The sequence below is a fragment of the Orbicella franksi genome, chromosome 9 (assembly GCF_964199315.1).
Source record: "Orbicella franksi chromosome 9, jaOrbFran1.1, whole genome shotgun sequence".
Lineage (NCBI taxonomy): Eukaryota > Metazoa > Cnidaria > Anthozoa > Scleractinia > Merulinidae > Orbicella > Orbicella franksi.
The window spans coordinates 8,494,638-8,637,433 of NC_138153.1; the positions used below are offsets into that span (position 1 = coordinate 8,494,638).

At 39.3% G+C, this 142,796-nt stretch overlaps 10 protein-coding genes and 1 long non-coding RNA gene across 13 annotated transcripts; 6 read left to right on the forward strand and 5 right to left on the reverse strand.

Moving 5' to 3' along the window:
* Nucleotides 1–1,333: 1,333 nt before the first annotated feature.
* LOC145498641 (kelch-like protein 3) lies at nt 1,334–4,366 on the reverse strand. Its single transcript, XM_081478552.1, has one exon. The coding sequence runs from the start codon at nt 3,310–3,312 to the stop codon at nt 1,594–1,596; it is 1,719 nt and encodes a 572-aa protein (XP_081334678.1). The 5' UTR covers nt 3,313–4,366; the 3' UTR covers nt 1,334–1,593.
* Nucleotides 4,367–4,446: 80 nt separating this feature from the next.
* LOC145498640 (scm-like with four MBT domains protein 1) lies at nt 4,447–22,972 on the reverse strand. Of its 2 annotated transcripts, none has more exons than XM_081478551.1 (19): nt 22,936–22,972; nt 21,750–21,777; nt 21,078–21,241; nt 18,840–18,980; nt 16,689–16,749; nt 14,987–15,264; nt 14,802–14,850; nt 14,190–14,284; nt 13,549–13,810; nt 12,427–12,756; nt 12,240–12,328; nt 11,586–11,826; nt 11,206–11,288; nt 10,749–10,978; nt 10,136–10,266; nt 9,761–9,995; nt 9,041–9,246; nt 8,013–8,368; nt 4,447–7,600 (listed from the first exon to the last, which is right to left on the reverse strand). In XM_081478551.1, the coding sequence occupies exons 1-19, from the start codon at nt 22,957–22,959 to the stop codon at nt 7,472–7,474; spliced, it is 3,132 nt and encodes a 1,043-aa protein (XP_081334677.1). In that variant the 5' UTR covers nt 22,960–22,972; the 3' UTR covers nt 4,447–7,471. The 2 variants fall into 2 exon arrangements, with proteins under 2 accessions (XP_081334677.1, XP_081334676.1); XM_081478550.1 differs by having other exon boundaries at nt 14,987–15,501.
* Nucleotides 22,973–23,206: 234 nt separating this feature from the next.
* Nucleotides 23,207–40,843, forward strand: LOC145498357 (phosphatidylinositol-3,5-bisphosphate 3-phosphatase MTMR2-like). The gene is made up of 25 exons (XM_081478280.1): nt 23,207–23,326; nt 24,955–25,123; nt 25,694–25,754; nt 26,628–26,719; nt 27,578–27,688; nt 27,984–28,055; nt 28,711–28,740; nt 29,200–29,283; nt 29,420–29,494; nt 31,507–31,581; nt 32,158–32,268; nt 32,807–32,887; nt 34,256–34,347; nt 34,919–35,012; nt 35,337–35,435; nt 35,760–35,819; nt 35,901–35,948; nt 36,409–36,501; nt 37,137–37,198; nt 37,521–37,572; nt 38,079–38,126; nt 38,696–38,743; nt 39,637–39,720; nt 39,844–39,891; nt 39,966–40,843. Exons 2-25 carry the CDS (start codon nt 25,001–25,003, stop codon nt 40,095–40,097), a joined length of 1,875 nt encoding a protein of 624 aa, XP_081334406.1. The 5' UTR covers nt 23,207–23,326; nt 24,955–25,000; the 3' UTR covers nt 40,098–40,843.
* Nucleotides 40,844–41,758: 915 nt separating this feature from the next.
* Nucleotides 41,759–46,104, reverse strand: LOC145498358 (kelch-like protein 20). Its single transcript, XM_081478281.1, has 5 exons — nt 45,942–46,104; nt 44,479–45,597; nt 43,688–43,953; nt 43,180–43,374; nt 41,759–42,412 (listed from the first exon to the last, which is right to left on the reverse strand). Exons 2-5 carry the CDS (start codon nt 45,549–45,551, stop codon nt 42,177–42,179), a joined length of 1,770 nt encoding a protein of 589 aa, XP_081334407.1. The 5' UTR covers nt 45,552–45,597; nt 45,942–46,104; the 3' UTR covers nt 41,759–42,176.
* A 126-nt stretch (nt 46,105–46,230) lies between these two features.
* On the forward strand, nt 46,231–79,328 carry LOC145498340 (von Willebrand factor A domain-containing protein 3B-like). Its single transcript, XM_081478255.1, has 41 exons — nt 46,231–46,399; nt 47,580–47,755; nt 48,465–48,537; nt 48,950–49,041; nt 49,663–49,760; nt 49,861–50,013; nt 50,793–50,952; nt 51,277–51,345; nt 51,509–51,609; nt 51,842–52,089; nt 52,542–52,651; nt 52,918–53,040; nt 53,688–53,842; nt 53,937–53,994; nt 54,103–54,183; nt 54,725–54,817; nt 55,131–55,268; nt 55,576–55,703; nt 56,348–56,402; nt 56,733–56,860; nt 57,121–57,512; nt 57,653–57,698; nt 58,453–58,476; nt 58,601–58,733; nt 58,915–59,036; nt 59,251–59,301; nt 59,803–59,977; nt 60,199–60,279; nt 60,681–60,911; nt 61,651–61,815; nt 69,937–70,034; nt 70,131–70,177; nt 70,641–71,061; nt 71,316–72,046; nt 72,132–72,245; nt 73,228–73,404; nt 73,595–73,795; nt 74,302–74,375; nt 75,729–75,810; nt 76,224–76,302; nt 76,905–79,328. Exons 1-41 carry the CDS (start codon nt 46,351–46,353, stop codon nt 77,008–77,010), a joined length of 5,838 nt encoding a protein of 1,945 aa, XP_081334381.1. The 5' UTR covers nt 46,231–46,350; the 3' UTR covers nt 77,011–79,328.
* LOC145498377 (neuropeptide SIFamide receptor-like) lies at nt 63,987–68,039 on the forward strand. The gene has a single exon (XM_081478302.1). The coding sequence runs from the start codon at nt 65,286–65,288 to the stop codon at nt 66,411–66,413; it is 1,128 nt and encodes a 375-aa protein (XP_081334428.1). The 5' UTR covers nt 63,987–65,285; the 3' UTR covers nt 66,414–68,039.
* A 146-nt stretch (nt 79,329–79,474) lies between the features above and the next one.
* LOC145498413 (uncharacterized) lies at nt 79,475–83,394 on the forward strand. The gene is made up of 3 exons (XR_014050855.1): nt 79,475–79,937; nt 80,687–80,792; nt 82,165–83,394. It is a non-coding gene; the product is annotated as an uncharacterized LOC145498413 (long non-coding RNA).
* A 2,175-nt stretch (nt 83,395–85,569) lies between these two features.
* On the reverse strand, nt 85,570–94,834 carry LOC145498406 (uncharacterized). Of its 2 annotated transcripts, XM_081478336.1 has the most exons (4): nt 94,267–94,834; nt 94,088–94,157; nt 92,596–92,671; nt 85,570–91,491 (listed from the first exon to the last, which is right to left on the reverse strand). In XM_081478336.1, exons 1-4 carry the CDS (start codon nt 94,413–94,415, stop codon nt 91,361–91,363), a joined length of 426 nt encoding a protein of 141 aa, XP_081334462.1. In that variant the 5' UTR covers nt 94,416–94,834; the 3' UTR covers nt 85,570–91,360. The 2 variants fall into 2 exon arrangements, with proteins under 2 accessions (XP_081334462.1, XP_081334463.1); XM_081478337.1 differs by lacking the exon at nt 92,596–92,671.
* Nucleotides 94,835–95,530: 696 nt separating this feature from the next.
* On the forward strand, nt 95,531–100,464 carry LOC145498370 (tauropine dehydrogenase-like). The gene is made up of 4 exons (XM_081478297.1): nt 95,531–95,564; nt 96,712–97,274; nt 97,761–98,066; nt 99,364–100,464. Exons 1-4 carry the CDS (start codon nt 95,558–95,560, stop codon nt 99,748–99,750), a joined length of 1,263 nt encoding a protein of 420 aa, XP_081334423.1. The 5' UTR covers nt 95,531–95,557; the 3' UTR covers nt 99,751–100,464.
* A 17,687-nt stretch (nt 100,465–118,151) lies between these two features.
* LOC145498369 (uncharacterized) lies at nt 118,152–121,585 on the forward strand. The gene is made up of 2 exons (XM_081478296.1): nt 118,152–119,411; nt 120,131–121,585. Exons 1-2 carry the CDS (start codon nt 118,934–118,936, stop codon nt 120,949–120,951), a joined length of 1,299 nt encoding a protein of 432 aa, XP_081334422.1. The 5' UTR covers nt 118,152–118,933; the 3' UTR covers nt 120,952–121,585.
* Nucleotides 121,586–140,785: 19,200 nt separating this feature from the next.
* LOC145497332 (melatonin receptor type 1A-like) lies at nt 140,786–141,999 on the reverse strand. Its single transcript, XM_081477158.1, has one exon. It carries the CDS (start codon nt 141,707–141,709, stop codon nt 140,786–140,788), a length of 924 nt encoding a protein of 307 aa, XP_081333284.1. The 5' UTR covers nt 141,710–141,999.
* Between the last annotated feature and the right edge of the window lie 797 nt (nt 142,000–142,796).

A 142,796-nucleotide genomic window follows, 5' to 3' on the forward strand; every position in this document is an offset into this window, starting at 1 on the left:
AAACTGAAAAAACGCAGTCATGCGAAGAGTTGTCAATCAGAACATCCAAAAAGGAAAGTTTACCGTCGTTCTGTTTCTCGAAAGTAAATTTGATGTTGGGATGTTGAGAATTGATGAATTCAAAGAAAGACATGGCATCCCGCTCATTTTTAAAGACGCAAAAAGTATCGTCAACATAACGCCTATAGAGTAAGATGTCGGCCTTGTTAAAATTATTTAGCCATGTTTCTTCGTGAAATCCAAGAAAAAGATTAGCTAAAATAGGTGCTAAAGGGGAGCCCATAGCTACCCCATCGACTTGATCATAAAATTTACCATTGAAAAGAAAATGAGTCTCGGATGTGGCAAATGAAAACAATTTCTTAAGGTCAAGAATATGTTCAGTTTTAAAGATCGTACTCCTGATGCTCTAAAATCCATGGTAGTTTATCAATTTACTTGTGCGGGATGTAATTCCTGTTATATTGGTGAAACCAGTCGCCATTTTTCTACCAGGATTAAAGAACATACAGTAAGCGATAAAAACTCGCATATTTTTAAACATCTTTCTCAATTTTCTTCATGCAGGGGCATGTACACACCTTCTTGTTTTCGCATTTTAGACTCAGCGAATAGCTCTATTGATCTTAAACTTAAAGAAGCCTTTTATATTAGTAAGAACAAACCTGACCTTAACAAACAGTTACATCACTTCAACACCTTTTTAACTCTGTAATTTCCGTTTCCACTGTTTTGTAATGCATATTGTAAATAATTTATTCATATTTTGTAGTATATAACTTGTGTCACGTATCATTAGTCACTCTATTAAACTGAAGATGGCATAAGCATGCCGAAACATGTCTTTAAAAACTGTTGTACGTTTTATGCAATATTAAACATTAAATACTTCCTTGTTCCGGTTTGAAGGCTAATTACTGAAAACGTACGGGGATTTTTCACAGTGTAGTCCATTGCCATCTACGCCATCGTTAGCCTGCAGAACAGGCGGTTTAGCGGGACAAAGCGTGAGCACGATAGATGTCACCGACGGGCGAGAAAGGCGCGCTACTCTTTGGTTAATTAGTCATTCTCACTTAGTAAGGGATGGACCGTTATTTTTTTGAGGGGGGGGGGGGGGGTGGAGGGTGTTGAGAAATTTTCTGAGGCATGAATTTTTTTCTCGCTTTTAATGGGTAATAGGTTGTGCACGAATTTTTTTCACATCCAAAATAGGACCTGAATAGTAGAAAGCACTTGCTCGAATTTTTCCTATGGCTCCCCTTGCAAGATTTTTGTTTGCTGTGCACAAAATTTTTTTGGGGGTGATTGCCCAGCCCCTCCCGCCCACTAATCACTAATCAATCTTTATTTACACTCACTCTTGCTCAATATAATAAATTACAGCAATCCCCTAAAAAAATAACGGTCCGTCTCTAATAGTTTTTGTCATTTTTAGAGTACTGTTCTTCAAAATTAACTTATTATCACTTCACTATTATCAGTATCTTCTCGATTCTGATAGTTAGGTTCGTAGTACGAATATATGTGTCTCAACCAAACATCGCCACACTGATTAATTAAGGTTGGCTTTCGATTGTTCAACATTTTCAATCAGGGAACGTTGCAAAACTCAAAAATCTCTTTTGCTACTCTGAGCACGCCACACTGGACCCAGGATCTTTTACAAGGCATTTTGCTGACGGTTTCCCAGCTTCTCTTACGCTCGTCATAACACTCCACGCTGTCCAAGCTCCCCGAGTTGTTACAACCTCCAAACAGGTAAATCCGGTTTCCAAGTCTTGTGACACCAGCCGCCTGGCGCGGGACGGAGATGTTTGGAAGTGAGGTCCATTCCTCGGTGGCCGGATCCAGCACCTCACAGGAAGAGAGATACGCTCCCGTTGATGACTGGCCGCCGATGACAAAGATCTTGCCGTTCAACTCAACCGCGCAGGCGAAATAACGGGCTACTTGCATCGGTTTGACTTCACTCCAGTCCTTTTTTCGGGGGTTGTAGCGCTCAACGGTTCGCAGGAACTCATTTCTGTCGCTCAAACCACCAATCGCGTACACGAGACCGTGGCACGCCGCTGAACAGAGACCAGCGCGTTTTACAGACATGGGCGTCTCGATGAACCATTTGTTGATATCCGCGTCATAGCGCATGACTTGTTTGGTCGAACCGCCATTCGGTATTCTTCCGCCAATGATAAAGATGTGATCGCCGCATGTCACAGCCGTGGCTGCGCAGCGCATTTGAGGCATGTTTGCTACCGCTATCCAGGAATTGGTGTAGGCGTTGTACTGCTCGACAGACTGACCGTTTTCGGTCTGGGTACTACCGAATGCGTACAACACGTTGTCGTGTACAGCGGTGCAGTGCTCGTCTCGAGCCTTGAGCATGTCAGCCAGCGGTAGCCATTTTTTCTTGGCCGGAGAATAACAAGTCGCTTCTTTGCTCAAGTTTCCACCGCAAACGGTAATGACGTCCACGTGTCTTGCAAGATTGTTCCGAGCGCGCTCGCGATCGTCGTGCTCGTAAAGAACGAACGAGTTCAAAGCCTTTACCACGAGCTTCGTGCAGTAAAAGCTGCTCTTGACTAGCTCTTCATTTTCCACCTGGTCAACCAAATAATGTTTTGATAGCGAAGTCAAACGAATTTTGCTGAACAGTTCTTCAAAATGCTCTCTTCGCGTGTCCAGGTCGTGTTTCACCCACGTTATCAGCGTCTCGTAAACATCTTCCTCGCGCGAAACCTCGAGATCATCGCGCGCGATAATTTCGGTATATACTCTGTAGTCGACGGATTTGAAAGCTTCGGTGTCGCAGGCTTCAGTAAAGTGTTTCACAATGTAGCTTGTAGCAGAGCTTTTTAGAGAATCACAGCTATATTTCTCTGCAAAGTCCCTCAAGGAGAAACATCTCGTGGGACTTAGCAGGCTTTGCAGAAACTGGCAGCCGATATCTTTGAGGCTTTGAATAAGCAAGTAATCGGCAGCGGCCACGAGGCTCTGTACGTTCTCCTCCGAGAGAGTGACGTTCCCTGTGTAGATGTAGGAAAGCAGCTGTTCCATGATCTCGGCTTGTAGCTGGTCAAGTTTACATTCCATCAGAATCTTTTCTTTCATGTCGTTTGTGAACAAACCGCGGAAATACGGGCTGCCAGCGGCGAGAATGCTACGGTGAGCGAGAAAGCTCTGATCTTCCACGAGAAGGCGAACATCACAAAGCACTCCTTCTTTTCTTAGCTGGTCGGTGGTTTTCAAAAGAACATCCTTGTACTGTTCGTTTGATACTGAAAGGGTTATGGATTCTTCTTGATCCGCCATTTTTAACACGGCAAGGCCACTAAAACTACAACTTTGCTTTACTTACGTGTAAGATGACTTATGCTAATTTTCGTCTGGTTACCGTGGTTTCGCATAAATTATACTTGTGAATTACACGTGTGGATCGTTAACGAGAGAGAAAATTGTTATTAGTTTTAAGCGATTTTCCCGAGCTTTTTCAAGTCTTTCAAGACAAACCACAAAATGTAAAACCGTATGCCATACTTTTTCAATATCTTGGGGACACATATAACCCAAGCGCGAGAACCACACTGGGAGAATAACGGCCCAAGGTCTTGACAGTACAGAACGAGCGCCGCGAAGTTCGTTCAAAAAAGACCGAGAGCCGATATTCTCCCCGTCCCGTCCCGAGCAAGCCTAAGAGATTTACAGGAGATTCATTAACACGACTGAAAATGTTTAGAAAAACATGCCACGACCTCGGACTGGAAAACATCACAAACTTCACTGAAGCGCGCTATTCTGATTGGGAGCCGAGTCAGCCGACTAGACGCACACTCACACTTGATGTAAAATAAAAAAGAAGGGACAGAGGGTTGGAAGAGAAAAGAAAGGAAATCTTTTATGTGAAAGCTAGTTCTAACCTGGTCAAAACTACCAGTACGTGATCTTGCGGGATCATTCGAGAAAGTGCCCGGTCTAATACTTGAAGACTATATTGGGTCGGCAACAGAGCAATCTGATTGGCCGATATTAGTTATTGGCCCTCTGAACTACCTTCGCACTTGGAGTGGTTTTCAAGTGAGTGTCGTAAAACCAAAATTAACCCAATTACTTACCAATTAGACTGCTCATCCAATCTCAAACCGTAGTAAAATCAAAACCAAGAGCAAAGTAATTGCCTGATTACTTTCGACACTCAATTGAAAACCGCTCTATGTATTTTTTTTTAACAAAACTAAAACTAGTTTGATTTTCCATCATTAAAAATGCGTCAACTAGGTTTTGACTTTTCGAGGTCGTGTTTTCAAGTGCCCCTTTAAGTTTAAAACGCTGGACTGAAAATTTTGTTGGGTTCTTTAGCCCATTACTAACAGGGAGAAGACAAAGAGTGTCTTGAAGCAATTCTCTTTCACGGGATATTACAGAAATAACTCGATTCATTCTTCTTGCAAATTACACTTACGTAATCCTTTAATTGTTACATCTATACGTAACATTATTTCATTGTTAACTGTGATTATCATGATTATAGAAACTCCCGCTCTAAATTCATTACAAAATACATTATCGTATAATACTATGCCAGTGATAACAAAACTTAATATCTACAGTACAGCATTAGGCGCTGTTCCACGGTCACTCGGCGAAGTTTTCGATTAATTCTTGACAATAACCTGTTGGATTTTATTGGATTTGACCAATCGAAAATAAGTACACAAGACATTTGGGGAGGAAACTTCTGTTGGCATAGTAACTGTCAGATTTTCGCTGCAATTCCTCCCACATATTTCTCAGGCTTTGATTGGTCAGTTCAAACAGAACCCAACAGAAAGTAGTGATAAAACATGCCAGGAACCAATCAAAAAATTGAGAAGTGACAATGGAACAGAGCTTTCACTGCAGCTAGATTCCCTACTTGGAAAGATAACGTTTTTTTCCCGCTAGTTACATATAAGAATGTGCTGCAAACCGGTCGCGAGAAAGTTGGGAGGATACAATCCGCGAGCAAAATCTCCGATCTGTATCTCAAATGGAGAATTTCCTCGCAGGCTATAGAGGGTGCAGCAGCAAACTTTGCCCGCGTTTTCCCCTACATCCTACATGGTTCTCTCTTGCAACTCTAAACGAGGTAACAATGAAAAATTGTGAGCAAACTTCTCGTCGTCTTTCCTGATTAAGACAGATCGGAGAACAAGTGCCACTTTCGGGAAACCTTCGTCAAGTGCCAGAAGTGTTTTCCGATTCGTATTATCCAATCAGAAATTAAACTAGCATCACGAAAGTTGTGACGCCAGCTTGTCGTAACTACGATCAATAACGTTGCCTAGCAACGACCATAGCAAAGACATTTGGACTCCGAAGGTGATGCTTGTTCACCAGGAAAGATTCGACAGAGAAACGCTCGTAAATTATTGAATAGCTGAATTAAACTGACCACAACAAGTGGGCTAGCGATAAAAACAAACCATCTGGTAAAGTGTAACTGTTTGATTTTAGTGCAAACGGGCGGTCGAGAAGTGCTTGTTCAAATTTTCTTCTTCCGAGAGCAATTAACAAGAAGTTTCGAGATGGATATATCCAAGGAATTTATTAATTCACAACATGAGAAAATGCTTTGTCACGATGCTGCTTTCCGGGGCGTTTTTTTGCAATCACGAGTTCCGTACTCTAAAATTAACGCAAAGGCAACCGAGACAGATACAGGGATACAAGAAGTAAAAACAAAAATAAACCAACCAAAATTCCAACAGAAAACACCGACCCTACAGAAAGAGCGTAAAAACAATAAGCTATTTTGATTCAATTGTAAACCCGGCAAGCTCCAAAAAAGGAGCTACGTCACGGTTTTGCATTTTGAAAAGTTGAGCATCAATTTTTCAAGCTCGTCGTTCGTAACTATCCGTGTTAATCTTCTCCATCCTCAACCCTCCTTGATCCTTTATGGTTTATTATTGTCTGTTTGGTGTTCTTCTATCTTAGCAAACTACTATTTTCATGTTTCTTTCAATTTAAAGGTGATTTTGTACGCGGCCAAAATAACGGAAAATACCGTGACTTTAAAAACAAAGCTTGTACCAAAATCATTGTCGACAAAGCAGTTTTAAGTATAAAAAGCGAACTTGTTTCTAAACTATATCTTCTGTAGTTTCAGTGCCAATCTGAAGATCTTTCTGCGTCCTAACAATACAATGTATTATTTTTTTCTTTCCTCTTGTGCTTTAGGATATATTTTTACAGACCGCCCGCTTGCAAGTGAATATATAATCATATATTATGATAATTACGAATATTTTACTGTACATGCATTAAATTGTCAATCGGGAGGTCGAGACACTCTTCACGTTTGAGTAATTGCGTTATTTTAAGCTTCGGAAAAATCCTGTTAAAACTATTGAACTAAATGATTTGGGTGAGCTATACAGAACTCTAGAAAAAATACGCGATACCCTACATTCGCGCCAAGTGTTTAAACTAAACAAGTAAACTATTTGACAAACTTCTGCATAAATAAAGCTATAGAACTAGATGCGTCTGAAACCAGAAGCCCCTCAACAAAAATACACATCGAAGCTCCCATTAAAGGAGCGCTGTCACCGATTATTCGAATTTCTTCAATAATGAGTGAAATAAACGCATGAAATTTTTCCCTGAATTTATCATTATGGAGTAAAATTTGGGTACTCTTAACAAATACAAAAGCAATAGGCCGTTTCCGAGTTACCTGGTGCCTCTGTGTCAAAAAGAATCTCCGTGCGAAACCTTTCATGTGAAAATGTGTTCCGCCTACGGGTTCATTTTCGTGCAAATCAATCTCACTTTCATATGAAAGGTTTGGCACTAGGACTCGTTTCGAAACAGAGGCACACGGTAAAATCAAAATCAAACGATGGCTGGCTTTCCGGTGAGCCGGGTATGTTTTAGTCTCCTGCGCAACCGTTGTTTGGGATGTCACGCAGCGTTCCACCCAAAGAGGGTCAAGCCTTACGTGACATCTCAAGAAACGGCCGTGGAGGAGACTAGGTATGTTTTTAATCTTCTTGAAATCATTTTTATTTTAAAACATCGATGACAGCAACCCCTTAAATGACTTTCAATGACTTCTAATGTGCTATTTTGCATGACCCACATTCCCTCCCACTATGGAATTAATGTTATAATAAGCCTAGACATACTACAAGTCAACCCTTTAAGCCCGAACAAACAAGTCAGCATTGGTTTTGTCCTCAAGAAATCACCACAAACTCAGTGATACTGATGTCTGACCACTAGAAGAAACTGCCTTGATAAATCCTCAAATTCTCCCAATATCTGCTAAGGTTAGGGAAAATTTATACGCTGATATGGGGGCTCGAAAGGTTAACGGAAAGAAATTAAAATATAACTACAAAAATCTTGTACATTCAGCAAAATCACCGCATCTGTAGATTCCAAATAAAACTGTGGCGTTTCTGATATATAATTTGCATTCCAATGTTCATATGCCCCATGCCTGTTTAAGGGCCTTGACTGCGCTCTGGATTTTCGTCATGGGTCCCAGTTTGTTCTCTGTTAACGATTCCAACATTTCTTGCGTCAAGAGTAGAAGGGCGCGGCCGTCGATCTCCTGTAAACAAAGCGAAGACGACAGAGATAAACTTGGCGTGGAACGGAAGCTGCACAGAGGTCGCCTATTACAGCATAGCTAGCGCCAGAAACCGCGCTGTCAATTTTAATAACCGTTAACGTGCATCATAGTGCAAATAGTGCAATGATCCACGCTTATGGCGTAAGGAAAGTTAATTTTGTTTCGCCTTTTCATTGCCAATGCTATAAAAGAATTAATTTATGCTTTTAGCTGTGCATCATAGAGTTATGGACTCCCGGCTAAGTACAACATACCCTGAAATGAATTTGTCCTGCAAAGTTTTCGTTGCACAGTGTAGCGAGCGTTGCAAGAAGCATAAGCACTTTCAGCTCTTCGGCGCAGCGATAGTGGTAACACTGCAAGGACGTTAATGACTGCAAGCTTAACATACCTCTTTAATAAAGGCATCCGCGTAATTCGAGCAGCCGATAGAATACATGAAACCCGTCACCTCCTGCACATTCCACAGGCGAGGATCTTTACCGCTGTTTGAGCTCTGGTACAACAGAACGGAGGCAGCGTCAGATTCCTGAGCCGCGGACGAAGGAAGATTACTCGTCGAAGACACCATCGAATCGTGTGACGAGTCTCTCTCCGTCGGCTGTAGCCAGACAGCAGCCGAGTCGTGGTGATGAAGCTTTTGACCGGGAGGAGGGTAACCGGCGACGGACGGGGGTGGGGGAACAATAGCGGTCGTTTCTTGCAGGGGACGACCGTCGCTTGAGGATGTCACGCCATTATCTTTTCCTGAAACGGGATTGCGTTACAATCAAGGAGGATTCAATACACTGCTGAAAATGTCACGCCCTCCTTCATGATGTCTACGTTATGAAAACCCGAATCTGTTACTTTCAAGCTGAATACGCATTCTCAAGTATTACCTAAACTAAGGAAAGCTAACCCTAACCAAAAGGATTTTTTGCGAACTTCAAAGGGGACGTTTGTAGTTAAAGGGCATGAAACTTTTCTAGTTCACTAAACATTTTATATTATAAGGTAAGTCTTGTAAACAAACAACAACAACAACAACAACAAACAGAAATGGAAAGAGCATGATTAAATGTACACTGATCGAGAAATACTGAAAAAAGAGAAATTTTGGCCTATTCAGAATGTTTTAGTACCAACCTCTAACAAACCTAACACTGGAGAATATTAGTCCGAGATCGAGCATAGCGAGGTCCGTACAAGAACGACCGAAGATCAATATTCCCCAGTACGGCTCGAGCAGGCTAGATTAGTAAGTAGTTTATTACATGGCAAAATACACGGCTTGCAAGGGTCCGTATGGTAAAATCCAGACCAACAAAGAGCCAATCCGAACGCTCAGACTTACCACAGACTAGCTTGTCATATGTAATAAGAGTTTTTTTTTTCTCAGAATATTGCATTAGGCAAGTAAAATTTTCTTCCCCTGACCTTTAACACAGCTGGTCTGATTACAGTGTCCCATAGGATAGCGAGTAGCGCTGACAAGCTCTGAACAGCATCCCAGCACTTGACAGACGCGCTGTAGATACGGCTGAAGGTGTTCTGCTTTGTTCACTACGCGCACACGCCGCATGAGCCGCTTGCCGTTCTTGCTCTTGGTCTCAATACACACTGTGCCGCCAAGCTGTAACTCCCTGAGAGAAGATCGAGAATAAACACAGATTATTTCAATTCTCCTAACAATAGCACCGCATTGTTGGGTAAGTAGGTGGGGAGAAGTACGAAAACGATCAACTGCGGGATATAGTTTCACTTTCTAACTTTGTCACCAGACTCTGTATCCAAGGCTTAAATTTAAAGAAAAAAGGAAGGGAAAATCTATATTTTGATTGAATCTGAACAACTTTAGACTGAATTTTCAAGATGCGTTTTTCAAGTGGTCTCTCCTTTAAGCCAACACCTTTTCTGTTTCAAACCTAAATTGCCAACTTTAACAGTCGGCTTAGCACCCGAAGCGTTTCCGATTACAACAAGCCAATCAGAAAACTGCACTAGCGCTCGTAAGCACGCCGAAAGTTGTCGCGTTGGTTCGACGTCATAAACACAACCTAGTCGCTCAGCAGCATCTCTGAGGAAAATCACGGGCTCTGTCAAATAACAGTAGGCCGGACTACTTAAAAAACAAACATACTAACAAAACTTTCTTACCTGTTCTTCTTGCTCTGGTAAAACTCGCGGCTAAACAGCTCCAGCACTTGTTTAGGGTTGATGGAGGCGGACACCAAGTGCTGCATACACAGTCGCATGATGTTGTGCTTCTCCGGCCCAACCACAGAGCCTCGCACGGCATCAGGGAGACTGCGCATCAAGTCACGACTGAGAAGAGGTCCTGGGTAACAGCGCTTGTTTAAATACACGATCTCTTGCGGATACAGAGATTTCGCTAAGATGGGAGGGAAAAATAAGTATTGGTGAGCTGGTAGAGAAATGTTCTACACTAATTTGCTTCTCTTGTTTAACCATTGTTTCGCAAAGGAGAAGCTAAAACAGAAAATAAAAAGGAAAACAACTACAGCACACAACCTTTTTTCTTCTGTCCGTCATCCTCTGTGGACGCTCGTCTCTTGACAGGCCGACTCAGGGGTCTAGGCACTGATGGGCGGCTGACGTCAGTAACTGGGCCGTACCGTTCCACATATCTATCAGGCATCGGTCTGTAACAAGGAAAATTGGTATATAAGTTCTGTAATTACTTGCATTGCGCTTACACAACATGGTGAGTTTTTTGGTGAAAGGGCAAACAAGGATCCAGATTATGAATGAAGTGGGGACGCACAAGGATCGACCCAAAATTATTTTACAACGACAACAATACCGAGCGACAATCAATGAGTCATCATTTGGTCTTGGCCAATAAAGCAAAGTCACTTGCCGGTAAATTGCACGTGTGGTTACTTTGGCCCTGCGATTGGTTGAAACCAACGTAACGAAATGAAACACTATGGCGTGATTCTCTGAAAGGTAGTGTCCATTGAGCGTAGTGGCGAAACAAGGCGGCGCAAATCCCCTTTCTAATCGCATGAAGCGACTAGGAGTATTTCTACTACCCCCTGGATGGGATTCTGAACGCTGAAAATAATATGCAAAACAACAACGACGACAACAACAACAACAACAACAACACACTCTGCCTTACCCCGGGGGCTGCAATGGATGAGCCACTGACGAGCAGTAACCAACAGGGAAGATGTCTAAAGAATCCTTATCGACAAGCTGATCGTAGGACTCGTCCCACCCGTCAAAGTGGATTCTTAGCAGGGGTCCCTTCAGGTCTGTCACTGTCGCTGGGCAGATGAGAGCGGGTTCACGCAGATCAACTGCTTCTAATTTAGTGCCCACTTTGAAGTTGTTCTCGCCTCTTTGTTCCTAGTTGTCACAAGCAGAAAATAAAGATGAGTCTGAGGATTTCGCGTCAAAATGAGAACGGACATAAACTTGAGCAAAAAACGGTGGTTTTTAAACATATAAACAGAAAACGGTACCGAAAAGTTACAAAACTGAAATCAAAATTCTCGCTAATCCTAGGTTAGCTTAATCGGGCATTGAACAACCCGGCCCTGCTGAGCTACAGACTAACAATACTTAGCCATTACCTGTCTGAAGAGCTGAATAGGAGCCTCGAAACCACCCGTCTTAGCAAGATATTCAGGCCAGCTGAATGTCTCCACACTGTAGTCTAAAAGAAGGTAAAACAGAGTTTTACTCTACAGAAATGCGTCTCGCTACGATAGAACGTCACTAGCTTCACTGAATTTAATTTCGTTGCTCTAAGACTAACTACTATGTCAACTTGTCACAACGATCTGAAACAGAACGGCAGAGCAAAAATAACTACAAGTTATTTGCTCGTTCGTTTATTCGTTTGTCCATTCATCCGTTCGTTCTTCCGTACGTTCGTCCGTCCATTCTTTGGTGCGTTCATCTTTTCGTTCGTTCGGTCGGTCGCTCATTCGTTCGTTCATTAATACACTACCTCTAGGTGGGTGCAACTGAAGGTCATGAGCCTTGGCCCATCCGCAGGGGAACACGTTGATTGAGTTGGCATGGCACACAAAGTACGTCGCCAGGGAATCAACTCCAAGGACAAAGTAATTAAACTTCAGAACTTTGATGACAGTCACCACACACACATGGCTCGGGTTAAACGGGTCGATAGCTTCAAATTTCATGCCCACTTTGAACTGATGAACACCTGGAGCTGTTCCTGTTGAATCCTAGGAAAGATGAATTTGTAGAATCCATAAGCAGAGTTATGTCGTCAGAATAGGAGGTACTTTTGTTGCCGTTGCTACAATGCACAGTTGTGTCTGGTTCTACCTTCTTAGTTTGTATATAAGAAAAGCTGTTGAGTAGTGTGATTGTGTACTTTCATGTGGTACCATTTGTTATGCTATATAAGGTGTTTCTAACATTAATGTGTGGACAAACCACTAACGTGTGACCATTCAAATGAAAGCTAACGAGCTGCAATCTTCATCTCGGAGACTTGGAAATTTTAAAACTGCATCTTTAACTTCCGAAGTTTATGTGCCTTTTGCTTGCTAGAGAGCGCATGAACTGCTTTGTTCCTCTCACTTCATTCATTTGTGTAAGTGTTGAAGCAGTCAGTACATAACACGATGCAAACCTGCACGAAGAACTCTTGAGGTGCATCTAAAGAGTTCGCCAGATCATCTGCCAAGAATTCGTTCCACTTACTGAGACTGTGTTTCCAACCTAAAAGACATGTGGAATCAGAATTGGACTCAGAAATTTACTGCATGTTTTCACACAACCTATATGACCAAAACAGTTTGATCACACTACAACTTTACCAATGGGTGGCTGCAAAGTGTGTCCCACCAGGGACGACCATCCGATTGGATGAATCTCCGACGACTGGTAGTGGCACCAGAAGTCCTCAGCGACATCATCATCAAGACCATCATATCGCATGCGAAGACGGTCACCGATCACATCGACTATGGTGGCCACACACATGGAGTACATGTTCTTACGATCAGCCACTTCTACTTTCATGCCCTTTTGAAATCGGTTGTAAGGCTGGCTTTGTAGTTGCTGAAGAAACTCGACCGAGAAGGTCTTTGCTCCTGAGAGACATTTGAACAGGTAATCTCTCCAATTGGCACAGTTCTCTCTGATAGCTGTAGAGACCGAAAATAAACAGTACTATTAGTAATAATTACTAACTAAATACATAATTATAATTACTATACATAATTTATTATTATGTATTACCAGTTCACAGATCCTTGATATAGTAAATTTGAAGGAGTTCAATATCAAATTCTTCTTCCCAAGTTCAAACTCATTAATTCATTCACACCTAGTTATTCACAATTTTTTCATTTATCATTCTCTGAAGTGTAACTAGTTTTGAATCTCTCTTCCATTGGAGTTCCAATTTCCCTTTATTTTAATAAATGCCTTTAAAATCTTAACATGATGGGCAACCTGTTCCAAGTAAGAGTGAAAAAACTGTCTTCTCTTCCCCTCTCCCTCACATCTAAAGAAATAAGGGCAGGAGGCTTGCCAAGAATGGATGGCCAATATAATTTCGTCAGCAAAGCAGGTTATGTTTGTGGAAGCTTGTCACATGTAAGTGATGGTAACAGGACTGAGTGGAGTTCTGTCAGGGATTTCATTTACATTTTCAGCAGGAGGGACACTAGTTTCCACAGGCGGGCAAAACTATTAGAACTGAACTTTCCTTTAGATAGTCAACCTAGGTGGGCAAAATCATCCTCACAGCTGGTCAATTTGTACGGTGCCCAGCCCTTAATGAAACCCCTGGTTCCATTTGGTCTGTAATATTATCCGGACTCAGAGTAACAAAATCTCTCACTACGAAGCCAGAGTGTGATTCGTTTAATTGTGGCTATGATTGCGCAGCAAATTGGACAATTCCTGTCTCAAAGACTAACACTATACCATACCTGGAGGTGGTATAAGCAGTTTATTCCTCTTGGCACACCAACCAACCGGGTGAATATTCTTTGATCTCAAGTCAAACCAGAAGTCACCAGCAGGGTTGGATTCATAACCTTCATATCGTAACTGAACTCTGTAGTGTTTGATCTCAATCACTGTCGCCACCCAAAATGCCACGTCAGTATCATCGATGACATCCATACTGCAGTTCACAACTTCAACCTTCATGCCAACATGTACGCCCTTCAAACATGGGCTTAGACTGACCTGTTGAGAAAACATGAACAAGAAATAATGTAAAATACCATTATAGATTTAATACTTTGCATACAGCTCCCCAGGGTATAGTCTCCCTTGTTCAGAAACCCTCATATCAATTACACAAACCATGTCACCATCCCCGCTAAGTTCTCCCATTTGCACAAACAATGTCTTCCTCACACTCCATCTGTTCATGTGTGACATACCCTATGAGCAATAATGACCTCAATTTTTTCTCTGTGACAATGTTTTTTGGCCAAACTGATTCACTTACAACAGCTCTTTATGTAAAACAAATGTCTGATGAACTACCACTTAATTCTCTAAGTCTATGGGGAATTTGTTTTTTCTTTTAGCTTGGGCAAAGAAATAAATTCATTCTTACATGTTCAAATAGATGATTTGCAGCAGCTTTAGCTCCTGTTTTCTTGAGGTACTCTGACCAGTCAAAGCTGCGATTCTGCCAGTTTTCACCAACGTCTTTGTAGAGAAGAGAAAAACAACATTCTAAGAAATTACTTTAAACCAGAACAAATTAGAAACTATATATTAATTACATATACTGCTGATGGAAAACATAGTGGCCAGTTGGTAAGAACTTTGGATTCTAGATTCAAGCATCTGGGTTAGTACAAGTGCAGTGTTGTTCTACAGACACAAAAGTTTCCTCTGACCCACAGTTTTTATCTCCACTCAGCAGAGATACGATGGATAGCAACCTGTGATCAACCTGTGATGGACAAGTTGGGACAAGCATTCCATCTAAGGGGATTGTGGGTGGGGGAGGAGAGGGCAAAACTACACCCCCCAGGACTTCAATTTGTGTTACGCAAATCTAAGACAAGAGCTTTCCCAAAGGCATTGAGGCAGAAGGTGCTACCTCTTACACTGAATCCACAAATCCAATGAAGTCATTCACTTGACAAATCAGCAAAAAACAACTTGTGGTCTGAAGTGCATGGATACATTTAAGATTACAATGCTGAATAATCAATACCTTCTCTTGACAAGGGGGGTGCACTTGCATTAGCTCCTTCAGCCTCCTCCTGAAATTAAAGAAAAAGTCAAGGAATTTATTTGATGCTTGTCTATAACTTGTCATTACAAGGGGTCTACAACAAAGGGGGTGGGTTAATACTTGGATTTACAGTTACATGTAGCTGATTGCTGCAAAAGCCTCACCTCATGTCCATCTTGAACTGTTTCTTGAACACTAGAAGCCGTTGCCGCAGTAGTAGCTGAAGATGTTGTTGCCGAAGCAGAAGCCAAAGCATTAGTATTGTGAGCATGCCGTTCTGAAGTTCTGTGTTTCTTTTTTGGAGTTCCGATCTTTTCTCCTTTAGATTTCTTTTTAATATTCGATGCAGAGTACCTTTTTGCACACTCCATTTTACAGAAGCGTTTGGACTTTGAGAAAAAGTGTTCTCTTACCCCAATGTAGCAGCAGAATTCACACTTGGCTGTATCGGACAAAACAGTTACTATGTTAGAAAGAAGGTCGAGTTTTAAAGAAACTTTATGATGTCTGTCTGAAGTTCTGTGTTTCTTTTTTGGTGTCCCAATCTTGTCTCCCTTTGACTTCTGTTTAATATTGGATGCTGATGAGTATCTTTTCGCACACTCCATTTTACAAAAGCGTTTGGACTTTGAGAAAAAGGATTCCCTTATTCCAACGTAGTGGCAGAATTCACACTTTGCTGTATCAGACAAAACAGTTACTGTGTTAGAAATTAAAGAACGTTTAGTTTTAAAGAAACTTAATGCAGAATACTTAGAATTAAATTTAACATTTTTAAACCTGTGAAAATTACCAAAATTAGGGATGAAATGTATTTTTAAGCTTAATTGGCATTTTGTGACTGGCTTTTAACTAAAAAGAAACACTATACAATGCAGTTCAAGAAGAACCGTTAACTAAAAGATCATCACTCATCTGAAAGTAGCCCAAACGTGACAGAAAGCTCATCCAAAGTGACTAATAGTAGGTTGCCATAATAATTTCATTGAGGACCTTCCAACAAATCATCACATTTAGATACTCTGGTGAATGAAGAAAGAAGCATGTGGTTCCTCCTTTGAGCACCCTCCATCAAGCAACCAATAATAAATATTACCACCCCAAGTGCTGGATTGAATCATTATGGTACAGTTGGACCCCGTTAATTCGAACTCGGTTATTTCAAATTCCCCACTATTTTGAACTCAAAATCATTTCCTTTGGATATGACAGTCACTCATTTACTCGCTATTTCAAAGTATTTTTCGTTTTCCCTAAGAGTCTGAAATAGTGGGGTTCAACTGTATGTGGAGATGTAGTTGAACCTCACCTAAGCACAATCCCACGCAATGATGTTTCAGTGCTGCTTGTGAAATTTATAAAAAAGCGTGGGTAGTTTGTACTAACAACAATAATTGGAGAGTTGTTTTAGCTGCGAATAAAGGTACGTGCTAAAGGTAGTTTTAACACACAGAGTTCTAATAAAGATGATAGCAAGAAGCAAATGTGCATAAATGTCTGCAAAGATTTGTACTTAAGGGAGATTCCCTTAAGTCACATTTTGAGGAGAAGTCAAAATTTCAAACAAGAGCCACTTTGGATGTTCTTACTCTCACATAATAACTTTTCTTAGTTTGCTCTACCAAAATCAATAACGTATGCAATTATTTTTAAGACGGTCATTGCATTAGCACACACATAAACATGTATGAAGCTAAAATGGCAGCTGTCAATTAAATTGCTGTAAGAAAATGCATTTCAAGTGACTATATGACATATACAATGTAACATTATTCTGCTCCGATCTTTCATTTACGCAATCTGTAAGTGTAAATGAAGACTTAAAGGATAGGCATGCTTGACTGACGGTATGGAAGGTCGCATTACCCATGTTCTCAGCGAGAGGTTCATCTTCTGGGACCTCTTCTTTAGGAGGCTCTTTCTCAACCTGTAAAATTGGAATGAAACATCATTTTCTTGTTGACTATTCCAAAGATTTATAAGTGCTTGACATTTAATAAGTTGGTTTGCATTTGACTGCTGTCGCTCCCACAATTACCATGGTGAATGGCAAATACGAGATTTTATGAGAAGGCCAGAATGGTGTTTTCTTTTGAAAGTCTGAGACATTTTGACTTCTTAAATTACAAGACCGAGACTTCAAAGTATGGCCATGACTGTGAGACATTTAGATTCTAAGACATTCTAATTCAGATGCCATTTCAAAACCAAACAAAAAAATCAGGACTTAAAGACTTTCTTAGCATTGCAAAAAATCAAGACCCCGAGACCATTTTATGAAAATTCGAGACTGCAAGACACACATAACCACCAAAAAAACAAGACAACAAGAGCTGTGAAATTTAATGAAAACTTTGCGAGACCCACAAGTTTTGATGGACAATTTGCCACCCCTATAGTACAATGCACATGTATTGAACAGGGGTTTTTCTACAGGGCAACACTGAAATTCCTGATTGAAATTCCTGTCAGTGAATGTAAACAGAAACATGTACATGAACAAGGAGAATGAATAATGGGGATGTCTACAGCCATTTATACCAGGGATTGGGAAGGAAAACCAGGCAAATGAGCCTATGGCCCATGGCATTGGAAAGTTAGGGGCCATTTATAAAAGGTTTGGACCATTAGGGTAAATAAATGGGCCATAAAAAAATGTTGACAAATGATATGTAATTCTTGATTGTTGTTGTTTTATACATTTAACTGGACTTCAAGCTACATGTACGTTAAAGGGTACAGTCACAGAATATAGCTAACTCAAATTATATAACCTTTCATTGAGGTTAAACTATGCATTCTGAACTGGAAATGATTAAACTTAACACACCAAGTAGTCTGACATCAACATCACTGAGACATGCTCAGTTTTAGATTTAGAGTGACAAGTAACATTGCATTTACAATTTAAAACTTGAGCTATGCATCAACTGTACATAACACACCTTGAGCTCTCTAATAGTTAATGAAACGTTAACCAAAAATTTTTCGTTCCTCAGAACTAGAAGGCTTGGAAGCTTCATCTTGATTGTTGTTTTCAGGATCACAATTCCTTGTGGCCGGCTCGGCGTTTGTAGTGCAAAATGGCCACAATCTCTGTGTCTTTTCCAATTTAGGAACTTTCGCTTTCAGAGGCCTATTATTTGGCTAATTACAGCATGCAAAACATATTTAAATCAGCCAATTCTATCAATGAAAAACAGAAAGCACATGGATTGAGCAAGAAACTCGTTTGCGAGCAGAGTCCGAATAAGGGGTCTGGGAACGAAAACAAAACGAACGCTTTTATAACGTCGATAAAAGAGCAAAGGAATTGTGATTTCTCGCGTGTTCATTCGTCATAACACCGAAAATTTCTCAAATGAAAATCCTTTCCACAAAGTAGTGTACATTTTACTAACTGCTTCGATGCTAGGGCGCATCGTAGGCCCAGTACGTGCTTCTATAATGCACCATTTCGTAGATTTCTGCGCCATGTGCGCATGGCACACAGCCTTCCCAATCCCTGTTATGCAGTCCAAAACTGACGAGAATGTTTGTTATTATAACTATTTAAAAAGACACATTGGCAGAAATGCTCTCTGTTTCGTTTAGAAAGTCACTTGACCATTGAAAACTAAATCCCGTGTTTGTAAAGAGCTTTACAAACACAGAAACCAACCAATTGGGTGTGTGTACCAAATTGAGCACATTGTAAATGCAATTATTATACTGCCTTTTTAACTTAGAAACAAAATAGAAAGCTGTTGCATTAACATGTTTACAAACACAATGTACATAGCTTGATGCAATCCAAATACTCAGTACATCGTCAAATACCTACAGCTTGAACATTTCCAAAATATCTGTGTATGGGTCTTGACATATAGACATGTGCACATGTATATATTCTAAAGCACAAAGGTGAAACTTAGTAACTGTTTCATTGAATTATTATTTTGAGCATTACTTCATTGTGATGTGAGAACCATCATTGCACCTACAAATTCCAATTCTGAGAAGAAAATTTTGGCCAACCTGCTCAGATCCTGCTGTCTCCTTAGTGGCGGCGTCATCCTTTTCTATCACAGGGCCTGGCTCTGGACTGTCATAATTACGCGTTTCTTCCTCACCATAAAAAGCTAGGATTTCACCCTGTCTTTCTGCCTCTGTGTCCCCCTTTAAATAGTTAATGATTGTTAAGTAAAACAAAATAAAATACTATGTGCAAATTTTGGGGTTTAAATTAGGTTTTGGTTTGAAAGTTGTTAAAACCACTTTAGGGAGATGATGAGAAATGAAGGCTTTTAAAAAGAGGCAAAACTAAAATTAAACACAAATTTACTTAAAGAAATTTATCACTGAAAACTATCTATTTCATAAGTTAACCTTCCTTATCTGCCCAAATACACATTCATGAATCACCAGTGAAGGAATGGTTTTCTCAGTGATATTTGCATTTTGCACCTTGTGCCTGTGTTTCAAGGCAATTCCTTGTGCAAACGTTTCACATGAAAATAAGTTTGATTTGAATGAAAATGAACCTGTAGGCAGAACACATTTTCATATGAATGTTTTGCATGAAGACTTGTTTTGACAACTTGGAAATGGTCTAAATCATAATGAAGCCTGGAAGATCCCTTCAGCATTCTAGGTGGTAATATTGCTTTTTTTTTGTCCTAAGGTCATATATAATGACTTCACTCCTTGCCATTTATAAATAAAATAATGCCACAATTCACACTGTCATTACATCTGATGACTTAAATACAAATAATAGCAAATACATGTAGCTCCCTTCTAAAAACACTTAACACAGATTACATGGTCTCAGTTGTATATGAAATGTGCTTACGATATCGAGAAAAGATAACTTCAGTTTACTGCATTTTGTAGTGTAACATAATTTTATTTCTTCATTTGAAAATGACATTGAGATGATTTCTAAGTGTTCTGGAATTTAATTAATTTTTATTCTTAAATAGTCATCTAAAACTAAAATGACTATGATGTTTTTCACTCTAAATTTACACCACAACTCTGAACTGCTCTCATTATATTGCAGCTGTAATTAATTCATATAATTTGTATGGTGATGCACCAAACAGTAGAGATAATAACAAATGTAATTACATATACTCCTGCCACAAATAATGTCCTTTTACAAGAAAAAAATACTCTTGTGGTAAAATTATATTAATTTATTATTTTGTCCAACAGAAATTACCTTGATATTAATCTACGTATGTTCACTTTACTTAACTTATCTACAACAATACATGTACATGAAGAAAAACGTAAACAGGGTTTTTATATAAATGCATGTATGTATGCATGCAATATTTTAATTAAAAATTTTGAAACTAAAAATAAAGGTTTTCATTTCAATATTTGAATGATACATGTATTAAGCCCTAAATGATTGCTATGGTAATTTCTGTCCCCCATCAATGAAAAAAAGTTCAATTTAATATTGGAATCATTGATAATGAGATCACAGCCACCTGGGGGTGTAAATTTTTTCTCACAATGTAAGACACACCACAGCAACATGCAAGACTAGTGATTAACATTACCGGAGTGAGTGTATGTGGCTGCGGTTAGAATTATAAGAAAAAGTCTAAAATACAGTCTGTGTAAGCACCACTGTAGTTTTAAGTATCAAACCTTGGATTGGTGGTACATTATTAGCCAAATAGTATACTAAAGAAGCAGAGCAATTTTATAAATTGACTAGTCATAGAAGTCAACAGTTGATAAGCGCATGCACATATACAACAAGGAATGGTGCTTTAACATGCCAGCTGACTAGGTCTTTCTTGATTATATGAACAACATTAATTCTGTTTTCCAGAACAAGTTCGCTTGATAACTCACACAGTGACAAGATGCCATTCTTGATCATGAGCATTTCTTCACTTTTTAAAACAAGATGGTTTGGTTTTGAATATCACAAGTCTCCAGTTTTTAGTGATCTTGACAAAACTACTGACATTTCAGGGATTCACACAACATTGGTAACATAACAAGATTGAGCTCACTATTAATATTGTAACACAGTAGTGCATTTAATTCCAACTAAACCAGGATGCAGCTAAGAGCCAGCCATTGACTAGTTTCACCCCCTGAGAGAGATCTTATCAGAAACAGGAATTTCATAAGACAAAAAACTTGAGGTAGTTTTGAAGGGTCAAGAGCCAAAAAACCTGGCTGGGCCTGTTAATGAGCCAGATTAGATTATTCTTACCTACATTGCTGGTTATCAGATAAATTTACCTTAATGTTGGATTGTTCTTCCTGAAGAGGGGTTGGCATACTTGTCTCTTCTGACATTGGCATATTTAAAGGAAGGTCGCTGGGGGAGCTCTTCTCCTTTGTCTCAGCATCCACATCTCCTGTTGATTCTGCTGTGTTCACTGGTATGGGGGCTTCATCATTTGCTAGAATACAACAAGACAGGGCCATCAATGGTTACGATCAAGCTACAGTATACTTCTACAAAATCATTGAGAATAACACCAACACCAAAATTGACCGTTTTACTGCTTGTAAACTGTCAAGAGATTCAAGTTTTTTGGCAGTCGTAATTTGAAGATCTTCTTGGCTTGTAATGCCATGCTGATCACTTCTTGAGTTTGATTAAAAACATTTACATGAATATATTACTCAATTCTTGATAAAAACATGGAAATCCGAGGTCTGGATGTAAAAGGCTGTTCAAGAAAGTAAAAGTTCATGTTGAGCTAAAATTAACAACAGAGGTTTCTGCATATGTTTATAACCTTTAGTGCATATCCTGGTCTCTCAAAAAATGTGATCACTTACAAACGCAGATATACAGGTACACAGGTACTGAATAAACCACTTTGTGAGCATTTTAATCACTTTAAGTTAAAGTTACACTCACAGATGACAAATGAAAATTATTAAAAGGTCAAAATGACTTACCTGGTATTTCCTCTGAGACTTGATCCTCCTAAAAATTAAAAAAAAAAAAGAGTTACAGCACATCTGATTTAGGGTTGATAGGGTAAATAAAAAATATCAAGAACTTTTTTCATCAGACTTCACTGATACTATTGTGATCAGAGCATTAAAACCAGATCAAGAAAGATATTCTACATTCCAAGAGACAAAATCCAGACGTATAGGTGGAACCATTCTAGCACAAGAAAAATGCACAAGAAAAATGTTTTGGGTTTGTGGATTTTACAACAGAAAATATATTTTCAAGAATTACATGTAGAGAGCTTAAAACATTAGCAAATATCAATTTAACAGCAAGATATGTTTTGTAATAACATCACGTATGGAGTTCTCGTGAAAATCATCATTTTCGTGTTTAATTTCCACAACGTTATTCGAGTTCACATAAAATCTGCAACTTAAGCATTAATTTTGTAAGTGAAAAAAAATCAAACATAAAATAAAAGATATGCCAAGTTGAAAAAGCAATGATCAGTAAGGTATACACAGAATGACTGCAAATTAAAGTCATCGTTTTTAATATGCCGTGCGATTGAAATTCTGACAATGCAAGTTAGCCAAATTAACATTGCGGATATTGCAGTTGTTAAAGACCGTTCATACCACAGAGTACGTGTAAGTCGCATTTCTAACAGATTGTTTTCTATCAAAGTAAAAGTTTAAGAGTGGTTTTCAACATCAACACTTGCCTTCAGTCTTGGTATACTTTTCCGAAGCAGAAATTCGCCAAACCGTTTCGTCTAAATATTATTTTTAATGGGAATTATGTAAACAAATACTCTGGCCTTACTCATGTATACTATTCGACAGCTGTTTTATAACAATCCCTAGACAACCTCAAAACATGTTAGAAACAATTTACATTAATTCGACGCTAAACTAGTGTAATTTTTCTCTTAACTTTCCCACAGCTCGAATGGTCTTTTGGGTGTTGTTAAGCTCGAGACCCTGTTTTCATGTCAATTTCTATTGTTCAGACAGGCAAAAATTTCTCGAAAAAGAATTTGGCAACAAAGAACAACATGGAGGGATAATTTTCAGCCCAAAATTTGAAGCAATCTTCAATCTAATATTATTACCATTCTTTATGAGAACACATGATCTTTTTGTTGTTGAAATTAGGGGAAAATTCGAAGGAAGTACTCACATTTCGCGTCTCAGCTGTCGCCATCGTTGAGAATCCAACCTCGCTTTCGTGCAGAGCATCATACCCAGTCCTCAAAGGGCTTGCCGCTTTTTGATGACGTACAATGAATTTTTTCCGCTTCGAAAACTTCAGCATTTTCCGATATTTTCATTTAAAAAAATTCAGTGAGATGAATATTTGAACGTCTTTTTATTACTCACTAAGGATTTATAAATCGGAATTTTGTTTTATTCTGTTTTCGCTTGACCGGAAAACTTCTGAGAATACTTCTCTGATGTCATTCGTACCCAGACTCTCTGGATCTAACATTCCATAGCGAGGCTAGGCTGACCCCAAATCCAATATGGCCGAGGAAACTCTTGATTTTTCCAAGCACAATATTCAGCCAATGGTAAGAAATCTAACAAGGATTCTACTTATTTTGTAGTGGTATCTGCCATTTTGAATTGATCTTTTGCGTAGTGAGTGTTCGCTTTTTAGTTTAATGTTGATATAAAGCGTGTAATTTTAAATCTCTGCATGAAGACTTAGGGAGTGACATTCGGTCATTTCCCTTTAAGAATTGCTTTCTCAATGCACGTCTAGACCAAGAAATAGTTGGCCTCCAGGAGAGTTGCTATGTTAATTGCCTTTATTTAAGCGTAGAGACTTGTATTTGAAAATACTTGGAAAATTCAAAATCAGCGGTGCTACTGTTGCATGGGTGCAGAGAATCAATGGGTACATTCTAAAAGTTCGCTCAAGGTTATTCCTCAGTATTGTATTGTGCATCCCCACTGTGCATAATTTTCGAGTCTTTACCATGTGCACACGAACACGTGCACATAGATAAGGCAAAAGATTTCCCTCAAGCTTAGCTCAACAGCAAAATAAATACTCGTTTTCTTCTAAACAGGCATGGTGGCCTATATTTTTTATTGCATAATTTTGATGTAAAAATTGTGCTTCAAGTTAAAAAATAAAGAAAAAAATTACTGGGAAGGAAAAAAAAGATATAGCTAAAAGAGTGCACAAAACCATATTCAAGGATGCAAATTATGACTTCAAAAACACAAAAGTAACAACGATTTGAGGAATGCTTTGAGTAAATGGTGCTTAGAATTGTGTGATTTTTCCATAAATTATATATTACATTGTTCCAAGTGCCCTTGACTTTCTATCTATCCAGATTTTTGTCAAGTATTGCTTTAATAATCTTTGCTTCCAGCTACGGCAAAATGTAACATGAACTGGTGAAATATCACGCGTGATTAGGCATAAATGGAGTAAAATTGGCCCATTGTATCTCTTAAGCGAGCATGGTTACCTATCCTTTTTATTGTATTTTTCAAAACAGTGCTTGATAGGAAACATTCAGGGAAAGTTTCAAAAAAATTGTTCGATAACTTTCATTTCTGAGGAATCACCTTAAAGGAGCTCAGTCACGGTTTGCGCATATTGAAAAGTTTAGCCTCAATTTTTCAAATTCGTCGTTTGTAATCCGTGTCAATCTTCCCCATCCTTAGCCATCCTTGTTCCTTTATGGTTTATCATTATCTCTTTGGTGTTTTTCTATCTTATTAAACTGTTATTTTCAGGTTTCTCTCCATTTAAAGGTAATTTTATATGTGGCCAAAATAAGTCAAAATACTGTGACTGAGCCCCTTTAAACTATTGTGCTGCATCTTATTTGATTGTGCTTGTTATGCCTCATTCTATAAAGCATTCTGATACATGTAAGGGAGATGACTGACCCAAAGTGAACTTGTCTGTCTGTATAATTGTTCGAAAGTTTGTATGTATGTAACTAATGTTGTGATAGGTTATTTTCAAGTTGTCCATTTCCTTTGTTATTAAGTGAGTCCCTATCACAAAACTTTGTGCCTGAAAATGAGTCCCATTCAATGAAAATGAGCATCCAGATAGGCTGTCATTTTTATATGAATGGTTTGCTACTGTTTCCTATTAAGAACTGATTTGAAGCAGAGCCAAAAGCAACAAGGAAATGACCTATATAACTGTAACTGATGTTTTTAACAGTGAGAAAGAAAGAGGGGTGACAACGAGTTCCAAGGTTATTTCTGTAATGGACAATACTCAAATGAAAGGAGTCTCGCATGGTAAAGCATCTGAAGGAAGTTCTGCTCAGCACAGGTCACATTCACCTAATAATGGTTCCTATGATCAAGACGGTTACCCAGGAGATAGAGTAAGTTGAGTAAACTGAGATATATATAAGTGAGTACTTAAATATTGTTAATTTATATACACCGTGGAATGGGTTAAGATGATTACTGCACCTTTCAATTACATTGTACACACAAAGTCTGAAGTTTAAAACCTAACTAACAGTTACATTTTGGGCTGCTCACAATCAAAATATTTATTGTGACAACAACCAACGAACCTTGAAAAAGAGAAATAAACAAAATGAATAAAATTCTACCCACAGACATGACCTAAACTAAGAGGTAAGCTGTATATAAGATGACTGATGGCAGCCAAACGAGACAAGGTTGATTTAGCGCAATTCACATGTTATTGAGAGGTGCAGTAAGCTCTGCCTATCCCCTTTCCCCATTCAGTATTGCATGACTGAATTTTGACAGCAGTTTGAACATGTTTAGGTACAGTGTATATCAGCAGCATATTTCAGTACTTATGCACCAGTAGGTAGACCTGAGATGACTATCTCACATAGTAGATTATTTACAGCCTCATCTGAAATTGACTTTATGTTAATTGGTGTATTGATGGTTGAGGTGTGATATTATTTTAGGGTGACTCCAGCTCTCAAGGTGACTTAAAACTGCTTGATGGAGAGAAAATCCAAGCAAGTGGTAAGTTACTGTCAGTAGAGGCACCAGCATAACATTATAATGTACATTTGTACTGTCGTTTACAGTGAAGATCTGGAATTGTACCTAAGTCTTGATGCTGTCAGCTTTATTGATGGAGTAGGTGGTTGATTTCTCCATCTTTTTCTGATAAGAATCAGGTAAATGACTAGCAAAATGACTGGCCAAGATGATCCAGTACTGAGTAGATGGTGCTTTTTGATGGCAACCAGAGCGCTTTTTACAACATTTTTTACTTCTTTTTGACACCTTTCAATGGCTCTCATTTCAAATGGTCAAAGGAAATGCAAGTCAGAACTGTAAGGGCCCGAGTTTTCAAGCCTGATATTTGCATCAAGACAATTTAATGTCTTTCCGGCCATCATAAAGTTGCCAAAAGGATGCTAAAAAGTAGTAAAAATTGATTAAAAACTTTGTAGAGTGGCAATGGTACACACAGTATTCTTCAGTGGTTATAGATACATAATATATAGAGGATATTACACGGTGGCGAGAAGATATGAATTTTATGTTCGAGTGGCAAGAACAATATCTCACGAGTGAGCGAAGCGAACGAGTGAGATATTGTTCTTGCCACTCGAACATAAAATTCATATCTTCGAGCCAACCTGTAATGTTCTTTTATTATATGGAGAAACCAATTAATCAAAAGCAAAAGGCGGGAATCGTGACTTCATTGAACGATACGACACTCACAAAGGTGACATACGGAAAATATGCCACTCGGGTCCCGGATGAAGTGGCGTATGGAATCTACGAGTGGTTTAGTTCCCAGTAAAACACTCTTCTCCATAATTATAATAAATTATATTATGTGAAACAGTCAATAACTGTTTTGACAATTTCCTTCTCCAGCCAAAGATGTTACTTATCTCTGCCCATTTACTGGTGCCATATGTGGTCTACTTCAACTCACAAACTACAGACTTCACTTTAAAGCGGACGATGTAAGCCATAAACTTGTTATTTAGAGAAACTCTACAATATGAATTAGCTGTTAGTCATGACATTTACTTCAAGTAGTTCGCAATCCATAACGTGCAAACACAACCATTCAAAAACTGTGACAGTTCAGCCTGCATGCAATACAAAACAACTGTATTTGCAGGCTGTAACTATGATTTATTAACCTGAAATTCATTTTCACCAGTCCCAAAAACTTCAACTCTTACAGTACCGCTGTAGTGTGAATTTTCTCAAAAATGTTCTTGCTCCTCCAGTAAGTGAAAGGCACAATCCAGTGGCCAGACTACTAAAATTCACTAACCCAGGGCTATCAGACATGACTCTCTTTGCACACAGGTTCATGCTAGAATGTATATCATTGTAACAGTTTAATTATATCTAAAATAAACAACGAATAATTATTTTTTATTCTATCTTAGATTTCTAGAATAATCATTCACAAAACTGGAAAATTTCATTTTATTAATAAATTATAATTATTAATATAAATCCAGAATGTAAATAGAATTGATTTTTACACTGTACCTTGTATTGTAACTCACAATGTAAAAGTGAAATTACTGCTGAAGTGATATTAGGATGAGGTCAAATGAATTTCATTATTTTGCCTATCAATATTATTTCTGGCACCATCTACAATTGTAGCACAGTTATTATTGTTAAGACATTATAATGATGAATAATGATTATGACATGAATGATCATCGCAGTTATGTACACAACTTGATCGAGATTTGGGTCAAACCCATGACTCCTGTCTTCCATTGTGATTGTTGCTTGTCCTTAACAACGAAGAGAACTAGTTAACTTGATTACCATTACTTACGATTGTTCACTAGGACCCACCATTCACAGTAGAAGTACCACTAGGTACCATTTATCGTGTAGAGAAGATTGGTGGAACCACTAGCAGAGGAGAAAATGCATATGGCCTGGAATTATATTGCAAGGTAAATAATGAGCATTACTCATTGTTACAACCACTTAAGGTGGGGTTTGTAATAATGCAAATAGAGCTAGTTTATTTTTTATTTTGAAACCTTGTATTGCAGATAAATCGTATTACTTTCCAGGAGCTGTTTCTGAGTGCAACTGGTATCAAATCAAAGAAACACTCATACATGAATTGAAGAAAACCATGAACAGCATTAGAACTCCAATTTTCTATGAAGAGTGTAAATGTAGTTCTATTACCATGTTGAGCTTATCAACTGTAATTAATTTTGCTTTCATTTATATTTTCAGGATATGAGAAATTTACGTTTTGCACACAAAGTAGAGAATCACTCCAGACGATTAGTGTATGACAAGCTTATGGTATTTATCAAATTCTTCCAATCTTGATCTTTATATTGAAGTAAAGGAATTGTACTAGTTATTATTTATTACATCAAGAAAGAGAAAATTCCAGTAAATGTTAAATAAAATATCATTAACAAAATAAGTAAAAGATCAAGACTTGAATTGACAGCAATCTTCCCTTCATCAGGGCAGTACAGAATTACAATGATGGTGACCTTGAGGGATGTATTTTTTCCTGCCATGAATTATGGGTTTTGTTAAGGACAGAACACGGGATTTGCCTGCCTGGTTTGCCTGTGAAAACCAGTTGCCTTCCTGCTGAAGACTTAATGCAACCCCTGTAATGAAATGATTAGGGAACTCACAATGTTAGATTCTCCCCATCTGTAATTTGCTCAGATCTGATGAAGAATTGGTACATTATGTCAACTATTAAATATTTACCTTTTCAACATTGCTTTAAAATAAACTTTGCTTAGTTAATTATTTGTCTTACATGTATTACCAACCAAAATTAATCATGGTGAATATTCAGTTTTCATTTTGTCTTTAATTGATCTAGTACAAGAAAATTTTTACCTCTATGCTTTATATCCTTGACAAGCTATACATTTCTTAAACAATGTGTATCACTGTTTTATTTTTTAATTTTCATTTGCATCTGTTTTAGCTTTATGCATTTCCTGCTGCGATTGGAAGGGTAAGGAAAAAATCACATTTTTATTTTTTTAGGTTAATTTTTAATGCCATTGTGTGCCCTAAAAGCACCCTACGACCAAAGGAACATTTTAAGTCTGATTTGATTTCAACATGTTTCAGTGTCTCTGACCTCAAAAGATGTCAGCACATTTTACCTCCCCTGCTCCCCCGGCCCAAAACTATCACTTTTATGTTCTTTCCCTTGTACAACTTCAGTGCTAAATAAGAATTATTGTGTAAATTATGATGTTGCTACGACATATTTATGTCAGGGGTTAATTTAACCCTTAGTAAAATTTGGCTTTTTCCTTTCCTCTGTTATATGGTGATATAATTTAATATAATATACATAAAACGAAGGAAAACACCGAATTGAAGCAACTGTATAACCACAACATTTTAATAAGTTCTCAGTGAATATTTTGTTTGCCATCAATGACAAGAAGTGTCCTTTTTGCAGCCCTTCTTTGCATTTTCCTACAAGGAACGATTCGATGTCAATGGATGGGATATTTACGATCCAGAGAAAGAATTTCAAAGACAGGTAATTCAAATAAACATTAGTCATGTAGCATATGCGTACATTGAATAATTAAAAATAGTTTGTTTCAAGTACTTCTTGTGCTCACTGAATCCTTTTTATGTACTAATTTTCTAAACGTTTAATTTGTAACTTCCAGCATGTCCCCAATGAATGCTGGCAGATCACAAGAATCAATGAAAAATATGACTTATGTGAAACCTACCCTGGTCTGGTGAGTCATCATAGTTCATGAACTTTACAGAGAGTGTTTGCAAGCCTGGTCTTCTATAACAAATTACGGCTCGTCATCTTATGAAGGGTTAATGAATCAAATTATCAGGGGTAGGGGATAATGAATCAAATTATCTGGAACAATAAGTATACTTTAAGTGAGGGGAAATCCATTTTTCAGTCGGTTTTCTATAATCTAGGAATTCTTAAGGTTGGCGACCTGTTTTCTAAGGAGGGTGTTTTTCTCAAAAGTGACAAAATTATGAATTCCTCTTTTTCCCCTTGTTACTCCTTTGCCCTAATGGGTGTTTTTGATGCTATCGCAAAGGAATGGCGTTCTATAATAAAAACAAACCCATATTGTGCTCCCTCTCCTAGGGATCAAACTTGTTTTGAATTAATAATTATGGGTAAAATGATCGACCTCGCTAATGTTACATCTAAGTTGGTCTACAACAAATTTCGCTCTTTGAAGCAAACTCCTGCCACTGCAAAAGCTAAAATTTTGAGCAATTACCCTGATCTTACCATTGACTGGAAAAAGTTGTATTCTTTAGCTTTTGAAACTACGTTAGACACCAAACTAAGAAAATTCCAATATAAAATTTTAAACCTGATTATTTTCACTATTGAAAAACTTCACCGGTTGAAAATGGTAGAATCCCCTTTATGTGCCTTTTGAAATGCAGAGGAGGAATCCCTGGAGCATTATTTTATTGTATTTTTGTGAGTCATCAAGTTTCTTTTGGAAAGAACTGTTATCTTGGATTGCAGTGGATGCCAATATTGTACTTAATGCTTCACTGTTGGATAATCTTTTTGGGAAATTTGACCTTGACAAAGAATTTCTTTTAGTGAATCATATTCTTTTGCTTGCTAAATATTTTATTTATAAGTGCAAGCTTTCTTAAGTTATCCCATCACTTTTAGTCTTCAAAGCTAAGTTAAAAGCAACCTATAAATTAGAATTATATATTGCAAAAGAGAAGGGAATTTTACTAAATCATTACAAAAAGTGGGATAACTTTCTGTCTTGGCTGTCTTGATGCTTTACATATTTATGTACACGTAACTTTTTTTCTTTGTTTTTGAGCTGTTTTTATTTGTGTTTCATTCATAGTAGTCACACCGATACAAAACAACAATGACACCAAAAATCAAGTTTTGTATCTTGAATGTTGTAACCTTGACCCTAGGTACCTAACTTTTACTTTAATGCAGGGCAGTAAATGAATGTTTAAATGTAGCTTTTTAATTTTTTTCCTCTTTTTTTTGGGGGGGGGGGGGGGTGGTTTTCAAGTGCAATGTAGTTTTTGTAGAATTTTTTTTCGTTTCTGCACTGTATTGTTATTTTATTTTTGTACTGAGTTGTAATTATGTCTTTTTAACGGCAAAAACCAAATAAAAATATATATATTTATAAAAGAAAAAAAAGTTCATGAACTTCCTAATATATTAAATTTATTACTGGTACTTGTTTCATAGAGGAGATATTTTGTAGACAGAACTCATACAAGATCATTGGTAGTGGCAACAAAATGATTCATTCACGATTTGAAGTAATCTCCATTACTTACTGAGTATGTCGTGTCATGCAAGCTCTATTCCTTTGCTGAGAACTCAGTGAAAAATTAACTTGACTCAGAGAACAGTCCCTTGGCACGGAGGTGTAGTAATCATAATCACTTCTATTTCATAATAAGCAAATAATTTATTATTGCAGTGGATGACTGTAATTTTTGTTATGACCAGAATTTGTGAATATAATACCTATACAATTGAAACTCAAAGATACCAAATGTATTTTGCCCTCCTGAACAAAGTTAGTGACTGAATTAACTCTTAAATAGGTTCATTCAACAACATCATCCTTTTGTGAACAACATGTGAAATTTGTAACTTCATTTAATGTGATGCTAGGTTATAAAATTAGTAGTTCTTATTACATACAGGTCTGTCAGTTGTGCAAAGATGTGTCAAATCATGGGTGTGTTATGTTTCATTTGATTTCAGTTAGCAGTGCCAGTCAGTGTTACTGATGAGGATTTGAAGAAAGTAGCCACCTTTAGAAGCAGAGAAAGAATTCCAGTGAGTCATTTGTTTTACATGTACTGTATACAGGGCTGAAAATTAACATAATGGTCTTTTGGTATGCCCAGTCGCCCACACTGATTTCACTTTGGAAGAGAGAAATTTTAAATTATATCTTGGCTTTTTATGCCATGGAACCCAACCGAACCTAGCAAACAGTTTTCAAACTTTAAAATGCTTTTAAAGATATTCTAGACTGAAGTGTTTTGGCACCAAATTAACTCTGACTAGAAAAATGTCAGTTGTAGACCTTAAACTATATTTCATTTACCCAATGGTGTGAGCACAACTTACAGTAAATTCAGAAGCTAATCTCCCTAATCCTGGGATTGCTTGTAATAAATACAGTGGAAAACCGTTAATCTGGTCACCAATGGGCCACAAAAATCTAGCTGTATTAACGGGGTGACTGTATTAAGGGGGGAATTTAAATAAAACAAATAAATGACTGACCTTTTTTGGGCCAGTTTAAAGTGGCGGTGATAAAGGGGTGGCCGTAAGGTGGAGTTGCACTGTAAATAGTAATCATCGTATTTGGAGAGTTGGTAGACTGTTCTTTGATTTGTCTGTTAGGTGCTTTCTTGGTTGCACCCAAAGAACTCTGCTTCCATTACTCGAGCCAGCCAACCTAATGCTGGACTGGTTGGGAAGACCAGGAATAAAGATGATGAAAAATACTTTCAGGTAAAGGATCTCTCTAGTTTGGAAAACAGTTCAAATATGATTTTTTTTTTTGTCAGAATTCCCCTCTCAAGAAAAATTAAACTAGTCTAGTTTTTGATCGGGAAGTTGTAGAGTGTTCATGTGCATATGCACACATTATAAGCGCACTGCAATATGCAATGTCACTTAGGACTGGCTTTGCAGCGAATTTCACTGGCTGAAGGAGAACTTAAATCTGGCTAAAATTTCACACTAAACAAAGCCTTGGGGTAACTTTGGAGGAGTGAGGGCCAGAAAATCTGGCTGGGCATGTTATTGAGCCAACTCATTGTTTTCACAGCTATGTCCAGTGTGTGCGGATAACATTTTGTGGCTATGCCTTTGTATATTTCTCTGAATTCGGTACTCGTTACACGTTTTTGCTTTCATTGTGTTTGTTGATTGACAAGAAGTGACTCTATGTTTTTGCATAACTGTAAGAAAACCACTCAAAATGTCAGGAAAAAAATGCATCCTTCTTCTTAATTCAGATCGATTCTGTGTTTTTCCCTGCATTTAGGCGATTCTGGATGCCAATGCGAGAGGCCACAAGCTAATAATAATGGATGCAAGACCTAAGATCAATGCTCTAGCAAATCAGGTTTGTACAGTTGAAAATAGCCAATGAGCAGGCTGGCCTATTTGGGTTTCCTCGCTAGCAGTCGTGATTATCTCTCCCCAGGTGCTCTCGCCATCTAAATCGTAGCCGCTACGATGTGCAGGCTGCACATGCAAAATTTAAACAAGAGAGCCTTCTCGCATGCTTAGCTGAATGATTTTATTAACCGCGCGGCCATGGGCCGAGCGCGGTTCTAGGTTTACCCGTGGTTTATTATTTTTTTTTTTGTCGGTGACCAGACACAGACCTCCGCTCGGCCAAACTTTGAGTCACGGAACGTGTGATGTTTTTCCGCCAGAAGCTGTTAAAACATAAATACACGGACAATTTTACGGATATTGTTTTCTTTTTTGTGGGTAAAATATATTTTCTTTTTTTTTTTTTATCAAAGCGTTGGATTTAAAGGGAATAATAAATACGCTGAAAAAAGGTATTACGTCAGCCATGGAATGCGCTGACGTTGCAGCTTTCACTTTCGCTACGCGACAAATAAGATCGTGTTTACTTTGCAAGTTTATTTCGGCAGAAGCGACGGTCATTAATTTATTTGTAATTTTGCGAGTATTTCTTGCGGTTTTAGGCAAATGAAGTAAATCCTTTGACTGTTTAATCGCAGCGAGTTCATAGATCGGAAAGAAAATTAAATATTTGCAAGCCAAGCAAAGAACGTGTCAGAACGTGCAAAGATTACGTCATTGATAGGGAAATAACCACCGTACTAAAGATAGCCTTAGATAACGCAATTCTTGAATTATGTGACTCGTGTGACTTCTTTGCTAACCCTTAACTCAAGGGAAAAAAACAATTAAATTTAATCGTGACTTTAAAGAAAGAAAGCGGTTTGTAATAGTGTTCGTATCTTCATGCCCATACATATCCCGAAGAAACTTCCAGATTAAGACTATTACGTCATCGGAGATGTCACAACGGCTACGACTGATGGTGCGATAATAGAGTTTATGTTGATCAAGTGCTGTGATGTCTACAGTAATCAATGAATCATCAAAGATTGCTTTGGAATATGCACTGCGTTGCGACTGTAGTACTAAGAAAACAATTAAATTTTAAAAGCGCGGTTATAAGATCTAACAGATCTTCTTGTTTTACTTCTGCTTTACCCTTGGTAAGATACATATAGATCTATTCCGTAGTTTGAAGTTGAACTTTATGCTGTTCAATATACAGGTCTCGGGTATTACAAAACATTTGTATTTGTAATACCCATACATGTAAATATAATTTGAGTTGTAAGGGTATTTTGCTATGATAGTGATACATCATCACATCTAAGAAGTAGGATAATAAATAAGAACGACTTGAAAATGTTTTGACATTTTTTTACCTTTTCAGGCAAAAGGAGGAGGTTATGAGGTGCAGGAAAATTATCAGAACACTGAACTTGTTTTCTTGGACATTGCAAATATTCATGTCATGAGAGAAAGGTGCGTTGTTTTCGTTAACAGTTCCCTGTGGCAGCTAGCTTAATGGTAAGTTGATTGAGTTTTCCTGGACAAGACACTCTAGGTGCTCTCCATTATGCCAAAAATTCTGAAAATGTTTGGCATAAAAACGCAACGCAACGCAACGCGGGTTGTACTGAAATCCGGAACGGAGAAAGTAGACGCTCGTAGGCTATTTCAGTTAACACGAAAAAGATTTTCGTTGACTTTGTTTTACGGATTTCTTTCTTTCATATGAATTCAGAAGGGCTGCTTACACCACTGGGGAAATTGATCTGTGGATGACGGGATTATTCAACGTCAAAACTGGAGGATTAAAAATTTGAAGAAAAAACTTCATTGGAAAATACAAGTTTACGTGAAGGCAAATTTCACGCTTATCTTGGAAAAGATCTTAAAAACGTTCTTTAAACAACAGGGCCATGCATGGCCAGACAAAAACAATGGATTCAGATAACTATCAGAAAAGATGAAAATACATTATTTTAAGTTGTTTCCTGACTTGTATTCCCAAAAGATGTAATAAATGTTATTGTTTTATTATTTTGTTTAGCTTGCGTAAACTGAAAGACATCTGTTTTCCAACAATTGACGATGTTCACTGGCTCACAAACCTGGAAGGAACACATTGGTTGGAGCATATTAAGGTAGACTGCTATGATAGTAACGTTAGAAGTGATGAATGGTTAAACTAACTGACTGACTGCCTGCCTGACAGACAGACAAACAGACAGACAGACCAACAGACAAACAAGCTGTTTTACTGACTGACAGACCGACCAACAGGCCGACAGACCGAAAGACTGACAGACAGACAAACAGGCTGACTGTTGAGCTGATTGGCCGATTGATTAAATGACACACAGACAGATGAAGACAGACGTAGACTGACTGACAGATTCATTGATTGACTGACTGACTCAATGTGTGACTGATAGATAGATGGATTGATTGATTGGTAATATTTTCAGGTCATTCTTGCCGGTGCGGTGAAAATAGCTGATGCTGTGGACAGATGTCGTATGTCAGTAGTGGTACATTGTAGTGACGGCTGGGACAGGACATCACAGGTCAGACCAACCCCCTTGCCTAGGCTCGATTACCAGCCGCTGTTCGGGAAAGGAGCCCGCGCTCCTCACTCGAAGGGCTGTCTCTTCTCGGGGAGGAACGTAGACCGGACTCGAGAGAGCGTCGGAAATCGAGCCCGTCCCTTGCCCTACCATTCTTTGTTGTTTTCAGATATCTAAGTCCAAAAAGACGTCATATTTTCCATTAACTTTTTGCGAAGAAGTTTGAAACACCAATAATTGCAAAAAGTTGCTAGAAGTCATGCGTTTCAATGTAAGTTCCTCTCTGGTTTCTAACGACCGTGTTTTCTTTTTTTTCCTGCTCAGCTCACCGCTCTTGCCATGCTTCTACTGGATCCTTATTACCGAACAATTGAAGGATTTGAGGTATACTTAAATTTTCGTTGCTCGTTATTTTCTCGGGACAAGTCCTTAGATTTGTTGTTTCTGCTCTGATTTTCTTCGCAGGTTCTCATCGAAAAGGAATGGACAAGTTTTGGACACAAGTTTCAACAGGTAAAGTAAAGTAAACAAAGAACTAAAGAGTGTTCAGGGAAGGTGCACAGGTTGCTAATCGAGCCTATGGAAACTTGGGAAACTCATTGCTCTTTGCCTCAAAAACAAAATGTATGGCTTTCAGTAAAAAAAAAGGCAAGATGGTGTAATTGAAGTACTAGTGTTTCCGATCTTTGTACGTCTCTGTGGTGAGTCTGCCCTTATAATCCGAGAACATCGATTACGAATCATTTGCCTTACTTGGGATTCAGTTGAGAGGAATAAGTATCTGTTTCAATTGAAACTTCATCTGTGAGAAATTTGCTACAGAAGATCTAATTTTCCTCCTCTGCGCTTTTCGTCAGAGAAGGTTCTAAGCACCGTTGCTAAGTCTCATGGAGCCAGCCAAGATTTGCGTCAACAGCGCTGATTTGCCCGTCCGGGTCTGTTATCTATTGATAACTGTGCTTTCTTTGTGTAGCGTTACGGTCATGGAGACAAGAATCATGCTGATGACCAGCGGTCTCCTGTGTTCCTGCAGTTCATAGACTGTGTGTGGCAGGTTACCAAGCAGGTTTGTGTACTTGTGAGCCGGGTTGTTCGAAAACCAGTTAACGCAAACCCAGGATTAAAGATGATTTCCAGTCCGTACTGCGCAGTCTCAGTACCCTAATGTTTATAAACATTATAAATCTCACTCGATGGAATGCGAATCGATGTTATTCCTTACAAACCACATATCTTATCTTTGAGGCCTTTCAAATTCTTTTTTCAGCAGCTTCCTTGATTTTTACAGCTGCGAAGTTGTTTCATCAAGTGATGTGAGAAAGAACGAAGCAAAAAACTTCGACCACTTCGCATCCACAATGGCGGTTGTTTTGAAACTTTGAATTTACTTCTTGTAAGTAGTTGGGAAATGTTTACATTTTGTGATGTCTTACATGAAACAAAACAAAGAACGCAAACAAACCCTCGAGAGTGCGCAGTACGGACTGGAAATCATCCAGTTAAAAGTTAAAAAAAAAAAACCTCACCGAAAAAAGTACAAAACTTAATCAAAATTCACTGCTAATCCTAAGTTAGTTTAAGCGGGCTTTGAACAATCTGACCCTATTCATTTGGTGATTTCCATCCCTTGTGAACTGTGTTCACTTGAATGTTGAAAATAATTATATGGGCCCTGAGCTGATCTCTTGTTTAATCCAACAGTTCCCTTGCGCTTTTGAGTTCAATGAACAATTCTTGATAACCGTGCTGGACCATCTTACAAGGTATGATAAAGAGTATTTTGCTGAAATTCTACTTTATTTCCACCATTACATGTAATGATTTTGAATCAAACGAGGTTAAGTCAAAGGTTTAGCTTAAGACGGACTTTTTCCCAGTTAGGTGCATGTTTTGAAGAGATTATCAATAATCATAGTTAACAGGGAGATTTGCTGCTTATCGACATGTTAATAAATGTTAACTTTGACTCGGCAATGTCTTGTGTTTGACAGGAAATATGTATTGATCGATGGACTTGAGGCATGCTCGTCGAAAAGGAATTTGCGCAGATTCAATTTGTAAAATGTTATTTTTTTTTCTTTTCAGCTGTTTATTTGGTACTTTCTTGTACAATTCAGAGTCACAGAGAATGAAAGAGGTAGGAAGTAATTTTACGACGTACATGTTCAGTGTACTAATTCTAATGTGATCCTCACTTAAGGTTGCTCAAAACAGTTTCCAGCAGTTAGATTTTGATGGGTCATTGTAACCACTCTTTATCACTTGATGCAAACTTTAAGGTGGCTCTGCACCCTATGTACATAATTTTTTTAAACTTTGCCAAAAGTTGCGTCTTATCATGCTTATCAAAATTGGATAATATAGAAAAATTTCACCGTGCCGCTTTTGAATTATAAATCCCTATAGCTGTAATTAAGGGTGATGCTGTTGCTATGGTAACCTATTGCGTCAAGAAAATGATAACAACGTGTTCACCAATGATTGGGCAGTTTTTTGGTACCATGATTGTAGCGTCAAGTGTTGAAGAGTGATTATAAAGACCCATCAAACTTTAAGTGCCGGAAACTGTTTTGAGTCACCTTAATAAAGTTATCGCATGAAGTTAGTTTTCTGGTAATACTCTTCACGTCTGTTTCTCTATAGGATGTAAAATCCAAGACAGTTTCTCTGTGGTCGTACATCAACACTCGTGTAAGTTTTTTTTCCTTTTGTTTTCCTTCTTTGCTCCGGCACCGCGAAACGGTTAAGGTCGACACACACCAGGCGACAGGTCTTTGCGACAAGCTGCTCCGTGTGTGTTGCTTCCAAAACACGTCGCTTCAACACGTCGCGGGGCCAATTCGCAGCCACCGTTTGCTGCGTGTGGCATGGGGAATACTTGTGAAAATCTTTGTCCCGCAAAGTCATAAATTATTGCAACTTGTCACCCTGGCCTTGTTACACCTAAATATTTTCCTGAGTGGTCTGTGGACATGTTTTATGTTTTATGGCCATAACTTGTAAATTTTCATTGATATTTTTGGTGGATACATTAGTTCAAACGTGGCCTACTTTCCTTTGGATTTCTTGATGTTGTGTAAGGTACTATTTTCGCACAGCCGGTTTGTTGTTGGGCCAAGTTGACAAAATAGTGGTCTTCTACAAGCTGCTTCATGATACTGGGTCTTTACTGGCTTGTGAACAAAATTGTTAGATTTTCGACTGTTCACTTGTACATGTACTGCTTATTAATCTCTTTCTGATTTGTTTCAACATAACAGATCTTGGAATTCAAGAACCCTCTGTATGCTCCACATCTTCACCAACATGTAAGTGCACCAGTATATTATCTTTGTCTGTTACCACAATTTGCCATTCTCTTGTCGTCTAGTCATCTGTTCCTTTTCCTTCGCCTTATTTCATGAACTTAAAACAAGGAAACTACCAACAGAGGTTTCATTAAGGGCCGGGCAACGGTCAAATTGACCGTCTGTAAGGACAATTTTGCCCACCTGGTTTGACCATCCAGTGGAAAGTTTTCTAATAGAGAAGTTCAGTTCAAAAGGTTTTGCCCTCCTGCGAAAACCAGTTGCCCTCCTGTTTAAAATGTTGATGAAATCCCTATACCAATATATTTTCATAACAATTAATATTCTCTGTAGTTCTGCCGCGTACAGATTTCTGTGCTTAAGGTCATTCCGCTGAAATAGAACCTGCACTGAGATTTTTGTGTAAATTTGCCTATCGATTGTTTATATTATAGGAACTTAAATTTTGAAATAAAAATGAGGGGTCCCCATGTTTGTTTAGGAGCAAAAGCACCTTGTTTATACCCATATAAATCCTTATAATAGCACCATGATTGTAGTCACGATTGCTTGCTAAATTCACGTGTCCGACGATTGCGTTTTGTTCTTCACTGAGAACTGGTCCATATTTTTCTTACACAGAGAAATTTATTACTCAATTCAAAACAGCAGAAAAAAATGATAGGTCACCATACTCGTTTGCGAGAAAATGACGATTTTCCTCTATGGCGAGGTCCAGCTGTAAAGAAAAAGCCGCCATTTTTTAATGCGCGCGCTAATCACGCGTGAAATTATGCGCAGTAGGGATGCGCAATGCAACACTGGGGAATGACCTTAAGGAAAGACAATATGGTTAATTAAATCTGAAAGCTTTTGCAACTTTTGATGCCTGTTTTTGTCCTTGTAATCGTCAGGTGCTGTTTCCGGTGGCTAGTATGAGAAGACTTGACTTATGGACTCGTTATTACATTCGTTGGAATCCGACCATGCAACCCCAGGTAAGAGATTGCTTAAACAATTTTTATCGATCAGTTGACTGCTAATGTTCTTTTGTTTTCTTGTCTCCGAGTGTCATTTACCAAGCGCGAGAATTGACGAAGTTGTTCGTTGTTCTTTCTCAGGAGTCAGAAGAACAAAGAAGTCGTGACTTACAACTCCTTTGTGAGCAGGTAAAGAGAGATCGATTCAGTTTGGACTGTGCACCGCAATGCAATTAACTTTCACTCTTTGACTATCTCTGCAGCTCCGTCACAAGTGCGAGGAACTGGAACGAGAAATCATGGCTCGTACATCAGTGGAAGTACCCACTACCCCAGACGCCATGTCAGTCAACAGCAACCAATCACAGCAGTGGGCCCAGTCTTCGGCCGTGTGAAACGCACCAGGCTACAGTGACGGCATGCTCGTAGGGCCAGCGAGCAATTTGGAAGAGGTTTTAACATAACCCCGTCCAGAAATTCTTGGCAATGATATTGAATTCTCATTTTTTTCTTACAAGAGATTGGCGCCAAGTTTGTTTCCGCTAAACCTACAAGTTCCTTTGGCAGGCGCCAATTCTCTCGTCCAACTAACTTTCTCGGTGGTAAAATATCTTATCAGCAATTTATCAGGTTTTACCAAAAGCCTGCAGTGGATTTGTAAATGCATCCTTTTAATTTTTCAAGCGCAGAACCAAATGGACAGGGAAAGCAGTACTTTTTGTTTTAAATGAAAATCATTTTTATGAAACTCAGTTGAAATAATTATAATTTCTCTTTTGTAAATATAATCCCTTCATTCTGTTAAAGATAGTCAGATCAATTATTATAAGGCACAATTAAGAAAAGAAAAACAGTTGAGCTCGGTGAGTTCACAGTTTCAAGCTGAGGCAGATTAACGTTTGAAAAAATGTTGTAGAGCCACTTTTTGTAAGAAATCGATTCCTAAGTATTTAGTTATGGTACAGAGAAGCCAAACAGGCAAAAAGACAATTAATGAAAAGTATTTCACTTTTAGTTTTTAATGATAGTAGTTTTTAGATTAACTTTGCGTTGTATTTTGTATAGTGGTCAACCTTTCTGTTTATTAGGAAATGAATCCTGGAGTTCCATGCTAGGAATTGATGTAAAATAAAAAAAATAATAGTAAGAACTTGCAACTTTTTCCCTGTCTGAACCAATGAAATTCAGCTTGTTCCAGGCTCCCCCGAAAATAAATGGTAAAAGGCCAAGAGCCCTTCTATTTCCTCGTTTAATTTTCATAATTGGACAACTTAGAGCAAGCTATAAAGTTACAAAGTAGACCTTCTAAATAGACCTTCTCAAAGTCCGCTTTCCGGTTTTGGTAGTTCTCGTGACTTCATCGCTCATGTTAGCACTAAGAAGAAGTTGACATGGGGCAAGTGTATTATAAAACACAGATTTGTGTTATTAAGTGACAAGGCTGGTGTTATTGTAGGGCTTCTACTGAATTATGATTGTTACAATGAAACAAAACAAATGAGTTGAAGCATTCTTCTTTAGTTTTATTTCCACCATTAAATATTTTGACATGCCCAAATAATTATTTCACCGTTATTATATTTGTAGTTATCCGGAAATGATCCATACTCAACCTCACAGTGTGTGTTTGGTAAGAGCCACTCTCTCTCCTACCCATGTTGAAAATTCAGTTTATCTTCATACTTTCAAGTTTTGGCCTTTGAGAACCCATGTTTTTCTCACCCATTGTGTTGTTTTTTTTTTTATTCTGTATGTTGGCAATTGGACACAATTTCAAAACAAGATTTTACAATCCGTAAACAATATTGTCTTAGTCGTATGACAAAAGCCCTTCATATAAATACATGCATGGCATGATAGGTTAACCCTGCAGATTTTTTCTTTTGACAGGGTGGCGGGGGTTGAAGTACCTAACTGGTGTGGTTGACCACTTCATAATTAAATATTATTGCTCTTTCCATCTGACAAAGAGATGGCAAATAAATACATGCATGGCATGATAGATAAACCCAGAATTTTTTTCTTTTGACAGGGTTGGGTGGGGGGGGGGGGGGGGGGGAGTTCAAGTACCTGATGGGTGTGGTTGACCACTTCGTAATTAAATTTCTCTTTCCATCTGACAAAGACGTGGCTAATAACATGCAAGGCATGATAGACTAACCCCCTTTATTTTTGTTTTCTTTGGATGGGGAGGCATTGAGGCCCCGAATGGGCAACCGTGTAAGGTTAGCTTAAATGAAATGCCCACTTCACAAATAAATTCTTTGTTCCATCTGGTGAACATGTGGTATATATAGATAAATAAATGGAATGATAGCCTTAACCCTCTTTGGGGAAGCAGCTAGTCATTCACTGTGCCTTCCTTGGCACTCTCACTGAACTGACCAAAACATTAACAAGCTCTGTTCATTCCCACAGTTCAGCTGCTTTGACTCCATAAGGAATGTTGTGCATAAACCTGTAAAGATTAAGATTTAATGTTCCTTTATAACAGCCACACCAGCCACAGCTTTGCACATTCCCATGGGGCCAACAGTTGTCCATTCACCAACTTGTGGGTCAAAGTATTCCACCTTGTTTCGGTATGACACACCGTCATGCCCACCCAGTGCATACAGACACCCATTCACAACTCCCACACCATGTCCACTGCGACACACGCTCATGGGGGCAACAAAAGCCCATCTGTCTTCATCTGGGTAATAGCGTTCTAAAACAAACAAACAAAAACGAGATAGCTGCTATATTTTAACCAATTCGAGACAATCCGTTAGAATATTGTACTGTGTAACTAAGTCGCCCCTCTCCCCCCTTGGAAATGTAGACAGGCCAGTATGTAGTTCAGTGCATGTTCAAGGAACACAACACTCCAACATGAGCAAGGAGTAAACAACTTAGCTTTGACAACATGTAGTCTTCTGACTGGTTTCCACCGGTTTCGAGACTAAACGTTATGTGACGTAATGGTCACAGTGTGCCTCTACAGAAAAAGCTGGGAAACACATTTCTTTCTATATTGCACTGTATTGCACTGCATAAGATTGTGTTGTACATACATGTATATGGTGCCATCCACAACACCTCAACTGTATCTAATTTCTACTCATTCTTTTTTACAACTCTGCATTCCTTTGTTGTACTAATTACAGTCATGTTGGTACATGTAAATAAGCAGTGCAGTGATCTGCATCTTCTACAAGGAGACTCTAAGTTGTACAATTAATGTAAGGGTTTAAGGTTAGACGGGGCTTCAATAAGGAACTGCAAGGAGTCAACAGATATGAGTGTCACCTTCAGTTAGGGGTTAGGAGTAGACAAGTTTTTTGTTAATTTGTCAAATCATGTAGCAGTTGTGGCTTATCTTGTCAGAACACCGGCTGTGTTCATTTCCTCACTATGTGTAGTTACACATCAAGAACATCACATACAATTTTTTGTATCAAAGCCACCCATGACTGCTCAAGTGTGCTGGGTTACCTGATGTATTGAGGTTAGATGTTCCATCATAGCCTCCTGTGGCATACAAGCATCCTCCAAGGGTAGCTACGCCCACACCACCTCTCCGTGCCCCCATGGATGCAACAGAAGTCCAAGCATTTGTCTCTGGGTCGTACTTCTCCACTGTCTTTAAGTAAGTTATTCCGTCATGACCACCCACAGCATACAGGTAGCCTAAAATATAAAATAACTGAGATACTGCACATGCTCTCATTGGTTCATGACAGGTGTGTTTAGATGAGAGTGTGTAAACACGATTGTGACATTTTAGATTCCCATGTAATTTTGAGTTAAATATTTTATAAATGCAACAGAGTACTTTTGCTGGGTTTACATAGCCTCATCTAAAGACATGGGAGGTTGGGAGAACTCTTGAAAGTTATACAACCCTGACATGCAGTGGAGGGTTTGGATAACTGTCTCAAATTCTCACGAACTAACGTACACTACAACATGGTCTGACTGGAGATTTTAATTAAATCAGTACCTGGGCCAGAAGTATCATCCCCTGCATCCTTTTTATCCAAAACACCAACCGCAACATGCCTGCGTGCATTGGACATGTTGGCCACTCGTTTCCATTGATCCAGTCTGGGATCATACACCTCAACTGAGTCCAGGACTGAAAAGCCATCATAGCCACCGATGGCGTACAGCAAACCATTCAGGGCAGCAGCAGCAACATAACGCCGTGGATGACTCATGGACGCAACATACTTCCACTGCTTTGTACTGGTATCATAGCATTCCACACTGTAGATTTGAAACAACATGCGACAACTTAATACCCCCAACAATATTCAATCCAGTGACTTCATCAACAATGACCAAAGCTCTCACAGACTTCAAACATATTTCTCTTATGGCAAATGTGAAGCTTGGGGAAATGATAATGAGTTCCTGATCAGCTATGTCAGGAGTGTCGTTTGATGGTTTCATGCTTGACAGAGCTGATCAAGATCTCATAACTCCAATACCACGATCACGATGTAATCATCTCATGTCACAGACCTTAAATTTAGAGTTTGGTCACAATTTATGTCATTTAGTTTGCAGTAAAAGTGCTGAGAAAACAGCAGAATACCCCACAGATAAACTTCCTTCCACCTTTTCTTGTGGCCTTCTACCCCCTTGTCCTCCCCACGACCCCCAATTCAACTTGGAAGGTACTACCCGTAGGGTACTTGGAAGTACTTAGCTCTGTACATCGTAAACTTAGAGAGAGGAGAGTTACTTCTGCTCTCCTGAGCTGAAAAACACAAATAGCTCTGTTCTAACCTATTTAGATATGTTGATCCATCGTGTCCACCCACTGCATAAATCTTGCCATCAAGAACAGCCACACCCACGCCACTGCGTGGAGTGTTGATTGGACAGACATCCTTTACTTTCCCGCTGTGAAAGTCGTATCTCTCAACAGATCTTAATGCATGACCTGTTGAATCCATGCCACAAATGCTGTATAGACTTCCAAATGTGGACCTTCTTGGTCGAGATTTTTGACCACCAAGTTTACTTCGTCGAGCTGGTAGCATGTGGAAGTTCTTTGCCTCGTCCAACAGATTCCTACACGCAATGTCTTGACGAATAAGTTCTTCTTTTTCAACTTGATCTACCAAAAAATGAGGAGACAAGGAAGGCAGGCGAATTTTCCCAAGAAGTTCAGCCAAAAATGTTTGTCTCTCTTCGACATTTTGTCTCGCCCACGCAATTAACGCATTATACACGTCCTCTTCAGAATCGACATTGAGCTCTTCACTGGTCAGTAACAGGGCCAGGTCATCTCGAGGCAGAAGAAGAAACTCTTCATTCTGTACCACATCGTTAAAATGTTCGTGGATGTACTTCTCCGAGGCTTCGAACAGGCCTGTGCAGGAATGCGCGTCCGCGATCGAGCGGATCCCAAGACAGTTCGAAGGATGAAGTTGACGACGCAGAAAATTTGAGCACTCTTTCTGAATTGCGGTCAGTTGGAACAACGACGAAGCATACAGCAGCGACTGTACCGTATCAATCGTTATATCGAGCTTTCCGGTGTAGGCAAAATCAATGAGCAGTTCAACCGCTTTGCAGTCGACATCTTTCAAAGTTACGCTTTCTTCATGGCTTTCCGCCATACCGCCCGTAAACATGGCGAGAAAGTACGAACTGAAGGAGGCCAAAACTACGCGATGCACATGGAGTTTCTTGCTGCCCACACAGATCGTGACATCGCATAACTGCTGGCGTTTTCTCAGATCATCCATCACCATGAGTGCTTTTATTCCATGCTTGCTTCCAGCTTCGTATTTCACCGAATCGTCGTCGAGCTGTGGTGAGATGTCTTGAGGAATAACGCGATCGAAATCCATGCCGAAAAAAATGAATGAATGGGGCAAATGGGCTCACGTTGTGTATCTGAAATAAAAAGTCGATCTTCTTTAGAGAACCTTTCTATAAACTATGTTGAAGTAAACTTAAAGGTTTTATTTTAATATGAGAGGTGAACGGAAGAACGCCAATAAAGTTTTGCGTAAAATGTTGGTGTCCTTAAATTGCATAGGAAGGTATACACTGCTCACACTGTTCAGTAACATTCTGTTGGAAATGTCCAGCGAGACAGAGCACGAGGTAAGGAAAGACCTGCTGTAATCGATCGAGTAATAAATGATCGACCTTTTTGATCCTGTACCGGTAGATCAAGACAATACTATGACAGCCATCTACGATCACGACAAAGGTTCACTCTTGTATGTACATACCACTCTGACTTGTCCTCTAACCTTCTCTCTACTTCTTACACTGTAACTCATACGGCAACGAAGACTGTTACACTTTCGTGGCAAGTTTAGGACGAGTGTGTATAAATATAGTGAACTCCAAAATTAAGCAACAAACTTGATCTCTACAAGGAGTTACAAAACGTTCACAGCATACACAAATAAACTGTTTTTCACAAGTAAAGCCGCTGACGCTTGATCATGTGACTTAACTTCGGTTCCATGATTGGTTCATCCGCAGACAAGTGGAAGACGATGGAAACAAGGTGCTTGTGTAGCAACGAGGGAATACAGATTTCTACCCGGCACAAGATCTTTTTATAGAATGCTTTAAATACGGTAGATTTAATGAATGATGACACTTAAATGAACAGAGACTGAGGCCGTGACTATGATGTACGAAAATTTTCGCCACACTCATGGCAGTGGATCTGGGGCAGGTGAGGACAAATTTTGTGTGTTACCAGATGACTCGATTCTGTTCATTGCTGTGTTTACAAGCGTTGCAGTGTACTTTGCAAGAGTCTAGCCATTAAGTTGTACTGTCTGATCAGAAGAGTACTTGACATTATGACAATGGCCTGTCTGCAAAACAAGTTAAATCACCTAGGTTGGAAATTGCATTTGATCATGCTCTCCAAACCCACATTGATTGAATTTTAAATTGTCGAAGCTACTGAACGTACATGGAGACTTACGCAAACTGCAGTGCATCAAGTTTGTTAGTATCAGCTTATGATCTACTTAATTCTCTTTGCAGAAATTTAGTCATTGCAGGCATGCCATTCTGCAACTCGCTACCGAGTTTTAATTAATTTTGAATAAGTTTTAATTGTGTCATTACAAGTCTGGAATTTGGGTCGTTTGTTTTTTTTGTTTTATGCAAGAATACTGAAGCCAAAAATCTGAGGGAAGTTTAAATAATCTATACTAGATATAAGCAAAAGGGCCTAAAGGTGGTTTGTTTCATTTTACAAACTTGAATCAAGATTACTGGATGGAATGAAACATCCCAACGAGAATCAGCTATGCACCAATTACAGTATATCTCAAGTGTGTGACCCTTCTCTGAGAGATACATGGCAAGCTAGGTCACATACTAGGTTCATGTGTGATGCATGCTGATGCACACTGCTAGCATCAGTAATGTTGAAGGTATCCTAGATGCAAAAGATTAAATGTTCGGTATTTGGTGAGCATAGACAAAGAAAACAATCTGAGTCCTAGGTGGATCATACCCCATGACCTTTCAGTTATTGGTTGGGTGCTCTATTCACTGAGTAATGGGGAGATTGACTTATGGTGACTTCTAGAGACCATTGCTACCAGTGAATTTTCCAGTCAGGCTGAGTGAGACAATTCAATTTCTATCCCTCACTTGCCTGATGGGCAAGTGAATTTTCATGGGAAAATTTTTGTGGAAATTCAGCTGTAAGAGATGTGTACTTTCTTGGGGCTAGTGAGAATGATTTTCGGGCTAGTACATCAAATTAATTGGCAAGCCCGAAAATTTGTTATCTTCCCCCTGCAAGTGCTGTTAACATGGCTAGGATACAATAATGTTGAATGTCTATATATTCTGTGTGCTTTTTTTAACATACACGTATACTGAACTTTTAGGACCCATTGAAGGCTCAGCAAGGAACGCAGGAACAGTTGTTCCTGTGTCCAAGAAACAAAGTAATGGAAGCCTTGACTCTGCAGTCCCATCAAAAAGTGAACGTCTAAATTCTCCAAACACAAGTAACTGGGAGCCTGATGTGCGCATGCTTCTATCAACATCTCAGTGGCTCAAGGTACATGTAGATATCATGGCTAAATAATATTCTGATCGAAACAGCTGATGTTATCACGCCACATGTTTTTGCCGGTGCAGATGCAGTACAGAGCATCAGCGGTTGACAAAATGAAAATTGAGCCTGCAATGATTTCATTCATGGAGAATACCACATCATCCAAGACAGAAAATGAAAGAAAACTGCAATTCTTTCTCAGGTTTCTAAAAGTTCCAAATGAAGACAAGTGGTCAGAATGAAAGGGACTTGTGAAAAATTTTAAGAAATGTTTTTTTCTGGTAGAGTCAAACTAAACTCGTCCGCTGGATGAGTTTTCGTATCATTTTGGTCGCCCTTGGGATTTTTAGTCAGCCTGGACAACTGGATGATTGCGAATATGGATCCCTAGCATATCTACAGCTCCTTGTATGCACGTTGTGTCTACTATGTCAGCTGATAACAAAAAGACCACCAAATATTTGTGTTTATAGAATAAGAACCTTTTTCACTGTTATTTTGTTAAAATGTGTACATGTAGTCCCAGAAAATATCAAATATCCAAACCTCCTCCATGGAAGGGGTTTTTGAAAAGTTAGACCTCCCCTCTCCCCTGGAAATTCTAATGAAGCCACTCCCACCCCCAAGAAATTCCAATCCCTTCTGTGGGGAGAGTATGGATATTTTCTGGAACAGCACAAGTCAATATCATTTACTCACCCTTTTACTTTAGATCCATGGCCTTAAAAGGCACAAGCTTGACATGGGTCAGATATTACCCTCCATAGGATTTCGGCATTCGGATGGTAAGGAGTGAAACTTCTCATTAATATGATATTTCAGTATTGATTGTAGAATTTCATTTAGTTTGAACATAGTTAATTGAGGGAATGGTTAAGAAGCCTGGTTAACATTAAAGAAGCTTTGAACAGACTGGCTAAGATTTATTTAGGAAGGTCCTTGACCCTGCACATCTTTTGTTTTATGCTTATTGACTATGCATGAATTACCTAATTACAATGCTTCTATTGGTTAGTTGTATGCACACACATAACCACCTTTGTATTTTGCCAGGCTTTGTGCTGGATCAACCCCCCAAATAGCAAAGAAAAACATACAACAAAGGACTTTGCCATGTTTCATAAGCATTTCCCTTGATTAACTATGGTTTAACACAGACGTTTATGCTCAACATTATTGTTACTGTTCTTTTTGCAGATTATGTAAGACCTCTTAAGAAACCTGTGCGTGCAAGATATTGCAAGGGGCTATTTACTCAGGTCCCATTCAGAGATGGTACTGTCTACAATGTAAGGACAAATTAAGAATTATGCTAAGTTTGATCAATTTTTGAGGATTTCTGAAGCACTCAATATTTTTCTCTATCTAAGGTCCCAGTTGTCTCTAGGACCTCTTCATGTCAAAACAGTTGAATCTCTTCTCTCAGACATGTCTTATACATGTAAGAAAACAGATCTCTTAAGGGGGCATGTTTAAAACATGAAATGGGGAAATGTCAAAATGGCACCTAATGGGCAAGACTGTAGGAGTCAACCCTTACAATTATTGCGAGGTAACCAGTGTTGAACCAGTGATATTTATGCTAACCTGAGGGCTATATAGGCTAACCAGAGCACAATTCCGGCTAACGGGAGTGCAATTTTAAGGCTAGCTGTCAGTAGTGCCATTACGTCATTTTGCCATTTTGTGTTTTAAACATGCCCCTCTTAAGGAGAGGCTGGCTCCAGTCACTAAAACAGTTTAATAACCAACATTAAAGAATAAAGTACCTCTCTTAAGCCAATTGTTTAACTCTTGCACCAATTACAAGAAGTCCGCTGTTGAGTGGTTACACTGTACTTTGATCATGACTATCTGTAACTTCAAACATTCATCATTCAAGAGTTGGTCATTCCAATTTTTTTTAACAGCTTGTTGCTAGCAAGGAGAAACTCTGCATGATTGAAAGTCAACTCAAGCAAGCCATATTGCTTTATAAACGACGACTGGAATGGCTAACAACTGAAAGGTAACAAAAGAGTTGATATTACTTTTTATACTCTGACAACTTGCCTTATATTACCACAAACAGGATAGCTTACTAGCAAAAGCATTTCTTTTCCTTACAGTCGGCAAGTTTTTGGAGTCATAGAAGAGCGTTGTATCTGCATTGTGCTGGATGTGAATACAACAAGTGAATCTGAGTTTAGCACTTATCTTCATGGGCTCATACAAGTACTGAAAGAGCAAGTCATGTTTATTGCAAAGTTTAACCTTATCAGGTTTGTGTGCTAAATAGCAAAATATTTGAAAAAAACGTAATAAAAAATGTTAACTTAACAACTGAATTTAAGACATTGTTCGAAGCCCGCTGGAGGTAATGATTGTTAGAAAACTGTTTTCTTTTTGGTAATGACTTATTTAATGCATTAAAAAGAAAACACTTTTCCATATTCCTGTCAAGTTCTAACAACCATGTTAGAAGTTTAATAACCACAACATGAGCTACTTGTTTTCATGTAACTATGTAAGTGAGCTGACTTAAATTTCCACAGGGCTCTGTAAGTGTTTAGAGTTGTTTCAAGTTTTCACTTTCTTTCAACTCACTGGAAACATGCAAATTTTTCCATTTTCTGCATGAGCATTTTCTGTGAGTTCATCAGAAACATTAAATGTGTAGAAAGCAATTTATGGCTCTCCTTCGATAAAATGATGGATTGGGTCATGAAAAATGAACTACATCTTCAAAAGCATAACCCCCTTCCCTCCCCCTGACCCGGAGCACCTTCTTTGATTAGCAACCACACATTCACATTCTGTAAAAGGTTCTTTTTCTCCTCTGGACTTAACACCTTCCTCAAAGTACCATGATCACACTCAGCAATTCTCTAAGTCTCTTGCCGCAATAATTGATTTTTTTCTGCCTAGAATATTATCCCATGAGCCATTGCTTCAATAGTCACCACACAAACCATCATTATTTTTCGAAGTTAGCTATCTTGTATTTTTTTCTCCAGGCCACATTATAAGAAATCATGCTTTAATTTCTATATTCTATCAGGTGTGCAATGGATTCAGATTGTTGGCAAGAGCATGCTGTAAATGTCACACTTGACAGCATGGAAGGAGCACTCAACTGGATGTGGGATCTGAAGACAACAGTTCCTCGCTCTGAAACATGTACGGTGGAAGGAATACTCAAAGCATTGGCTGATCAACATGTAAGTAATCTTAGCAGGAGGACCCTTTCTTGCTTCTTTAGTCTTCCATACTCTGGTAAATTTACAGTAGTGCTCTGATAGGCCATGTTTACTTACAGTAGTTTTCAACAATGGAAGGAGGTGGGGTATAGCAGAGTTCTTGGTATAGTAACTCCATTAGATCTGTATAATTGTTGCTTGTGCTTGTTAATGAATAAAGGTTAAACCCTGAAAAAAACTTCACCTACTCTATCACATTTTTTGTTTAGCATATACAGTACTGTGATTCATATCTTTAGTCTGCTTGCTGTGTAAACACATTTGACTGGGTCTTTTTGTTGGTAGATCGAAGCAGTTTACCTGTTTACTGAGGGAAATGCTTCAAGTGGATCCCAGGAAATGCTGAAGAGAAAGGTAACTAGCCAAAGGAACAATTTTACTAATCGAAATACTTAGTGTCATGTTTATTTATTGTTCGGTTTTTGTCCGAAAAAGGTCAGCTGCAGCGGAAGGCTTAGAATGTGAAGCTGAACTATTTTCAACACATTCTTTGAGTACCACTATTTTCATTTTGCAGGTACATGGAAGCCGTGTACCAATTCATGTTGTTTCACTGAACTGCAATAACCCTGCAACCATCACCTTCTTGAAGGACATTTCCAGAATAACAAACGGAAGGTAAGTTACTGAATCAGCTGAATCCTAATCCGGCTTCGGCACAGGTATATTGCTATTTTGAGTCTTTTATTCAAAACATTTAAGTTACGTATTCCAGGGTTTTTGGTGTCTAGTCTAGAATAGGGTGCAAAATCAAGCTGAAAAATAAAAAGGTTGAACTTCACTTAGCAGGGTATGCAAATTACTTTTTAATGACTGTTCAACAAGCTGGTGTAATTGTTTGCAATTTCAGGTTCCATGCTTATTCAATTCCTAATGAGTATGAAGACAGCTTCAATAGCTTTACCCAGTCCATAGAGGTCGATGGCACCAGTTCACCTCAAGGGCGTGGCAGGGGTGTTGGCATGCCCTCGTTAAAGCTTGGTGTGGGTGTCAGGGAGGATGTGATCACCTTGTGGGAGGAGCTGGATGAAGCAAGAAACACCCTGGCTGAGATTCAGGCACTGTTGTGTGAAATAAAGGATCCTAAAGAGACACCAGGTACATTTTTTACACATTTTTCCGTAATGTTTGAAGACGCGTTTTTGCCATATTTACAATCGGCACACACTATGGGATATGTTGTGAGGATGTGAAACAGGGACAAGCCTCTTCCTGCACACATACAACCTGTAGGAGAGGATCTCATCAGGGCTGCAATGGAACTTTTTTTCTAAAACTGGATGGTCAGACAAGGAAAACTGTTGCTTGATGTCTGCACAATATGTCCAACCCTAACTGTTAACATTTCTACAGAGACAGGGAAAATACACCTGTCTGTTTCGTTTCTCATCACTTTCTCTCGTCTTGGTCTGGGGAAGGAGAATACATAATAAATGTAGGTTTAAAATTTAAACTCAGAGTGAGTGATTTCCCGATATATGTAGGTATGCAAATATTGTGCCAACTGCTATTGAGTTTCTTATTCTGGATGCGATTCAATGTTGTTTCAGTATCTACTTCTCCGAATTCTCTTCCACAAAATGGTCAAGAAGGGGTCACCCGTTCAGGTCATGCAAAGGGAAAGAGTGAAATGTACATGAGTTCAAGAGATTGGCTAAAGGTACTGTGCAGATAAATTCATACTGTTTGACTGACTGACTGACAGACAGACTGACTGACTGACTGACTGACTGACTGATGGATGGATGGACGGATGGACTTTAACACACATTAGATTTTCTGAATGTAGATAATTTTCACATGCACCTCAATTTTCAAACCACGAAAGGATATCGGTTGGTATTTATGTTATTGTCTTCTGCCTTATGTTGCCAAAAATACTGACATTTTTCTTCTTCAATGTAATGTTAACTTTTATTTTTGCAGCGTCATGGTCTTAAGGCCAAAAAACTGGTTTTCTATGACTTGCTACAGACATTGGCCTTTAAACATTGTGACGGAGTTGTAGACATTCAGATGGCTCCAGCTGCTTCAGACAGCACTGATGCTGTGAGTAGACAAGTTCTTTTGCTTAACCTTTGATCACGTAAATGTATGAATGCAGCTTAGGTCTCAAAATGTTTCTGATTCTATGGAATCTTTTTATTCAGTTTCTGATCGTCAGAACACTTGTGCTGAAACTGTCCTATTTCTGACACTGTTTTGTACCAATACTTGGCTCTAGTCATTCAAAGGATGGATAATGCATTCAATCTCTCTGATACATGTAAATTGATGTCCAGTGTCAACTAGATACATGTTTACTCAGCTTTGTACACCCTTTGAAGTACTGAGCCGTTACTCAGCCATGGTGGAACTTCAAATATGAAAGGGTTTGCACCAACTTTGTTTTCAAAATATTAATACCATCACCTTCACGTATTCTTTTCACACTAAGTAGTACATAAGCCCTGTACACTCTGTCACCAGCCAGCTCTGTTGGCTGCTATAATGCACACATCACTCCAGGTCCTCCATCCAGCTCATTCCCTCTCCTTCTCTGCTGTCCTCCTCCATGTTGTCTTGGGACCTCCTCTACATTGTCATAAGCAAACAGCCATTCAGAATTGAGCTTACTTAGCAGGCCAGCCATTAAGACACTGTAAGTATTGTGGTTGACATAAATTGAACAAATTTCTATAATTCTTTTTTTACAGATTGTACGTCCTAAGTTGGTCAATGCACGTTACTGTGACAAGTTTGCACATGTGCGGTGGAAGGACGGTTCCATTATGCATGTTCATGTCAGCGGACCAATACACAGAAATTATGAACAGAGAGTTTTGTCAGCTTTGGACTCATATAGAAAAAGGTAAGGGATGTATAAATTTTGTATCTCGTGTAGCTAGCCAGTAACTAAACCTACATGTACATTTATCTGATGTTTTCTTTTCTTTGTTCTTCAGAATGGAATGGCTACAGCAAGGCAGTAGAGAACTGTTTGGTACAATTATTGAAGATCAGGTTTGTACAGGTGTATCATTAAGATAAAATGTAGATATCCTTCGTTGTTATGTGTATCTTAGTGAAGTATCATACATGCACTGAGTAACTTTTTTTTTTCTTACCTAGGTGGCTGTGCTGATCGACACTTCAGCATCCATGGCGTCAAGATTGTTTCTTGTGAAAGACAAACTGTACAGACTGATGCAGGTTTGTTAAAACAACTTTAACAAAATTGAGATTCCTAAGGAATAATAGAAGTATTGCACAATAATTTAACAGCACGTCACTCATAAATTCTGTATTGCATTCTTCCAAGGCACCAAGCTTCTGTTAATTTAAGCATTTTAACTGGCAGAGTTAAGGAAATGGGCAGGGTTTCTTAATTAGATACAGTGGAACCCTTCTTATTGCCACCCCCTTAATATTGCCACCTCGTTATTATGGCCATTTTATTCTGGCCCGAACAAAAGCTCAGTCAGTCATTTTCTTATTTTAATACGGACCCTGTTTATACAGCCAGATTTTTGTGGCCTGTTAGTGACTGAATTAACAGGGTTCCACTGTTTCTACGTTTTCTTACACTTCTTACTCATTGCACTGAGTGAATAATCGGATATACACTGTGTGTGGGTAACCTAGTACATGTCTGTGCTTTGCTGCACAGTTCCCTTGCACAAGGTTTTCTTTCTGTCGATCTTCTATTCTCCCACATCTCATTGGTAACAGATCCGTCTTTCACCATCTTTAGGAGCAATTGCGTCACAAGGTGAAGTTTAATCTTGCCAAATTTGATACCAGAGTTCAAGCCTGGAGAGATCGACTGGTGGACTGCAACACACATGTAAGAAAGAAACAGCTTGTTTGAAATCAAACGTTGATTGTCATTTTATTTACCATAGTTATCTCTAAAGCGTCAAGATTTCTGCAGGACTATTTTAGGGTCGGTAAAAGCGTACTGTAAGTATGTAAAAAGGGCACTACCGGTATTTCCTAGAGGGTATATAAAAGGGTTAGCTTTATATAATTATATGCATATAAAAGAGTAAGGGTTTGAACCTCGGGGTTGGGGGAGCTTTCTCGTAAAAACGTTTTCGAGTATCCCCTAGAGGTGATAGGTGGAAAATTTTCTTATCTTAATTTGTGCTTTTTTTTAGAATCTGGATAATGCGTGGCAGTGGGTGAAAGGCCTTAGTACCGGTGGCTCCACAAACACTCTGGCAGCTCTTAAACTGGCTCTGGCTGATCCTCAATGTCACGCAATCTACCTTCTAACCGATGGACGCCCTGACCAGGTACAGTACATGCAGATCGTTCTATTCTACTCAGTCCTTGTTGCTTTTAACAAATTTTATAGCAATTCCAATTGGTATAGTCACGATGGGCTTATAAACCAACCGAAAGACAAAGCTAAATCATGTTTAATACCAACTGTTACCATTCTCAAGTAATGTGAACCTTAGCATGAAGCCGGAAAAATAGCCCCGCGTCTTTCTCGATGATCTTCAGGAGAAAGAAGATCTGGTTGCAATCTACAGGATCAAATTTGGTTCAGTTAAGGTTTTCAAATAGATGACCTGTTGTTTTTACTTTCTCTTTCAGCCGCCGTCTTCCATTCTGGCTCAAGTGCAACTGTTGAACCCAGTCCCCATTCACGCGATCTCCTTCAACTGCGCAGATACTGAAGCTAATCAGTTTCTCTGCCAGTTGGCAGCTGAAACTGGAGGCAGGTAAATCACCAGATATTGCAAAGTTAATGAATATTTTTTTTTTCTTGCGTTCCGTGCTAGCCCTTACTCTTCATGACCATCTATCGCGCTCCGTGCTTTAGGTAGATCAAAGGGGAGGGCGGGACTTGGTGGTGCCTGTTTAACAAAACAATGAGGCCCAAAAGGTTGTATAATATTTTTTCAGTCTGAGTTAGGTACAATAATGCAATTAAGATTGGAGCTCCCAATGTTTTACTCCAGGCTTTGCATTGCATGTAAATCAGGATCTGTCACTAGTGAATATGAATCAATTTCTGTCGCTGTTTTACTATGTGACAACTGAACTGTATGTTCTGCCTGTTATTTACGAGAGACAAATGAAAATTCTTCTGGCCTGCCATGGTTCACATAATGATAGTGACTGACAACTCGTACAGTGCAACACTCTTTGAAGATACTGTAGTCAAAATATATTTAAATTGCCAGTCACGCAGTCATAACCACTACCACCGAGGTTTTCATACAGGGCATATTTGGCTATTTCTAAGGCGTTTATCAAAGCTGTAACTGGGGAATAAGACCTGAGCGTTAGTTTGGCGATACCCGGAGGCGATGCACTTAACTTGTCGTAAATGGAAATGTTTCTCTTGTCTTAATACCAACAGGTTTCATTATTTTTCTGAAGATGGATATGACATTGATGGTCCCAGGCCGTTTGAGGTAAGTATGCTGTGATTAGGTATTGTTAGAAGTTTATGGAAGGGATGATTCCTATTAGAGGTAAGCTGCGATAAACCAGCATTCCATCCACAGAAAGTAGCTGATTCATCCCACAGAAGCAGCAGTTATCGTTACACTGGCTTTGTACCCTGTTATCGATAAGTTATGTGTGTAGGCTGTTACTAGTAATGCAACGGCATTGTCTAACAGTGCCATGAAAAGCAAAGTTGCCTCTTTTCTAACGTCATGCCACGTCTTTACTTGGTTGCGCAAAATTTGAATGTGACAAGCCGTTTATTTTATACATTGTGTACTATGTTTGAATTTCAGAGTGAAGACCTACGACTTTTGAGAGAGGAGATCGAGAAAGGTTTGGCAGATTTGCGCAAAGTGACGCTGATAAGAAATGAATGTGCACAACTTGATTGGTTTGGATCCAACACTGGACGATGCTCCAAGTAAGTAACGATAGAGCAACCCCGACTATAATCTCTTCCCTAGAGCTTGGCCTTTTTCGTTTAACGGTGATGGGACGCGCTGCGTTCTAGGGAAAATCAAAAACTAGAACAACGTAAGGCGCGCGCTGACTTAGCGTGTGAATTGCATGGAGACAGACTAGTAGCGCGAACGTCCTCAAAAGCGATGGTCATACTGTACATCTCCGCGGTTTGGGGATCTCATTTGTTATAACAGCGTTTTCATCTGTTGCTTCCAACAGGAGCCACCCAAGATCGGCGAGCGCGTCTTCTCACAGGCCGTTCTCGGCGAAACACTCCATGACCCCATCTCCACCCAGCTCAGAACGCTCAGGTAATGGCAGGATTCGGCCGGCCTCTGCAAGGCCTCGCCCAGCTAGTGCCAGACCACGCCCAGCCAGTGCAAGGTTAACGTACAGCAGTCACAAGGACTACATCGTCAACACTGCCTGCCGGGATATCCCGCAGTCTCCGTCTCGGTCCCAGATCTCCAGAGGTTTCAAAGTGGGAGAGACGAGGACGAGTCAAATGAGACTGAGTCTGAGCAGGAAAACAACTGATTCTTGGATGCTTCAAGAGACGAGAGAATACGTCGCCAAGAAGCCTGAAGATTTCAAGCAACGCCAGCCAAAACGTAATGAATTGTACATTGGTAGATTCGATTCTCTTTGAGCTTAGAAGTAATTGTTTGAAATAATAGTCTTCCTACTTTAAGCGGAAAATAATCTTGACTCCACGCTTACAGTCTAATGGCTACACCGTATTATGTTTTAGGGAAACCTAAGAAGAAGAATGGGTCAAAATCAAATGGCGACCAAAAGTGAGTAATTATATGAAGTACGTTGTGTTGCATCCCTGTGAAAAACTGCGGGCTCAGGGCTGACTAACTGCTCTTTGGCTCCCTTTCATGTCCGTTCTTTTGATTTGTCCTCCAGAATTTCAAGCTACATGTATTTGGAAAGGATAGCTACCTTTCCAAATCCTTCTCTAGTGTAGACTATTATGTGCATACTAGGTTATGTTGCAGTTGAGTGAAAAGACGTCTTTTATCGCGTTTTGATTTCTTCCGGAAGAATTTGATTTTGAATTTTCTCACCCAAGTAACAACCAATCAGGGACGCGAGACACATCTCTTGCTATGTCATCAAAATGGAATTGTTCGGGTTTAGACGCCTTTCTAGCGGGAAGAATTGAGAAGACGAAAAGAGAATTTTTGTTTATTTTGACTTCATAAATCGTCACTAAAGTAGGATTCTGGTAAGCGCGCTCAACTCCTGATAGAGCTGTCCGGGTTTGAGCCCTAGCTTGGATCACTGCGTTGTGTTCTTGTGGGAAAACACTTTAATCTGACAGCGCCTCTCTCCACTCAGATGTATAAATTGGTACCGGCGAATTTAATGCTAAGGGGCAACCCTGTGATCCGCATCTCATCCGGAGAGAAGTAGAAATACTCCTAGTCGCTTTATGCCACGGAAACCCGGATAACCTCTGGCTGTATAGACCACTTGGGCCGATACACACTTTACCTTGCCTTTGAAATCGTCACTAAAATAAATATTTGTGTTTTCTTGTAGCGACGAGGACTTGACAGTTAAGAAGTAAGTAAAGTATATTTATCCCAACAAAGCTTGAAGGTTTTTTTTTTTTTTGCTGCTGCTGCTGCTTAGATGTGAGAGTAAATTTAAAGCTTAATACGATTTCAGTTTACTGTTATTTGTTCAGATGGTTAAAGAAACACGGTCTTGTAGCTAGAAAGCTGACTATCCTGGACGCCTTAGCACCCACTGTCATTCCACACAGTACCAAATATGTACCGATACTGGACAAGCATGTTCTCTCCAAAGTGTTTGACCAGGTAAAAACTCTGTTTTGTAAGGTTTAACAAATAAACTGCAGCTTCTTTTGGTGTTCCCAGTGTATCCCTTGTTGTGCCACTCAAACTGGATCGTTAAAATACCATTTTGCTTTGTTTCGGCGAATTTGAAATCACTTTTTCTTTCAGTTAGCAGCTGATGTTGATTTTGTTATTGTTCCAGGTTCTTCCTTTAGCTCATACCTCAGGAAGTAACCGCGACGAAGTACAGCTGGTCAATCCTCAAGCAGTAAATCTGAAGGCGTACGAGGCACGACTAGAAACAGCTATTGAAGACTATACCAGGTAAGAATCATCACTCCATCTTGATAATTCAAATTCTCTGAACTGAAATTAAGAGAAATATGTGACAGTTAGCAAGGAGAATTAAAAATTTTGAACCTGGGTCTAAGAAAGTTGAGACTCTTGCACATGTGGATACCAATGGAGGGACCGTCCTTTGCTTTTTAACACCGCTAAATTGTGATTCATATTCAGCTTATGAACTGTTTTGTTTCAGGCGTCTCAGTGAGCTGGTGTTCGTTCACCTTAGCGATGAAGAAAGAATGAAGTAAGCGATTACATTTCTCATCCTTTTTTTTTTTTTGCTGAATTTCCATTTAGTATTAGATTTAGATTAAGTATCTGATTCATTTTTGATGTGCTTGCAACGGCCTTTTCCACAACGCGCGGAGATATTAAAGTCGCGAAATTACTCTTGCGTTTCTTGCTCTTTGTATGGCGGAGAAGTGTAGGAAATTTATCAAAAGCCAAATCAATAAAAATATAAATTCAACTAGCGATAACAGTAGCATGTGTGCCACTGTAAAAAGATTACAATCTTTTATAACTTTGGCCTTAAAATGTCTCCGTATTGTTGACTCGAGTCAACTTCAAAAACATGTCGAATTTAATTAAAACGTCGAGTTACAGTGGCAATCAACGCGAAGTTATGTTATTAGTTTGAGTGATAATAAATATTCATTTCTATGTCATTTCTATAGCACAATGGTAGCATGGTGTTTTAACTCGGACTAATGTACATTTGTTTTAATTTTTGTTCAATTTTCAGGTATCGAGAAGACAGAGTTCCATCGTTTCCTGACAATAAACCGTCAATGATGGATGACTTAGAAAAACAAGGCTGGCCGGTTGACCCGGGTGATATCAACTTGTTAGAGAGAGAGATCGAGCAAGCTCAAACATTCCTCCTGCAATCAGAAGATTTGCGACAGAAATCAGAAGAGGTATGGTTAACCCTATGACTATCTCCTTTCAATAGCTAAGATCTTGCAAAGGTGATGCGCAGTGAGAAAAAAGATATTCATGAACTGATAATATCTAAGTTTATGAGGACTGATTTGAAAAGAAAAGTCTGTAACTCGTCAGGAAAGTAATTATTATCAGCTGAGTAGTCTAGGAAGTTGAGGACATCGTTTGTGAAAGTAATTCTTCTAACGCTTTTTAGGCCTCACGTGAAATTGCAGAGCAGCAAAGAAAGGCCCGCGAAGAAGCAGAAAACAAGAGAATCGAGCAAATTATGACAAAGGTAAGAAGGTTGATCTCAGGGCGAGCATTTGCCTTTTACTGACTAACTGACCAACTGACCAACTGACCAACCGCCTTCCTAGACAACCGACTGACTGACCGACCGACCCACTGACTGACTGACCGACTGACCGACGGACTAACCAACTGACTGACTGACCGACTGACTGTGTCTAGATGACCAACTGACTGACTGACTGACTGACTGACTGACTGACTGACTGACTGACCGATTGATCGACCGACTGACTGACTGACTGACTATCTGGCTAACCAACTGAGCGACCCGACCGACTGTGTGACCGCCTGACTGATTAACGGAATGATATGCTCGCTCACTGACTGACTAACGGAGTGATTTTTGGATTAATTGATTGATTGTGCGATTGCTCTTTCAAACAGACTGCCAAGCCTGCTCCTGCTCCTACCCAGTCCGTCTCGAATAAGAATCGCCTTCTAAACCACAAGGTCCTGGCGCGAAACGAAGTGGATGGCTTTTACTACGCAGGCGTGGTATCGCGCTGCCTGAATCCGCGTTATGTCGAGGTTGACTTCAGGGACTTTGACCGACAGGTGGTTTCCGCCAGATACGTCATTACCGTGCAGGGAGCCAGGCCTTGTCCCTCGCTCAAGGTACAGTAACGAACACGTGTTTAACTACACAGCTATTGTTTAAAAAAAAAAGAAAGAAAATTATAGGGAACTTCGTCGCCTTACAACAGCGTGGTTTTCACTTCAGTATTTTTGCTGGCAAATTAGAGAGAATATAAACTGTGTCTCAACAGTTATAGGAGGCGCGGTAGCCTCATGGTTATTGCGTTCTACCCCAGATCAAGCGGTCCTAGTATGAACCCTGGCCGGGGAAAATTGCATTGTGTTCTCGCACAAGGCAGTTTACTCGCACAGTGCCTCTCTCCACTCAGATGTATAAATGGGTACTGGCAAATTTAATGCTGGGGGTAACCCTGTGATGGACTAGCATGCCAAGGGAGCAGATATACTCTTAGTCGCTCTTCTTGTTACATAGAAACCGGAGATAAGCGCCGGCCTGATGGATCACTTGACTCGTATGCAGACTATACCTAGCCTTACCTACAGTCTGTTGGCAGCAGCTATGCCAAAGGTTAAAAATACAAGGTGTTTTTGAAATAAAACCGCAGAATACGCATTCCAAAGAAATCGTTGTTGAGATAAAAAGGGTTGCAATTGACTTTCAATACTAAAATTGTCAACGGATTACAATCCGAACTTTCATCTCTATAAAATTAATAGTTAGGTCCGTCACGGAATACATGAATCTCCCCCAGCGTTGCGTGACAACTTAAAGTTGACTGTAGATATATTTGAGCTGTTACGTGACTTACTTCATCAGGTGGGTGATTATGTGCTTGTCAAGACCCTCGTTCCACGCGAGGAGGAAGATGACAAGATCAGTGACGGCGTGCAGTGTTATGTCCCAGGGATTGTTCAAGTTGTACCCCTGAGAAAAGCCCCGGCTACCAAGTGCTACACTATACTGCGGTATAACGGAAAGAAGGTTAGTAGAAATCTAAATGTGCATTATGATCCGGATCAGGATCAACGATCCAAGAATACTCAGGTATCAAAGGCATCGGATGAATCCACCTTGGACAAGGGTTCATGGGCTCCTCCACTCTGGACAAGGATTTGTCGGTTTCTTTGATGTCCCATAATCTTACGTGATCTTGGATCGTTGATCCTGATACACATCATGACAAACAAGATGAAGACGTTTGTTCACGAAGATTCTTGATTTTTTTCAACATGTGAGTTGCTCGTCTCAGCATCATAGTTTGTTGTCAAGTCAGTAGTTATAGTTTTGTCAGTGTTTTCGTAGTTTGAACTCACATATGGCTCATTTGTTACCTGGTGAGAATTAGCACGAACTTTGCTAATTTGGCAGGCTTTCAAGAAATAGAATTCGTGGACAGACCCGTTCCGAAAACGCTCGACATTTTTGTATGTGAAATGAGCATACAGGACATGATTCTTTCAAACGCCTTCTTCATAAAACACAGCTCTCTGTAATTTATGTTGTTCACGAAGAGCGAGCGCAGCAATAGCAAGCTGTTTCAGTTCTAATCCCCAGTTTCCACACCACGCTAGCAACGCCTGGAACCATGACCCCCCCGCCTCCCCCCCCCCCCCCCCCCAAATTTGGCGACCAAGGCAAAACTGCTTGCACTTTTAATCTCGGGCCCGAGTAATAAGCTTCCAGAACACACTATCCTTGGAGAGAAGTTTGATTTTTTTTAAATGTATTCTTTGTCTTGTCTGCAAATAAGAATACTAACATATTTTGCCTTGGGGATGTAACTTTCCGAAGAAAAATCTATCTTAAAAAGATGTCAACTAAGTTTGGATTTGAAGTGATAAGGTAAAGGTAAAGGTAAAATCTTTATTTAGACACGGTATTTCCTTCAGGACTATACAATATTTAATTTAAATAAATCTAACTACCTAACTAATTTAATATTGTAAATAACTACTAGAATAAGAGAAATGATAAAAACCTGCTTTACAAGGAAGCCGTGTATAAAAACAAAATAAAATTTATATAAGACCACTGTCAAAATCATAGTTCTTCAACTTAGATTTAAATTGATTAAGGGAGAGCGATTGTCTAATATTCAAGGGCAGACTATTCCATAGTACAACTCCGCTGTAAGAAAGACTTCTTTTACAGTAATTAGTGTGGGGCTGTGGGATAGCAAGCGTACCATCACTATCTCTTAGCTTATAAGTCAAAGTATCGGAACGGAAGACAAAGCGTGAACAAAGATATTCCGGAACCATATTATTTACAATCTTGTACATCATTATTGATTTATTAACAAGGCGTTGACGGTCCAGTTTAACCCAGTTGACCATCCTCAACAATTCATCAGTATTACGATCGTAATTTGAAAAAGTTATGACGCGTGCTGCCCGATTTTGTAATTTTTGTAACTTTTGAGAAAGAGTTTTAGAACAGGATCCCCACACCGAACTGCAGTAATCGAGATGAGGTTGGACTAATGAATTGTAAACGGAAAGTAAAGTCTTATATGGGACCGAATACCTAATACGTTTAATGGCGCTAATGCCAGAAGCAATCTTTTTGGAAAGCTCATTGATATGACACTCCCAAGTAAGATTTTCATCAATGTGTACACCTAAGGATTTAACAGTCGAGACTCGTTTTATCGGAAACTGGTTGATATTAGCAGTAGGATTCACTGTAAAATTTGAAAGCCTTTGCTTGGAACCAATCAGAAGGAATTCTGTCTTTGTCATATTTAAAGTTAGTTTGTTGGCTGCAAGCCACACACGAATTCTCTCCAAATCAAGATTAATACAACTGTTTATTTCATCAACGTCACTACCAGCAAAAGTAATACTAGTGTCATCGGCGTACATCCTTGGTTGGGAATGCTGGAGGCAATTGGGCAAATCATTTATATACAATAGAAATAAAAGGGGCCCAAGAATCGTTCCCTGTGGAACACCACAGCGAAGGAACATTTTGGACGATTTATTCCCGTTTACAAGACACGTTTGGGTTCGGTTTTTTAAATAAGAGCAGAACCATTGGTTTGTGGAACCCTGAATACCATAAGCTTGTAATTTTGAGAGAAGAATAGAGTGATCCACAGTATCGAAAGCCTTCTTAAGATCTAAAAATACAACGGCATTAATAAAGCCACGATCGATGTTGAAAGACCAATTATCAGTCGCTTCAATCGATGCAGTAACTGTAGAATGAAGCGAGCGAAAACCGGATTGGTATCTACTGAGAAGATTATTTTCATTTAGGTAATGATACAACTGATCATAAATAATTCGCTCGAAAACCTTGGCCACAACCGGGATAATCGAGATCGGTCGATAATTAGAAGGATCACTCCTACTTCCTGCTTTCTTAAAAAGAGGCGTGATTCTTGCATTTTTCCATTCATCAGGAAAAATACCAGTATCGATCGATTGATTGAATATCAGAGCGAGTGACCAGGAGATTAAATCCGGACATTCTTTTAGAAGTCTTGCTGACACAGAATCGAGACCTGTAGCCTTTCTCTTGCATAATTTATTTAGGTGGGACAAAACGTGCGATTGAGTCACACGCTGAAAACTAAAACAATTGCTGGTTTGGTAAATATATTCATCGAAAGAGGTGCCGACTTCCTCTATATCCCTGGACAGTTCGGGACCGATTTCTGCGAAAAATTTATTAAAACCCTCTGCGATTTCGGTCGAATTCGTTATTCTCGTTCCATTGAGCTCAAGCTCGTTAATTGCAGCTTTATCCGATTTGCGGCGTGTCACCTCATTGATAGTTTCCCATGTCTTGCGCGAATTTCCATTGTAAGCTTCAAAAGTTTCATAATAATAGGACTTTTTTACATTCTTGATCTCATTGTTCACTTCATTACGCAACTTCTTAAAATTATTCCAATGATACCGATCTTGCCTTGAATGTTTTATTATAATTTATGCTGGAGGGACGTTTAATTTCTACGATGTCAGAGTGATTTCAGTATGTTTATTTTTTTTATTATTGGATAAATGATCTGCGTTATGTTGAACAGCCAGCGCTTGTGGGACATTGGAAAGAAGCTGGAATGTACTTTTCAAGACTCTCTGTGTAAAGAAAAATGAGTAGCAAAACAAAAGCTTATTTCTTTCTTTAGCGTACTTGTCTGTTTACAAAGTGCGACAGTAGTTTGTCGACAGAAACTGTACTGACTGTTGACAGAAAACTGTGTTGGCTGAACTTGATCGTTGGACAACCATGGATGATCACGAGTCTAACACAAGACAAACTAAAGTTGACAGTTTATTTGACTTCTCGACTGATATTAGTACGAAGCTGTCTTCTTCTCTTCCACTATGAAGCTGTCTGCTTCTGAAAGACATTCAATGTTCACACGAAAGGTGGTTTAGTATATTTAACGACTAAAGAGAACAGTATTTACCGATTTTGATCCGGTAGCATAAAATAGAAGTATGTCGAGCGAAGAGTCTGTTTTGGAGTCGTTGATCAACAATATTTCAGCGGCCGAGAAAAACGCTCAAAACAATACTCGCGAAGAGTGTCTTGGGGGCGATTCCACAGTTGAAACGGTCATAAAAGCCCTGGCTTACTTCATCATTCTCATTGTTTCGTTAGTTGGAAATATCTTACTTATCCTTGTCATTCACAAGAACAAGCAGCTGCGAAAATCCATCAACTACTTTGTTTTCAACATGGCCGTGTCTGACCTGTTCAACCCATTGACCATCATGCCAATCAGAATTGCTCAGATCATTTCAGGTTCTGGTTCTTGGAACGTTGACAACCCATGGATACTGGGAAACATTTTGTGCAAACTTTCGTACTTTCTCCCTGATGTTTCTCTTGTTGTTTCCATCGAAAGCCTTTTGTTGGTATCAATGGACAGGTTCGTGGCTGTTGTTTTCCCACTGAAGGCCAAACTTATCTCGCCAAAAGCTCGGTTAATCAGCATTGGGTGTGCGTGGCTTGTAGCCATTGCTGTCCACACACCTTATTTCTACACTTTCAGACTGCTCCACATCGAGAATAAGACATATTGTAAATCAGACTGGGGCCCGTTAGAAACCCACACTGAGAAGAGGTATTTCATGGCAAATTTCATCGCTTTTATCATTATTCCAGTTTGTTTGTTAGCCATGATGTATGGCTTCATTGCATGCACCTTAAAAACGAAGAACAAAAAATCCAAAGAGCGGTTGTCTTCTGGCCAAAGAAAGCGTGATCAACAACTCAAGAAAATTGTCCGATTGTCAGTGGCCATAATTATTGCCTTCGGTGTTTGTACAATTCCAGTGCTTGTGTTTACATTCACTCTAATTTTCCTGTGGAACTGGAAAGTACCAGCCATTTGTGCGTATCACAATGTGATTCCATTCATATGCCTCTTTATGCTACATTTATGGAGCGCGGTGAATCCTTGTATTTGTTTTATCTTCAACAAGAAGTACCGGAACGGCTTTCAACAAATACCATCACTTCTCAACAGCTGTAGGACATCAGCGGAGGAAGAAAGCCGTCGCATGCCAACGGGGGCGACTTCTATCTATGGCAAACGTTTGTCGAAAACGAGTGCCGTGTGACTGATCGACAGAGAACAGAATCGCACCTTTGTCAATCTATGTCAGGCCTTTTGCTGCAAGTAGCATTCAAATTAGTTCTCCATTTTACATCTTTCAAGAAATGTGTCGAAATAGTCAATAACTATGGCGGGCTGTACATTAATTGTAAATAAGGAATGCAGAAGCCTGATGGGATTTAATTTATGGCCTGACACTGGCTGACAATTGAATTTAGCACTGGCTCATTTCGTTGGTCAAGGGCATTTTGTTCTCTTATCAAGCTTAACACTACTCGATAACATTGATAGCCGTTTTATCTTGTAATTAACGTTTTGTCATCAGCATTTGATCAAGCAAAAAGATAGTTAGAATCGTGACTTTTGCGAAAAAAATACAGTCGAACCTCCCGTAAGCGTATACGGGAGGTGGTCGCTTACGAGAACTTAGACCATATTGGGTCAAAAGTTTGCCTCATAAGCATATGGTAACTGCAGAGACTTACCCCATGTTTTAAATGTGTTATTCATGGAAAGTCAATTTCGAGAAAAAAAATCCTGTAATTCCCATTGAGAAATTTCCGTCTCTTGTACTAGCCAGGAATGCGATATGGTTGCAACACCTTATTATCCAATTTACGTTCTGTTATCTGTCAAGTGGTCGCTTACGGCAGGTTAAATTTCAAACTTTTAGCTCTAAAAGTGGTCGCAGTCGCTTACGAGAGGTGGTCGCTCACAAGAAGTTCCAAATATAGTGATTTGACTTGGAAACTTTTCGTATTTTGGAAAAGTGGTTGCTGAGGAGAGGTGTTTGCTTACAAGAGGTTTCAAATATAGAGATTTGACTTGAAAACTTTTGGCATTTTGGAAAAGTGGCCGCTGAGGAGAGGTGGTCGCTTACGAGAGGTGGTCGCAATTGGAGGTTCGACTGTATGGCCAAAAGTAGCCAATAATATGATAATTATTGTAGATCAAACATTTGTCAAATGGAAATGTCTTTGGTAATGATACTCGATAAGCTTCTAACACGTATGCTGATGACGGAAAGATAAATTATGGAAAATTTTCCTTTAGGGAGTTCTTCAGATTTAGAATAAGTTACAAAAGCACTTAAAAATCTTTACTTCGTATAATGCCTTTAAAACGGTTGCTAAAGTTTACGGGCGAATTCAGAAGTTTTCTTCGATAACTAAAACCCGCAGTAGCATTAAAACATCGAGAAATTATATCCATATCCATGTGTTGGATTGTAATGTTGATATGAATGACTTAAAAATAACATACAAATCCATCAGTATGGAGATCTTCTTAGAAAAGCCGAGTAAAGGTTATCAACCTCTGATATATAAACGATAGCCTCCATTTGGCGCGAAAATATGCTCGGATATTTGTCTGCGGACATTATCTGTTCCGAGAAGCGAGCAGTTTTCCCGGAGTGTGGTTCAAGGAAAACTGTGAGCTTCGAGAAACAGATAATGTCCAAGGAGAAATATCCGAGCATATTTTCGCGCCAAATGGACGTGCTAATTGTGTTTATTGTCGTTCCAATAATTTGTCGCAACACCTGCAGTTTTGAAAATTGGGGAATATCACTCGGATATTCCCCAGTTTTAGCTGGGGCATATTCAGTTAAGTGACGCGTTTAGACCAATCGCGCGCGAGCAAAAATATTTGATGTATTAATAATAAATAAAATAAATAAATATTTATATAGCGCCTATCCATGCCTGCTCTAGGCGCTGTACAATTCGCCAAAATGATCTGTACTAATCTTAATAATTAAAAATGTGCATTTAAGAAAGTAATAGAAAGTAAAAATCGCTGTATTGTAATACTCGCTGTCTTTTGTTGCAGGTGTACGTCAATTTGTGTAAATGAAATGTAGTCGAGAAATAACTAGTGATAAGAAAAAATGATGTTTAACGAGAAATTCAATTCTTGCAGCCATTTGAGTAGTGGTTGTTTTACTACTTGAGCTGTCTTTTTGTTCCTTTATCTTTTGTTTTAACAGCAGCACTAAGGCTTCCTGACAATTTTGTATCTCTATCGATTGCTTTGTCTCCAAGGAAACCCACTGTGTTTTGGAGAAACAGGGAAACGAAGACTACGATAAAGAATCTGTAGAGCACAAAAAAAATTGACGGACTTTAAATAGAAACGAAAGTGGCCGTCAGGCACTGACCTTGGACAACAGACCTTCTGCAAACTGTTAATTTCGATGCGACTGCTTTGCGTTTTCAATCCATAGGTCATATATCATATATATACTGAGCTAGAAAGGAGGTGAAAAGTGAAGTTAAAGCTCAATAGCATTGTTAAGAAATAGTTCAAAACGCAACGGTAACAGAATAGAAAAAGAGATGTGACAACGTGGCAAATATTCATCATGTCATTTGTGTCTGAGACGTTACCACGTGATTCAGATGAAATAATCAGTTGCACAACTTTGACACATTTGTTGATATTAAATACAGTATTTGTAAAATATGTCTATAGTGTTTCGCCTATCGTTCTTGATTGGGGTGACCACGAAGGAACCTGATGGGAAGGGAGACATGGGAGAGCTTTTTCAGAAATTTGACCTTGTAGATAAGGTACACGTTTAGTCGTTTTCGGTACTTTTTTCTTTCGCTTAGGAGTTTGTCTTCGAGAATAGGTTCGAAATTTATTATTATTATTATTATTATTATTTTATTTTTTTTTTTAATTTTTTTTTTTTTAATTATTATTATTGTCATCATCATCATAATATAACGAGTAATTTCAAAATCGGACGAGCGCGAAGCGCGAGGCCGATTTGAAAATACGAGCACGATTACCCCCTAAATTGTACGACACGAGGTCCAATTACTAATTGATCGTATCAATAAAAAATTTCGGAATTAAAAATGTCTTTTGAGAATTTCTTCTGAGCGTATTATACATTCGATTATTATTATTATTATTATTATTATTATTGTTATTATTATTGTTATTGTTATTGTTATTGTTATTTGTATTGTTATTATTCTCCTTTCAAAGTGGGCAATAATCATGGCCTTTTGTTGAATGTTATGAGTTGTAAGATGTTAGTAAACATGCAGGGTTACTTGGTGGCCTTTTGGTTTGTGCGCTGGACTCTCCTGATCGAGCGGTCTGGGTTTGAGCCCTTGCCGGGGTCTTTGTGTTGTGTTCTTGGGCATGACACTTTACTCTTACAGTGCCTCTCTCCACCTAGGAGTATAAATGGGTACCGACGAATTTAATGCCATGGGGCAATCCTATGATGAACTAGCATCCCATCCAGGGGGGAGTAGAATTACTCCTAGTCAGCTCATGCTACAGAACCCGAAGATGAGCGCCAGCCTGATTGGCCACTGAGCTCCAATGCAAACTTTACTTACGCAGCATTCCGATATTACTGGCTGGCTTTGGGACTGTTTCTATTAGGGTTGTTGATTACTTGAATTCTTAAATTCGCCGCCCTTTAAAACGAATTGATCCAGCTGACAAAGTTATTAGCCTAACCCTTTTGAGTATAATATTTCTATTTTCCTTTCCTCCTTTAGATCACGTCTCTTAGGAATGACCTGGTAAAGATCTCCAAGGCACGCTACACGTTTGCATGTCGCTACATCAGAGACGCCTTGCTGTCTTCATATCGATCGTAAGTTGAAACAATGTGAGACCATGACATATTCAGGAGTTTCTCTTTCGGCATTTCTTTCGTCCTCAAACGCAACATTCGTTACTTTGTTTTCAGGACAACACCTTTTGGGATGTACACAAAGGGTGATGAGGACGATAAAGGTAAGGGCTCGACCCCTGAGTCGCGGAAATTGTTTCGAAGCTTGTGGTCGTAACTGATGAACTTTCTCAAACGTTTCTTCTCGTAATTACCTCGTGCGTTGCCTTCCTAGTGTGGCTTCAGAAATGGGCGTTGCTGTCAACCTCAGTCGGTATCAGCAGGCGAAATTTTGTGGTGCTTAACCAAAGTTCGTCAGCCCAATTCTTTCTCATATATTTTCCATAATGTTGCGAAGGAAAATGTAGATTTTAATCAAGATATCTTTCCTAAGATGATCCGTAGATTCCCTCCCTTGAGTTCAACTCTTGGGCCACGCATTGGTCATCCTCCTGCCAATTGCGTTGATACATGTTATATGCTGGAACGTTTTTTTCTTCCTTGTTATAAGAACTAGCTTTGAGCCGAGTGTATGGCGTCTATGATCATTCATTTCATTTATTTTCTTTGTGGTCTTGTTTCTTTAAGATAATGGAAAGGGAGACGAGTCTCCTCGTAGTCAAGCCAGCAGTCGTAAAAGTAGTCACTCGAGCCACTCCAGCAAGGGCAGCCGTGGAAGCAGCCGCGCCAGCAGTCATGGTAGCAGAAGCCGCAGTGCAAGCCCCAAGGGAAGCTCTGGGGGAAGCCCTGCACCCTCGTCCAAAGGGGCGTCACCCCGAGAGGCGTCAGAAGACAGACGATCTTTTGAAGAGCTGAAGAAAGAGCTAGAGGAGGAACACAGGAGGCAGCTGAGCGAGGTGGAGAAAAAGATCGAGGATCTGCAGAGGAAGTTGGAGGAAGAGAGAGAACGACACGAAAAGGCGGCGAATGAGCTGAAGGAGAAACGGCGTGAGCTGGACGATGAGCAGCAGAAGTTTTTACAGCAGCAGATTGATGAACAGAATAACAGGTTAGGATTGTTGTATAACTGGATCTCATCTTTCTTTCAACGTTCACTGAAAATACCGTCGCAGTGATTAGGACTCTCTTCTTTAGACTGTTGAAGAAAACAATTTTGTTTGGTTGGTCGGTGCGTTTTCCGAGCTCTACTGAAGGAAGAGTTATCACCCATCCTCTCCCCTTCTTCTAAGCAACGTGGATCCCGAACTTGATAACTTAATTTAAGTGTAATTCATCTTATTTTCTTTTGAATTTTCGTAAAAGACAAAAAGAGATTCAAGAAGAACAGAAGCGCCTTCAGGACCAGCAGCAAGATCTGCTGAGGAAACAGAAAGAACAACAAGAACAGCTTCTCATGCAACAATTCAACCAGACACAACAACTCCAGTTACAACAACAACAACTCTTACAGCAATTAGCGAACAATCTTGCGGAGAACAGAGCCGAGAGACCGCGAGTCAAGCTTCCCGATTTGCCAGCGGTCTCCCCTCCGAGATCACGCTCGATATCCCCACCCAGTGCCTCATCGGCTCACTCGTCCCCACGCTCCTCTCCTAGAGGATCGACCAAAGGTTCCGAGAAGTCTTCATCCAAAGGCACGCCTTCTCGTACTTCGGAGAAAAAGTCCGCGAAATCGTCTTCTCCTGGCTCGCCAATTGCAGAATCTTCCAGACCTACTTCTGCCCGTCCTCGGTCCTCTAGAAGATCATCTAGCAACAGTCTGCCACTGGGATCTGAAGGTGAACATGACGAAGAAAAACTTGATAGTGGAGACGAAGACAAGCAGTCTAAACACAGCGAGAAGGACAAATCGTCATCATCGTCATCATCCTCTTCGTCGTCGTCATCGCCAGCAGTATCGGACAATGAGCAGGAAGCAGAAGAGGCTCCGGCCCCTGCTGGCAGTGAAGAGGAACCCCCTGCTATCCAGTTTCACGTTTCCAATGGCAATGAAGCGTGTCTGCTTACCAAGGGATCTCAAGGGCTCTTAATTTGTAAGTTGTTAGTAAAAAGCAAAATCATTTAGTTTCATATTTTCCAAAGATTTTCTCCCATTCAACATTTCCTCTCTTTTTTCAGCTCGCCTTCCTCCAGACCAGGACCCCGCGGTTGAAAGTGGTCGTGTTATGAGACCTGTCCAGGTGGGAGAAGAAGTTCTAGCCCGTTGGTCTGACGAAGGATGGTATTATAGAGGTAACAAGTACTTTGGTTGTATTCTTTGGCAGTGTGTGGACGTTTTCGTGTGTGCATGCGTGTTCATGGGCTCGCACAAGTCTCGCGTATAGATCGTTTTCACTGTCACGCAATAAAGAAGTAAATCGAAAACCTTCCGGTGGAAAAAGCTAAGAAATTGTTATGTTATAGAAGATAACTAAATAAGATACATCTCCAAGTTTTAAGTCTGTGCGTTTCCCCAAACTTCAGATGTTCGTGGAAATGTTTCGCAGAAATTTACAGAGCCCAGTATGAAAACGCCATGTTGGTGTATATCCGTGGTACACCAATATGGCGGCCGGAAAATAGTGTAAACATCTGGAACTTACTTTGGCTATATAGGCGACTGATTATCAGTACTGAACAAACAAGCATTCACATAAGCACTTTTCCTAATGCTGTAACTTCTAAAAAGGTTCAAAATCATGAGATAAGTATATATTGTTCAACAGGCTCAATCGTAGCCTTGTGTCACACACCTCCATAACCCTGAAATTCAAAGTGCTCTGGTTTCCAAACGAAGCACGCTATTGAGCTGTAAAATTGTAAACAGAACTAAATGTACCGCCTCTTTTGCCTGATGAGGATAACAACTTTGGTGGCTCTTTAGTTTTGGATTTTAGAGAGTGATGACGTCACGTGAGAACGATCTTTAAGGAAATTTTCACTTTGAAAACAAAAATTGAATGATCTGCAAACGTTTTTCGCCAGTAAACTCGGCATATTCAGCAAGTACTTAAGGTTTTACGATATGACTTTCCAATCAACATGTTATGACAAACACTATTGAGCCAACCGTTCGGTAAATTGTTGTTTCTACATTTTTTTGAAACATGACGACTTCAATATTTTAGGACAGTGGCTCTCAGCTCGGTGAACATTTACTGTCACTGGTAGAGATAACTTGGTAGAGTTTTGTTTTGAATGTTAACGCGCGTAATTTTGCTCCATTCTTCACCAGGTACAATCCGTCAAGACTGTGGAGACGGTAGTTATTTGGTAGAAGACAGTCTGGGCGACTTGGAGCAGATTTACATGCAACATATTATCACAGACGCTGATGACGCCGATAATGAAATTGACGTTCACGACCCTGTGATTGCACTCCATCCCTCGTTTCCTTACAGCTATGCACCAGGTATGGAAAGCGTCACGCGCGTTTCTTTTTCGTCACGCAACGCTTCTCCGTAAGTGAACAGGAGCGTTGCGCGACGACTTAAATGACGTGACTTCTATCATGTGGTTATCTGGGAAAACGCGTCATTAGAAGTACTTTTGACAAAGCGCCTGATTATTGAAGTTTCTTAACGCGTGTGTTCATTTCCTAGGCACTGTACTCCAAAAAGACGTGAACGGTTTATACGTGCGGCATTACGATGGAATCGAGAGTGTCATTCCACGAGAGGAGACCTACCTGCTCACCCCGGAGAAGTTCGAGAGTGACTGTCAGTACATTCTGCATTGTGAAGAGAGCTTGGTCGGCCAGGCGGTGGTAGCCAGGAACGAACAAGACGGCATGTTCCATCTCGGTACGTGATCCTTCAGCAGATGTACAGTTTAAAACTCTCAGCCTAAAGTCAGAAATGTGGAGAAGTATCATGCATGGTGATTAATCGATCGATCGATCGATTGATTGATTGATTGATTGATTGATTGATGGCCGGGTATGGCCGACGAGTTCCGGGATTGGGGATGGTGGGGGCTTCCTATATCACACTGAGATGAAAACTTGTCGTCGTACCTGTTGAGGACTTAAAGCCGGGATGGGAATTGACGAAAGTTCTTTTCATAGAACTGTTTCCCGTTGTAAATAGCAACAGTGTTTTGGTATGGAGGGAGTTCTGCTTGGGGAGAAATGAATTTCTTTTAGATTTAGCAATCCAACCTCTTATATCCCCTCGATTTCATGTTTAGCCTTCCAAGGGAGAATAAGACTCTGCCCAATAATTTCATTGGTGTATTTTCGTTAGTTATTTCAGTTTCACTGTATTGTGGGCTAAATACCCTAAATACCCCCATGTCTTGTTTTCTACAGGAACCGTGCGAGAACGTGTCGGTAATGGTCGCCAATACATTATAGAGTGGGCAGATCAGTCGGTACAGCTACAGGTACAGACAATGATCCGTTTGTTATACTGTTATGCTCAGGAAGCTAGCCTGTCCCAAGGTAGTCAGACTGCACGGAAAACGGGAGTAGGGAGATCAGACCACGAGCTAACAGCGTTCTCTGCCTGGTCTGCGTGCTTAAGGTGGCTCCCTAGAGTATTTGCGAACACCCTCCCCTATAGAGCGCGAGTTAGAAAAGGAAACTTAGTTAATTTCTCTTAAAGTTATCCCTGTAGAGATTTACCAGTATGAGTACTGTTTAAATAAGGCTTAAAATACGGTTGTCAATCTTAGGATTAAGACCGTTGCCATGGCAACATGTCATCTAATGACAGGCAGATATATTCATCATTTTGGCCTAAACTCCTCACTATTTATACTTTCCTTCGGTAAAATGTTTTCACACTTTGCCACATCATGGAAATGATATTGCCTGACATTTTGAATCGGTAAAAAGTCAAGGTTGTTCAGACGGTTTTTCCAATATTCTGTAATTTGTCATTCTTCTAAATATATTAGATTAGCTCTGACAGATTTTAACAAAAATAGGGTGTTTTAAAGGCATTGTATGTGGTTACAACTGAGTCAAATTTTAAAAAAATTCACCGAAGGAAACGCGAGAAAATTCACTGTTAGTTTTGCTTTTTGTGCTCATGTTGACGTCATAAAAATCGAAAAAAAAAGACGTTTCCTTCGAGCGCGCGCAGATTACTTGAGCTTATATCCTATGCGCGTGTGCAATCGTAAAACTATAGGGAGCCACCATAAAGGGATGTATAGACTTGCTGCAAGTCGACCTTTGCTTAAGGCGGGGGGTCCACCTGAAATTAAGTGAAGTTTTAGGAAGTTTAAAGAGGGATTAAGAGGAAAAAGAAAACTTTTGGAACACCACCAGACAGTTGAACGCCCCCCGAAAGGGCATCCCAGGTTGGTGGACAACTGTTTGGTGTACGTCTACCAATTTTTAACTTCAAATTCTAATTTTAAAACAACATCAAATCTTCAAAATTTCCCATTTTCGTAAATTTTACTTACTTTGAGGAAAACTATCTATCCCCAAATTTATCCAAAAATCACCAAAAAATTTACAAAACAGCCCAAAACGTAGATATGTGGGATGAGCAGAGAGATTTTTGACTGCTTGAAACGTGAACAAGATATTTGCGTTAAAACCATAATACCCAGCCAACATACGGCCTTCATGTTAACCCCCGCCTTAACCCTTAGCTTATTCATTTCCCTCCAGCGAAGCGACAGGGCAACTGGGCAATGGAGAAGTTATTGGAAAGGACTTTTAGAAAATCTAGGGATGTAAGGATGCTGCGAAATAATTCGGTTATTGTCTTATTTCCACAGAGTTCTGGTTACATCTTTGGTGCCCACACAAAGCGCCGTCCGCTGACCCTGGGTGATCGCGTACTTGCTCTTTCCGATCCAGGTACATGGTACACTTTTACAGGCTTGTGATAACATTGCAAGTTTCCTATGTTAAAAGAAAAAGAAAAAAGTTTCCCATTTACTATAAGATGATGATTGGTTCTCCAAGCGTAAAACAAACTAGACATTTACCAGTGACTATTTATTAACAGTATACACATTCTATCAGTGGCAATCAGTCATTCCTGAGAAATGCTCTGAAGAAAATGGTCTAACAACTGCGCTAAAATGCGACTTTGTAATCGGTAATTAGGAGCAGTTTCAGCGCTCATGTTGAATTGTTCTTCTTTTTTTTTTATCGCGTGACCCAGAGATTTCTAGCAAAATTCGTCTTAGCTAACCGACTTCACTAGCCTGCATTTGAAAAAGCCCCAATTGTCACTCTTTTTTTAATTATTGTTTTTTTTTTTTCAGCACTGTACGTGTATTTACCTGGCTGGATCACTGGTGCTAATGGCCGCAGACTGGTCATCAAGTTTTGTAATGGTAAAAGGTACGCCACTTGAAAGATTGTCTCTTTACTACCACGGGGCAGCGTGAGAGACGCGGTGGACTCGGTCCCTCCCGATCAAGAGGTTCGAGTCCTGTCAGGGGTCATTAGGTCGTGTCGTTGGGCAAGACACTTTCCGCTCACAGTGCCTCTTCCAACCCAGGTGTACCCAGGGTGCCGGTCATTTTATGCTAGGGGCGGGGGTTAACCCTGCAATGAACTATCATCCCATCCAGGGGGACTAGAAATTGCCCTAGCCGTTTCATGCTACGGAAACCGGGATATGCTTCGGCGGTATGGACCACTTGGCTCGAGGCAGAGTTTGCCTACCCGGGGCAACACCAGCTCATGACGAATTTTGGTCTTTGAGACTGCACAGAGCTCGCGGGGTTTTTCGTATCAGAGTAGCTAGGCAACTGATCGCGCTATGAGAGCGTAACGTTTCGGAGGACTTTCGAGTATTCTCAAGTGATTGGTTAATAACAATCGAAAACTTTAAAGGAGTGCTTCAATGAAGAATTGCCTAAAACGAAACTTTGCTTTTCTTCCGTCTGTAACAGTTTAGCAGCATCTTTTTTTACTTATCTTTTTTGCTATATTTTCAGCTCAAGTCACGTGGACCCGCAGCAGTGTTTCTGGTTATCGCGTGACTACTATGACCGCATGGTGGAAAACTATAAAAAGAAGAAGGACCAAGCCAAGGAAAGATGACGAAAGACTGTCACGTGACGCAGTTCTTCCAGAGGAATTGATTCTACTTTTTTGCGATGAGAAAGAACTGTGAAATAACTTTCGACATGAATGTATATATTATTTCATTAGTGTAATTTGCAATAAGCTCTCAGTTTCATCTCTTAGTCATCAGATCTAAGTTCCATTTAAACTATGAATGTAAATGCAAAAAATGAATACAAAAAGAAATTCACTATGAATACAAAACCACAGCCGCTTTTTTACGTCCCTACACCTACCTTTGCTTCAATTGACATTTTCTGCTCTCTGGAAAGAAAAAGAACTTTTGTAAATAGAGTTTTAGCGCACATTCATTTGTTCTGGATGTTAAGACGCGGTTGAAATAAAGCCAAACAAAATGTTTCTATTTTGGTGTGTTCTTGTGTCATCATGTGCTTAAGCAAACTCGTTTCACGTCCTTTCTCTAAGATTCGGCAAGTGTGGTTTGCGTGAGGTAGTCTAACGAATCAATTCTGCGGGATCTCTTTGCGAAGACATAAGCCTTATCAGTAACAAAGATCTTACCAATCTGGCCTTCCCCGTTGTAAAGTTTCCCATGCGTCGTGTTGTGTGTTGTAAGTTTCCTTGTAACGCACGTTATTTCCCACTTTTTCCAGTTCAGACTTCCCAAATGGTTCACTCCTTTACCGTAACCAAATGCGCAATTAGCCAATCGGAACCCGTGTCTGCTGTCCTGATCAAGTCACGGACGTGATACAAATATGGCTATTACACCGCATGTGTGACTATAGCTTTTCCCCGTCAAACCTCTCGTGTAAGTCTCGGTGCGTTTCGTGTGTCTAATACTGAGTTACTCGCGCGTTATCGGATCCCTATGAAATGTACTCTAGCCTGAATTTCTCTGGCATTTCCTTGTCCGTTACACCGTGCGTTCCTTCGCACATTTCCTAGAGCGTTTCATGATATACCCCTGCGTTTTTTGTACCTCTGCTTTTCATATACCCCTGCCTTTCATATATCCCTGCGTTTCATATACCCTTGCGTTTCATATACCCCTGCGTTTCATATACCCTTGCGTTTCATATACCCCTGCGTTTCATATACCCTTGCGTTTCATATACCCCTGCGTTTCATATACTACCTCTGCCTTTCATATAACCCTGCGTTTCACATACCTCTGCTTTTCATATACCTTTGCGTTTCAGATACCCCTGCATTTCATATACCTCTACGTTTCCATACGTTTCTCGTTGCATTCCGCTCTATGTAACTCCGTGGGTTGTGCCTTGACTTCCCGGTGGGCTTCTTGTTTTTCACGGCACCGCTCCATCTTTGCGTTCATTTATCTATCCATTAAAATGTTTCTATCGTGCATTCTCCCATGTGTTCCCCGTACGTTCTCCCATGGGTCCTGGCTGGTTTCTTGCTAACTTCTCTGTTCATCCGCGGCGGTTTTCACTGCCCTACAAAACATGGTAGATTGTGTGGGCTACCACAGGTGGACCACTCTATGTGTTCGTGGTTAATAAATACAAAACGGACAGAATCTATGAGGGTTATGAATAAAGCTCTGAAAATTGCATATCTAAATTACATCTCGGTCTGAATATCCCAATAAAGTTAAATGAAACGCTAATCGACTCGTGTGGTGTTGTTTCGCCTTCCTGGGGCGTCTGAAGCGTCTTTTTGCGAAATTACTCTTGGTAAAAACCCAACCAGTTTTGGGAAAAGTTCAATTTTTCAGCTCTTTCCGTGACTGGCTAAGACTGCGATGAAATCAGAAATGTGAACAAAGCCAAACAATGGCATATGCAACATGCAAAACAGTCAACGCTCTTGCGCGTAAACACATGGTTATGTTTCTTGAATCAATTTGATCGAGCTTATGTCTCTCGAGCTAGGTTTATTCCTCATTTGTTCGTTCTGGCACCACATGATTCAAATGTAACTGTTTACGCGCCTGTTGACTGTTTTATATGTTGTATATGCCATTGTTTCCCAAAACCGGTAGGTAGAATCGCGAAATTGTCTTTCCCACGGGCTAGATATACAAGGCAGACTATTTTGCTCCTTCCTTAGGGCTTGAATATTAGGAAAATCTTGCAGAGAATTGTCCAAGATTGACCACAATTCGGCTCCCTCGAAATTGCGCACGCAGATTGCGCCCACCATCTTTCTGATTGACAAGAAATAAGGCAACCAACGGAGTGATGACAGTACTGTCAAAATCAACCAATCAGAGGGTATAGCAGCTTCTGCTGTACTAGAAGATCAGAGGGTCGTTAAAGATATTCTTACAGGCTCTCTTGCCGTTCCTTAGTCCTCCTTCGTTTTTTTCTTTTGCTCTCCCTTTTTTTTTGCGCTCGTCCCCAACTACCGTGAGCCTAGAACAGGCTACCGCCATGTTGGATGACCATTAACAATAGAATTCTAAGTGGCTTTTTTGTTCCTGTCATCCAACACGGCGGGGCTAAAGCACAGGTCACAGGTCAAAGTTTACAGGTCACAGGTCACAATAAAAAATAATTGTGAATTTGCGGTGAGTTCGTATTTATATCGTATTTAGGTCGCATTTCGTATTTAGACACATCCCTATCCACCCAATGATGTGGTCCTCTCACGTATCTCTCTTAAATCCTTTTAACAAATGTTAATCTAAGATTGCTAGTTTGAGATTTCAATGTCCTTGAAATCCGCCTCTATCAAAAATTTTCTTAGCCATATTTGCTCTAATAAGGTAATAATGGTTTGTTAATGGTTTCCTGGAAAGTTACTAATGGTTTGAAGTAGCACTGATATACACCCTACCCCAGAAGGGATAAAGCCAAAAGGTTACGTGATCAGTAGTCGAACACATCAACCTCGTCCCCAGGGCCTTCTCCTCGACGATTTTCAAAATGGCGGTTCGTCGGGAGAAGGGTAGCGAAGATAGCCGACTATATGAGGTGAGTGGCCGATTTCTTTTCGTTTTTTAGAGGATCTTGTCCTTTTATTACCATTTTATATCCACAAAAAGCTATCAGTTAATGAAATGGCATCGTGTACGTTTTACTACCACGCGATGATGTTCTCGTAATAAGTTCAAAGTCTATGGAAAATAAGCGCCGAGAGTGCGATCGAATTAACAGTTGTTAAAGTGATTTAAGAGAAACAGCTGTGTGGACAACATCATTGGGTGGATAGGGATGTGTCTAAACACGAAATGCGACCTAAATACGATGTAAATACGAACTCACAGCAAATTCACAATTATTTGTTATTGTGACCTGTGACCTGTGACCTGTACTTTAGCCCCACCGTTGCCAGGGTCTGTCGTTTGAATTTCTCGGGAATAGTTGCAAACAACCTATATGTTAACAGGATTAAGGCATTGAAGTCTGGCAACTCTTCTCACTGGAGATGGCATTGAATGTTCTACTCATACTGTGGCAGCAGCCACTGTATGCAAGGCAGCCAATTTATGCTGTGTTTACACCTGAGCATTTACTAAGGTTAACTTTTACTGAGGTCAAGTTACTAAACCTTGGTATATTTGTACAGTGTTTATACTAGCTCAAATCTCTCGTTGCCGCATCAACAAATTGTCAAGTCATTGCTTTTTATTCCAAAATACTGCAGAACAATTCTGCTGGCTGTTTGTACACTGGGTATAAATTTGAACAATTGATGTCTTCCGTGATTGAATTAATAACAGAACAAAATGTTTGCTTCAACTGTTTGTGGACGACTCATGACGACGGAACAAGTCACAAAGGATTGGGAAACTGAAAGCCTTCTTAAGTTGTGTTTTATTGCAACAGGTGAGTACAGTTTCTTCTCCAGTATTGCACAAATTAAATAGCAATAGTCTTCTACAAAGCAGTTACTGGTGCCTTCACACAATATAATGTTCCTCTCTAGAGAGAAGACAGAGAAGGGAGAAGGGTTGCATGTATGACCAATACAACTCTTAATATAATTGTTGACTTACTTGACCACTTGATGAATAACTAATGACAACAGTTTCAATGTGTTTTATACTGAGGAACCATGACCTCTGAATCACTGTGGGTAATACGGCCAGCCGCAATTACCAACTTAACTTAGTGATATTCCAACTCGGGCTGCAGGCTGGGATTAAAGAGGTGTGCAATGTCTTACTGTGTATATCAACATGGGTCAGATCAGGCCAGATCAAATCAATTCTTAACCAGAAGTAATTTGGTGCCAGGACAAACTTTTACTCCATAATATATAGATTTAGCCAAGGCTAAAAGCGAAGCTCTGGGCTGGGTTGTTCAAAGCCTGATTAAGCTAACCCAGGTTAAGCAAGAATTTTGATTTGAGTTTTGTAGCTTTGCAGTGAGATTTTCTGTTAAATTATTGTTTGGCCTTCTGTTTTGAGTTTGAATAATCACAAAATACACTAAACATAAGCAGTGAAAAACATATTTATACAAAAAAAGTTATACTTTGGTTAACTTTTAATCCTGGGTTAGCATTAACCTCCTTCCGAACAACCTGGCCACGATCGTTAAATCAGTTGCATCACAAGTGTCCCATACTTAATTGTGTTTGTCAATCGATCGAACCTTTGTGCAGGTTCTAGCATTGTTAAATTAATGTTTGTCACAAATTTCAGGGTGGTCCATTTAGGGTAGTCCATGGGTAGTCCATTCAAGTAGTCCATGGACCAGGTCCAGTAGGGTGGTCCATGGACTAGGGGTCAGTAAAATGTACCATTGCGCTGTCAGTATAAATATGGACTGCAGACTGTGGACTACGGACTTAGGTATAGAACGCGGACTCAGGTATAAAACGTGGACTGTGGACTAAATGCAGTCCGTGTTTTTTACTGACTGGTTGTAACTAATATTACATAATACATGCATAAACGAGAGCTAACCCTCTGGTGTGTGCGTGCTTTACGATCAATTCATTTGTTTTCGCCCCTGCTGAGGGGAGGCCAATTTCATGTCTACCTAACAGCCCAGGCACAAAATGCTGTTCCTAGAATTTTTGCTTTTTTAATGTACCAGAGTGTCCGACCAGGCTAAGCTTTTACCTGGGTTAGAAATGTTTGGGTAATCCTTTAAGAGGTTGTGAAATTCTTAAGACTCTGAAGCAAAATTTTAAGAGAAAAGAATTATTTGCACATTGTTTTTACTTACTAGTTACATATTGGATTTACAGGCAAGTTGTTGGAGACATAGATCACAGGATCAAGGACCGTGGACCGGGGACCGGGGACCGGGGACCCAGGACAGAGGACCCAGGACAGAGGACCCAGGACAGAGGACCCAGGACAGAGGACCCAGGACAGAGGACCCAGGACAGAGGACCCAGGACAGAGGACCCAGGACAGAGGACCCTAGACAGAGGACCCAGGACCCAGGACAGAGGCCAGGACTCAGAGCAGAGGATCAAGGAGAAAGGATAGGACTGAGGACTGACAACTGGGGATCAAGGACAGTGGATGAAAACAAGCCCTAAATGACGAACTTTCATCAGTTTCATCATACTGATATATTAAGGTATATGAGATATTACTGGCAGCAGAGATGGTACAATGCACCTTGCCCAGAGGGTTTTTCTCCAGGTACTCCGGTTTCCCTCACTCCTGAAAAACCAATATTCCCAAATTCCAATTTAACAAAATTGGTAACACATTGCTGTGGGCCAACTGAGATGAAAAATTCTCTGATTACTCAAGGTAAACCTTTGTAATACCAATTTATTACTCTCTGTTCATTTCTTAGTTACATGTGCACATGTGGTTTTGCAGTCTCCTTTGCAGCTGTTATTTTAGTTAATGAGCAAATTGGGAAGAAGCTTTATTTATTTTCTGTATCAATCAATCAATCAATCAATCAATCAATCAATCAATCAATCAATCAGTCAGTCAGTCAGTCAGTCAGTCAATCAATTAATCAATCAGTCAACCAATCATTTAATCAATCAAAAAATCACTCAATAACTCAATTAATAGTTAAGATAACAAGCCCAGGATATGTAGCTAACTAAAGTAGCAATTACCAACCTTTAAATTTATCTAGTTGCAATTTGAAGATTTTTGACATTGTATTCCAATACCACTTTGGTGCACATGTAACTAGTACCCAATATGTAAACAGAGGTATTGAACTGACCAGTATGTTGTGTGGGTGTCGTTCATTTGCAAATAAGTGGCTTGCTTGTCACATTTTCCATACAATTCATTATATCAGAGCCAGGAATTATGCCAATAGCAATCATCATTAAATCTTAAATTGAGTTTGGAGTTGAAAAACAATATCTTTTGCCAACATCAACACAAGAAACCTTTTTTTGTAGTTTCAAAGTGCATCATGCTCTAAAATTATTGACCAATTCAGTTCTCACTGATCACAATTATTTTCTTTGGGTGAGCAACATTTTCATTTTTGTCCCTGATTTTTTTTTTTTTGGTTCAGATCAATAGCATGATGGTGCTTGAAACTATAGTATTTTTTTATCACCTTTGAACAAAGGAAGCTTCCTGAAAATACCCTTTTGTGGTAATGCAAGTAAATTCAATTGACTGATCAAGAAATTATTAATTGAATACAATAACAATCTGCTGCTTTTCACAAATTTATTCAATTTACTAAGTGTTATTCAAAATTGTTATTTATTACTCGATCAGTATCACAAAAATTTCTGAGCTACGTTTTCCCAAAATAATGCATTCAAAGTATATTCAATTGTAGGATTAAGAAATTATGAAATCAGTGCAATACCAATCTGTAGGATTTCACAAATTTATATAACTAACACGCATTTATTGTCATACAAAATTGTTATTTCTTACGCGATCAGTTTAAAAAAAAAACGAATTTTTTTTTCTAAAATAATTTCTTTGCCTCCTTTGTTTAAAGGTGCCACAGCAAGCTCATTAGCACAAAAGTAAACAATTACTAATTAACTCAGCTAACACTACAAATTTTGGTGTCATAAGGTCTTCACATTGGCATCGACACTAATGTGTTAAAGATAGGCCAAGCGTGGGGGTAGTCGGAAGAACAGGGGTGTAGAACAGACCCTTCAGATCTGGTGGGCGTTCCTAGCCAGCCGTAATATTGGCATCATAGTACATGTATAATAGAGAGAAAAATAACCCTTATGGTTATTTTCGTTAGTTTCAATGCAGTAGTTTTTAGTAGTTCAAAACCACTTAGGGAATCGGGGGTTTTAATCCTACTTTTCTCTCCAATACGTGTTAACTAAGGCGATTGAGTATGTCTAAGTATTATTACTACTTGAGTATCAATTCAATAGCAGAACTAGTTAGTTAGGGTATAAGTATTTTTTAACCCAAGTGAATAGTTTTTTTGACTGTGCTAATGAGCTTGTTAGTTTTTTTCTTTGTGGATTTGATATTTTCCACTAAATTTAGTATATTTTAGATTGTTTTCAGGAACTGAGATGGCCCATACACCCACACACAACACAAATGGTCAGATTTAAATCTAGCCGATCGATGTCCCTGCAGGGTTGTGGAAACTCTTGCTCTGAGGACGGTGTTTCTGACGTTCCTCTGCAATATTCCAGCTGAGAAATCCTGTTGAGTTTATCTGTTCCGCTCATTTTTGATGAAGGCACTTGGACACTTTGATGATGTGGTCGTTTGCTCTCAAGTGGAAGATAGTGGAGAAGGCATCATGGGGGAAGGTGAGGGTTTGCTTTTCATGTCTTTTTGGCTTTACTTGACTACGTCAGAAAACCACACCTTTATTCCAATTGGCTTGAAAGATGTTTGTTTTCAATCAGTGTTTCTAGAATTTTTCTGTTGTTGAGGCCGTAAAACAGTAGTGCTTTAGTGCAGGTCATGGTTAGTGCATTTCCAGGATGTTGGAGTTAGTTTTGAACAATGAAGGTCACTGATCTGGCTTGACTGGAATTTCACAAGCGACACTAGATTGAGCTGATAGTCATCTGGGATTCTTCTGAAAGAGCTGATTCTCGTGTAGGTCTTTTCTTAATTGAAAATTAAATTCTGAAGATACAAACAAATTAGGTATGGAATAAAAATAATTAGTTACAATTATTTTAAGAACAGAATTTATTAACACTATTAGTCCACAGTTCAAAGACGAATTAAGAGCATTAACCGCTTAAAATATAAATTAAGATTATCTGGAATTACAACTTTGGCTTTTTTTCTGATTGACTCCAGCATTTAGTTAACCTAAAAGAACTCAAAAGCACTCTCCTGCGCTGGCGTTGTTTGAGTTGTCACGCAACACTTCTTCCCGGAGTTTTGCCTAATGATACAAATAACGCCTGTGAAGGAGGCTTGTTTTTGGAAACTTTTATCTTAGCTACTAAACATATAGTTGCATTTTCCGTGATCAAAGTTCAAAGCGTAGGCCAATTGTTCATTTTGACTTCCAAAACGTTTTTAAACTAACCTCGTAAACATTTTTTGTATATGAATTTTGTACCTCTAGAGTTTATCTTGCCTACTTTAACTTACTAATCTTGAAGTTGGTATTTCATTTTTTTTTTTTTTCACTTAACTTTGGCCAATTGCTCATTTTGATTTCCAAAACCTGAGATTTACCGCGGAAACTTTACTTTTCGACTAAGTACATAACTTTAAGCTAATTATCAATATTGCATTCCAAAACTATAAATTCAACTTTTAAAACCAAGCGTATATTTCGTTTCATTTTAATTTCGTAGGCCAATTGCTCATCTTTATGTCTTAAACAAACTAAACCTAGGAAACGTTTCTCGTCGTTTTTTTTTTTTTCTAATATTTGCTTAACTTCGTTGTTAACCTCGGGATGCAGCGGCAGTTTATCGTGACGCGATGAAGTAAACCGAGCGGTAGAACCTTTCGTTCGGTCGATTTTGCCGCTCGGTTTACGTCGACTCTTCCGACTAACTGCGCTAAGTTTCCGAGGTTCCTTCGTTGTTTAATGTTATTCAAAGCCAAGATTAACAATAACAAAAGCACGAATAAATTTTAAAATTCCACCGTGTTTGCCTTTTTTTAAGACGATTTTAACTGTGAGTATTTAGTAAGATTTACTATGAATATTTAAGTCTGATTCTTTCGAAAACTATTTGGATTTTTTTGTACAAATTAGACTCGATCGATGTTAAATAACTGAAGTTAAATATCAAAACAAAGTTAACGCAATTCTAAGTGATGTGAACGGACGAAAATCGCCCGTTTGCTTGCGCATTAGTATTAATTTACTTTAGCAAAATACGCTTAAACCTGAAAACAAATTACTAATCTTTCATCGCTTTAACTTTAATCTTATTTAAACATAAGCGGAAATTCCTAAACTTGTATAAGTTTGGACGTAGAGTTTCAAGTGACTTGTGTTCTTTTGGTGAATTTTGTAGGAGGACAGTCGGCAGGAGGTTTGGTCGGCAAGTCAGATCAATGATTTTTTGCGTTGGATTCTTTTCTTGGCATCCATGGAAATTACTAAACATGTCTTGTACTTTAGCGCTCCTGTTTTCCTTGTCCCTCCAACGGAAATTTCTAGATACAGTGCTTGGAACACGCATCTTAAATTTTATTATTTTGGCATTAATCTTTTCGCGCAGTACTTACGGTTCTCAAAGCTAATAAAAATTCCAAATGGTGTGTAGTATGACGTAGTTGAGTGAAACCGAGAAGGCATGGGGAGCAAACTCTCACCTCCCTCATTATGCCATCTCCACTTTAGAGCAAAGGGCCATATCATTAAAAAAGTCAAGTGTCGACATCAAAGATGGCGGAGCAGATAAACAAACCAGGATTTAAAAGTTGGAATATTAATGAGGAAACAGAACAAACACTTCAACTCAGAGCAGAGTAAAAACAACCCGACAAGCAGGGACATGATCGGCTAAATTGTTTTATTTTTTTTAAACACAAAAACGCAAATAAAGAGATAAAGAGACAGTTTTGTGTGTTGTCGTTTTTACCAGCAGTCCATCATAACTAACCAGGTAAACACTCGTGTCCATGACTAAGTCCTGATATACAGTGTAATCTGTCACGCAACTTGTCCCGCAATCTTCTCGAAAACGGCGTGACAAGTTTATGAAACATCGAGCCGTGTAACACAACGCGCAACGGACAAAACGTTTGCAAAACAAGTCGCTTCAACGGTTACAGAAAGTAGAGCTAGGTTCCAACTTTCTCCAACCGCTGTGGCAATTGTTTCGCATAAATTCTGTCCGTTACACGGTATGAAACGACCCAATGTTTCATACAACGTACTTGTCACGCCGCCATCGAAAACATTAAGAGATTAGTTGCGTAAGAGATTACAATGAATAAGAGGACCACAAAACCAAGTTCTGTTTTTAAGAAAACCACTACTTAAAATAATGTCTGCCATAAAACTCTCATTGTACTTCTATCGCGTTTTCGCTGTAGTATTTGCGAGTTGCAAACTGTACTTAGTTGCTCAAGAAGTCGACTTTAAAATAAGTTGGCCCTTTGCGCAACTGTCAAAGAACGTTTTAACGTAAGCGTGACGCAAATCTTTGCATGTTACGCTATAATTTGGCTACAGAAATCTAGACGATTCACAGGCGTAAAAATGCGTAACATCGTTAACTCCAATAAGGCTATCCTAATTTAATGCAAGCACGGGCGATTGAAAATCGCCTCGAATTTGCGAGATATGAACCTACTACTCACTGTAGCTCCTTGAAAATAAACAACACACCCTGCGATAAAATTTCAGCATGTAAAAGAAAATGTTAATTTTTAAAAAACGTGCGGAACGCGACAATGAATTTTTTGCCCGATGTTGACGTCAAAAGCGTTGGTCCCGAAAAAAAAAAATCCGGAAAAGCCATTTTCCAAACTGAGCAACTAAGCACATCTTGTGCCTCACAAATACAGCAATGAAGTGAGGTATTAAACACAAAGACGCACTATAAACGGGATTACAAAAACAACGACTGGATAATTTAATGCAACTTTAAATTGTGATAGGAAATTTCCAAATAATTTTAAGAATTTTGCAATATTTCAAGACAATTAATTTTGTAAGTACGAATTAAAGATTAAAATAGTATCCAACTTTGGAGACGGCTACATCCTCAAGGAAATTAAATGCATGTTTTTAACTTTCATTGTAATTTCAAGAAGCGTCAAGTATTTCAGGAAAATCTTTTAACGTGAATTACAAATTAAATCGTATCCAAGTTCAGAGCCGGCTAAATCCTCAAGAAAATTAAGTACCTTTTTAATTTTTTTCTCTGTAAGTGTAAATATATAATAAAGAATCTTGCAATATTTCAAAGAATCTGTAAATATGACTTCGAAATTATATTGCATCGAAATGTAGAGACAGCTATATCCTAAAATTGTGCGTCTTTGTGGCTCTGAGAGCTTTATAACATACATTGCACCTCAGCAGCGATTTCCTTGTACCATCATATCACTAACTCTACAATGGCCCATATTGTTTCGTCAAGAGACTTCAGTTAAAACACAACCCAAATGGGGTGTAATTATTTTCATGGATTTTCCGCGAGTTCTGGACCATAAAACAACCAAGACTTCATAGCTTAATTTCAAAGGGATTAATAAATAGAACACGTGATCGACATTTATTTTGTACTTATCACTTCAGCAAAAGTTCAAACAAAGTTATGAGAGTTTAGTTTTAAAATGAAATAAAATATCTGAATCATACAGTGAAATCCCAATTTTGATTTGTAAATTCATCAATAATGCATTGTATTAAATCTGCACAGTCAAAGTAATGAGAGTTTGGCAGAAATGAAAATTAAATCTTTTTGAAAACTCGCAAGTCGTTTTTGAACTCCATAAAAAACCAACGATGAAACCACTGAATAGTTAAGTGGAATCACCATTTTCATTTTCTACTGATCAATACTTCGTTTTGATAAAGGCTCATCGTGAGAGTAACTGGAATTCAGTAGAAATCGAAACTAAATCTCTTTGATTGAGGTGATACACAATTGACATTTTGGAACTTGAAAACAATCGTCCCCCTGCCCTGTAGGACTTTTGAATACCACAGTGCAGTTACTATTATTTTTGTTACTTCATCAACAATTCATTTTAACACTAGCACATTGCACTTAACTGGTGATTAACAGATTGAACGAAGCAAAATATTTCAAATTTTTCCATTGCCAGTCATCATATTTGCCAAGTATTTTGCAGATTTGGGTAACTTGCAAAATGTATTGATTTCAAACTCATGCTGAAGGGATAAGTGTCAATAAATAAACTGAATGGTGAGGTCATATTTGTACCAATGGGCCACTGTACAGTAACTACAAATACCACAGACACGCATAGCCAAGCAGATGTCAGATGAAAACTAACAGACATCGCAAAAAATAACATGCATTCTAAATAAATTTGTTGAAAGTGGATAACACCTCAGAGAACAATGTGGATAATAATGTGAATAAACATAAACAAAGAGTTCTTCAAAAAAATTACAGACAAGCCATAGAATTTGCAAAACAGCTTTTTAGAAAGTAATAATATTAGTTATGCAATAATTTTATTCTAGTTGTCAACTGTTACAACCACTGCAAAAATCAATCAGTCCTCAAAGTGTTTTGATAAGGAGTCTTCAATTTAGCAGTTACTCAATTATCAATTTGCCAAATTAAATTCACTTCCTTAGCAATTAATTTATCGAGACACTGTGGCCGCAACAGCAGAGTTTTTGTTCGGCATGTCAATGAACATTCGTTGGACTACAAAATGAAGTCTCTTGTTGTTTGTTGTTTTGAAATGGTTAAAGGAGATGGTCACTCCAAAAAACGTAAATAAACGTATCTTTTTAGTCAACGTTAATAAACACCTAGCACTAAGTTTAGCCACTCGCAGAAGTTTCAGCCTCTAAAGTGCAGGTTTTCCTTATGAAATTCGTCTCCAAGGAAGCCCAAAATTTCACACCCTTGCCACCATTTTGAACAGTAATCAGCAGCCAGGCTGCATTTCTGTTGCGTCATTCCGTCCAAGAGATTTTGTCCAAATGGCTTCCAACAAGACTACCACTCTGGGTTATGGCTGCTCTTGAGCCATATTATTTTAGCCAAACATGCTCCAGACTCGGAAATGATAGCATTGAAGATAGTGAAGTGGATAATCACTTGAAAAAAATACATTTTGATGCAAGTCAGTTGAAGGCTTCTCTCCTTCATGATCATATTACAGTGTGGCAGTGAAACAGCAGCTCAGCACTCTTTCAGCCATAAATTTCTAAGCCCTTCCGGTTGAGGTAAAAAAGGACAGAATTTCCTGGTGGTGTCAATGATAAATTTATACAGATCATCTGATTGTTTTGTACAATCCCAGAATTTTGAATTGGTTGATAATATTGAGTCTCCATTCTAATAAGGAAGTCTTTCCAAATCTCCTTTTCAACTTATAAATTGCAGTTTTGATATTACTATTAAGCCCTCTTCCCCTTCATACATACATGTATGGGCAAAAATCAGGAAGTCCAACAGGCATTTCAAAGAGGAAATACAGTAAAAACATAAATTATAGCCAAATGAAATGTTATCCACTTTAAAACTAATTTACTTACTGAGTCAATGAAAGCATTTTAAATTATGTACATGTCTGTGGTATTTCAAAATTAAAAGCAGGACTTGGTTTACATCAAGGAATGCAATGATCAACTCAAAACTAATCCTTAATCTGGGGAACCCTGGGAAATAATAGTGAATCATGACAAAGTTGGAGAGTGAGATGGGGGATTGAGGAATACATTACAGTATGTCCCATTCTGAGGTGCCCAAAGGAACAAATGTCAAGTTGCCAACCACAAAGAAAAAAAAGTGGTTTGTCTAGTGCAAAAGCACTGATGCTTTGAGAACCTGTCAAGCCATTATGAAAAGGTAGTAATCAGTGACTGATCAGTTAAGGTCTGATTCAACTGGTTTACTTTTGGTGAAGTTTGTGTTGAGGCTGGTTGAAGAATATCACTTGAGTTCTGTTAAAGTCCAGAAATACCGTAGTGACTACTGTAGGGGCGAGTAGTTGTTGGTATAAGTTGAGTAGTGTCAATTCTTAGCTAGTTTGGTGGTCGCTTGTTGAAAGTATGTTGTACTAAAGGTTTTAATTTGAATGAAGTTAGTTCAGCAGTTTGGTCTAGTTGTTTTTTTTCAAAGGTACAGTACAAAAGGGAACCTTCCCGTTTTCTCCATTTATTCCCTGAAATTTCCCTGATTTTGAAAAACAAAAATTTCCCTGACTATTTTGGATCCTATAATAATAGTGCATTAACTGAAAAAGGGGAAAAAAGTGGTGCATTTTAATTCTTTTTCTGCTGTAGAATTAGATGACTTGGGTACCCTGTAGGGATACCCTTGGGAGAATCCCCTGAAGGAACCAAGTTAAGTTTTGATTTGATCACTGCTTGAGAACACAAGTGTTTACCTGGTTCTGGATTGCAAAAAAAAAAAAAAAAAAAATCATCACTCTAGAATAAGCTTGTGGATAGTATACTCCTCCTGTCTTGTCCTCAGGTATTTTGTCTTCAGCTGTTCAAAGGAAGAGATAGAAAAATTTAGATATTGTACAAATGTTTATGGTGTAGTGGCATAACACCAGTGAAAGGGTCCCCAGATTAAGAAGCTTTCCCAAAGTCCTTGAGTTATGATCTTGAACACAGCACTTAACTCAAACAGTAACTTACTTCACCTAGGATTATAAATAGATACCAGCAACCTACAGTGGAACCCCGTTAATACCGTCACCCATAGTCCATGAAAATTTGGCCGTATTAACGGGTTTTAATGGGGTAGGGTCAAATTTCATGACTGGTCTAAATTGGGTGACATCTTAACAGAAGTACAGTGTAACAGATATTAATATCACAATTGCACTTCTGAACCACTGTTCTTATATAAACATCCGGAAAGCGGATAGAATTTTAAAAAATTGAAACTTCAATCAGTTCATCCAATTTTTAGATTGGAAAGATGAACATAACCCTCACCTGGACGATTGATCACACTCTACAAACTACTGATAATCCTAGGTTTAAACCATTTACTATATAACTGGCCGAGTGGCTGTTTAAACAGGGTAAGATTGTAAAGGATTATACAGGTTGGGATTTCAAAATGTGGCAGTTGGCCGTATTAAAGGGCTGGCCGCATTTACAGGGTTTTTCTATGAGAAAAATGTATCGGCGTCTGGCCAGGACAAAAAATTGTGGCATAATAACAAGGTGACCGTAAGGTGGGGTTCCACTGTACTAGACTAATATGATGAAATGGTGATAACCATGGTACTAAGAATAATTTGAGTTCTGTTTAAACATGTACATTATACATGTAGCCACTCTAACAATAACACAACAATAACATTTATTATTTGTATTGCACCTTTTCTATAAAATATTCAAAAGCGCATCACAACAGTAATTAATAACTAAAATTTTACAAATCTTTCTATCAAAATCATAAAAAATAATTACATTAAATGGGTAAAAGATAATTACAAATAAAGATATAGATATGCTAAGATAACTGAAATGATTCCTTAAATAAAAATGTCTTAATTAAAGTCTTAAAAGATTTTAAGTTCGTTGCTACGCACGCGGACCTTGGCAGCTTATTCCATAGGAAAGGAACAGCTACCTGGAAAGCTCTGTCTCCCAATGTTTTCTTGGCTTTCACACTTGGTCTTTCCAACAAACGACCATTGTCGTTGCACCTCAAATGGTAGGATGAAGGCTGTTGAATACTAATTAAATCTGAAAGGTACTTAGGTGATGGGCCATGCAAAATTTTAAAAGTTATCAAGAGTATCTTATAATGTATCCTGGCGCGCACTGGTAACCAATGTAATTCTGCGAGTAGAGGTGTTATATGACAGAACTTGTGCGCACGATATATAAGTCTTGCACTCGCATTCATAACACGCTGCAATTTCATAGTCTGATATTCCGGGATTCTATACAGAAGGCTATAACCTAGACAACATGATTAACTTAAGATAATGATCCCCCTTATTCTATGAAAGTAGCAATTACGTTTCAAGTAATGACATTCCAAAAGTAAAGAAACTGTGAAATCAAATATAGTTCAAATTCTGTCTCACAGATTTTTTTTTTAAATTTTGGCTCTAAACGTGATTTACCCCTACAAATTGAGTATGAAAATTTCACCACGGGTTGTACGGAAGGTTTTCGAGTAATCCTCAATCAAAGACGGGCTTTTACAACCTTGGACGAGAATAGAATTGCGCATGCCCTTTATTTAAGTGCGTGGTCATGTGATGCCATGTATCACGTGCGAGAAAGCAAGAGTAATTTAGAGCTCTTTTACCAGTTGTTTATCGAGTTTTCTTGTCACATTTTTTTGGCCCTATTTTTAAACACATGTTTGAACAGAGGTTGAAACTATCGCTACGTATACTAAAGTGATTTAATGCCTTTCAAGTGCTGAAGTGGTTTTTGTTTCTTCTTAGGGTTGCTTGCGTCATTTGTGCACGTGCAATTATTACTGACATTGGGCAAGCAATCATAGCGCGTGCTACAGTCTCCAAGAAACTGTAGTAAGCCACCTTAAATGGGGTAAGGGTTTTTGAAAGTGCCCCCACCCAATTTTTCTGGGAGTACCCCCTCCCCTGTGGGCATAGGGAGGGGATCTGGTGGTGTCAAATTGACTGAGACAAATATATGTACATTACAAGTAAAAGCATTTCAAACAAATTAATTTCTAAAACAAAGAGCAGTTTACACATAAGCTTAATTACCATGTGTTGTCTCATTCCAGATAAATTAAACAAAGATAAATAATTCATCTGAGATAAAATTATTCACCTTCTAAGGCAGATATAGCCATTCTATCTATTTGATCTTGTCTGCTATGTACGTGTGTGTGTGTAAGGGAGGGGAGGGGCAACACTAGCGAGAATACTGAAGATACCACCGGTGGGGGGCAACACTCACGAAAATACACATAAGGCGGGGGGGGGGGGGCGGGGGACATACATGACGATGTTTCATGCAGAACGAAGCTAACTTAGAAGCAAGCTGGAACCTGATCAAAAGGGGAAGAAATACATACTAATATAGTTAAACAATGCAAATAAATCAAATATATTTTGTTTGTCCAAAAAGCTTACCTGCAATCCGAGTTCAATCTCGTTCAATCGCTCGCCAACAAAGTTCTCCAACTCCAAGCGCAGTTCTTCCCTGAATATACAACAGGAACACTGATAAGGAGAAAGTCCTCCATACGAACAAAGCATGAAAGCACTACAAGGAAAGGTACTAAATACACAGTGAATAAGAACAAATTAACCTTTTAGTCTGCCTTTTTTCAGCCTCGTTCAGCTTTCGCAGTTCAACAACATGGCTGAACGTTTGTCGCAAAGAATGCTGGGAGCGTTCATTCATCTCGCGCGTTACCCGCGCGAGTTGGTATCGTGATAATATTCGCGCGTTATCCATATTTTGCCCGGGTGTGTGTTTGTGGGGGGTGGGGTTACTCCCAGAAAAATTTGGTGGGCGTGTGAGGCCCGCTTCCTAAACCCTCGCTCTATTTATGACCAAAATCTGTGATTTTCCCTACCCTATTTATGACCTGACCCTTATATCAAAACACTGTCTTAGACCTGCCTTGTCGACTCCCGATAACTCGAACCTATCAGCAGTTCGAGTTATCGGAAGTTGAAAACAAATGACCGGAAATGAGGAAAAAACGGTTTTTAATATTTTCCTATTGATGCAGTGCATATTTTAATCAAATTTAACTGCACTTCAAGTTGTTAAAAGAGCTAATGCCCGCACACAAACGCAAAAACTTAACCACGCGCGCCACGTTGGGAAAACGTGGAAATTTTGGAGAAAAAATCAAATAGAAACATCAATATCACCACCACCCCCCAACTCTGGGCATACCCCGAGCATTTGACCCAGGGGGGGGGGGATTTAGCACCAATTGGGAGGGGTGGGAGGATTGGGAGGGAATTTGTACAAATATTGTCGCGTGTTTTAACTTGCACGATCTTGGATATAGGGACGTCGAGAGGTTTCGAGGTCCATTTATGGGAATTTAGGGGGCTGCTAGAACTCGGCAAGAAAACACACCTGAAGCAACGTATCTTTATTCATACTACTTCGTATATTTTAGGCTTAAGTATATAAGCCTTTTTCCCATACAAATCCTTATATTTCGAGTGTTGCTAATCTTAGTATGTTATTACATGTACGTACAGGGACGCTCATCACCTGTGGGATAAGTGTATTTTTATCGTGTGACCCAGAGAAGTCATCAGATGAATAAATATATAGTCAAATGTTTTTGACGGTTTTGAGCAAGGCATGAATCAACATTGTATTTCAAGCCGTGTTTGCTTTCTTGGCAGCAATTCCCTGTATTATGGCGAGCTATGGCGGAAAAGATGTATCACTCAGAATTGTGCGACACTTCCTGTAGCAAACATGACACCAATAACGGGTGCAAATTGTCGTGACGACGTGACCGGAACATTTTGCGTGATTTGTGTGTACAATATCCCGTGATACCGTCTCGCTTTAAAGACGCGTTCGTTTGCTTTGCCTGGATGCCCCTACGATCTTAGCAATAAGTTATGGAAGGTGAGTCCGTCTTTGCTATTTATTTTAATAATTCACGTTTGCTTGAGGTAGTCTGACACAGCATCGGTCGAACGTCCGAATTAAAACTGTAATCTCATGAACAGAGATTCAGTGTTCTCATGCAAGAGAAATATCCTCAAGACATTGCTCGTAGATGACCGCAAGCTTACTTAAGTTATGTAATATTTCACGACCTGTGAACTAATTATAATCCTGTGCTACAACCTAAAATTTCGTGCAAGTGGAATCGTAAAACTGTAAAACCTCCTCAGTGTTTTTTCGATTCGTGATCGAATTTTCCTTCGCTCGGTAAAAATTACAACATTGAGACGAGTATTTGGAGTACTCTGACTTTTAATTTTGGACACGTGAGAATCCATTTGAGTACACTGAATGTTCCTTCTCTTTGTTATTTTAGTCATCGAGAATTTTAAAACAAAAATTGCATCTGAAATGTGCCAAGGTTTCAACCTTGGCTAAACAAGTACAAAGAAATTTGCATCTCAAAGTCACGACATTACACTGCGTTACGTTTCTCACTTTGTTTCGAAATTTCACTTGTTATTTTTTTGACAAGTTTGATCATTTATTCTATCACTATTTACTTGTAAAAAGGATTTATGCTAAACGTTTGCAAGTATTAAATTGAGGCCAAAACATTCAAGAAATGAGTCATGGTACAATTAGATAGAGAAATGGAAAAAAATAGCTATAATTCAAGGTACATGTCAGTACCTCGTCTATTTGACTTTACTCAATCAGGCCATAAAGCAAATAAATCCACTACTAATCATTTCACGAAACTGTCCCTTAAGAGGGACTGAGAATGAAAACTAAAAAAAAAAACATTGTGGCTAATTGTACTTAATTTACACTTCACTATCAAAGTACCTAATTATCCACCACTTGTTTTGAATATTGATTATTGAATATAGACAAATTTACTGACGTGATTTTCTTGTTTTGTTGGTGTTTAAGTTTTAATTTTACATAATTCTTCAGATGACAAATGCTGGGCTGAATGCAAACAGATAACATTGTAAGGGTAGAACAAATATAAAATTAAGTGCCTAGTTCTTTAAAAATTTGTTTTTGTTTGTTTGTTTTTAAAAGATTCTGGATTATTTTTCTTTTTAATACTGCAAAGGTCCCAAAGATAACACAATTAAAGGCGTCGAAACAGTCATGAATACTTCAGATAGAACCAAGCTTCTGATCTGCGGCAGTGGCAATGGAGCACACGCCTTTGCTGGCATCGCCTCGTCGCATCCGGGAACTGAAGTCAGAGTACTCAGTTTGTATCAAGACGAGGCTGAACGCTGGAGTAAAGCTTTAGAAACCACTGACTTAGAAATCACGTGCCACCGTCGTGATCAAGAGCCAAGCGTGATCAGATCCAAGCCAGCCCTGATAACTAAGAACGCAGAAGAAGCTGTGCGTGGTGTTGACGTCATAGCGTTCGTGTTACCGGCGTTTGCTCATCAGGTGTTCCTGGAGGCCCTCGAGCCTTACATCGAGCCAGGCGTGATTATTGTTGGTCTGCCTGGGGCCTCGGGGCTGGAGTTCCAGGTGCGAGGAATCCTGGGAGATAAGGCGAACATGTGCACGGTAATGAACTTTGAGTCGCTGCCTTGGGCTTGTCGCCTGGGAGAGTTTGGTAGGAAGTGTGATGTTCTTGGTACCAAGGAGTCGATGGTTGGCGCAATGCAGGTAAGCAAACTCTGATTAAGGGACGGACAGTTGTTTATCATATGGGAGGAACGGGGAATGAGTTTTGTTGACGGGGAAAGCGTGTTTAATTATAGTTTACCTTCCTACCTACACATGAACACTTAACTGATTCCGCCCCTTGTTTATTTTAGTACGATCCTCCCTCACTAAATGGTGACCGTTTCCAAGGAATTAATTTTTTTTTTACCTAATCTATACATAGAGTACAAATCACGTTCCAACTGAGGTTTGACTTTATTGTGGCGCGTTCAAAGAAATCATCAAATTTCAACTGTCAAAACACTCAGCTAAGGATAAAAAGATCCTAGGGTCAGTAAGAGTCGGCCAGTCGAATAGTTTACGTCGGTCTTCATATGGCATTCCCTGTAACGTTAATTGAGAGCAAGTCTTAATGCTCACTTTGTACCAGCTCGAGCAATTGCTGTAGCTATCTACAAACTGTTTTGCTTTTTTCATTTGCTTTAGATTGGAAGAGATGCAGCGCCAAAGAAAGACCCCGTCACTACCCTGCAGAGTCTAATCGGGGACCACCCTTGGTTGAAAGTGTCCGGGCACCTAATTGGCATGACACTCATGAACCCCAACGCGTATGCACATCCGTCAATCATGTGTGCGCAGTGGGATGGGTGGGACGGTACACCTGTGCGTGAGCCGCCTCTGTTTTATACCGGACTAAGCGAGTTGGCAGCGGACATCCTCTCTACTGCTTCAGATGAGGTGTTGCAATTAAGCAAAGTTGTCAACGAAAAGTCTGGAGTCGACACGTCACAGGTAATTATGGACATTTTTTACGGGGTACCTGAAATTTAATTCACGGTGTGTTTTGAGAATTTCAATGAAACTTCTGCCAAATTACATGGCCTCATTCGTTTTTCCAAAGAATGTATTGTACGTGGAACTCCGTTAATACGGTCACCAATGGGCCATGAACTGAATTTGGCGGTACTAAAGGGGTGGCCGTATTAAGGAGGTAGGGTCAAATTTCATGACTGGTCTTGACTGACGTCTTAATATAATATATAATAATACTTTATTAACATAGCGCTATTTCTATTACTATCCAATAGCGCTTTACAATGAGTTAACAGATATATCACATTTGCACTTCTAAACAACTTTTCTTTAATACTAAGCATCGGAATTCAGATTAATATATTTTTTTTTCAAAAAATGAAACTTCAATCAGTATATACACTACAGTCAAACCTCCCGTAAGCGACCACCAAAAATTTCAAGCCTAGGTGGTCGCTTACCAGAGGTTAGACTATATTGGGTCAAAATTTTGCCTCGTTATTATATGGTATTTTAAGACTAATAGAATACAGTGCTTGTGCATTTTTTCTTTAAATTGTTAAATGTTTTATTCATGCGAAAAGTCAATTTCGAGAAAAAATCCGGTACTACCCAGGAATGCAAGAATGTTACAACCCCTTATTATCCAATTTTCGCTCCATTATCTGTGAAGTGGTCGCTTACGGGAGGTTAAAAGCAAAAGAAAATTTCTAACTTTCAGCTCTATAAGTGGTCGCGGTCGCTTACGAGAGGTGGTCGCTTACAAGAGGTTCCAAATATAGTGATTTGACTTGGAAACTTTTGTTATTTTGGAAAACTGGTCGCTGAGGATAGGTGGTCGCAACCGGGGGTTTAGCCTCCCACGCAGACGTTCTTAGGCTTGTCACGCGTTCCTCCCCACGAATGTGGGGAGGAACGCGTGACAAGGTTAAGAACGTCTGCGTGGGAGGCTACCGGAGGTTCCACTGTATCAGCAACGGAAATATGACGTAATTGGTTTGAGTGGCCGTACAAACGGGGTAAAATTATTAAGGAGTATACAGGTTAAGATTTTAGAATTTGGCCGTTGGCCGTATCAGTAATGGGTGGCCGCATTAACGAGGTTTCACCGGGACACAAAAAGGTGGCCGTAATAACGAGGTGACTGTATTAACGAGGTGACCGTAACAATGCAATTTTGTTCATTGAAAAAAACAATCTTAGGACACGGCAAAATGCTTCATCAGCAACCAATAATTCAAGCTCAGTCTTGATAACTTTGCCTTATTTTTTTCAGGTATCGCACATCTATGATCTCCTTGTCAAGTTCTATTCTCATGAAATCTCCGACACCACGAATTTGCGATCCTGTTTTCGTACAAACGCCGCCTATCAAGGGCTCAAACACCCCATGAAAGAAACCGATGACCACTCTTTCGTTCCAGATTTCGCTCATCGTTATTTGACCGAGGATGTTCCTTATGGACTGGTAGTGATCCGGGGTATAGCAGAAATCGTGCAAGTGGACACGCCAACTATTGACAAAGTTCTGTTGTGGGCCCAGGAGAAAATAGGAAAAGAGTATCTTGTGGGGTCCAAGCTAGAGGGAAAAGATGTAACATCTACGCGAGCACCTCAGAGATATGGACTTACTACATTAGATGCCATACTGGGACGAGTTTAGTTTATTACGTTGGTATAGGACCACGTTCCGTGTTCAAAACACCGGGTTAAGCTAAGGTATTTAGGGGTTGACCTTTTGACATTAGAGGGGACACGTGATTTGGTCTACGCACGAACTTTTTACCCCTTTCATGCACTAGGAGTTTTTTTCTCGGGAAGTTTTTCCGGAACACTGAGCGAGCGTGAATTTTTTTTCGGCAGTGGCCGTGTGCATGAATTCTTTTGGTACAAGTATTTTTGCGCGATATTTTTTCACAAAATATCTCACCGCCCCCTTCACTGAAAAGTCAGCTGGTCCATCCCTTAAACCATGTGATGTGGACTTTATTGTTTAGCTGGAATACACATTTTCTGCACTAGAACTAACAAAAAACCTGTCTGATCTGACAGTTTTCGCTTCAGCGTGAAATAAAAGATAAGGAAAAAAATCCTGTTCTCCGACAGACCTTTTACATTTACTAATATTGCAGGGGCGGCTTTAGGGGGGACCCCCGGGGCGGGGTCACCCCGTTTTGGAGAAGCAAGACATAAAAAAAATTGAACTGAAATAGGTTGTGAATGTTATGGCAGAAATAAAGGCAAACTGTCTGGACTGGTGCCTCATTGTAATTTCTACTTTGCGGCATTGCTAGTATTCCTAGTGAAACAGTTTTCAATTACGTTCCAATTCTCAAATTGCAACATTTTGGGAACATACAACCCCAAGGTACCAGCCCACCCCCCCCCCCCCCGTCTCCGTTAAAAAATCCTGGATCCGCCCCTGTATTATTGAGGTTATACTGAGGCGTTCATTGTTAGATGCACGCGAAGGTGTCAACTTCATGACACACATTAATTAAATGTAGCTGACGCAAAGCGAAACACAACGTGGCGAGTGGTCACGATTGGCTTTTGTTTTCTGGTTAGAGTAAAAGTGGCGCGAGTTTATTAAGCCAATCGTGTAGCGTACTTGATGTAAAACCAGCTACCTTTCGACACTAAAATGAAAACCGCTCTATCTACCTTTGTGCATTAAGCTTATTATAACTTGAAAAGCTTTTTGTACAGACAGAGTGATTAATAAAAGCTTTTAACTCAAATTCGATTGTTTCCCGCCAAAAAGGAAAAACTTACGAGACTTCTTCTCTAGAAGATTCGTTTGCTGTAGGTATAGGAAAGTTGCAATGTTCTTCAACCATGTCACTGCTACCTTAAGTTTGCGCTCCAAAAAATTGTCGTGCTTAACTTAACCAACATTATTATAAACAAGGATAAGAAAAAGCAAAGGGTAAGGTTTGCATAAGCGTCGTTTTTATCGTTTTTTATCGTCGTTTTCTTCAGCGGAAGAAAACAACACACAGGGCTTTTTGCCACCGTGTTGTTGGCTGCCGAAGATGTCTTCTTAGTTTTAGGTATTGACCATGCTGCTCATGTCGCTGCAAAAGCACTTCTGACGATGCTTGCATGAATACGGCTTCTCTCCTGTGTAGGTTCGTTTACGTTGCTTGCAATGTCCTAATTGGCTAAAGCACTTTGTACAATACTTGCATGAATACGGCTTCTCTCCTGTATGGTTTCGTTCGTGTTGCTTGCAGTTTTCTAATAGGCTAAAGCTCTTTTTACAATGTTTGCATTTATATGGCTTCACTCCTGTGTGAATTCGTTCATGTCGCTTGCAATGTGATGAGGTTGAAAAGCATTTTTAACAATGCTTGCACCTATACGGCTTCACTCCGATCCTGTGTGAGTTCGTTCATGTTGCTTGATATGTGATGACTGTCTAAAGCACTTTTTAGAATACTTACATGTATACGGCTTCTCTCCTGTATGGGTTCGTTCATGATCCTTGCAACTTTCTAATCGGCTAATTATAAAGCACTTTTAACAATGCTTGGATGTATACGACTTCTCACCTGAATGAGTTCGTTCATGTCGCTTGCAAGTTGATGAGCTTGTAAAGCATTTTTTACAATGCTTGCATGTATACGGCTTCTCTCCTGTGTGAGTTCGTTCATGTTGCTTGCAAGTTGTTGATCGGCTGAAGTCCTTATTACAATGCTTGCATGTGTACGGCTTCTCTCCTGTGTGAGTTCGTTCATGTTGCTTGTAATGTGATGAACAGCGAAAGCTCTTTTTACAATGCTTGCATGTATACCGTTTCTCTCCTGTGTGAATTCGTTCTTGCTCCTTGTAAGCTGATAACTGGTCAAACAGCTGGCCACAATGCTTGCATTCGTGTGCCTTCCCTCGCGTCTTTTTTTTTTTTTAGCTTCGTTGCCATGTTCATCAAAGTAGGTTTTGATTGGCTTAAATTGGATGTCACTTTACGTCGAATTTCTTCATTGATTTGACTTGAATTTTTTTTAAGGCATCTGGTCAACTGTGCTGTTAAGATAGATGATTCTACTGTATATTCCTAACGAAAAGATAAAGAAAATATCATATTAGGTCTTGTTACTAACCGGGCAGCCAAGGGCGAACCCGATTTCATAATTCGATTGACATTTTTTCAGGGGCGTTCCTACGCATTTTCTGTTTGTAAGCCTTTGTGGTCTTGGGTATCATTTTTGGTGTTGCCTAGAGCCCTCATTTGGGGGATTATTGAAATTTTGAATTCCCAGTGGGGTGTAAATAACAATTGCCCTAATTAGCATAAGAAACAGAGAAAGTGAAGGATTCTGGTAGTTGTAGTCAAATGACGCCATCATGCAAATGGCCTATTGGTAGATTCAGTCCACTCTTATTTAATTTACATAATTATTTTTGTCGGAGTGTGCCTTAATCATGATTTAAAAGTCAGCGATGCATGCCAAAGTTTTGGTTATAGTGCTTAAGGTACAAAATGGGGATCGACCAAAAGGGAAGACCTCCCCGGTTATAAGAGTCCAAAGGAAAAGTGTCTCTCAGGGTTTTCCTCGTGAGATTTCTATAAACACTCTTCGGCCAAGTCTAAGAAAGGTGAGGCTCTCGAGATCAATAGTAATTAGTTAGCTAGCCCCCACTTCTTTCGTGAATCGTCTTGGTTGACTAAACTATAATACTTGTCCTATTTTCAAAACTTTAGTCTAAAATTTCAGTAATCTGACCCAGTTTTAAACGGCGTATCTCTGTCATGTTATTTGAATGCAACTACATTTTTCATGTTGTTTCTGCATTGTTCAAACAAGCCCGTCACTAATATGACACGTCACTGAACCAATTTAGTCAATGAAGTCATCATCTTGTTGACTTTAATTTCCACGTGAACATTATAACCCGCAACTACTGTTATCAGACTATCCCCAAAAATGGACCAACACCAATTTTGTGTGGAAATAGCCGCCTGTGAGGTTTCGTGACTACATGGATGGCAAGCAGATTCAATTCAAACACTAAACAATATTTTTACATGCATAACTGGAAAAATGTCGCCGGTGAAGTGCAAAATCACAGAGTTTCTAATTTCCTGGAAATCCTTTAACTTTCTTATTCAAACAAGTTGTCAGTTATGCCGTGAATCCTTTTTGGTTTTTAACAAACCCATCGCGTTAGTTGTTTGGAGTTGAATTTCGGCTGGTGTGTTTGTGATTCATAAGGCCGCTTTTTATGTAGGACAATGTTGGATGAACTATGTAAGTCCGAGTTAATCCCTTCTTGCCTGCTCTTGTAAAGTTGTTGGAGTTATGTGCAAATTTGTTCAAGATTTAGCAGGTAATTCAAACACTAAACAATATTTTTACATACATAACTGGAAAAAATGTCGCCGGTGAAGTGCAAAATCACAGAGTTTCTAATTTGCTGGAAATCTTTTAACTTTCTTATTCAAACAAGTCACGTCGGTTATGCCGTGAATCCTTTTTTGTTTTTAACGAACCCATCGCGTTAGTTGTTTGGAGTTGAATTTCGGCTGGTGTGTTTGTGATTCATAAGGCCGCCTTTTATGTAGGACAATGTTAGATAAGCTATGTTAATCCGAATTAATACCTGCTCTTGTGAAGTTGTCGGATCCGCGTGCAAATTTGTCCAAGATTTTCCTGGCATACTTAAACGAAAATATTAACACGAAACGTACGAAAGGGCTATCTTTGTTGACAATCATAATAATCATATTACTTTGTTTATATTCACGTGGGTTCTGTTTGAACATTTTTCAACTAGTAAGCAATTGGTAGATTCAGTCCACTCTTAGCCTAATTTGCGTAATTAATCATTTTTTTCGGAGTGTGCCTTAATAATAGTTTAAAAGTCAGCGATGCATGCCAATGTTTTGCTTATAGTGCCTGAAGATACAAAATGGAGATCGACCAAAAGGGAAGACCTCTCCAGGCATAAGAGTCTAAAGAAAAGTGTCTCTCAGGGTTTTCCTCGTGAGATTTCTATCAGTAAACACTCTTGCCAAGTCTACGAAAGGTGAGGCTCTTGAAGTCAATATAGTAATTAGTTAGCTAGCCCAAAATACTTGTGCTTTTGTTTGTCCCATTTTCAAAACTTAAGTCTAGAATTCCAGTAATCTAACTCAGTTTTTAACGGCGTATCTGTGTCATGTTATTTGGATGTACGTATATTTTCCTTGTTGTGTCTTCATTGTTCAAACAAGCCCTTATCTAAAGCCTGGTTCTCATATGCCGCCGACATACCTGAGACATCTGCGGACGCAACGTACTCCAATAAGACGAATCGATCCATATTTACAGGCGAAATGGTTGAAAATTCTTAAATTGCGCCAATTCGCGCAAATCTGAGTATGTCGGCGATTCATCGGAGATGCGCCGGGGACCCACCGGAACGGATCGCCGAACATTTTCAGTTGCAACCGGCGACTACGTCGCAGGTAGGTCGGCGGGATATGAGAACCAGGCTTAATATGACACGTCACTGAACCAATTTAGTCAATGAAGTCATCATCTAGTTGACTTTCGACGTGAGCATTATAACCTGCAACTACTGTTATTAGAGTATCCCCAAAAATGGACCAACACCAATTTTGTGTGGAGATAGCCGCCTGTGAAGTTTCGTGACTACATGCATGGCAAGCAAATTCAATTCAAACACTAAACAATATTTTCATGTACATCACTGGCAAAAATGTCGTTAAGTGCAAATCACAGAGTTTCTAATTTCCTGGAAATCCTTTAACTTTCTTATTCAAACAAGTCGTCAGTTATGCCGTGAATCCTTTTTGGTTTTTAACAAACCCATCGCGTTAGTTGTTTGGAGTTGAATTTCGGCTGGTGTTTGTGATTCACAAGGCCGCTTTTTATGCAGAACAATGTTGGATAAGCTATGTAAATGCAAGTTAATTAATGACTTTTGTCTGCTCTTGTGAAGTTGTTGGATCCACATGATTTTGCTTGCATACTTAAATCATTAGCAATGACTGAATTTGCGTGGGAAGAACCGTGGAAGGTTCTAATCAGAAGGGTCGTGTTTTTAAATAGGTGTTTCATTTGGTAAGAGATCACCGTCGTCCGGTGAGTTGCTGGAAACGAAAATACTCACAATACACGAAACATACGAAAGAGCTACCTGTGTTCACAATTATAATAATTAAAATGCTTTGTGTATAATCACCGAATTTGATGCAAACTTCAGTAAAGTATATATTTTCTGAAAGCTTAAGAGTTGTAGATTACGAAGGTATATTCATTAAAATAAAAATACAAAGTTTTCCGAATACAGCGCCCTATTTCAGGGGTGGCGAATGGTCCTTCAAAAACTCTGGGCCTCGCAAAATTTCGGTCGAATTTCTCGGGTCTCACAGTCTCGTTTTTAGCGGTTATATCCGTCTCGTAGTCTCGATTTTTACGAGAAGCTGTCTCGGAGTCTCGATTTTTCGCAAGGCTAAAGGTTTCGAAGTCTCGATTCGTTTATCTGTTTTTATAAATGACGTCTTCTCGTCACTTGATATTGAATTTCAATTAGCAACTGTCAAGTTTCCGAGAACAAGTTTTAAATCGTAACTTCTCTTAAATTGTCTGAATTCCACAAAAAGCTACAAAACCTACCGCAACGTCCGTTATAATTTGGCGCCAGGAAAACATTTTGTTCTAGCGTATCGTAACGTAGTGCGTTATAATCGAATTTCCAGTTCCAGCCAGTGGCTGAAAGGCTGCACCAGCTCATTCTAGCTCTCACCTAAATCTGGGGCTCGACTTTTAAAACGCCTTAGCTTAGAGATGCTGTAGACAACGAAAGAGCGTAATCGTAAACAACGTGAAGAAAACCCAAGCTATGATCCTAACAAGTTCAAGGAACGACAAGAACAGCCAGAAACTCAACATAAGACTTAAATGTCGGCCATGTGGACCGTAGGACAACTACATTGCCTGCGAGCCCGCGCTGTATTTTAGCAGTATTGCAACATAACGTCACGCATATTGTCACAACCCACGTGATACCAATTGAGTTGAGATGTTACTGTTACCGCTTCGAACGGCGAAATCGCCAATGAAGAAATGCTTACAGAATGTCAAATGTCTTCCTCGTCCAGTGCAAGTAACTTCTCCTGCTCGAAGCAGGAATCTTTGTCGCTAGCCAGCTAACTGCATCAGCCCAATTCTTATCGAGCGTTTTTTGAAACCTTTTCCCTCGACTGTTCCCTCTGTGGTGCTTCCCTCGCACTTGCAAATGGACACGACCCAGTTGCGTTTCCTTAACGACATATTTAAGGACGTTCGCGTGAAAATTTTCCAGTCGATATACTTTTTAAAATTTTTACTACAGTCAGATAATGAGTTGCTTGTGTCAGAAATGCAAAAAAAGAAAATGGGAGTCACCGACTTCGTTTCAGAGATAAAATCTGTAGAAAACTACCCTGATTTTAAAAATTGGCGCGCGTAAATCAGCATGGTCTCCAGGGTTTTTAGCTTAAAAAATCAAAGATGAATCAACGCACAAACTATCCTAGTAATATTTTGTATGAGTGAATCCGTTGCGTTAATAATCCCAAATGTTACCAACGTTTTCACAAAACTTAACCCTTCAAGAAGCTTTTGAAACCGCCGCACAGATAACGAAGAGCTAAAAAGAACGGAATTCGATGGCGCATTTTGCAAAAAATTCAAACTTTAAGTCAATAGATTTTGTTCATTTTTTCACTAAACGTAGAAAATCGGTAGAGAAAATGATCCATCAAAAAAAAATAGGGGTCACCGAAAGTCCAAGATCGTTAAATCCAGGCAAAACTATAGCAATGGCCATCCGCCCTATCATTGTTCATTTTATTACTAAGCGCGCACTCATGCATGACGCGGCGTGTGAATTTACGTGCTCAGTAAGGATGCGCAGAAACAATTCGCGCTAACGTACTTAAGTTTGAATCAACAATCCACAAACGGAAAACGCTTCAAACAACTCGTCGAGTACCAAAGACAAACGTTTGATAATTCTTGAGTTACACGTGACATCATCATTTTCTAAAATCCAAAACTAAGGAGCCACCAAAATTATTATCCTCATCAGACTTAAGAGGGGGTAAATTTATATCTGTTAACAACTTTCAGCTTTTCGTCTAAAAAAATTGAATTTCAAAGCTATGGTGATACGTGACATAAAACTATGAACGCGTTTGTCGAAAAATAAATCTGTATGTATTCGCAAAATCATAGCCACAGAATTTGATATGTCACTGATAATCTTGATAAAATTCTGAATAACCAGGAGCCGTAATCGGGGACGGAGACCGTAAGCGCGCGCCATTTCAAGTATTAGGGTTGTCCCCATGATATGGGACAATAATTCTATTTTTAGAACAAATTGTGCCATCGCCTGCGGCACACGCGCGTACATGCTGCGAGGCTTTCTGCGGATGTCGCGCGGGGGAAATGGCGTCCGAAATTCCCGAAATTTTTCATGTTTTTGGCCCACAACTCAACGCGTTTACGTTTGTTGGAATTTTGCTTAATTAAGTATTTTCGTCGTAAGCTGCTCCAGTTTGAGTGAAGTAAGACCGTGTCGAATTTAGGTATGTTTCGCTTTAAGCTTATATATATCGCTGACCAAGTTGTGTTCCGACGGATGCTTCTTTTACATGAGCTGTACCTCCCCCACTTTAAATTTCACATATGTTGAAGATTAACAGCTTTTCCATTACACAGCAAAAAACTAGCTGGATATATTTAGACATAGCAGAGCTTTAGGACTTCAAGGTTTCCTAGCTCCCCTTACCACACGCTTGCGAGGAATTTGTCATTCTATCGCGACCGAAAAGTAAAACAAAATAATTGCTAGTTTGAGTTTCGCCTGAATTGTAAGCAACGCTTGATGTTTCATCAAGGCCCAATAACTTTACGTCCGTAGATACTGCTCAGTTTTATATGAATAAAAATCCCGTAAATTCTCTGTTGTCGATGAATGAGAGCGCCCGCCGATGCGTGTTTTGTACAGTCAGTAAACATGACAAATTCGACTTCCGCCGCGCCGCACTTTCGTGTGAAAGCGTACATCGAACTCAAACAATAACTCTATAGTTTTTAAATATGTTTAAGATTGATAAATGTTTGAGACCATATTAAAAGCTAAGCTGGAAATATGTGAATAAAGCAGAAATAATCAGCAAAGTTACAATGATGCTTTCTTTAATCAACTTCGAATAACGATTTCGATTTTGTTGATCGAGTTATCAAAACTCCTTGTCTATTTTCATTTTGGCAGTGTAAAACTTCACTATGCTTATATTGAAGAAACACACATGATGTCAGTAGTCTTTTTTACGTTCGTGAAATTTGTTGCAGCATCTCAGCACAAAAGATAACGAAAGAAATCTTTGTCAAGATTTGTTGACAATTGAAAACACCGACTCGGACTTGAAAGTGCACGAGCTGCACTATGCAAATGAGCTAAGTGTACGCGTCAGACTTTCCTTTCAAAAACTGTTGCAAACTCACCAAACAAGCAGAAACAATAGGAAACCATCAAAACAGGTTTTGGTTATGATTAACCATTTTCTGAGAAACTCACAAATTAACTCGATGGCAGAGTATAGAGTTTTCTTGCTATATTCTTAAGCGTAAGCTTACAACAAGCGCGAGCAGATCTTATTATTCATTCCCAGCGCGAGATTGAAGTCTTGTTTTCGACCCTGAAAAACCTACCTTTTCCGTTAGCTCAGAGCATAAAACTACGTATAAGCGCCCTGGTTCGTATTCCCTGCCGAATTCCCTGCCATCACGGTGAAAAAGACGCAAGAGAATCTCGCAACTATCACCATTTGATCACGCAACGTGACAGCATCCACGCAAGAGCCCCCGGCATGTGCGTGGATCCGCGCGGATATATGACGTCAGGATGGCGCAATTTGTTCTAAAAATAGAAACATTGTCCCATATCATAGGTGCGCGCGAATCCCAAGACTTACGGTCTCCGTCCCCGATTATGGCTCCTGGAACAACTTAATTAAGAGTGCTTTCAACATGAAGTCGAGTCTAAATCAACACAAACGTACACATATCAAAACTGCGGCGGAGAGCTGGTCTATATAGCTTTCTAAAGGCATGCATCGTCCTAAATGGACTGAACAAGAGCTTCCTACATCGAGAATTGATCGAGCTTCAAACAAACTAGGCCATAATTATGAGTAAGCGAACTCGTCGCATGCTGTCAGCACGTCAATTATCGACCTGAAGCCACACAAATAAACTTTTTCCGCGCTAGCGAATCACAGACATGTTCGATAGTTAGCTAGGCCGAAAACACCTAAAATTGATAAAACAAGGGAAATAAATGCTTCTCACGATCGATCAGCGCCTGACGTGTTTTCCTTCACTCTGTTCGTGGCCATGTTCTGCTCGCAAATAGCAATGTCCCAGATGTCTTTAGCCGCATCAAAGTTCAGGCCAAATAACGTCCAAGCCCTAAATTGATGTGGCTAAAGCTCTTTGCTGTCTAAAGGAATCACAACATTATCGCCACAGTGCAATCAGTCTACTATTGTGGGGCTATTAAGGGGCTGAAATTTTGATATGTCAACTGTGTGTCCATTATTTTTGACGTTGCCATGGCAACCATCAAATTTCATATAGGTTTGGCCAAAAAACAACTTTTATTTAAAAAGTGAAGAAATAGCGGAAATTAACACAAAATCGAGCCAAAATATTTATGAAAAGTACAAATTCATGAATTTCTGCAATTTGATGAAGAAAACTTAAAAACAACTGCGGAATTATCTCCAAAAAATAGTGAAATCCAAGATGGCGGATCCAAGATGGCGGGTTAAATGACATCATTTGACGTCATATGACCTCATAACCAACCAAAATGGTATCATCTTGCGGAGTAAACTCGCGGCTATCTAATCAATGTAAATTTATTTTGTTCTGCCTTAATAGAACGAAAACCCAGAGGGGAGGTTCCATCCACCCACCCCTCCTTCCCCTTGTGCAACGGTGGGGGTGTGAGTGAAATAGCAGCCTGCAAGGTTTCTAGGTGATTACATGCATTGCAAGCAAATTCAGTTCTAACACCTGAATGGCGAACCCGTTCAAAGAGACATAAGTGTGAAAAAGAAAATGGGGGGCTGGGTGAGGAAGGAAAAATAAAAACCAAAGAAAAGGAAAGAGAACGCGGCCTAAAAGATGGAAGGAATGACCGTGAAAGGGAGTGGCAAGCGTTAATTAAGGATTTAGGTTACGTGAAAGTGATATGAATATAATATATAGATTTAACAAAGCCTAAAAGCGGAGCTCCTGATTATAATAAGTTAACCGTAAAGGAAAAAAGAGGAAAGGCTTTTTCACATTACGATTTTTTTTGGTGGAAAAATGTTGTATTAGGCTGGAAAATTTCGCATAATATGTAATTACAACTTTTGTACCTCATGTACTTAGTGTCTGATAGATTCCTTAATTTGAAGTGGAATATACTACGAGTAGTTTCACCTCTCTCTAAGATCGTCTCCAGTCAAAACTCCAGGAACCCACCCCTTCCCACTTCCTCTCGATTCGTATACGTCAATTTAGGCCTTTCCCGGTTGTAGCCAAGAGAGTTAATTTTTTCTGTTTTTGGTCGCCTTTTCTTTTTTGTTTTGTCTTTATTGTTAAGGTTTAGTTTTTGTGTACCTTTTTTTGTGCGGTTTAAACTCAAATTAGTCTTTTCACGTCGTGTTATGTAATCGTCTATTGTTTATCACGTAACCTCGTTAAGTTTATTCTTTTAGTTCAAAATTCCGTTTTATAGCGTTTTAGTTTTTAGTTGTATTCAGTCGTTGTCAGTTCTGGAGTGCCGTACGCGTTTTAGTTTTTAGTTGTATTCAGTCGTTGTCAGTTCTGGAGTGCCGTACGTACAGATCTTGTAAGTAGTCTCGTTTTCCTTTCTATTTTTTGCTGATTTTCAGGTTGTGTCCTGGTGTACCGGCACACAGAGGGAATAACCATTGTACTCCTTTCTTTACGAACCTTGAACATTGTTGGGTCTTTTGTGTCGGCTCTTGTGAACCGGTACACGAGGACAGAACCGTTTTTCGTATTGTTGTATTTTCAGTTTATTTAAGTTTAAGTTCGTATTTATTAATTTCTGTATTTGCTATTTTGGTTTTAAGTGAATCGTTGGAATTAAAGACGAATTTCAAAACGTACAGGGTGTTATTTACACTGGTTATGCTAGTAAAACTGGCATTTTATGCTCCCAGCAATTCTCGTTTTACGTCAATAAAAATGCTCAAATTATGCTCGATTCTCAAAATAATGCTACTTTGGTTCCAGAAAATGCTTTGTTTTATTTCAAGCAAAACGTACAAACTCAGGCATCGTGTGTGCTTATAATCAACTGAATAAAGCGAAAAGTGCTTAATTGTTTGTTTATAAAACTTCTGATACAGAATTTCCTTCTATGAGCTGCAACTTTGGAGAAGATGGCGTGGCACTGGGCGACACCATCTTGTTTGAGGAAGTGCGTGAACGGCCTCTGAAAGTTGAACGCTGACCAGCTAGTTCCAGACTTTTCGAGTCAGTTCAGGTACACTCAGTCCATAATTACAGTTGCAGAAATCCTTCTCTTAAACACAAAAGCAAATCATCACATTGCTTTGAATCATAAAATTTAGCATTTAAATTCTTTTGAGTGCTGAAATCTAGATCAAAGTTACGCCAAATGCTAAATACATGTACTGCTAGCAATTCTTTTTACAGAAAAGTGTGAAAACAATGCTTGCTTAACCAAATAATGCCAAAAAGAATACCAGCAAAATCGGGAAAGAGCTACTTCAATAAATATCACAGTTCCTTTCGCATTCGTTCTTTCGTGAAAACTTCAAATATCGCGATACTTTTTTTAGATGTTCCTTTTGACAGTTTCTTACTTAAATTATATTCCGTAGAATCAAGACAATACATGTTTCGGATGAGACATCATCCATCGTCAGTTGTACAGTGAGAAATAAAATGAAAATATGCAATAAATAGTATAACAAAGTGAGATATTAACAGGGATAATTGAGGATGAAGGTACTAACCAAAAAAGGGTAAAACTATTTAAGCTAAGAAAGGAGACCAATTAGTATGAAAGGGATAAATTAAGATGTTTGACCTGAGAATTCAAAGACGCAGAAGCAGAGTCGAGATTTAGATTTTATTCTCTTGCTTTAATACAAGTGCACGGCGGGTGATACTGGGCAACCGGTAACCATAGTATGACGCAGTTGAAAACATTAACTGTAGCAGTGTTTTGTTTATTTGTAGCAAGTGGGTGATGGAAAATGAAGAAGAGCACTTGACAGACGAGGAATGTGATACCACACACAAAGTTAAAAAGAGAACAATTTTGGCATTTGGTGTCATTGGCTTCCTGGTAGATTTCTTTTTCAGCATCAGCTTAAGTGCCGCTCAGGACATTTTAGAAGCCACCAAGATACCTACATCAGTTGTTTTACTAGCTGCATCTGGCCCCGCGTGTCTTACAACTGCAGTTTATCCGTATTTTTTCCAAAGGATCTCAGTTTCTGTGTCATGTTGTATTATCCTCACCCTCTCCGTCACTGGAATGCTGATTACATCCCTTGTTGATGATCCAATCATTAAAGTAACTGGAGTGTGCTTGGTGTCATTTGCAATCGGCGGTACGGAAACCGTGTTTTATCCTTTAACATCTTTCTATGGAGGTAGTACAAAAAACAGCTATGCTCTTGGTTCTGGATTTTCATTTTTGGCGGCGCCTTTATCGTACATAGGTAAACATTCTTAACTTAAATTCTAAGCATGGTCAGTGGAAGCTCTGTGAGGGATGTTAATGAATAAGGGCCTCTTTGATGGGAGGAAGAGTGGGGAGTTGGAATTAGTGGACTCCGGCAACGTACCCGGGATGATATCAAAATGACGAAACTTAAAAAGTGCTCAAGCAATAATGACCCGGAGGCATTTTGACCTGTTGTCAGTTTTAATTCTTTCTTGTAGTATCAGTCAGAAACAATCTTACCTTACATGGGTAAGACACTGAGTCGCATTAGTGTAGGGTTTTAGCGTAGGCGATTTGTTTTGTTTTGTTTTTTTCTTTTCTCAGTTCAAGTTAACTAAAGTTGTTTTATCTCAGTGAATCATCCCACCATTTTTGAAGGCCGTTGCTATTTGTACGTTGAATTTGTGTTACCAATTCTTGTGGTTTATCGTTGAATGCGGACTGCAAAGCATACACAGAACCGAGAGTAATGTTTAACATCTGTAGCAGGACACATATTTCCAAAACTCTCAACTTCCTTCGGCTTAAGCTTTTAAATGCTATATCGGCTTTTTTATTATTTCTACACTAAGGTGAACGAGAGCATCATTTATCAAGTTTATAAAACAAAACGAAGCCAAACGGTTTGTACATGATCGGGTGGTAGATGTAGATATCAAGATAAAAACACCTTTCTCTATATCTATCTTGATGAAGTTTGACTTGCCTTGTCCTTTGTTCACAGGCTTGACAATGTTGATTTGTTTGTCTCCGAAAATTTCGCTTCTTCTCGTCACAACCTTATGGATCTTGCTGCCCATTTCCTACATTGCAATGGAGGAACCAAGCAATAGTAATAACCCAAATCATCACCCGAAGTCATTCAAAGAAATTCCTTACAGCCCACTTGAATCGAATTCCAGTGATGATGCTTCCAAAACAAGACTCTCTATTATTGAAATGTTATCACTACTATGGCAAACAGAGCCTCTTTTTATTGGGTTATTTGTGAGCAACTTTTGTAAACAACTGCTCGTCAATGGTGTGATGACGACAATGGAGTTTTCAAATGTTTCAGTAACTCCAAGAAATCAGTATCTGCTGTACGTGTTGGCGTCGGGGACTGGTGACCTACTTGGCAGACCATACCTTGGCTACTTATCTAACTGTGGAATCGCAGATAAGTTTGCTATCAGGAAACCATGGTTTCTTTCTTTGCTTAATGTTTTTATTCTGATCTTTATGGTGTTTGTTTCTTGGTTTCGTTTCGGGTTTCTGTCTCATCTTTATAGTGCTGCTGCCGCACCTTTACTCAACAGTTTTCTGGCGGGGATAGTTTTCGTCAACAGTTTCCAATTTGCCGGTGAAGGTTTGAGTGTGGTAGAAAAGAGGTTTTGTCTGGCATTCCTGACCGGTGCATTATGGGCGGCAAATCTGGCTGTTGCACTGATCGGTTTGATCGTCGAGTATCAGTTACGAGAACACTGTGAGTACACTTTTGAAGACGTCTCTTGTTTTACAAGATCGTCCACCGCATGGGATCCGTCTGCGTCGTGTCTCCTCTAGCTATCAAATGAAAAAAGTCTTATGTCCGTTCTGTTTTGCTGTAAAGTTTGTCTGAAAGCGAAAAGTGCGCGAAAGCCCATGAAATGGAGACAAAAACTAGCGGCGAAAACGACTGTTTCTCTCCACCCTGGGTAAAAAAAAAAATCGCTTAATTTCCTATCCAAACACTCAATCTACAACAGCAAGAACTTGACTATGGCTTTATTAACAGCGATAAACCGATATTTCTGTGTTGCACCTACGACGGAGAACACTGTGTTTACATTTTTGAAGACGGTGCTTGTTTTACAAGATCGCCCACTGCATGGGATCCGTCTGCTTCATGTGTCTTCTAGCTAACAAATTAAAAGTGTTACAACATAGCCCGTTCTGTTGTACTGTAAAGTTTGCAAGGTGGCCAAGAGTGCGCGAAAGGCAATTGCAGAAAAAAACAATGTTACAGACGACCTTTTCTTTCTAAGGTCCGTTCCAAACGCCTCTCCATTCATGTGCCCAACCTAACTGGTGAGTTAAGGAAGGTAGAAGAGCGGCGTTTGAATCAGTTTGGTTCGGCAGGTTAGGTTTGGTGCGGCAAACAACATTAAATTCGGCAGGGTCTGTCGCACTATGCGACGTTGGAGCGGCAGCTGATTTATACCGCGTTCTCTTTATGTGTCGAACCTAATGCAAAAATTACTGTAATGAATTTTTCATATAACGGGACTCGTGATTGGCTCAAAATTGAGTGGCGTGACCAGTCATGCATGATGCTCGAAGTCGTCGCTAAAAACAGAGACAACAAAGTATGCCTTCAATTTATGAGAAACGGGACTGTATAAGCAGTTTCCTTCAGCGCAAATTCATATTTTGCTCTTTCTTCGTGATAATAGGCCAGCTTATGAAATTTCCCTTTAACAAGTCGAATTAAGTCGAATTAAGCAATTTGGTAGATGCAGTCCACCCTTGGCCTAATTTGCGTAATTTGTGGTTATAAGCTTGTCATCGCAGTGTGCTAATCATAATTTACAAGTCAGCGATGCAGGCCAATGTTTTGTTTATAGTGCTGAAGATACAAAATGAAAATCAACTTAAGGGGAAGACTTCCGCGATTATAAGAGTCTGGAAAAAACGTGTCTCTCAGGGTTTTCCTCGTGAGATGTCTATAAACACTCTATCCAAGTCTACGAAAGTTGAGGCTCCTGAGGTCAATCGTCTGATTGGTTAGCTAACTCCCAGTTCTTTCGTGAATCGTCTGTGAATGACTAAACTATAATTATTTATACTTGTGCTTGTGTTTGTCCTAATTTTAAAAAGTTAGTCTAGACTTCAAATAATCTGACTCAGTTTTAAACGGCGTATCTGTGTCATGTTATTGGGATCCAACTACATTTTTCTTGTCGTGTCTGCATTGTTTAAACAAGTCCTTCTCTAATAATATGACATACTGAACCAATTTAGTCAATAAAGTTATCATCTAGTTGACTTTTGATTTGAGCATTACAACCCGCAACTACTGTTATCAGAATATCCCCAAAAATGGATCAAGGCCAATTTTGTGTGGAGATAGCCGCCTGTGAGGTTTCGTGACTACATGCAGGACACAGTTGGATAAGCTCTGTAAATCGGAGTTAATGGCTTGTGTCTGTTCATGTGAAGTTGTTAGATCCACTTGCAAATTTGTCCAAGATTTTACAGGCATACTTAAATCATTAGCAATCAGGTGAATTTGCGTGGGAGGGACCGTGGATTGTCCAATAAGAAGGGTCGTGTTTTTAAATACGTGCGTGACTTTGCAAGAGCTCATCGTTGCCCACTGAGTTGAAGGAAACGAAAATATTCAATAAACGAAACAGACAAAAGAGCTACCTGTGGTCACAATCATAACAATTAAAATGCTTTGTACGTGATCACCGAATTGGAAAGCGTTCGTTATTGATAATGCAGAAATCGAACCAACCGTATCTATCCTACATGAGAGCTCCGTACGTTCGGCAAGTTTTTCCCAAGTCAGAGAACTGCACTCTGTTGTTTGGTTCTTAGTCAAAATTATACCATAAACACTCCTTTGCATCTTTAAACAGTGAAATCGCGCGGGCGGAGCAGGAAGGCTTGATATTGATGCTTGTTATAATCAAAATAGAGTTTACTCCTCGCTGTATTATGTCCCAAGAAATTCAACTTCGACCTTCTGTTGCTATTAATAGTCAGACCAATAAGCAATGAGTCGATTCAGTCCACCCGGCCGTTAGCTTAATTTGCATAATTAGTTTTTGTGGTTAAAGTTTGTCATCGGAGTGTGCTAATCAGTTTAAAAGTCAGTGATGCTCGCCAATGTTTTGCTTATAGCGCTGAAAATAACAAAGGCTTTCTCGGTAGGGATTGACTACAGGCTTTTCTTCATGGGATTTCTGTAAACACTCTGCCCAAATCTACTAAAGGTGAGGCCTTTGATGTCAATAATCAGAGATCAGTGACCTCATGTGCAGGTTTGACATTCCGCCCCAACTCCTGCGCGAATCTCCTCGGGTTAACTAGCCTAAAACTATGTATACTAGCGCTTGTGTTTGTCCTAATTTCAAACGTTTTGTCTAGACTGGCAACAAGTAAACTGACTCTTAAACGGTGTGTCATGTTATTTAGACCCAGCTATGTTTTTCTTATCTGGTCTGATTTATTTTATATATTGAACTGAAACAAGACCTTCTCTGTAATGACACGCTGAACCAATTCATGTACTCATTATAGAGCGGACGTTTCGATTTGAGCATTTTGACCCGTAAATTACTATTAATACAGTTTCACCATAATGGACCTATTTCAATTTTGTGAGGAAATAGTACCCTGTATGTTGTAAGATTTAGTGACTGCATGGCAATCAAATTCAAACACTAAACAACAATATTCTAGCATGCATCACTGGCAAATATGTCGTGAAGCGGAAATCTGCAGAATTCCTAACTTCTTCGAAATCTTAAAGAAGGCCATTCACTTCAGACAAGTTGTCAATTATGTCATGAATATCATTTCTTGATTTAGTAGCCATCGTGTAAGCTGTCAGGTGTTGGATTGCGGCTGCCGTTCGTGAGTCCTATTTTGGCGCCGTTAGATTAGCTCTGTAAATCAGAATTTCAAATGAGGTCTGCCTACTCTTTTGATGTTCAAAAGAGCAAATGTTGTAGGATCCAGATGCAAATTCCAGTGTAGATATATAGTTTAATTATAAGAACTCAGTAAATTCGAGGGAGGGACCTTGGAAGATTCGTAGCAGAAGAACCGTGTTTGTAAATAACTGTGTGACTTGAACAAAACGTACGAAAGGAATATCTGTCTTAAAAATCACGACAAGTGGAATTCTTTGTTTGTAATAACTGAATTTGCAAGCGTTTGTCACTGCTAATGCCGAAATCTGTCCAACAGCAAAGCCTACATGGAGACGTGCAGTGTTCATTTAAACTGTGCATTAGCTGTAGAAAAACTGCTAGAAAACTGAAAATGTTTGTTCTCTCCGAAGACGCCTCAGTTAGAAGCATTCTCCTGGTGATTAGCCCAAGGGCTTTGTCGTAATATGTTTTGCATACTCCGAGAGCTATACTCTAGCTTTTGATTTTCGGTTAGTCAAAATAATACCACAAACAATCCTTTCTACCTTCAAACACTGAAATAGCGCGAGCAAAGCAGTAAAGCTTGATATTATCACATATCTTTAATTTTCAATTTTTTCTTGGTAATGTATTCTTGTTATAATGAAACGTTTGATTTCTTTATACTGGTGATCACATGCATTACTGCAATTCTGCCAGCAATTGTTCATTAGGTACCATCAACAAAAAAGTTTATGAGTACATCATTTTCTTGAACACCCTTACGGTTTCAACGGTTTCAAGGAGCCTAAATCCCAGTGACGAGTATGTAATAATTCCTCAAGTTAAATTATTCTGGATTATTCTTCTTGATCCTTCTTTACGGTCCGCTGCTAGGAGGAACTGCGAAGCATGAAATCCTGTGCCAATCTGTTACCGACAGGCATCAGACACATGCACATTCTTGGGGATATATTTAGTCATGAAAGCCTTTGTTAATAAAGAAGATGATTGTTACACATTTGGCAAATCGAAAAAATTGAACCAAAACAAAACTCACCTCAGTGACGAAATATGTAGTTGGCATAATCGGCAACGTATGCATGACCAAACGCGACAACACACACTCGTTTACATCTAAGCATGACACCTCACCACCAACAACAAAAAACTGATCTAAATGGGTGTCAAAGTTTGCATGACTCGTATTCAGAAGTGCATAGCAGTGGATATTGGGTACCCAACGTATCACGTTGCAATAGACCAATTTCGATATATTAAAATTCAGCCTTAAACAATAGACCTCAGCACGAGGCTCTGGGGAATAACTACAGAGTTTGTGGGCTTTATTCCCCAGAGCCTCGTGCTGAGGTCTATTGTGTTAAGCTGAATTTTAATATATCGAAATTGGTCTATCATTACATGTAATTTTATTTTGCATTTTGTAGCAAGTGAGTGATGGAAAATGAAGAAGAGCACTTGACAGACGAGGAATGTGATACCACACACAAAGTTAAAAAGAGAACAATTTTGGCATTCGGTGTCATTGGCTTCCTGGTAGATTTCTTTTTCAGTATCAGCTTAAGTGCCGCTCAGGACATTTTAGAAGCCACCAAGATACCTACATCAGTTGTTTTACTAGCTGCATCTGGCCCCGCGTGTCTTACAACTGCAGTTTATCCGTATTTTTTCCAAAGGATCTCAGTTTCTGTGTCATGTTGTATTACCTTCAGCCTCTCCGTCACTGGAATGTTGATTACGTCCCTTGTCGATGATCCAGTCATTAAAGTAACTGGAGTGTGCTTGGTGTCATTTGGAATCGGCGGCACAGATACCGTGTTTTATCCTTTAACATCTTTCTATGGAGGTAGTACAATAAACAGCTATGCTCTTGGTTCCGGAACTTCGTTTTTGGCAGCGCCTTTATCGTACATAGGTAAACATTGTTAACTGAATCCTAAGCATGGTATGGAAGCTCTGTGAGGGGTGTTAATGAATGAGGGCGGCTTGGATGAGGGGAAGAGTGGAGAGTTGGGGTCAGTGGACTAAACGTACCCGGGATGATATCAAAATTATGAAACTAAAAGTGTTTAAGCGATAATGACCCCGGGAGGCATTTTGTTTTGTTGACAGTTTCAATTCTTTCTTGAAGTATCAATCAGAAACAATCTTACCTTACGTGAGTAAGAGTGACTGCCTCAGTTGCATTAGTGTAGGGTTTTAGCGTAGGGGATTTGTTTTGTTATTTTCTTTTTCTCAGTTCAAGTCAGCTTAAGTTGTTTTATCTGAATTCTCTCACCATCCTTGAAGCCGTTGCCATTTGTACGTTGGATTTGTGTTCTCAATTCTGGTCGTTTATCATTGAATGCGGACTGCAAAGCATACACAGAACCGAGAGTAATGTTTAACATCTGTAGCTGGAGACTTATTTTCAAAACTCTCTACTTCCTTTGGCTTAAATTTTTAAATGCTATATCGGCTTGTTTTATTATTTCTACAGTGAGGTAAATGAGAGCATTATCAAGCTTATAAGACAAAACGAGGCCAAACGGTTTGTACATGATCGGGTGGTAGATGTAGATATCAAGATGAAAACACCTTTCTCTATATCTATCTTTATAACTGAGTTTGACTTGCCTTGTCCTTTGTTCACAGGCTTGACAATGTTGATTTGTTTGTCTCCGAAAATTTCGCTTCTTCTCGTCACAACCTTATGGATCTTGCTTCCTATTTCATACATTGCATTGGAGGAACCAAGCAATAGCAATCATTCAAATCATCACCCGAAGTCATTCAAAGAAATTCCTTACAGCCCACTTGAATCGAATTCCAGTGATGATGCTTCCAAAACAAGACTCTCTATTATTGAAATGTTATCACTACTATGGCAAACAGAGCCTCTTTTTATTGGGTTATTTGTGAGCAACTTTTGTAAACAACTGCTCGTCAGTGGTGTGATGACTACAATGGAGTTTTCAAATGTTTCAGTAACTCCAAGAAATCAGTATCTGCTGTACGTGTTGGCGTCGGGGACTGGTGACCTACTTGGCAGACCATACCTTGGCTACTTATCTAACTGTGGAATCGCAGATAAGTTTGCTATCAGGAAACCATGGTTTCTTTCTTTGCTTAATGTTTTTATTCTGATCTTTATGGTGTTTGTTTCTTGGTTTCGTTTCGGGTTTCTGTCTCATCTTTATATTGCTGCTGCCGAACCTTTACTCAACAGTTTTCTGGTGGGGATAGTTTTCGTCAACAGTTTCCAATTTGCCGGTGAAGGTTTGAGTGTGGTAGAAAAGAGGTTTTGTCTAGCATTTCTGACCGGTGCATTATGGGCGGCAAATCTGGCTGTTGCACTGATCGGTTTGATCGTCGAGTATCAGTTACGAGAACACTGTGAGTACACTTTTGAAGACGTCTCTTGTTTTACAAGATCGTCCACCGCATGGGATCCGTCTGCGTCGTGTCTCCTCTAGCTATCAAATGAAAAAAGTCTTATGTCCGTTCTGTTTTGCTGTAAAGTTTGTCTGAAAGCGAAAAGTGCGCGAAAGCCCATGAAATGGAGACAAAAACTAGCGGCGAAAACGACTGTTTCTCTCCACCCTGGGTAAAAAAAAAATCGCTTAATTTCCTATCCAAACACTCAATCTACAACAGCAAGAACTTGACTATGGCTTTATTAACAGCGATAAACCGATATTTTTGTGTTGCACCTACGACGGAGAACACTGTGTTTACATTTTTGAAGACGGTGCTTGTTTTACAAGATCGCCCACTGCATGGGATCCGTCTGCTTCATGTGTCTTCTAGCTAACAAATTAAAAGTGTTACAACATAGCCCCGTTCTGTTGTACTATAAGGTTTGCAAGGTGGCCAAGAGTTCGCGAAAGGCAATTGCAGAAAAAAACAATGTTACAGACGACTTTTTCTCTCTAAGGTCCGTTCCAAACGCCTCTCCATTCATGTGCCCAACCTAACTGGTGAGTTAAGGAAGGCAGAAGAGCGGCGTTTGAATCAGTTTGGTTCGGCAGGTTAGGTTTGGTGCGGCAAACAACATTAAATTCGGCAGGGTCTGTCGCACTATGCGACGTTGGAGCGGCAGCTGATTCATACCGCGTTCTCTTTATGTGTCGAACCTAATGCACAAATTACTGTAATGTATTTTTCATATAACGGGACTCGTGATTGGCTCAAAATTGAGTGGCGTGACCAGTCATGCATGATGCTCGAAGTCGTCGCTAAAAACAGAGACAACAAAGTAAGCCTTCAATTTATGAGAAACGGGACTGTATAAGCAATTTTCTTCGGCGCAAATTCATATTTTGCTCTTTCTTCGTGATAATAGCCCAACTTACGAAATTTCCCTTTAACAAGTCGAATTAACCGGGAGAAAACCTGTCTAAATACAAACACTGAACCTTGAGTTTGAATTTGCTTTACTAAATATCGCTATAACAGCGAAATGTTAGTCACAACTCTTTTATTGGGACAGAGTTTTTGAATTCAGAACGCATATTTTCTCGTCGAAAATTGTTACCACCGGCTTCCCGAATTAAGTTCGACGGGTACGCCGTCTGAACCAGCCGTCGCTCCAAAATCGCTCTGAAGTCGAACTTAACCAAATTTTGTTCAGTACATGAGTGGAGCGGCGTTTGGACTGGGCCTAAGTTGCTCTCCTGGGTGGAAAAACAAAACATTCTTGAAAAAACGCGCACAGTACAACTTTTTCTTAGGTTTCATTATAAAAAGGAAGAATACATGACAGAATACAAAGAGTAGTTACTACAGCCGCTCAATTGCTGTTGTTAACAGTTAACAATAAGGAGCTTAAGTAATGACGAAAGAAGAAAATTGAGCGTTAAATACCAGCAAATCGAAACAACTCGATAACATTCAACGGAAAACTAACAGTGGACGCTATCATCCCCTCCTTGGAAAGTTTATACCGGTATAGCATAAAGGCTACAACTGTCTTTGCAAGTTGGAAAACGGCAAAAATTGACCCAGTTTTTAAAAAGGATGGCGAGATGGACAGGGGAAACTACAGACTCGTCTCCTTCCTAAGCATCCCGACCAAGATCCTGGAATCCTTAGTAAAAAATGCACTTGTATGCCACGAGGCTATTGTCGATTGTGCTCGTAAAACTTGCATATGGTGCTCCTTAAGCACCGCTAAAAAGTTTTGGAAATCATGCTCGAATTATGCTCGTCTCTCTAAATTAAGCTCCTCGCTTCAAAATTTTGCTACTTGGTTTTTAAGCAAATAAAGACAGAATAGTGCGAATAAAGGCAAAACAAGAAATAACGCTGTTTGGAACCGCCGTTTTTTTCATTTTTCTAAGCATCCTGGCTTGATTTTGTATTAATTTCTGGTATGTCTTGACTTTCTAAGAAAACAGTGAAATCCAAGATAGCAGGTCAAATGACGTCATTTGACGTCATATGACGACACAATTAACAAACATAGTATCACCTTGTAGAGAAAGCTCAGTGCTATCTATTTAAATTTATTTCTTTGTGCCTAAACAGAACGGAAACCCCGGGCATGGGGTTTCATCACCGGCCCCCACCTCCCCCCCTCCCATGTACCGTGACGGTGGGGCTATGAATTGGGTTAATTCGCTCTTAAAGAAGGTTTAGTAAGCGCCCCCAAGAGATTGAAGCTCTCTGTACGACATTGTAAGCTGCTGAACTATCTGAACTGGAACTTGGGAAGAGCTCAGATCGACGACGAGATCTTAGAGCTCAGTCAGCTCACTACCGAGTCGTATGCGCGGGGCCTAATACCAATAAACATCACACCTACTCCAGGCGGCCCGGAGGCAACAGTAACAGGGGTTCTAGAAGCAGAAAGGGTAAAAAGAAGTATATTCAAAACGAAATTACGTGATTTCGTAATGGTCAGAACTCGATCAGAAAAGCCAGATTATGCTAGCAGTGCTAAATTTAGATAAAAGCTAAAAATTATGCTCGGTTTGCTGAATTATGCCGAAAATTATGCTGGCACAATCGACAAAGCCTAGAAGAGGGACTTTAAATGTCATAAATTCCCACGGTGAGGGATACATTCATTTATAAGAATGCAACGCTACCTCGTTTGGTAACATTTCTGTCGGAGTCAACAGCCAACTCCCAATATATTTTAGATGTACTCCTGGAACAATCAAAGACTGAGTTTGTGCCCTGGAAAGTTATAAGACGATTCCTTGACTCCTTTTCCAGATTAAACTATTTCTTCTTCTATGTTCAGCATGTTAACCACCCTTCTTTTCCGAGCGCTTTGTGACAATATGTTTTCCCATCTCCCAGGGTCTGGATGGGGATAACTGACAACTGAGAAATGGCAAGAAAATAAATAAGAAAATAAATAAAATATAAAACGGGCAATTGATAAATACCCAAAAGTTTAACTGACAACTGACATTTGTCGGTCTTATTTAGTGACAACAAATAAAGGGCTTTTCCCATTGCTATTCGTTATTCCCTTACAATGGGAATAACAGTGATGGCAAAGAAAGCCCAAAACGGTAGAGATCACCAAAACAGAGACTCGCAAAGAAGGGAAAAGCTTGGAATAAACGTTTGGGCACTAAACACCAAAATTCAGTAAAACACAAACGTGTATCCAGTTATTTGAAATAAGCGCTTCTTTTTCCATTCGGGGCTAAATTTTTATGGATCTTTTTGCTCAAAACAACAGCAAATTCCGTCGGACTTCGCCAAAAGGCTTGAAAGAGAGGTACCTCAGAAGTCGGACGCCTGAGCTTGCAAAGAGGCGTATTTTTGATGCTTGTTATACCTAGAATAGAGTATATTCCCCGCTGTATTCTGCCCCAAGCGACTCAACTTCAAACTTCTGTTTCAGTTAATAATAAGACCTAATAAGTAATTGGTAGATGCAGTCCACCCTTGGCCTAATTTGCGTCATCGCAGTGTGCTGATCATAATTTACAAGTCAGCGATGCAGGCCTGTGTTTTGTTTATAGTGCTGAGGATACAAAATGAAGATCAACCAAAGGGGAAGACCTCCGCGATTATAAGAGTCTGGAAAAAACGTCTCTCAGGGTTTTCCTCGTGAGATGTCTATAAACACTCTATCCAAGTCTACGAAAGTTGAGGCTCCTGAGGTCAATCGTCTGATTGGTTAGCTAACACCCAGTTCTTTCGTGAATCGTCTGTCAATGACTAAACTATAATTATTTATACTTGTGCTTGTGTTTGTCCTAATTTTAAAAAGTTAGTCTAGACTTCAAATAATCTGACTCAGTTTTAAACGGCGTATCTGTGTCATGTTATTGGGATCCAACTACATTTTTCTTGTCGTGTCTGCATTGTTTAAACAAGTCCTTCTCTAATAATGTGACATACTGAACCAATTTAGTCAATAAAGTTAGCATCTAGTTGACTTTCGATTTGAGCATTACAACCCGCAACTACTGTTGTCAGAATATTCCCAAAAATGGATCAATACCAATTTTGTGTGGAGATAGCCGCCTGTGAGGTTTCGTGACTACATGCAGGACACAGTTGGATAAGCTCTGTAAATCGGAGTTAATGGCTTGTGTCTGCTCATGTGAAGTTGTTGGATCCACTTGCAAATTTGTCCAAGACTTTACAGGCATACTTAAATCATTAGCAATCAAGTGAATTTGCGTGGGAGGGACCGTGGATTGTCCAATAAGAAGGGTCGTGTTTTTAAATACGTGCGTGACTTTGCAAAAGCTCATCGTTGCCCGCTGAGTTGAAGGAAACGAAAATATTCAATGAACGAAACAGACAAAAGAGCTACCTGCGTTCACAATCATAATAATTAAAATGCTTTGTACGTGATCACCGAATTGGAAAACGTTCGTTATTGATAATACAGAAATCGAACCAATCGTATCTATCCTACATAAGGGCTCTGTACGTTCGGCAAGTTTTTCCCAAGTCAGAGAACTGCACTCTGTTCTTTGATTCTTACTCAAAATTATACCATAGACACTCCTTTGCATCTTTAAACAGTGAAATCGCGCGGGCGGAGCAGGAAGGCTTGATATTAATGTTTGTTATAATCAAAATAGAGTTTACTCCTCGCTGTATTATGTCCCAAGCAATTCAACTTCGACCTTCTGTTGCAATTAATAGTCAGACCAATAAGCAATGAGCCGATTCCGTCCACCCGGCCGTTAGCTTAATTTGCATAATTAGTTTTTGTGGTTAAAGTTTGTCATCGGAGTGTGCTAATCAGTTTAAAAGTCAGTGATGCTCGCCAATGTTTTGTTTTTAGCGCTGAAAATAACAAAGGCTTTCTCGGTAGGGATTGACTACAGGCTTTTCTTCATGGGATTTCTGTAAACACTCTGCCCAAATCTACTAAAGGTGAGGCCTTTGATGTCAATAATCAGAGATCAGTGACCTCATGTGCAGGTTTGACATTCCGCCCCAACTCCTGCGCGAATCTCCTCGGGTTAACTAGTCTAAAACTATGTATACTAGCGCTTGTGTTTGTCCTAATTTCAAACGTTTCCTCTAGGCCGACAACAAGTAAACTGACTCTTAAACGGTGTGTCATGTTATTTAGACCCAGCTATGTTTTTCTTATCTGGTCTGATTTATATATTTACTGAACTGACACAAGACCTTCTCTGTAATGACACGCTGAACCAATTCATGTACTCATTATACAGCGGGCGTTTCGACTTGAGCATTTTGGCCCATAAATTACTGTTAATACAGTTTCACCAAAATGGACCTATTTCAATTTTGTGAGGAAATAGTACCCTGTATGTTGTAAGATTTAGTGACTACATGCCTGGCAAAAGAATTCAAACAGTAAACAACAATATTTTAGCATGCATCACTGGCAAATATGTCGTGAAGCGCAAATCTGCAGAATTCCTAACTTCTTTGAAATCTTTAAGACGGCCATCCACTTCTTTTAACTCTCTAATTCAGACAAGTTTAAATTATGCCATGAATATCATTTCTTGATTTAGTAGCCATCGTGTAAGTTGTGAGGTGTTGGTTGCGGTTGCTGTTCGTGAGTCCTATTTTGGCGCCGTTAGATTAGCGGCTCTGTAAATCAGAATTTCAAATGAGGTCTGCCTACTTTTTTGATGCTCAAAAGAGCAAATTTTGTAGAATCCATATGCAAATTCCAGTGTAGATACTATAGTTTAATTATAAGAACTCAGAAATTTCGTGGGAGAGACCGTGGAAGATTCGTAGCAGAAGAACCGTGTTTGTAAATAACTGTGTGACTTGAACAAAACGTACGAAAGGGCTATCTGTCTTAAAAATCAAGACAAGTGGAATGCTTTGTTTGTAATAACTGAATTAGCAAACGTTTGTCACTGCTAATGCAGAAATCTATACAACAGCAAAGCCTACATGGAGACGTGCAGTGTTCATTTAAACTGTGCATTAGCTGTAGAAAAACTACTAGAAAACTGAAAATGTTTGTTCTCTCCGAAGACGCCTCAGTTCAAAGCATTCTCCTAGTGATTAGCCCGAGGGCTTTGTCGTAATATGTTTTGCATACTCCGAGAGCTATACTCTAGCTTTTGATTTTCGGTTAGTCCAAATAACACCACAAACAATCCTTTCTACCTTCAAACACTGAAATAGTACGAGCAAAGCAGTAAAGCTTGAAATTATCACATATCTTTCATTTTCAATCTTTTCTTGGTAATGTATTCTTGTTATAATGAAACGTTTGATTTCTTTATACTGGTGATCACATGCATTACTGCAATTCTGTCATAGCAACTGTTCATCAGGTACCATCAACAAAAGAGTTTATGAGTACATCATTTTCTTGAACACCCTTACGGTTTCAACGGTTTCAAGGAGCTTAAATCCCAGTGACGAGTATGTAATAATTCCTCAAGTTAAATTATTCTGGATTATTCCTCTTGATCCTTCTTTACGGTCCGCTGCTAGGAGGAACTGCGAAGCATGAAATCCTGTGCCAATCTGTTACCGACAGGCATCAGACACATGCACATTCTTGGGGATATATTTAGTCATGAAAGGCTTCGTTAATAAAGAGGATGATTGTTACACATTTGGCAAATCGAAAAAATTGAACCAAAACAAAAACTCACCTCAGTGACGAAATATATAGTTGGCATAATCGGCAACGTATGTATGACCAAACGTGACAATACACACTCGTTTACAGCTAAGCGTGGCACCTCACCACCAACAACAAAAAACTGATCTAAAAGGGTGTCAAAGTTTGCATGACTCGTATTTACAAGTGCATAGCAGTGGATATTGGGTACCCAACGTATCACGTTGCAATTTTTACATGTAATTTTATTTTGCATTTTGTAGCAAGTGAGTGATGGAAAATGAAGAAGAGCACTTGACAGACGAGGAATGTGATACCACACACAAAGTTAAAAAGAGAACAATTTTGGCATTTGGTGTCATTGGCTTCCTGGTAGATTTCTTTTTCAGCATCAGCTTAAGTGCCGCTCAGGACATTTTAGAAGCCACCAAGATACCTACATCAGTTGTTTTACTAGCTGCATCTGGCCCCGCGTGTCTTACAACTGCAGTTTATCCGTATTTTTTCCAAAGGATCTCAGTTTCTGTGTCATGTTGTATTACCTTCAGCCTCTCCGTCACTGGAATGTTGATTACGTCCCTTGCTGATGATCCCATCATTAAAGTAACTGGAGTATGCTTGGTGTCATTTGGAATCGGCGGCACAGAGACCGTGTTTTATCCTTTAACATGTTTCTATGGAGGTAGTACAATAAACAGCTATGCTTTTGGTTCCGGAACTTCACTTTTGGCGGCGCCTTTATCGTACATAGGTAAACATTGTTAACTAAATCCTAAGCATGGTATGGAAGCTCTGTGAGGGGTGATGAGGGCGGCTTGGATGGGGGGAAGGGTGGGGATCGGTAGACTATAAGTACCCGGGTTGATATTAAAATTATCGAACTTAAAAAGTGTTTAAACGAAAAAGACTCGGAGGCATTTTGTTCTGTTGACAGTTTTGGTCCCGTCCTGAGGTATCAATGAAAAACAATCTTATCTTACATAGGTAAGACACTGAGTCGAATTTGTTTTAAGCCTTAGCGTAGGGTTTTGTTTTGTTGCTTTCTTTTTCTCAGTTTAAGTTAGCTAAAGTTATTTATCTAGGTCCTCCCCCTTATCTTTGAAGCTGTTGCCATTTGTACATTAGATTTACACAGAACCGAAAGTGGTGTATTACACCTGGAGCACGTGACGCATTTTGAAAACTCTCTCCTTCCTTTGGTTAAAGTGCACCTAACCCCCAAAATTTTTTTTCGCTAAAACGAATCTTCTTGTTATTTGAATTAGTTCTGCGAAAAAATTTTTGGATTCCGTTAAATCCTCGATTTTCTGTGCCCCGACGAAATCTCGAAAGTAGCTCCAAAACACCGCCATTTTGTTTCACGACCGAGTTTGAGGAGAATGGGTCTAGCGGCTCTTGTGACGTCTACCCAGGAAGGTTGTATATCTCACGTCCTCTCATTTCCTTCAGGATGGTGCAATACACATTCGAAAAGTGCGCAGAAACGCCTTCCAGAGGTGCTATCGGCTGTTGCAGCAATATTCCAGATTTAAAGAAAGATATACTGTACAATTAACTGACGATGATCGGCTAATGGTGCAACAAAGACGTAAACGATGGTTGATTTTGTCGAACCGAAACAAGCGAACTGAATCTGTGAGAACCATTGAAGAACTCTCACTGGAATTTGTTCCGCAGACTTTCGAACGCTATTTTCACAACTTTTCTGCTTAAAGCTAACCAGCAATTTGTAGAAATACCACCTACAACCTATATCTTCCAATCCCGCAGTATTTATAACATACAAAGTTGTGTGATCCGATCATGATCAAGAAGCGTTATACTGATATGTAAATAGATCGCAACTGTACGCCGCTAACCAACACTTATTTCTCTTTCGATTTAGATGAAAGTCGAAGATTAATCCTTTAGAATTACATGATAACAAACTTGTTAGACTCACAGAGTTTTTCGAAGGTTTGGAAATCAGCAGTGCGACAAAGATTCTGTGCAATAGCGTCGAAAATATGACCGCGTAACATTATGTGCGGACCGCTTAGGGAACACATCCTTTTCGCTTATCCGACGAATTTCGCGGCAAACTTTGAGAACAATTTACATTGGTTATTTGGAGTTACGACTTAAAACGTGTGACAATGTGAAATCGGTAATTGTATGAAATGTTTCCTTCCGCCTTGCTTCCCGCAGCTTCAAAAATACAGGTCCAAACAATACGATTTTCAATCGATCGAAGCCAATGTTTTGGAGGTCATCAAGTCTCGAAAACTGCGACACGTACGTCGCTCTTATAAACATGAAGCATTCCACTGAAAGTAAAATACAAGCTGGATTTAACAGAACAATCACACCTTGATAAAATACATTCTCGCTAAGGACAAATGTAAACGGGTTATAAACACGCGTGGGAATCTTATGTCTAGTTGACGAAATTACCATCCAAAGCAGTCCTTGAGTTTTCTTTCCTGCTTTTCGTTTGCCTGCTCCTCCACTTCGTATCTAGCTTTCCATTCCTAATATACAAGCAGCTCGTCCGCAAAGAAGTCTTCCCCTTCGTCGCTTGAAATATTGTAAATTGCTCTCAAAGCTCTAAGCAGCGAGTTCACAGTTGTCGAACGTGCTCGATCGAAGTTTATTTCGGAGTCTTCCGAATCGAAACTTAACTCTGACTCCAGTGACGAAAAAGAAATGATTCTGAGACAAAACTTGGACGTTTTAGTCTCAAAATACATCGGAACGATTAGGTTTGTGTTCCATGTTCTCGAGCAAATACAGAGAGTTGACTGAGGCGCCATTGTGTTTGGTTCCTGGGTAGACGTCATCAGGTACCGCCGCCCCAGACTCCCTAAAACGCGGTCGTGAAACACTTCAAGCGCGACTTTGAAAGGGCATAGAAAATCGAGGATTCAACCAAATTCAAAAATTTCTTCGCCCAAATGCTTCAAATAAAATCTAGATTCGTTTTAGCGAAAAAAAATTTTGGGGTTAGGTGCACTTTAAAACTATTAATTATTCTCTCGGTTCTTTTTTATTTTCACGGTAATGTAAACGAGAGCGTCATTTATCAAGTTTATAAAACAAAACGATGCCAAATGGTTTGTGCATGGTCGGGTGGTAGATGTAGCTATCAAGATCAAAACACCTTTCTCTATTTCTATCTTTATGGTGTTTGACTTACCTTGTCCTTTGTTCACAGGCCTGACAATGTTGATTTGTTTGTCTCCGAAAATTTCGCTTCTTCTCGCCACATCCTTATGGATATTGTTGCCTATTTCCTACATTGCAATGGAGGAACCAAGCAATAGCAATCACCCAAATCTTAACCCGAAGTCATTCAAAGAAATTCCTTACAACCCACTTGAATCGAATCCCAGTGATGATGCTTCCAAAACAAAACTCTCTATTATTGAGATGTTATCACTACTATGGCAAACAGAGCCTCTTTTTATTGGGTTGTTTGTCAGCATCTTTTGTAAACAACTGCTCGTCACTAGTGTGATGACGACCATGGCGTTCTCTAATGATTCAGTTGCTCCAAGAAATCAGTATCTGCTGTACGTATTGGCGTCGGGGACTGGTGAACTGCTTGGCAGACCATACCTTGGCTACTTATCTAACTGTGGAATCGCAGATAAGTTTGCTATCAGGAAACCATGGTTTCTTTCATTGCTTAATGTTTTTATTGTGATCGTTATGGTGTTTCTCTCTTGGTTTCGTTTCGGGCTTCTGTCTCATGTTTATACTGCTGCTGCCGTACCTTTGCTCAATAATTTTCTGGCGGGGATGGTTTTCGTCAACACTTTCCAATTTGCCGGTGAAGGTCTTGGTGTGGTAGAAAGGAGGTTTTGTCTAGCATTCCTGACCGGTGCATTATGGGCGGCAAATCTGGCTGTTGCACTTATCGGTTTGACTGTAGAGTATCATCTACGAGAACACTGTCTATACGTTTTTGAAGACGTTTTTTGTTTTACAAGATCGCCTACTGCACGGGATCCGTCTGCGTCTTGTGTCTTCTAGCTAACAAATGAAAAAAAGAAACGTCTGACAATGGCACCCCATTCTGTTCTGCTGTAAAGTCATATGGAAGCCAAGAGTTCGCGAAAGCCAAGTGGTGATTAAAAAACGAAAACAACTTGAAAACAGTGTAACAGACGTTTGTTTCTCTCTTAGTTCCTTCTCAGGGTGAAAAATTAAAACAAGAAATTATTGAACAAACATGCACAGTAGAACTTTTGTTATGAGAGAATTCGCCGTTCCACAGACAATTCTTTATTATTTGGAAAATTATAGGAAAAAACCGTCCGTAGCCTCTTTTCAGTTAACAGCTAGAGATCTTAAGTTTTGTTCTTCATTGTACTTTGCCGATTCTTTGTATACCTGAGCGTGTGCAACGCTGTTTCACTAACTTTCATTTAGAAGACAAGTAGTTCGTTATCGGGTCATTTGAGTTTCTTTTTATTATTGAAATATACCTTCCGTTCCCTCAGAAACTAGCCAGCTGAACTACTTTTCACTAACGAAGTTTTATTAGTTTTCTCGGAAGTTAGCCAGCTGAACTACTTTTCACTAATGGAGTTTTAATGCTTTCTATTCATAGGATAATTTTTCCTTGCTGTCGGTAACACCAATTCACCAATTCATATTTAAGCATCTCGCTTGTAATTTCCTAAGTTTGTTCTATCTTAATCTCAGCCTGTGTAATTTTAATCCTAGCACTCTATTTTTAATTTTGGAAGCCTCGTGGTGTTGATTAGAATTCGCTATCTTAATTATGTACTTTCCGCTCGTATTGTATACTTGAAGTTACATTAGCATATTGTAAACACTTGACGTGTAAAGGATGATATATAAGCAAGTACGTTTGTAAAGCATTTTCGATTACATCGATTACATCGATTACATCGGCTACATCGTTACGATTCTACAGCGGCTACTCCGCCGAGTATGTCAATTTCACCCTCGACGTTAGAGTGCAGAATAAACTACTGTTGGACCAAGTTATGTCTCTTCCTTGACGTCCGTAGTGAAGACCATTGAAGTAGATCCTCGTGTACCAGGAAATCGTGACGAATTTCCGTTCCCGCAGCAAAGCAGTGCTCTCCAGAGTTAGATTCCCCCAGTTGTCAGTTCAAGTGTCCGTTCAGTCCGAAATTTACAGTGTTGCAGGAAAAACTTCTCGTCACACTTTTTAAAAAAAGATTTTCAATGTTCTGGTTTCCTCCTTTATTATCTAGAAGCTATTTATCATAACATCTTTTCAACATTTGCGGATATGTTAGACAATCAAATTATATCAGTAACCCAGAATATGAGGTCTTACGGAGTGCCTTGACAATGTCAAGCTTTCCACCAGAGAAAGAAAAGAATATATATACAGGCCATGAAAATCTCTAGGCTTTTACACTAACGGCGAACCCAAGATCGAAGAAATCCTTGATGGCTCCACGGCTTTAGCTTCGCACAGATCAGCCCACTTCTTTGGTCTTTTTCTTGTTTCCGGTCGAGTTCCATGGAGATATATAGAGGTATTACGGAATGAAGAGGAATATTCTAACGTACGCATCCTGTATTAGTTCAGCCTCCAATAACACATCTTCCTTGCATTCTACAACGATTTTGACACACACTATCGCATGCTCACATATATTCTTCTCTGAAACAAAATATTGTTATTCCCGTAATGACGTCAGAAGCCAACTCGTTTCCTGGCTCAATCGTGAACGTGGAAAAGAGCAATTTTACAAACTTTGAAAATTCATACAAAATTAACGAAAATAGCTACAACGATAATTTTTTCGCAGTGGTGATCAGGCGAAAAAAGAAATTTATATTAGCGAAAAAAAGTTTCGTGGGGTTAGTGGCCATTTATAGAAACCAGACGCGACTGCATTAAAACGAAACCCAGAGGCAGCCACAAAGAGACCAGCTAATGCAAGCGATTGCATGTACAAACTGGTAATAGTTCTTGGTCGCAGACAGAGGAACGAATTGCCTGTGACTGACAACTACCCAGACAATGTTGTAAAAATGTAAAAGTAAACACTCCAACGTCAAAAAGCACCATGATAGCTGAAACTGTTCCTTAGAAAGTTAGTGCGAAGCAGTGGAACAGACAGTTTACCCTCGCACTCCCTTGGCGAATAAGAAGGAATTTGGCTACGATCGGTGAACTTTGATCGGAGATAATCAGGGGCAAGACCATTTAGTGATTTATAGAAAATAGTAGCTGTTCGCAATTTATGTTGAACATCTAGTCGTTTCTAGCGAAGTCTTATAAATATAATGAGATCGTCTGCACTGGCGTCATAAGAAGAAGTCAAGATTCTCGTAGCGCGATGTTGTAACTTTTGAAGCGCAGTGTTAAGAGTTTTGTTGCAGTTTCCTAATACGACATTGCAATAATCGAAATCGGGTCGCACCATAGACCGTATTCATAAATGGCTGCCAATTATAATAAAAGATCTTTTGTAAGTATTAAAAATTAGCCTAACTAACCCGTTTTTGAGTTGATAATTCAAAAGAATTTTTACTCTCAAACGAGGATAGTTGAGCTAATTTAAGCGCATACAAAAGAATTTTAAATTGGCTGGCCATTTATGAATAGAGTCTAAAAAGCGTTATAAATGCATAGAAGCGTTTCAAACGGCACAAAAGGACGGCTCCTCTTCAAGGCGCCAATGCCAGAGGCAAGTTTTTTTTATGACATTTTATCGATATGTTCATTCCAAGTTAAATTTTCATCTTTATACACACCAAGAGGTTTGCAAGGTTTAACTTGCTGTAAGGAGTCTCTGTCAATAGTATAAATGTACTAACGTTTTATCACGGATACCGTTCTCTGGTTGGCTACGCCACTCACTATCTATTCTGGTGATAGATAGTGAATAGCGTAGCAGTGTACCCTTGTTAACAAAATGACGGCCGCTTCTTGGCGTTTTCCAAGTGTCTGTGAAGAGAATTTCGATAAAGTTTTGAACAACTAGTAGATTTATACTAAAACAATTAGATTATTCGCTCTCGATTTCTATGCCTGACAGTTATTGACTGGGGCTGCGCTCTCGACAACTATCACGCGATAGAAATCGAGAGCGAATGATCTAATTGTTTATTGTAAGGGGTCAAATATTTTCGCTCTCGCGCGATTGGTCTAAATGCGTCACGTGACTCAATATGCCCCCATTAAATCTCGGGAAATACCGAGTGATATTCCCCAATTTTCAATACTGCGCGTCTTGCGAGAAATATTTGAAGGATAATGAACACAATAGCCTCCATTTGGCCCGAAAATATGTACGGATATTTGTTCTTGGGCATTATCTGTTCCTCAAAGCTCACAAATTTCCTCGAGCTACGCTCTCGGAAAACTGTTCTCGTCTCGGAACAGGTAATGTCTGCGGACAAATATCCGTGCATATTTTTGCGCTAAATGGTGGCGGTTGTCTATTTATCGTTGACGGGTTTCTATTGGACGAACTTGCAAAGAGGAGTATTTTTTTAATGCTTGTTATACGCAGAATATAGTTTACTCCTCGCTGTATTATGCCCCAAGCAATTCAACCTTGACCTTCTGTTTCAATAGTAAGACTAATCAGCAATGATTCGATTCAGTCGACCACCCTTAGCTTAATTTGCGTAATTAGTTTTTGTGGCTAAAGCTTGTCATCGGAATGTGCTAATCATAGTTTAAAATCAGTGATGCATGCTAAGGTTTTGCTAATAGCGCAGAAAATAGCAAAGGTTTTCTCGGTAGGCATTGACCACACGCTTTTCTTCATGGGATTTCTGTAAACATTCTGCCCAAATCTACCAAGGGTGAGGTCTTTGATGTCAAGAATCATGGACCATTTACCTTATGTGCACGAGGGAGGTTATATATTTAACTGAAACGAGCCCTTCTCTGTAATGATACGCCGAACCAGTTCATGTACTCATTATCACATTATACAGCGGGCGTTTCGACTTGAGCAGTTAAGCCCTGAATTACTGTGAATACGGTTTCACCAAAATGGACCTATTTCAGTTTTGAGAGGAAATAGTACCCTGTATGTTGTAAAATTTACTGACTACTTACGTGGCAAACAAATTCAAACAACAAACAACATTATTTTAGCATGCATCACTGGCTAATACGTCGTGAAGCGGAAATGTGCAGAATTTCTAATTTCTTTGAAATCTTTAATACGGCCATCGACTTCTTTTAACTCTCTTATTCAGACAAATTGTCAATTATGCCATGAATATAATTTCTTGATTTAGTAGCCATCGTGTAAGTTGTCAGGTGTTGGATTGCGGTTGCTGTTCGTGAGTCCTATTTTGGCGCCGTTAGATTAGCTCTGTAAATCAGAATTTCAAATGACTTCTGCCTACAGTCATTTGATGCTCAAAAGAGCAAATTTTGTAGGATCCACAAGCAAATTCCATTGTAGAAATATAGTTTAATTATAAGAGCTCAGAAATTTCGTGAGATGGACCGTGGAAGATTCGTAGCAGAAGCGTCGTGTTTGTAAATAACTGTATGACTTGACAAGATAGTTAAATTCAATAATACAAAACGTACTAAAGAGTCATCTGTCTTCAAAATCATGATAAATGGAATGCTTTGTCTGTAATAACTGAACTGGAAAGAGTTTGTCCCTGCTAATGCCGAAATCTATCCTACAACAAAGCCTACAAGGAGACGTGCAGTGTTCATTTAAAGTGCCTATGAAGCAAAAAATAATTGTTGCTTATTTGCAAGGCTTTTCAAAATAAAGAAGAATGGCGTTTTCCATTTAGGAATATCTTTTTTCATTTAAGAGATATTTACGTTTTTGTAAGGAAAGTGATCACGTCATAGGTGGTTCCACTAAAACAGCACAACACTCAATCGAGAATAACCCGAGAAATATTAAAGCAGTGTTCTTCAAACTTGGCACCAGAAATGTACATCACAAAAGAAACATAATGACACCTGTCGTGTCATTGCCATGACAACAGTTACGCGGCTGGTTCTGTCTTAATGAATGAGTTGCCAGTAATCGGATACCCGTGTTTGCGCAAAGAACTCTGGGATCGTCAGGGGGCAAACATTGCAAGTCGCTAGAGGGAAATGTATGGCGAAAAGTTGTTTCGACGCCCAAAAAACATTGTTTTGGGGAGAGATCAACGCTTTTTCACCGTTGTTTTATCGCGAATGGATTTTGGCAATGTTGATACATGGAAAATGTAAGTTTTTGTTTGAATAACCGTGAAATAAGTGATAAAATGTACCGATAAACTCCCTTTTGCTTGCGTGAGGTTTATTGTGAAATACATTGAAGAGAATATTGAAAATTTCAATACACGCCTGATCTCGAGAGGCTACCCGGAGCAAATGGTAGAAAAGACCCTCCGAGAAGTTAAATATAAAGACAGAAAAGAAGCTCTAAAACAGAAATTGAAAATTGTAGAAGGAACTACTACCCTTTGTGTTGGGCAATTTCACTCAACCGTTAATACCAAACTTTGGAAAGCATAATCACGCACAAATGGCACTTTTTAATACAAATACTCAGAGATATATTCAAGGAGCCACCCCTTGATCTGTTTTAGAAAAGGAAAATCACTGAAATACGTGCTTGTAAATGCAAAACAAAGGCTTTGAGCAACACAGTAGCCACACAGCATGAGTCGCGCGGACTCATTTGTCATTAAATCAACCCCAGACAGTACAATGATCGTCACCGGGCTTATTTCCAGTATTATTTGTATGACTGAGCTTTCAAATAAGTCAAAAGTAGCCTGTACACAACTTAAAAGGCCTTACTGGGTTATTTCCTCTCGATTTATACCTAATTAGTTTTGTAATATTTTCAGACCATTACGCGATGTAAATTTCACAATAATAAAACCTCACGCAAGCAACGGAGTTTATCGGTAGATTTTGTCACATATTTCACGGTTATTCAAACAAAAACTTACATATTCCACATATCAACATTGCCCAAATCCATTCGCGATAAAAACGACGGCGAAAAAGCGTTGATCTCTCTCAAAAATCGTTTTCTTGTACCTCAAAACAAGTTTTCGCCATACATTTCCTTCTAGCGACTACCCTGACGATCCCAGAGTTCTTCGCGCAGACACGGGTATCCGATTACTGGCAACTCATTCATTAAGATTAAAATTCCCAAAATTTATTTTAAACAAGGATCATCCACTCCCACCAATCTAATGGGGTGAGTTAAGACAATATGGGAACCATGTGTGTTCTGAGCAAGACTCTTTGTCCCACTTTAAAAGGTTGCAAATGGGGATATTTGGTTTTTCACAGAAAGAGACTGGAGCCAAGAGTGTTGCCATGGCAACAGCATAGTAGGTGTCATTCTGTTTCTTTTGTGATGTACATTTCTGGTGCCAAGTTTGAAGAACACTGCTTTAATATTTCTAGAGTTATTCTCGATTGAGTGTTATGCTGTTTTAGAGGAACCACCTATGACGTCATCACTTTCCTCATTTGCATAATTCAAAAACGTGAATATCTCTAAAACGAAAAAAGACATTCTAAAAAGGAAAACACCATTCTTCTTTACTTTGAAAAGCCTTTCAAATAAGCAGGTATTATTTTTTACTTCATAGGCACTTTAAACTCTAGATTTAATACTAGAAAAACTACCAGAAAGCTAAAAATGTTTGCTCTCTCCGACGACGCCTTAGTTAGAAGCCAGTGATTAGCCCGAGGGCTTTGTCATAATATGTTTTGCATTCTCCCAGAGCTATACTCTAGCTTTTGATTTTCGGTTAGTCCAAATAATACTACAAACAATCGTTTCTACCTTCAAACACTGAAATAGCGCGAGCAAAGCAGTAAAGCTTGACATTATCCGCATATCTTTCATTTTCAATCTCTTCTTGGTAATATATTCTTGTCAGTATCATGAAACGTTTAATTTCTTTATGCTGGTGATCATATGCATTACTGAAATTCTGTCATAGCAATTGTTCATCAGGAATTGTCAGCCCTGAGGCGCTGAGCTATCTTTAACGTTTACCATGAACAAAAAAGCCTATGACTACATGAGTTTCTTTAATACCCTTACGGTTTCAATAGTTTCAAGGAGCCTAAATCCCACTGACGAGTGTGTAATAATTCCTAAATTTAAATTATTCTGGACTATTCTTCTTGATCCTTCTTTACGGTCCGCCGCTACTACTGAGGAGGAACTGCGAAGCATGAAATCCTGTGCCAAGCTCTTACCGACATACATGAGACATACTTCCGACTGCTACAGAGAGCAACGACGCAATTGAGATTCTTGGGGATATATTTAATCATGAAAGTCTTCGTTAACAAAGAAGATGGTTGTTACACATTTGGCAAATCGCGAAAAAATTGAACCAAAACAAAAACTCATTTTTGTGGAGAAATATATAGCTGGCGTAATCGGCAACGTATGCATGACGAAACGTGACAATACACCGTCTCTAACATCTAAGCGTGACACCCTACCAACACCACCACCACCACCACCACCACCACCACCACCAACAACAACAACAACAAAAACTGCCCTAAATGAGTGTCAAAGTTTGCATGACTCGTATTTATGAGTGCATAGCAGTGGATTTTGGATATCCAACGTATCACGTTGCAATTATTACATGTAATTTTATTTTGCATTTTGTAGCAAGTGGGTGATGGAAAATGTAGAAGAGCACTTGAGAGACGAGGAATGTGATACCACACACAAAGTTAAAAAGAGAACAATTTTGGCAGTTGGTGTCGTTGGCTTCCTGGTAGATTTCTTTTTAAGCATCAGCTTAAGTGCCGCTCAGGACATTTTAGAAGCCACCAAGATACCTACATCAGTTGTTTTACTAGCTGCATCTGGCCCCGCGTGTCTTACAACTGCAGTTTATCCGTATTTTTAGTCTGAATTTCAGCCGTCTCTTCCCTTTACCCCGAGGGGGCGCGGGAGAGAGACGTCGTCTCTCTTCCGCGCCCCCCTTGGGGTAAAGGGAAGAGACAGCTGAAATTCAGAGTACCGTAATTTTTTCCAAAGGATCTCAGTTTCTGTGTCGTGTTGTATTACCTTCAGCCTCTCCGTCACTGGAATGTTGATTACGTCCCTTGTTGATGATCCAATCATTAAAGTAACCGGAGTGTGCTTGGTGTCATTTGGAATCGGCGGCACAGAAACAGTGTTTAATCCTTTAACATCTTTCTATAAACCTCAACAGATACCTGTCTGTTTAGAGATCAATACTGGCACAATAACTGCAATGTAAAGTTAAGTGCTCTCTTGCAGGGACACCGTCTAGGAACTACATTTACAAGTGACTTTTATTGCGCTAAATGGCAATAACTTCTTTTTATAAATTTCAGGTTAGTTCTGGAAATACACCTCCTTGATAGCACCCTATTAAATTTTTTTCACTATCTTCTGAACATGAACATTGGCTGTCATTCATCCTTCCACGATTTATTAATGTAACAAACGGCTTCTACTCGGTTGTTAATTAATTCCTATTTAATTCAGCTTTCGTCCGTAAACCGGAGGGGAACATCCTCGCCCTGTATATCTCAGAAAGTGTTCACCCAAACCAATTTCAATTTATATGGTGTGTAATTAGACATCCAAAACTGTTTATCTTAGAAAAAATGGCGTCGTACGGCGTAATATGACGTGAAAATGACGTCATGTATTATAAAATTCAGCCATCTTGGACCTCTAAATTATTTTAGAAAGGAATGAGAATCTCCAAAATTGATACGAACAAATCAGACAGTACCAGGATGCAAAAATGCTTAAGATTTTAGAATAACTTTTTAAACCGAATTCTTAACCCTGTTCAGACTGAGGTTTTTGTCGACCGACAGCGAGTGGGAAGAATCTATCACCATCGGTAACTTCCAGAACATTTAAGCATTGTAGCGTATAATGAAAATTACAGTGTGTATAGTACATCCCAAAATATTCTTTATGAGGTTAGCAGCATCAGATGATGACGTTGTGTCACGTAGTAATTACATCACGATATCCAAAGCCGCCATCTTGGAATCGCCATCATGAATTTCTCGATTTTCCAAAACCTTTAGGAAACAAACAAAAATTATACAGCTCCAAAGTAATCGCACAATGCTCACAAGCCCTAAGATGCGGAAATATTCACATTTATAGAAACAAGAAAATTGCAAATTTGAAAAGCATATGCTTGTCAAAATACGATTGCTATGAAACATCAAGCTCCGCAAAAGCCTACAACTGTTTCTAAAAGAAACAGAATGGAAAATTACCTTATTGAGCCTTGCTTTGACAATGTAAAAGCTTAAGAAATTCCTTCCTCATCGCTCTATTCATGACGCCATATATGACTGGGTTGATCCACGAACTGAAGTAAGCAAACAGTGTTGAAAAAGACAACCAGTATGAAGGCAATGGAGATTGAACATATGTATTAAGACTTCGCACAACTGTTAGGGGAATCCAGCAAAGTCCAAATCCTATAACTGTAGCCAGAAGAACCCGAGATGCCTGAATCTCGTGTCGGTTAACTGTTACTTGATTGGTGATGTCCTGTAGCGATGGATTGACCACAGAATTGTGTTGCTTTATGGTGCGATACACGCTTCCGTAACAAAATATGATTGAAGACATCGCAAGGCCGACTAATCCAACCGTAATTTTAGAAACATCAGCTCGAACTTCCAGCGCTGTTACTTTAACAGCTAAATCAAGCGGATACCACTGGAATAAAATCGGTATGACAAGTGTGGCTGTCAGGCATGGTGTGAGCGTGAGCAGCAAAACCGAAAGGATCGAAAAAAGAGTTTTTTTCCTTGTGAACAGAGCAGGATAAAGGTGAGGTTTCACGATGCAAATGTAACGATTAACAGCAGTCAACACCAAAATATTTACTGACATTGTACCCCATAAATAAGAAATGAAGCCGTTGACTTGGCAAAAGTAGAAATTGAAAGGCCATGCTCGATAACCAGAAGCGACCGTGGAAAAAGGAAGTACAAAAGTGGATGCCATTATATCAGCTACTGCCAAGGACAACACGTAGACATTAGTAACAGTTCGTAATCTTCTGTTTCGGTAGAAAGCGAGGCAGACGAGCGAGTTTCCCATGAGTGCAAAAATGGCAGATAGAGCCAAAATTACAGTGTGTATGGCAACCGCCGGTAAACTTCTTGTATCTTCTTCTGCTTGGGTCATCAGTAAAGTTGTTTAGGTATAAATTAAATTCCCTGAGCTTCCTCAGCTCTCTGCAAGGCAATATACCATACATGATAATTTCTATCTGCTTATATTAATCCGGCTGCAGGCTTTAGAGAGCTGCGTGTCCACCGCGTTACTTTCAAAGCGTGTATAAATCCAGGCCTACTCTGGGGCCTCCTTAAGTTAAAGGTTTCCACACACCCAAATTACCCCTGTAGAAGGATATTACACTTAGTAACTGTCATGTTAAGGTAAACTCCACTCCAGTCTTAAGGAGGACGAAGGTCGGTGGCTCAATGGTTGGTGCGATGGACCCCCATTGGGATCATTGCATTGTTTTTCTACTCTCACAGTGCCTCTCCTAGCCCAGATCTATAAATGGGTCCTGGTTAGGGTAGGAGAGGAAGGGGTGCAGCAGAAGTACCTTCAAGAGATTATGAGTTGATCTGAAATGGACAGCTCAATGTGTGGGCTTTCGAGACTGTTTTACACTCGTTCCCAATGTTTTGGAACCATCTAACACTCCTCTTAAGGTGGCTGAACACAGTTTTGATACCTGTGTTTCATTCATCTTTTTCTCCAAACCCCTTGATCCCTCGGTCGCCAAAACTGGCAGCAAGCAAGTTAACAACACAAACTTTGGTTTTTTGATGGTTAAGATGACGTATGTGCCGTTGCCATGGGAACACGAATAAACATAAACAGGCCTTTAAAATCGCTTTTGTTTATTTGTAGAAAATCTAGTCATTAGATTTTCTTTACAATTTGCATGCAACAAGCTTGAAACGATTCTCAAAAGTTAACACCATTTTGCTAATAATTTAACAGAGAGATCTTTAATTATCCCTTGTTGAAAGTTCACTGGAATATCTAGAATTTCCTTTGTTAAAGTGCAATTATTTTCAATAGTCTAGTTACTTATTTCCTAAAGTATTTTCGTGCAAAATTTCGTAAAATTCTAATGAGCGGTTCTCGAGAAATAGGCGTATTTCCGAGAGTACAATTTTTTATTCAGTCGCAATTTTTTGACTTACTACGCATGCGCTGCATTTAACTGGGTTCTTTCGGTAACAAAGAAAAAGCT

Excerpts from the sequence above, each read along its gene's own strand:
- LOC145498641 (XM_081478552.1), bottom strand. The coding sequence starts at position 3,312 with ATGGCGGATCAAGAAGAATCCATAACCCTTTCAGTATCAAACGAACAG.
- LOC145498640 (XM_081478550.1), bottom strand. The coding sequence starts at position 22,959 with ATGGCGACAGCTGAGACGCGAAAT. Across the intron at positions 12,757-13,548 it reads ACTGCTTATACCACCTCCAG|CTATCAGAGAGAACTGTGCC; the intron begins GTATGGTATAGT and ends CGGTCTCTACAG. Across the intron at positions 7,601-8,012 it reads CGGATGCCTTTATTAAAGAG|GAGATCGACGGCCGCGCCCT; the intron begins GTATGTTAAGCT and ends CTTTGTTTACAG.
- LOC145498357 (XM_081478280.1), top strand. The coding sequence starts at position 25,001 with ATGGACAATACTCAAATGAAAGGAGTCTCGCATGGTAAAGCATCTGAA. Across the intron at positions 25,755-26,627 it reads AGAGAAAATCCAAGCAAGTG|CCAAAGATGTTACTTATCTC; the intron begins GTAAGTTACTGT and ends TTCCTTCTCCAG. Across the intron at positions 34,348-34,918 it reads ATTCATGTCATGAGAGAAAG|CTTGCGTAAACTGAAAGACA; the intron begins GTGCGTTGTTTT and ends TATTTTGTTTAG.
- LOC145498358 (XM_081478281.1), bottom strand. The coding sequence starts at position 45,551 with ATGGATTTCGATCGCGTTATTCCTCAAGACATCTCACCACAGCTCGAC. Across the intron at positions 43,954-44,478 it reads GGATCAACATATCTAAATAG|TGTGGAATGCTATGATACCA; the intron begins GTTAGAACAGAG and ends TCAAATCTACAG. Across the intron at positions 43,375-43,687 it reads GGATGATACTTCTGGCCCAG|GCTACCTGTATGCTGTGGGT; the intron begins GTACTGATTTAA and ends TTTATATTTTAG.
- LOC145498340 (XM_081478255.1), top strand. The coding sequence starts at position 46,351 with ATGATGTACGAAAATTTTCGCCACACTCATGGCAGTGGATCTGGGGCA. Across the intron at positions 59,978-60,198 it reads TGCGACAGAAATCAGAAGAG|GCCTCACGTGAAATTGCAGA; the intron begins GTATGGTTAACC and ends AACGCTTTTTAG. Across the intron at positions 70,035-70,130 it reads TTGCTGTCTTCATATCGATC|GACAACACCTTTTGGGATGT; the intron begins GTAAGTTGAAAC and ends CTTTGTTTTCAG.
- LOC145498377 (XM_081478302.1), top strand. The coding sequence starts at position 65,286 with ATGTCGAGCGAAGAGTCTGTTTTGGAGTCGTTGATCAACAATATTTCA.
- LOC145498406 (XM_081478336.1), bottom strand. The coding sequence starts at position 94,415 with ATGGATAACGCGCGAATATTATCACGATACCAACTCGCGCGGGTAACG. Across the intron at positions 92,672-94,087 it reads AGATTGAACTCGGATTGCAG|GTGCAACGACAATGGTCGTT; the intron begins GTAAGCTTTTTG and ends CTACCATTTGAG. Across the intron at positions 91,492-92,595 it reads TGGGAGACAGAGCTTTCCAG|CTGAAGACAAAATACCTGAG; the intron begins GTAGCTGTTCCT and ends TCCTTTGAACAG.
- LOC145498370 (XM_081478297.1), top strand. Across the intron at positions 97,275-97,760 it reads CGATGGTTGGCGCAATGCAG|ATTGGAAGAGATGCAGCGCC; the intron begins GTAAGCAAACTC and ends CATTTGCTTTAG. Across the intron at positions 98,067-99,363 it reads CTGGAGTCGACACGTCACAG|GTATCGCACATCTATGATCT; the intron begins GTAATTATGGAC and ends TATTTTTTTCAG.
- LOC145498369 (XM_081478296.1), top strand. The coding sequence starts at position 118,934 with ATGGAAAATGAAGAAGAGCACTTGACAGACGAGGAATGTGATACCACA. Across the intron at positions 119,412-120,130 it reads AGCGCCTTTATCGTACATAG|GCTTGACAATGTTGATTTGT; the intron begins GTAAACATTGTT and ends CTTTGTTCACAG.
- LOC145497332 (XM_081477158.1), bottom strand. The coding sequence starts at position 141,709 with ATGACCCAAGCAGAAGAAGATACAAGAAGTTTACCGGCGGTTGCCATA.